Source organism: Acomys russatus, chromosome 22 (genome assembly GCF_903995435.1).
Source record: "Acomys russatus chromosome 22, mAcoRus1.1, whole genome shotgun sequence".
Taxonomy (NCBI): Eukaryota; Metazoa; Chordata; class Mammalia; order Rodentia; family Muridae; genus Acomys; species Acomys russatus.
In genome coordinates this window covers 10361307-10500141 of record NC_067158.1, presented here as the reverse complement: position 1 = coordinate 10500141, position 138835 = coordinate 10361307, and the positions used below count along the sequence as shown (strand labels likewise).

Genomic DNA, 138835 nt, shown 5'->3' with positions numbered 1-138835 from the left:
GAGACTTCCTTGCTGGCCTGGGACTCATATCCAGCTCCTCGTGGGCTTTAAGTTTATAAAACTCTCGTAAATATTGTTAAACCGTTATGACTACATCCTACATGAGAGGAAACAGTACGGAAGTGAGCTGTGGAGGATATGAACCCAGACCTATACTCCTTGGAGGCCTAAGTTCTCTGGATGGTGGACCCCTGAGTCTAGTAGGAATACTGCTTAGGGGTGAACAGGGGGCCCAGTTCCCACCTTTAAAGCCCTCCTCATCCACCATGAGTGTGTAATCTTCTGGGGTTTCCGTCAGGCTGAAGAACTTGCACCTGGTAGGAAGAAAAAAGTTGGGAAGCAGGTCAGCCTGGAGTGAATGGGAGTGAACTTTGTTCCCGCTGCATAACAGATCCCCCGCCGGGAGCCTTCCGGACCCACCCTCAGGCGGTCTCTGGAGCAAGGTGGTCTGGGTCCCGTATCTGGGATCTCCCCTCCGTTCCACACCCTAGAGGTGTCAGGCTTTCGGCCTCCGTGGATAACTCTCAAACTCTACGTGAGGAGTCTGGGAAGGTGCTACCGCAGGGCTAGGAAGGCATGCCCGCACTAAGCTGCCCGCTCTTAGCAGTTTGCACCTTGGCAAGCCCTGGGAGGGGGCCTCTCCGGGCCGGATAGGCGGCGGCGTCCCAGAAAAGGGTAGGCCTAGGCCGGATGGCGGCCAGAAAGAACAGCGTCCCCACCCGGTACCCGCTGTCTCGCGGCGACCCTAATTCTCCGCTCCTGGCCCAGAGTGACAGCGGAGCCCCCGCCCGCCCTGCGCTAGTGAACCCGCGTGCGCACCGGCTGCGACGGGGCAGGAAGAGCAGCTTGATGAGTGGGTGGGTGTAGAGCCAGAGGCCCGGGCGGGCGAGGCTCAGTACTCGCACCCGGTGCTCTAGGATGTGAAGTTCCATCGCAGATCCCGGAGCACCGGCCTCGCCGCCAGCTAGACCCAGGCAGGAGGCGGGGAGGTGGCGCCCGGCTTAAAGCAGCAAGGCTCCACACCGCCCGCTACGGGCCCGCCCAGCCAGGGACCCACTCTTCGGCGGCCACACCCACAGCTGCTGCGAAGTGGCCACGCCTCCTCCGAGCCCTGCCTTCCCCGCCTTTGCTGGCTGCCTTTGAAACTCATCTTGGCCAGCTCCACTCCTATGGCCGCAGCCTGTGGATCACGGCCTGCTCCCACCCATCTGTGGCTTCCAGGCCACGCTCGGACACGCCCTTTCCGCTTGACGCCAGCTGTTGGATTTGGGAACCTGCCGGACGCTTACGTCCTGACTATCCTCCAGGTTCGCACATGGGCTTTATGCTTGAAGCCATTAAGCCGCTGAGCCAGACGGTGGCGTTGCATGCCTTTCATTCCAGCACTCGGGAAGCAGAGGCAGGCAGATCTCCGTGAGTTCGAGGGTGGACTGGCCTAGAGTTCCAGGATAAACCAAGATAGAAAAACCCTGTCCCGACCCAACCCCCACACCAACACACACCCAACAAAAAAGACACGGGAGTGCCCCAAGACATGTTGGAGCTCGACTGGGTCCGGAATGTTGTCTACAAATCTCCGGAGCGTGGAGCTTAGGCCGGAGTCCTACAACTGGGTCGTGCCTTTCTTCGTCCTTTTATTGCTGGAGGACAAGGACTGCAGAGCTGACAAGGCTTGATAGGGACTGAGAAAGGGCTGCTCAGGATTGGTATTACTAATACCTCATCCCTACCTTGCCATTGTTTAGACTAGCTGAAACCTAGCCTTTGTGGCCCAGTTTGTTTTAAGATTTATTTATTATGTATACAGTGCTCTGCCTACATGTACACTTGCACACCAGGACACGAGACCTCATTATAGATGGTTGTGAGCCACCATGTGGTTGCTGGGAATTGAACTCAGGACCTTTGGAAGAGCAGCCAGTGCTCTTAACCTCTGAGCCATCTCTCCAGATCACCACCACCACCACCCCACCCGCCGTGGCCGTTTTTAATCACCCCAGCTTCCAGAGTAGAATGCTCCCCACTAAGGGGAGGCATAGAAAAATCGCCCTCACTGAGCAACATACTGTGGACTCTGAAGTTTGAGGTTTTCTTCCAGGGAAACAACCCGGAAGCACCTGAGCTGGGAATACCCAGGACCTGGGGCAGGCCCTTGCATTTGAGGCTCCCTGAGTATTCAGGCCGGAGACTTGAGCCCTGTTGAAGTCTCCATTAGCAGAACTCAACTGGCCTGAGCACATCTAAATTAGCTAAAGATCCAAGAAAGCCCCAAGCACTGGCAGATACCCCAGGTATGATCAAGCGTCTGAAGGTTTAAGACCCCAAGGCTGAACAGGAATGAGCAAGTATAGGTGGTTCCATGGCAGGACACAGCATGCTCCAAGGGGCCCATGCTTGGCCCATGCTTGGCCCAGGCACTCAGCTTCTGCTTGGAGGCTTTGAACAAGGTAGGTTTAAGCAGGCCTTGGGTGTGATCCAGGACCCAGCAGGCCCATGCAGGACTTCATGCTCTGGACCCTGCACCACAGGCAGACGGAAGCTGGGCTCAGCCCTGTTCCTGGCTTCACTAGCTCTAGATGATTCTCATGGAACACTGTGCAGCCGCCACATCCTGGTCTGTCCCCTGGAGAACTGGGGGAGGGGTGGGTGTGGGGGTGTGGAGTGCTTTCCCAAAGGCTGAGCCCATCTCATCGTGGCAAGTGTGGACAGGGTGAGAAACCATAGGGGTGAGAGGCAGGAGTTAAAGTGAGCGAGCCGCCCCAAGCCTCTGGTGACCATTCACCTCTCTAGCCTCAGTATCCCCAGCTATCCCAGGACAACACTTAGGCCCTGGCAATGCCAGAAAGCTCCCAGCGAGTCTGTTTCTCCCTCCCTGTTCCTGGCTGTGGTCTGGCCCTGCTTGGTCTCAGGCCAGGAACAGCCACTATTGTTTGACTAGAAAAGCTGCTTCCTCAGCAGAAGGGGGGGCTTCTCCCAGGGACACCCTGTCCTCATCAATGCCAGTTACCAGGTTGTCACTGAGCACCTGCCTACCCCTTCAGTCTGCTCGCTTGGATGAGGGGCAGGGGGCAGGAGGCATAGAACTTTTATGTCAGGTTCAAGCCCAGCCTGGCAGGTGGACCTTGTAAGCAAATGAAAAGTAGCATCTTACCAGGGAGGCCAACTTCTCCCCTTGCCTGCCTGTCTCTGCTTGGAGGCCTCTGTCAGGCATCTGCAGTAAGCTGCCCAGGTGACGGGCCCTGATAAAACGTGAGTGTTCAGAGTTAACTGGGATCTAAAGTGGCATCCAGGCCTGGCCTTGGAGGAGGAACAGCTTTAAGCTACCTCTTCAGGGATCTACCCCCCACCACACACACACACAACCCCAATAAAGAAACAGGAACCAAGGTTTTGGGGACCATTTCCTGCTCTGCCCCAGTGGTGGGCTTCATCCCAGAAGTGACTTCTGTGACAGAAGATGGAAGCAGAGATGGGTGGAGAGAGAAGAACCAAGAACAGCAGCAGGCTTTGGGCCTGGGGCCCAGGATGAAGGGTGATGTCCATCCCTTCTGGGTCCTTAGCTGCACACCAGCTCTATACACAAGCCTGTTTATTTCAGTATAAAACCATATTTCTTTTTTACACAAAGAGTACCCCACCGCTTCCCCGCATGTCAGCACCCTATCCCTGGGGGATATCCCCCAGTAGGATGGAGCTGAGTGAGGCCCAACCTATTGGGCCATAGCTGCTGCCTGTGCTGGCTGGGTCAGCTCCACTCAAGAGAAAATAAATAAGGAGGCTCAGGCACAATCTGTCCTGGGCCAGCCAGATTCTCTCCCAGCCTAGTGGCCAAGCAGTTGGACCCTCAGGTACCGAGGACCTGGAGTGTTGTCAGTCTTTGAACCGTGTATGACGTGTGGAGACCCCACCTGGAGGCCTGAGCTCCCAGGGTTACAAGTAGGTGTCCTCACTCTCCTGGGAGGTCAGGCTCTCCTGGGAACGGTGGTAGGGTAAGTTCTGGGGAGTACAGTCCTGGGGGACTGGGTCCTGGGAGACTGAGTCCTTTTGGGGCACATCCTGAGGATGGCATGCATCTCCTGAAGCAGTCACCACTGTGGCTTGGGTGGGGCTTAGGGACTTGTCCAGCTGCCCACTGGCCTTTGTCCGCTTCTGCTCCTTCTGGACCTGCTTGGGTGGCTTAGCCTTGGAGTTGAGGGCTGCATCTGGGGGTAGGCGGATGGATGGTGAGGGTTGTAGGGCAGGTCGGGGACCAGGCTCTGCATCCAGGATGGCCTTGGCACCATGCATCCTGGGTGGAGAGCGACACTCCAGCTCACCACGGGTCTCTTGCCAGCGCCGCAGCTGGATGAGGTGCTCCCGCTCAATCTGGCGCTCCGTCACAGGCAACTCTATCACCTTTGGGGCAATGAGGAGCATGTGAGCACTGGAAAGAATGACCTTTCCCTTTTATCCCCAATCCTTGGCTTTCCTGCCCACCAGCAACTCCTGTGTCTACTGAAGGCTGAACCCAGGGAGGATGTGGCTGTGGTGTGAGTGCCAAACATGAGACCCACTGTCTCCAAGGAGTAAGCTCACAGGCCCACTCGCCTTACATCTAGGACAGAAGGGGCAGGCCTAAAATGGGCAACCCCACTCTCAGCCATATTGTCCCCTACTGACCAGGCTCCAGTTCCAGCCCCAGCACTTTTCAGCTGACGACTAAGGGCAGTCACTCTGCAATCTTGCCTCTGTGAGCCTGTTTCCTTTAGTATAAAATGAGGACAGTGCTGGAGGTGGGCACAGAGTGGCCTTAGAATCCCGCCCCTGCAATATGCATTAGCATGAGTCTGGCTATGGTCCTGCCACAGAAACTGGCCATGTATATATCTCTTAATTTGTAGTGCTGACCACCCCTCCACGCAGGACCATACAAGCTCCCCTATAGCAACGGGAGATGTGGTGCCACACCTCCTGGACCAGGAAGGCTTCCTGCATGATCTTGGGGCTGAGGCTCCGCAGCTGCTCGATGGTTTCATACTGGCCCTGGCAGGCTTTGAGCTTCTCAGGGGAGCCCAGTGCATGCTTCAGCAGCACCAGCCCCACACGGAAGATGATCTTGACTCCTGTATGAGGGGACAGATGCTGAGTCCAAGGGAGGCTTTTGTGCTTCCTTTGTAAACCCCCCACCCACCCTGACTGCAGCATAGCCTAGTACCTTCACAAAAGAACATGTCCCAGACTCGCAGCACAGAGCTCCAGGGCAGTGTGCGGGCAAAGGCGCACATGAACCACTCTGTCATGTACAGCAAGGGGTCGATCTTCTGCCGGCTAAGGTGCTTATAAGCCACGGGAGACACCTTCTGAAGGAGTGAGAAGAGGATCTCGCCATCCAGCTGGATTGCCTCCTGAAGAGACAGCAAGGCCACAGAGCCATGACCACAGCCCATAGGGCTCCTAGCACTGGGTCAACATTCAATAATTCATCAGGTATAGAGCCCATAGAGCACTGGAAGACAGATGAACAAACCAGACACAGACGGTCCCTCAGGAACAGTGAGAAGAGCACAGACAGAACGGGGGAGGGGACAATGGGGCTGAGTGTCCCCAAAATGGCAAGAATAGGAACTCCTGCCTGTCAAGGTCAAGGACAGCTGCATGCATGGGCTAAAGGCTGAGGGAAAGGCATTCTAGCAGGACAGAACGGAGCCTCAAACAAGCTCTTAAACCTATGCAAGGTCAAGGAGGCCTGAGGCACAGATGGAGCCTCTATCAGGTCTTGGGATTTTTGCCTGGAGGGACTAGGAGAGAAGCGAGGCCTTGGAGTAGCTATAGAAGGCATCCAGCCTGGAGCGTCTCAGGCTAGGCAGGTACTCACCAGTTTCTCACTGTAGTAGCCAGGCAGGTACTTCTCACAGACTTGTACCAGACACCAGAAGGCTTGCTGTGGGTGAGAGAGGCATGAGCCTTGTGGCTAGGGTCAGGTACCTCACCTGCCCGCCCACCCAGGCCCTGGTACCTCAGCAGGCATATGCATGAGCAGCACAGCAGCAATGGGGGCCTGAGCCTGGCAGTAGCCCTCCTCGGGGCGGTACAGCGTGTAGGCCTTCAGCACGCGGAACAGGTCCTGTTGGCTGTGGAGAGGACGAGTAGGAGAGGGAGCAGATGGTGACTATGCCCACCACCTCCCCCGTGCCCCGACGAACACCTACAGACCTGCCTCAGAACCTGCCCCTCTCTGAAAAGGATGTGCCCATAGTCATCAGTGAGTTAGTCTCCCACCTGTGACCCAAGGTCGGGGCTCAAAGAGAAAGCAAGGGTTGGGCCAGGGCTGGGTGAAGATAGACACAGACTGAGGAGGGACTAGAGACGGCCTCCTTGCTGTGCAGCTCTGGCCCTTGCCCGATACATACTCCTCTCTTGTCTATTGTCTCTGTCCATCAAGTCCCAGGCTCCTTTCCCTACATCAAGAGGGCCCGACCAGGAACATTGAGTCTAGACAGTAAGTGGTGCAAGTAGCTGCAAGAGCCACAGGTGGTCAGTACACCGCCACACCACAGAAGGTAAAGAGCCACAGGTGGTCAGTACACCGCCACACCACAGAAGGTAAAGTGCCCCAAGCTCACGGTGCCTTTCCTGATGGTCTAAGAGACAACTTAGAGCCACCTCCCAGCCCACGTGCTTAGCCTGCTTACCCATGGCCTCCTCGGGACACAAACATCTCATGGAAAGGGAACTGCCGGTGCAGGTCACGCTCAATCACATCTAGCCACTTGGGGTCCCCAGGAGACATGTCTAGCTCCTGGAAGCAAGGGCACAATGTCAGGAAAGAGCACCCCTGGTAAGAGGTAGCTGTCTGGGGTATCAGATTAGGCACCAGAGGCACCCAAATCTCTTAAGCCAGGCCTTTCTGAAGACAGGAAATGAAACCCACAGAGGCAAGAATGGCCAAACCCTGGGGAGCATGAGAGGGGTCCTAACTCCTGGAAATTTCTTTTTCCTTTTAAATATTTTTTTTTTAAAAAAATGATTTCTTTGGGGCTGGAGAGATGGCTCAGAGGTCCTGAGTTCAATTCCCAGCAACCACACGGTGGCTCACAACCATTTATAATGGTATCTGATGCCTTCTTCTGGCATGCAGGTGTACATACAGGCAGAGCACTGTATACATAATAATAAACAAATCGTAAAAAAAGATTTATTTTTATTTTATGTGCATTGGTGTTTTGTCTGCACGTGCGTCTGTGAAGGTGCCAGATTCCCCTGGAATTGGAGCTACAGACAGTTGTGAGCTGCCATATGGTTGCTGGGAACTGAACCTGGGTCCTTTGAAAGAACAGCCAGTGCTCGTAACTGCTGAGCCATCTCTCCAGCCCTGCTGGAAGATTCTTATGAACAAGCATCTATCTTGGCTATGGCCAGAATCACAGTGGCCAGGACTCAGATTATCTAGGGATAATGTCTGTCCTTCAGATAGACAGCGTCTCAACAGTTAGGTGTTACCACAGCTCAGAACCAGATGCAGAGCTGAGCATGAAGCACATATGGGACTTACTGGCCCCTTCCCTACCCCAAACAGATCCTGGCATTACACCTTGTTCACAGATGAGAGAACTGAAGGGTCAAATGGAAGTCTGTTACCCAAGACCTAATGACTACAAACATGGTGGAGCTGGAACTTGAAAGCGAGTATGAAATCAGAGCCACCAAACCCAGCTGCTCTGCTGCCTGTACCCTGTGTTGCAGGCATCACCTGTTCAGGAAGGGAGTGTGGCATGTTAAGTACTTGTCTAGGTACTGAGGTTTCAACACTTTTACTTTCCTCTTTGAACCTCCAGTGTATGTACCTTTTAAAAGCCACCAAGCTCTAACAGAACAAAAAGGTTCCACAGTCATTTGAAATGTCCTCTCTTGATCTGATTTTGGCCACATGCATGTTTTTCTCAGGCTCGCTGAGCTCTAGGCTCGCCTGTCCATCTTACTCTTTGTAAATCCATACATCAACTTTCAGAGAAGAAAGAATAAATGCAAAGAAAATACAGACGAATGGGCAGAGAGACCAAACAAGTACCCACAGGGTGGATTAGCATCTGGGAAGGTCCTAGGGCGCGAGCGAGGTCAGCAACATACGAGATGAGCTCGGGCTGGGCTCTGGTCCTGGGCTGGGATTTTTCAGAGGAAGGAGTGGGTGTCACCCTCTGGAGCCCCAAGAACCCTCAAGTTAGGGTCTATGTGTGTCCTGTGCACTCTCCTGTACCATCCAAGCACAAGGCAAGTTTGCTTTTCTCAGAAAAGAAGAAGGCTCCCTCAATTGTTCTAGTGGTTCCCGAGAACCACAAAAGTCAGTTCCCTGGATATAGCCCAGAGTGTATCATGGCATGTCGACAGCTAAGGACGGGTAGCTGCAGGGCCTCCAGGGGAAAAGTGCTGACTACCACAGGCAGGTGCAGCTCCTACAGACCAGGATGTGCTGCAATCATTGGCCTCTGTGAATCTAACCATGCTGGAGATGCTTCAGGAGGTGAAGTCAGAGAAAACCAGGAAGAGCAGGAAGGTCCTGCCAAGGAAGAGGCAAGAAAGGACAAGTGCTGAAAAAAATGGAGCCACTAGACCCTGCATTGTGGGCAGAAGGGCCATGAATACAAGAACTTATAAGCATGGACACACAGTTTAGCACTGTGCTTCCCCATGGCTACAGCACTCAAAGCAGAGGAGAATGCCCCATCCTCATCTACGCCCTCTAGGTCATCCACAGTGAGGCCTTCCAGGTGTGCTTGAGAACACTGGAGCCCCCAGTAGTGCCATGATGACCCACCATACATTGCCAGGCTCAAAGGAGGCCTTTCTTGGCAAGTCTATGTCTGTACAAGCAACTTACCAGACATCTCTCAGGTGGCCAGTTCCTCTGTGGACACCATTACACACTTACACACTTACACACACACACACACACACACAGAGAGCGAGTGTGTGTGTGTGTTAGTTCTGTGTTTCTGTGGTGGCACACACCTTTAATCCCAGCACTTGGGAGGCAGAGGTAGGTGGACCTCCAAGTTGGAGGCCAGCCTGGTCTACAAAGGGAGTTCTAGGACAGTCAGGTCTACACAAGAGAAACCCTGTCTCAAAAAATAAACAGAACAACCCCCCCCCAAAAAAAACAACTACAACCCCTCCAAAACAAACAAAGTTCTGTGCTTCACTGCACTGTGGATACACTCCTTCGGAACAGTACCTCCAGGAGGCTAGCCACTTACAGCCTTTACTCTCATGTCAGGGACCTCTGGACTCTGGGTGGGGCCCCATGCCTGAACCACCAACTCTGACCAGGATGGAGCCCACTGGAATACAGGAGATAGAGCTATAAGAAGGAAGATTCTAGAGTCTAGAAGTTGCTTTTTTAGACCTGGTCTTGGTGCTATGTGGGATTACCAATCGCCCTCTAGCCAAGTATTGTCACCCCACCAGGCTCTCTGTCCCCAGGGCCAAGTGCCACCAACAAATAGTTTGAGCCCTCTCCAGGTCAACAGTGTAAACTCCAGGCTGCCTTGCTTGGCCCCTGCCTACTCTTCACAGAGAACAGGTCTGGCCAGAGAGAAGTTACTCACTGACGTATAAAGGATATCAACAAAGCTGGTGGCTGGCAGCTGTCTCACTGCCTATCATCAGTCCAACAGCCGGGGGAAGCCCTGATGCCTGGGGTCAAGTCTGGCAGGTACAGTGGGGCAACCCCAGGGAAGCCAACTGCTTCTATGGTATTCTCCAGGGGAACCGGCTCAGCAGTACAGCTCAGTGACTAGAGAAGTATTGTACCAGGACAGCCATCGAGAGGAAGATGGGGAGCAGGAGAGTGGTCAAGACTACAGATGGCATGGTCTCTGACCAATGACTGACTGGCTACTGACCCCCAAATAACCCTGAAGACCCCCCTACTGGATCATGTCTAGTTAGGCTTAGAGACAGGAGACAGATTAGAGAAGGGAGACCAAGAAATGTGAAAGTGCTTGTGGTCCTAATGTACAGGCACCTACAGGCTACAGCATTTGTTTAAGGCATCAGGAGAAGTGGTCTGAGGGTCACTTCCTGATGACCAAGACCTGTGAAGTAATGCGCTGTGCTCAACCATGAAAGCGAACCTGAGTAACTGTTGAGAGGAAGAGCTAAAAGAGGGTGGCAGAACTGTAATGAAGTCCACTGCACTGAGGCCTGCTACGAGTAGAACCTCAGGTGCACAGCAGCCTCAATAGACACGGTTCATGGACTGGGTCAATCTGCATCTTGAGCAGTCAGGCCTATGAGTAGAGGCCCTGTCAATCGTCCATCTTACTAAAGTCTAGGACAGCACATAGGGGAGCCACTGCCAAGGGAAGATTGCCGATCCAGAGATACAGCAGGGAAGTGAAGAAAGAAAGGAAAACTCACATCAAATTTTCCAGGGTTCTGCTGAAGCTTCACCTTGCCTCCTGACAGGTACTGCCAAGCCCGTCCCCGCAGAGAAGGTGGGATGCCCTTCTGACACCGAAGACGAATCTGAAAATCAAAAGGACAGCTGTGCTCACGCACCCACCTGGCAGCTCCTCTGCCAAGGCTTGGTGGGCCTTCACTGAGCATGCCCACAGAAGCAGAAAAGGAAGAACTAGGGCTTTCCTGCACTGCAATGCTGAGCCCATGGAGGGGATGGGGACTGCAATTAGACATGCTGCCACCAGGTGATGGCAGAGTGCACATTCTCTAATAGGGACAACACAGGCATTTCGGAGGTCAGCCACAGAATCCTGGACCCCAGAACTATAGTCAGCCCTTAGTATTCATGGGAGACAGGTTCTGAGATCCTTGCAGACACCAAACTTTCCTCAAATCCCTCATGCAAAGAAGCCAAGCATGGTGGTGCATGCTGTCAGATCTGGGAGAAAAACAAAACAAAACAAAACAGGACAGGCAGTTAACTGTGGTGTCTATGAGCCATCAAAGCAAATGAAGGGCTCCAGGTTCACTCAGTATCTGTGGCTCAGCTCAGCTCTTCTCATCATGCCCCCTTCCTTAAACTTCTCCAGTCCCAAGGCCTTTGCTGCTCCCCTTCTCCCCCCTCCTCTTCCCTATAAAGCCTGACAAATTGGCCAGAGTTCTCTTGGTCCTCTCTGCTCTTGGTTCCTCGTCCCTTCTGGCCCCTCTTTCTTCTCTTTCTCTCACCATCACCCCCTCCCTGCCCAGTTCAGTCTGCTTGCCATGTTCAGTCTACTTTTCTCTCCCTGTTCTGGACTCTTCCAGATGCCTCTGGCTATACTCTCTCTCATATCTACAATAAAAACCTTATCCTTGCCTGGCACGGTGGCACACACCTTTAGTCCCAGCACTTGGGAGGCAGAAGCATGCAGATCTCTGTGAGTTCAAGGCCAGCCTGGTCTACAAAGTGAGTCCAGACAGGGAAACCATGTCTCTAAAAACCAAACCAAACCACACCTTGGAGTGGCCACGTCCTCATTTTTATTCACAAGCCTCTAATCCCAAAGCTTGGGAAGCAGAGGGAGGCTAGCCTGGAACTTGCTGTACAGTCCAGGTTGGCCTTGCACTCACAGAGATCCACAAAGTAAAGGCATATGCTACCATGGCTGGCCTACTACCATGTCTTTTAAGAAGAAACAAAACTGTAAGGGAACAAAGGATATTAAAGGAAAGGGGTACAAGTGGGGATATGCTCAATGTACAATATATACTTAAATAAAAATTTAAAACAAATACAAAATAAAGAACAGAACATTTTTCTCATAATAGGGAAAACTTATTATCACACAGTCAGAAACCCTACCTCCTCTACTCTGAGCTGTGTGTTCTTTCTACCTCACTAGTTCTTCAGAGACTGATTGATGGAAGGAGTAGGCTCCTCATGGGCTTGATCTCAAAATGAAGTTCTCAGGGCAGCTGTCTCACCTACCAGGTGTGTGAGTGCAAAGGCAGAGGGCCTGGGCTTGTAGGACGATAGCAGAGAGGACAAAGCTGAGAGACAGTGACCCTCCTTCACCTCTGCACTAAGCAGCCTGGCCTGAGATCAAGAAGACAAGTGCTTGTGGCATGAGAACAGCTGCTGTTGGTTTGAATCCTACACTGACCTTGGGTCAACCACTTCTCACCTGCTTTAAGATCTGAATGACATTACGTATCCCTCTGCCAGCCTGAAGAAGCTCTGTTAGAGGAGGAAATGTGCCTCCTATAGGGTTTTCTCCCCACATAGTCGCAGAAAGACACTTGCCACAGAGAAGCCAAGGGCTTCAGCTGCTGCCTAACTTCTCCTCAACTGGAAAGCCCCTCAAACAGTCCCATTTGAAGCCTCATAAGAGGGGCACAAAGGACCTTCCTGGTGACCAGCATAAGAGAAAACTTTCCAGTGTTCAGGTCAAGTTAAGGACTAAGAAAGAGACAGGCAGCAGGCTGTAGAACACAGTCGGTAAGGAAGAGCAGCTAGTTACTCACAAGAGCCAAGCTGGGACTTCTGACTGCTTGAAAACTAGGAGAAAAGGGAGCGGAAGAGAACTGCACCAGACACTGGGGACAATTTCCTGTTGCTGTGGGACAAGGGTCATCTTAAGGAAATTATTTTGGGCAGGTTTTAGCAGTGAGACATAGGACATCCCAAAGCCTCAGGTCCTTCAAGATCCCATACTTGGGCCAGGAGCTGGTGGCGCACACTTTTAATCCCAGCGCTTGGGAGGCAGAGGCAGGTGGACTGCTGTGAGTTCGAGGCCAGTCTGGTCTATGAAGCGATCCAGGACAGTGAAGGCTACACAGAGAAACCGGGTCTTGAAAAACCAAATAGATAAATAAATAAAAAAGTCCCATGCTTGGGCAAGGTCAGCATGAGACATCCTTCTCATAACCCAGCACACATGCGTTCTGAGGACAGTCCTGGAGCACATTCAGCCCATTGTGATGCCCTCATAGATGCCAGGGCAGGGGATGGAGAGTCAAGAGCACAGCCATCCTTTCCTAGACCCGTGTGCCTTAGACAGCCATCAGCCTGCCTTAGGGAGGACAGGCAGAATAAGTTAGGATAACACATGTGAGGAAGTGCTGCCAGAATACTAAAAAAATTACCAGTATCTATAGCAAACTTAAAGAAGGTCACTGATGACAGCAAGTGAAGCCACACCCTTGCCTTCTGGATTCTGGAAAGGCAAAGCCCTGACTGCCTGCAGGCCCTCCCTCACTTCTGTCCTAAGCACAACTGGGAGGTGGAAGAAGGTGTCCTCCTAACAGGACTAGGGGCGAGTTCAGGAGAAATGTTGGGTCTGAGCCCACTTCCAAAAATGGTTATTATCCTTCCTGTGTCATGACTTCCTGAGTGAAGAACCCACGCTTCCAGAGCCAGGCAAGAGTTACCAGGGCAGAGCCCCATGTGGCTACAGCTGAGGTCTGGGCCTCTGAGTACAGTGGGATAAAGCGTGTCACTGAAGGCCTTGCTGGGCAAAGGCAACCCTTCACCCCTACCCACAGTGCAGGGGAAGCCAAAGGGAGAAGGAAGGGCTGCTGAGTGTTCTCCACAGCTACAAAAGAGGGTTGCAGAGCTAGTTACAGCTCAGGGTAAGAACTGGAGGAAGGATAAGGTGGGACCCCAAAGTTAGCCAGGGAAGAACTGGAGAATAAGTGTCCTAAACATACTGAGTTTGCCAGGTATGATGGCGAATGCCTATAATCCTAGCACTCAGCAGGCAGAAGAACTACAGTTGGAGTTGGAGATCGGCCTCATCCACAGAGGAACATGCATGCGTGCACACAGGCAAGCAGGCCCCCCATGGGAGGAAGAGAAGGAGAGAGGGAAAGGGAGTGGGGAGATTCTTTCTGTCCTTATTCTATTCTATTCTGTCATATTCTATACTGAACTATTCTATTCTATACATATTCTATCTCTGAACTCCATCCCCAATCCTACACAAACCATTAGGAGGAGCCCAGGCCTGTCTGAGCTTCTCCCCCTTGGTAGTCTGTGAAGCGCTTCCTGTTGCCACCTTGTAGGGATCCTCACACCTACTAGACTAATGCCTCTGAGTCTGAAAAGAGGAAGATGTCTTCCCCTGACTTATACAGCTCACGCATGAAATGGTGTGAGACTGAGCCCACACTTACCCCAGACTTTCAGCCCCGAGCAAGCAGAACTAGACCAGTGTGTTAGCTACGACAGGGGGCAACAAGCTATCTTTGGAAATTTGTGCAGAGGCTGTGGCCATGAAGGGGCAGGCAAAGGGCTCCCAAGGACATGGACACACAACTTCAGTATGGTGGGTGGGTGTGGTGTTCCCAGACGATGAGCACCAGTACCTAAGGACAGTCTAACTGGACAGGGAATGGGCAGTCTCATTTTTATAAAACTACTTGTAAACTGTAGGGTCTCTTTTTCTTTCTTTTCACTCTGGCCAGGACAAGAGGAAAACCATTAACATGCCTAGGCGTGAAGAAGGCCCTCACTACAGTGGTCAATAGGGCAGACACTAGAGTTTAGTTTACTGCCTGACTGCAAGTCTTAGGTCACTGGTAGAACAAGAATGCCACTATTAACTTAATTGGGATGTTAACTAGATTACTGAGATCAAGATATGAACCCTAAAAATTCTCCCACAAGTTTGGCAGGAATAAAGCAAAATTACTGCTGAGGGCTGTTGGCTACAGTGTGGCTTTGAGGTTTAACTCCAGAACAAAGTTCTATGTGGCTCTTCTCTGAAGTCATTTGCCACGTGACCAAAGGAGGACATGTAAGGCAGCCTAGCCTGGCAGTTGAGAGTCCCTATTTGGCTGCAGTGAAGTTCATCCTTTTCTTTTTCCTCCACGGACTGCTAACTCCCAGCCAAGGCCAGGCCCTTACCTTTTTGTGCTTCTTGGCCATCCATTTGTCCCAGTTGTTGAGCATGTCCAGCCACTTGGACTCCCTCTGCCTCAGCACCTCCAGGGGCACTTCCTCCAGCCTGTGGATCAGAGGGAAGAGCATCAGATGTGTCGAGAGAAACAAAGGCTCTGTTTTGGTCCCAGCCACTAACCTGGCCAGCCCTGTAGCCCACTGCTCTCTCTCTCTATTCCTCCACAGGTCTGCAGACTCATGATGCCCTACTGCAGATGAGCAGAATTCTGCCCCTGCCACAAAAGTCATAGGCCACATACAACAGGTGCAAGTGCCTATTCTCCCAATGTGTCAAGGGGCGAGGGACACCTTGCCTCTCTGGGGCAAAGGCTGAGTATGTGCCTCTGTGCACTGAAGTCAAGCATTCCTGTCTTGGGCCTGCCTTAGTAAATAAGCCTCTTCAGGGGGCCAGTAAAGCTGGATGCAAAAACTAGTCAAACAACTACAGAAATAACATGCTCACCTCTTCACCCAAGCCAAGCTCGTTACTCAGACTTTCCCTAGTTACACCCTTGTTCTTTCCCACCACGCAACCTCTACTCATGCCAATCTCTTGGCTAGAACGCTCCCCAAGTTGTCTCCACATATTAAAATCATATAGACACTTCAAAGTCCCTTCAAATACTACCTCCTGTATTTGTACTGCTACGGACTGAGCAGCTGTGTCAGTTCTAGGCAGGCTAATAAGATTCTTGTTCCCAGGCCCCTTGTGGAATTGACATTTGATGGGTGCTGAGACTCAGTGCAAGCAGATTAGCACCAAAAAAGGCAGAGGTGGGCTGGGTAGAAGTCCCTGTCTTACATAGAGAGCAGTCACTGAGGAGGCTTCCTAGGGGAGTAAGCCCTGAGGATCCATCCACAAGTTCACACAACTCTCAAGGACAAAGAAGAGAAGGAGACGAACATACGTAGTGCAGGCATACTACATACGCTTTCTTATCCAGCCTACAGAGTAATGGCAAAGCAGACAAACATACAGCACAAAATGTACATGTGCAATTCTCTCACACACATAGCTTCCTTAAATGAACTTTATTAGATTATCAAGATCCAATTACATTTATGGTGCTTTTGTGAAGTGTTTTGTTTTTTGTTTTTCAAGTAAGAAAGTACTTGGTCTGGTGAATGTAGCTCAGTGGTAGAGCTTGCCTAGCATGTGCCAGGCACTGTGCTCAATTCTCAGTACCACTAGAAAAAAAAGAAAGGAAAGTAGTAAAAGAAAGGAAAGTAATATTTTATACACTGAGCTTCATCTCAGCTCTCAGACAGGAGTTTAAAGCCAGTCTTGGAAATATGACCTCCAGTCAAAAAATAAAATGAAATGGGCTGGAAAGATAGCTCAGTGGTTAAGAGCATTGGCTGTACTTCCAGAGGAACTGGGTTCAATTCCCAGTGGGTACATGGCAGCTCACAACTGTGAGTAGTTCCAGTTGCAGGGGACCAGACACCCACACATGGACATGCATACAGGCAAAATATCAATGCACATAAAATAAAAAATAAATAAATCATTACAAAAAATTAAAGTATGTGACAGTATTAAGAAAGGCTTAATTACAGATGAAGAAATAGGCTCAGAGAAGTTAAAATACCCAGGGGGGGTATTCCCCTCAGAGCCAAACAGAAAATCAGCAAGGAGCCTGGGACTCAATTCCAAGTGAGATCCTATGTAGCCTAAAGCTGGCATCCAGTCCAATCTGACTTCCCTGAAGCGGCCCAGGGTGGAAGGCACTTGAGGCAGCTCCAGGGAGCTCTCAGGAACAGGGCATAGTGGAGCTGGGCCTGGCCTGGGCTTGGAGTTTCTGACTCTCTCTACCGGAAGGAAACATGCTGCTGTGACTTTTACTGGTTGCAAGAGCAGAGGGAGGGGCCCTGGCAGAGCTGAGGCCTCCAGGACACAAAAAGGCGAGTCCTCTTGTCCAGTGCACTTTATCTGAGGAATGGAGCCTGAACTCACAGTTGAGAAGGAACTTGTTTAGGGTAATAAACCAGACCCCTCAATACACAAGGCACTGTGCCTCAAACTGCTGCTATCTCTCACCACCTAGAGGCAGAACCAAAGCACAAAGATTCTTGTTTCTTTCTCTCTTTGATAACAACAAAGCAGTGCTCAAGCCTTTAGGTCAAGTAATTTAAAAAAGATAACACAGCCAAGCGTGGTAGGGCACGCCTTTAATCCCAGCACTCCGGAGGCAGAGGCAGGTATATTGCTGTGAGTTCGAGGCCAGCCTGGTCTACAAAGTGAGCCCAGGACAGCCAAGGATACACAGAGAGACCCTGTCTCGAAAAACAAAAACAAAAAACAAAACAAAACAAAAAAAGGATACATGTTCAGGCAACCCCCAAATACCCAAGAAACAGAAACCAAAGGTTCCTATACCCCCAGCCACAATGGTGTATAGCAATAACAGTATTCAGTTATGCAACAAGTCAGGCAAGAGCCTTCTACTTAACTAAAAAGAGGATAGAGTGCCCACACAGTCAACAGGAAGTTCTAGCAGTTATGACTGTGATAACATCTGACTGAGTCCTCTGTGCAGATAAGGAAACTAAGGCTCAGAGATGAAACTGCACCAGGTGTGGTGGGCACGCCTTTAATCCCTGCCCTTGGGAGGCAGAGGCAGGCGGATCTACAAAGTTAAGTCCAGTACAACCAATGCTACACAGAGAAACCCTGTCTCAAAAAACAAACTACTGAAATTGCTAGTTACCAAAGACTCCCCACATGATTAAATCTCGGACTAAATGGCACTTCAACCCTGGGGCCTGGCTTTATTGGTAAAATATGACTGTAGAACCTCAGAGATACCTATCCTTCCAACTGCAAACACAGAGGAACATACTGAGAGCTCTTTAAACTGACGCCAGATGATAGTTTTGGCAGTTTCAAAGGCTCAATGTCAAACATCAAACCAGAATTCAAATAGGGTAAAAAACAAAAGGTCCTGTTTCCTGGATTCTAAGACAGCACTGATTCTAGGTTGTACCAATGATAAGGCAAGAGCTCAGAAAGACAAACAACTGATACTGCTCTCAATGTGTTTATCAATCAGAAGATCTGTTTTAAAATTAGAACCTCAAACTGGGAACATTTTGAGGAACTACACTCATTTAAATGGCTTCTCTTTCAATAGAACTTTAATTTGGATATTGAGAAGGCAGACACAAACACAGTCCCTAGCACTCAGGACATTAACTACAGGTGGTTTGTCTTCCCATACAAGATGTCCATTAAGGAAAATCAGGTTAAAGGACCCTTCAGTAGAGTCAGTCAGGATCCCAGACACTATCTATTCTGAATGAAGGAATTCTTTCTATAACAACAAAGTCTCATGAAGGCTAAAGAGATAGTCCAGCAGTTAAGAGCACTGGTTGCTCTTCCAGAGCAAGTGGGTTTGGTTCTCAGCACCCATATGACAGCTACCAGCTGTCTATAACTCTCATCCAGAGGATCTAATGCCCTCTTCTGGCATCCACAGGCACTGGTGCATAGACATACATGCAGACAAAACATCCATACACAGTAAATAAGAATACAATCTAAAAGCCAAAACCAAACCAAACACCAAAGCCAACAAGCAGCCCGTCTTCCTTTTCTGTGCTTGTTTTCTTTTATACATGGACAGGCTACAGTGTGAACTGACTCTGAAAGGATGCCAAGAGGGATGTAGGATGAAGCTGGGAGGAGGAGAACACTTCAAACAACATGGTGGTGTAAATGCCCTAAGATGGCTTCTCTGACAGTACAGAATGTGTGAGGCAAGTGCTGGTGGTGAGAGAAGCTGACTGGATGTTCTGTGGGAGATGCCTCAGATCAGCAGCACACTCACTTTCCTGGAGGTGGCTGTGGGTGGGCTTCTCTATCCAAAGAACAAACTCTGGGGCCTGTCTTTATTGAACTGCACCAGGGCTAGTGCTCTCCCCGCAGGGGCAGCCATCCTGTTGCTGAATAGGTTCTACTGCTAAACGTTCCTTCCCACGCTTGGACAAAAATCTCCTGCTATCTTCTCCCGGTAACTTCAACACCGCTTTCTGGAGCTATACAATGCTCATGCCCTCTTATATGAGACACACACATGCTTATTATCCCTTGTCACCCATCTACCCTGGTCCGGAGTGTTCTTTCTTCCCTCTTCTCTCAGTCACAGCACCCTTTCAGAGCCTCATATACTATCAAAACCCCCAACACCAGCAATAATAGCAACATCAACAACAGTAGTTAGTATTTATACATCATTTACTACTTAACTAATTCCTTTCTCTCACATGTTTATCACATGTACATTTCCTTAATAACCGCAGGACAACATCACTCTCCCCATTAATAGTAGAATCCCAGACTTAATAAAGTTAAGAACCTTGTAGAAGAGCATAGCGGTTAGAAGCAAGCTGATACTAAACCCAGGGCTATTTGACTCCATGGCCATGTTCTTTTTTTTTTTTTTTTTTTTCCTTTTTTCTTTTTCGTTTTTCCAGACAGGGTTTCTCTGTGTAGCCTTGGCTGTCCTGGACTCACTTTGTAGACCAGGCTGGCCTCGAATGCACAGTGATCCGCCTGCCTCTGCCTCCCGAGTGCTGGGATTAAAGGCGTGCGCCACCATGGCCCAGCTATGGCCGTGTTCTTTACCACACTATATAGTCCTACACCTCCAGAAGCTGGGTCCACAGCATCCTCATAGGAGGATGCCCATCTGTGTGCCCAAATGCCTCTAACTGTTCTCCAACTTACAGACCTTTACCCTGACCTAGAACACTGCTTCTCATACTTTAAACTGAGACCCATAGTAAGATCCATATTTTATACTTTGTATACCTACACATAACTGAAATGTTTTGTGAAACAAGCTATCCTTACATGTATAAATATGCATTCTGGTTTTTCTTTCATTCTGATTTTTCAAATCAATTTCACATGTTTTTAAAAGTTAGATAATCTGGGCATAGTGGCATACATTCCAGCACCCGAGAGGCTGAGACAGGAGGAATGCCATGAGTTTTGAGGCTAGCCTGGACCATAGACTGAGACCCAACCAAGCAAACAAAAAGCTACTTATGGGACAGTAAGATGGTTCAGTGGGTGAAGGTACTTGCCTCCAAGCTTGACAACTAGAGTTCGATCCCTGACACCCACATGGTGGACTCCTTTAAGTTTTCCTTTGATCTCTGCACAATGTAAGTGTACACACACACACACACACACACACACACACACACACACACACAATATAGAAAAGAAAATTTAAAGTTACATATAATCCTCTGAAACTGATTGAAGTACCTAAGCATGAAAGAATGAAGACATTAGTCTGAAACGAGTGTTCATTACAGTATAGATTTGTTCATATTGCTTAGCACTATCTCTCCCAACTGAATCAGGTCTTGAGCTTCTGCAGTAACTCCTATTTCTGGTTTTCTTTATGACATTATTACTTGCGCGTGCATTATATTCAGGCATATAAGGCGCTTCTACCTACAGTAATTTTCTGTCTCTCTAATGCCCATTGAAAAGGAGCCCTCATAGACTAACTATCATTTCCATTTGCACAGTAAAGAGAGTTGACTAGATCAGAGTGATTCAGGCAGTCACAAAACTAGTAGATAAGTGGCTGAACCAGAGCTTCTCTCTGCCACATAACTCACGCATTGCCTCTGACTCCCTGCAGGAGTCTGTGGGGAAACTGGGCCCTCTTCTAGATGCTGTTGTGTGGCTTTATCCTGGCCTGCAGGCTCTTAGAGACAGTCTAACTCCCACCCTGTGTTCTCACAGCTATAGTGAGTAGTCTGCCTATGTGTAACTCTACCCAGCAAAGCCAATAGGATGGATAGGCACTGCTGGCAAGTACGACCTCAGCTGGAAATGGTATGCCAAGCCATCTGCTGTTTGCCAATAGTTCTACCTCCTGAGGAGGGAAGCTCAGAGAAGACAAAGGTGGCAACTGACCACAGGTCCTGCCAGGCTCCAAGACTACCAGACCTAGCTTGCTGTGCCATTATGTGGCCCAAGGTGGTAGGGACACTTCATGCACCCCACTTTCTGTAAGCTGTCCCCAAATTCAGAAGCTAGAAGCTTCCAAAAGCTCAAAGGCACAAACCCAGTTCCTAAGGTTCCTGGAAGTTTCTCTCCCCTGTCCTTTTAGACTTCTGCTCTCAACCCCTTGGCTTGGCCTAGGACCCTTAAATCCTTTGTGGAAGATATACCCTGGTCCCCCTCCTACACGCTTCATTCCCTGGACCCTAAGCAGATTCTTCCTAAAGCCACAGACCACAGGACTGATGCTTTTCACCTCACTTGTCAGGGATACTAAATGGGACATGGAAGAAAATAGAGTGGGGCTATCTGAAATCAACTGACCTAGGAATGCACTACAGTTCCTTCATCTATTAGCTGGTACTTTCCCCCAACCTGATTTCTGGGTTTAAACCCTGGGCCTGTGTCATCACTGAGCCGCACCCCCAACTCTGCTTCATTGTTCATGGGACCACAATACACAGCGTGTATTACACAGGACTATAGTGAGGAATAAACACATGCTGCGGATAGGCAGCTAGTTTACAACTTATATTTGCAGACAGAACTTTCATGCTCATTTTCTTATCTGATCAGTCTCTAAAGGCAGTTCCTGGAGGTAAGCAGAACAAGATCAGCCCCATTTTACCTAGGAAGTAACAGAGGCTCACAAGATGATGTCATTTACTCTATGACACATAAAGTATAATCTCTGGCTTCTGTCACTTTACAGCTCTGTGAAATTGAGAAGGGCTTCTCCCCTCCTTAAGCTTCCAGTCTCTCATCTGTAACAAGGTGGCTATGTCACCTGCCCAGGGAGCAGCTGTAAAGATGACATGTTTCAAGAACTGGCTATGTGCTAACTCTGCTGAGCCACTACAGGGCATACAAATGCCCTCGGGAAATACTTCTTATTCCCTCTATTCAGCATGGTTAAGTAATCTACTCACATCAGATATCCTGGAAGTGAAGGCTGCCACTCAGACACAAACCTGTCGAACAGATATAAAGTACCCAAATAACAGACTCTGCCTTTGTCATACTGCCTTTCCCTACTTTCCCCTATCCTTTAAGTTGAAAAAGAAGAACATGACAAAAGCTTTTCACACTGAGCCTCTAAGATAAAGACTAAGTCGCTGAGGTAGTCCCACCAAAGTGAGGAAAATTAGGAATATACAGACAAAATATGGTTAATCATGAGTCCAAAGACAGTTGGGGAAGGGGAGTTGGAAAGAAAAATGAGGATAAAGAGGCTGGCCTGCTTTACACACTGGGTGGTCACTTCCAGAGTTCATTACTGTAAAAGGCAGTAATGCCTCTAAGTACACATAGCTTCACAGCCAGTTAGGTTTTTTGTTTTGGTTTTGGGGTTTTTGAGACAGGCCAGTTAGTTTCATAGAAAGGAAATCAGAATATGGGAGATGGTAGTTTAGGGATGGTACTGATAGGCAGGTCACACCCTTTCCACCAGGTGCGGTCGCACATGCCTTTAATCCCACCACTCAGAAAGCAGAGGCAGGAGGATCTCTGAGAGTCTGAGGCCAGCCTGGTCTACAAAATGAGTCCAGGACAGCCAAGGCTACACAGAGAAACCCTGTCTGAAGGCCCCCCCCCCAAATCCCCTTTCCAGACAGTTGGGGAGGTCTGCTGCTCAGAGGGTAAGTGACTTGCCCAAGGATATGTGGAGAGTGATAGGGAAAAGGTGATGGCTACAGTAGTCTAGTGCTCCCTCCTGTGGCCTGGCCATTCTGCCTTGGAGCTGGCTGTCAGTGGTTCCTAGGTGGGAGAGTCTGGTTTGCTTTACTCTCTTTCACTCCCAGTGGAGGCAAGTTCTGGGCCTGCCTCTCTTTCCCATGAGGCATTTACTGGCTCTGCTCCTTCTGGCTCTGGGTCAGTGCACAATGGTAAACAGGTTCTCTCCACCCTTCACTGACCTTGGCATCCTGGGCCTCTGCTCAGCTCTCTGCTCTGCTCAGCTCCACCCTGCTGTCTTGCAGACTCCAAAAATCAAGGAATCCCTCTTCTTCTGAACTGGAAAAGGGTCCAGATAGCAGAATCCCCAGGACAGCTCTCCCTACCAACTACAGGAAGTTGTGGAGCCTTTTCTTAGCAAAAGACATCACTTCCCCAAAACTCAACCCTGGTCAGGCAGAGTGGTTCTTGAAATTTTGTGCCTGTGACTGGGTACCTGGCTCACAGTCTCCCCTGTTGATGCCCAGAGTCCACTCTGATCTATGTGTGACTCCCCAAGCCATCTTTACCAAACTGTTAACTCATTTTTTCTTTTTTGTTTTGTTTTGTTTTTGGAGACAGGGCTTCTCTGTGTAGCCTTGGCTGTCCTGGACTTGCTTTTGTAGACCAGGCTGGCCTTGAGTTCACAAAGATCCTCCTGCCTCTGCCTCCTGAGTGCTGGGATTAAAGGTGTGCGCCACCATGCCTGGCTAAATAAACTGTTTACTCTTATTAATAGATCTCACCTAACTGTCCGAACTCATTGTGTCCATAAAGTCCCTCCTTCCTGGAATTTCTTCATGGCTGCCTACTGTCCTCCCTCTCAAACAGAACTCGTAGGCCCTGGCTCTCTAACCCTTCTGTCCCTCGCACATTATTCTCTTCACTCCTAGCTTTACCTCTAGGTGTGCGCTCTCTGAGCCACTTCTCTCAGCCTCCCTCCACTTCTAACTGGCTCCCACTCACCACTGAAGACCTCATTCAAAACTGCCTCTCATCTTATATTGCCTCTAACTGCTCCAGGGACAACACAATCAACACACTGCATCCCATACACATCTCTCCAGATCCTTGCTATAAAGATGAATAAAATACAGCCGCTGCCCTTGAGGAAGCCAAAGTTGCAGAAAGGCAGCTGGGCAGATAAATAACTCACACACACAAAGTACTAGCACAGAGCTTGTGAAAGGTGCTAGAAATCTGCAGGAAGTCCCCAGGGCAAGGATAGAGATGTTTAGGAGCTGACTTTTAAATTGGGGTTTGAAGGCTGACAGGAAGTGGGGAGGCTGAGAAAGGAGGAAAGAGCATACAAGGCAAAAGGCCCAGCATGTCCAAGTGCAAGTTAATAGGAAGGGCATGGCTTGTGCGGGGAATGTGAGCGGTCCAGCAGAGCAGCTTCCCCACCTGACCTCTGCTCTGCTGAGGCAGCATTCCTTAAGGAAGTATGCTCCTAGAGAGCCCCATCAGGCCATTCTTTGCAAAACATTACCTAGTACCTGGCTGGCACTTGATCAACACGTGGTGACCTCAGGCCTGAGTTCTCAGCAATAAGCTGGAAATAGTTATCACTGCCTTGAGACAGACAGATGAAACACAGTAGGAGCAGTCCCTCTGCAGCCTAACACCAGCTTAGGTCTTGCTTGAAGGCCAGAACAGGGCCGTGCTCAGATCTGCTTGAGGATGGCCTTTTACAACAGTGCAGTTCTATCCAATTAGGTAACTGAATGTCTGTTATAACACTTAGGAGGCACTTGCTAAGCACCAGACACTGCTCAGCATCCAATTGACATTTCATTTAACCCTGGTAACAAAGCCCAGGAGATGCATTCTCCAATTACCAACCCCACTTGGCAGATGGGAAAACTCAGATTTTCAGCAAGCTAATTGCCGCCTCAGGTTTATGGCAAGCAAGCCCTGGCAGGTGAGGCTAGACCCTCTGCTCTCCTCTGACTATCCCAGTTAGTGTACCCAGCCACTTCAGCACTCAGTGTTGTCTACTCAGCTGGATGCACACAAGCTTTGATCCCAGGAGCCTAGAGCTCCATGAACTTCAACCCACAAGCAGTGTGAGACACTTTGCAAGTCACTTTAGTGCTCTGGGATTTGGCTTCCGCTGATGTAAATAAAACAAGGATAATAATGATACCACATCTCACAGAATTAAGTGAGGAGAAGCAAGGGATAGCCTGGGCTACTAGGCAAGCTCCTGTGTGAAACTGCATTATGACAGGAATGGTGAGAGAATGGCGGGATCACCTAGGCATGCCAGGAGGCCAGGACAAAGGCTCACAAGGCCCAGAGAGGGAGACTGGTGATGGTAATTATGAGGAAAACTTGGACTCTTCCTCAGGTGACTACCTAGGAGCCATCTGGCCACACACTGGCCCTGAAGTTCTTAGGAAGCCTACCTCTGCTCTCACTTCCGTTTTTTCTTCATAGACTAGAATGGGAAGAAAGTCCTAGAGTTAGGGCTGTCAGACGGCCTTGCTGCAAATGACTCAATAAGGCACTAATGGGGAATTCCCAACCTGCCCTGGTAGGTCAGGGACCTCCTAACCCCAAGCTGATTGGAATTGGCCTGAGCCCCAAGACCATGGGGTGAGCGAGCAGAGCACATAAGAGAAGCCGAGTCTCCATGCCTATACTGCCTTACTTCCTTGAAACTATAGCATAAGTCCAATGAGAGAGGGAGAGAAGGAGAGAACTGAGTCTGTCTGTTCTGAGTATGTGTGTACCTCAAGACAGTGTCACTATGCACACCAGGGTGGCTTTAAACTCAGAGAGATCCGCCTGGTTCTTGTGGCGGTTGTGGTGCACATCTTTAACCCCAGCACTCGGGAGGCAGAGGCAAACAGATCTCTGAGTTTGAGGCTAGCCTAGTCTGCAGAGTGGGTTCCAGGACAGCCAGAGCTATACAGAAAAACCTTGTCTCAAAAAAGAACAAAAATAAAAATTAAGTGTGAAAGCCAGCGTGCATGGAGGACACAGAGCCCTTACACTGTGGCAGATAATGTGCTGGGTGCCTTTTAAACATCCTCCTTCTAACATCTCCCACTTCCAACGTCACCAATGGCCTATTTAGGGATTCATAGTAGTCACATGCCTGGACGTGTCAGAAGGAAGACTGACAGCTAAGTTTGCTGGTGTCTTAAACTTGGGCTCTCCCAGACCCACGTCCAGGTTGCTCTTCCCTGTAAGTCAAGGCAAGAAGGAAAACGGAAAAAAACAAAACAAAATCAAACAACAACAACAAAAAACCCCAGCATTTTCCAGAGGGCAGGAAGATTGCTTTGTACATACAGTGCCCAGGGCCCAGATGCACTGAGAAAGAGCAAGAGCTCCCAGAACTATGTTCCCTCCCTGGATCCCTCACTCAGCGATTCCTGTCTCATCTCAGAGTACGTGCGTGACACGTGCAGACACAGGACAGGAGTTGCACTCTTCCTTGAAACAACTCAGCTACCAAAACAACACAGAAAACCTGTCAGGAAAAGTAAATATCTGGGGCTGGCCTCAAGTCCTAAGACTGTGACAGAAGAGGGAGGAGAGGCCACCAGCTTTAGTAGGGTGAAAAATCAGGACCCCAGAGAGCAAACCCAGATCTACCACTTGCTCAGTCAGTTTCCCTGTCTGGAAATGAAGTAAAAATAATTCTTACTCCATCAATTTCCCATTACTCCCATAATGGTTACCAGAGAATAAGAAGATAAAGCCCAATGTAGTGATACAGACTTTACATCCCAGCACTCAGGAGGCAGAATCTGGCCGAAATCCTTGAGCTCAAAGCCAGCCTGGTATACATAGGGGCTCTAGGCCAGCCAGTGATACATAGTGAGACACTGTCTCAAAAATAAATAAATACACCCAGGAAGTCTTCCCAACATGCTGTCCAAACATGACCTGAACAAGGATGACACTGACACCACAGACATGCTAATGTGGAAGAAGTAAAGCACACACGATCCCACCCTACACAAAGAACCACAGACAACTAAGAAATGCTAAAGAGTGGGAGAAATAGTCTTTCCATGGCAAGAGCTCCCCCATTAGCTATCCAATACCAAGTGGTCAGCCCTGAAAACATATACATATAAATAACATATTGATTGTGCAGGTTATTTATATATTTAGGAACACACACACACACACACACACACACACACACACACACACAAAGAAAAAGTGGTCATAAGGGGTGGAGTATGTGTGAGGGTTTGGAGGGAAGGAAGGAAAAAAATGATTTAATTATACTATAACCTCAAAAACTAGAAGTTTTTTTAAAAATTAAATAAGATAAAGCACCCTTCAATCTGATCACATCTCTACATGCATGAGGACCACTGATCCTGTGCACAAAGGGACATCTCATACAAGAGGGACAAAGTATGCTCCAAACACTGGCTTCTTTGGAATGTACCACAATGACCCCTTGTGTTGGGGCTACCTACCAAAGCATTTTTCCAAGGTCATCTCTCAGAATGTTTGAGATAGATGGCTCTATTTTCTCTGCAGGGAAACTGAGGCTTAGAGAGACCAAGAGCCTCCTTAAGGTCACATAGCTACTTAGTAGCTCAGGGAGGCCCAGGACTTGGGTCTCTTGATCCCTCCTCAGAAGCTTTTGCACTGTGATCTTAATCCAGTTATCTTGTTTGGGCCTCACAATCCTTTGTACACCTGTAACTACCTGTCTAATGTATGACTTCCTTGTTAGACTGTAAGTCACTTGAAAGCAAGACTGGTTTCTGTCCAGAAGCTGACCCAGGGCTGTGCATATAGTAAGTGCTGGGAAGTAGCCCTGTGACTGAATGGAGGGGACATGCTTGAGCCATCAACCACAGGAGTCAACTGGGAAACTGGCATCAGTACCCTCACATCCCTCTGCTTAGTTAAGAGTACTTCCCCCAGACCATAGCCTAAAGCCATGTTTCTAGCCAGAATCTCTAATCTCTACAACTTGGTGGTGCCCCCAGGAGCTTGCCTCTCATAGGTACAGGACTCAGTTGTCCCAGCCATGACACCAGATAGAAGAAGAAAATAAAGATATTCCATGAAATCGAACTGTCCCTTGATTGTCATCTGCCTCCCTTGATCGGTTTATGCTTTGCTGAAAGCCCTAAATCCTCTGTCCCAGCTGCCATACCACCCTAAGGTAGGATTCCTCTGTCCTCAGTCTCACTCCTAGTTCCTTGGAGAGGAGCCTGGCTCTCCTTGCAGATTTTCTTACCATCTAATTTGTTTACCAGGCAGCAACCACAAAGCTCAGTGTCACTCACCCTCCTGCCTCCCCCAGACAGGTCAACCAACTCTCTCTCTTGCTAGAGAGAGACAAAGAGCTCCTTGATGTGCCCTGGGCATTCCAGCCAAGCTATGCACCTTGGGAATATGACATAGCTAAATCAGCAGCAGCCCACTGCAAAGGCTCCAGGATAGGCCCTGTAAAAGGGCTTTCCACCCCTGTCACTCACAGGGCTAGCCACAGTCCAAGCTCTAATGACGTGCCAGTCTCTTTCTCCCTTCGGTATAACGTCTTCCAAATCTTTGGGCTCATCTTGGACTCTCATGACAATCTCACCCCCTGTGACCTAGTTCCTCTTTCTGCCATCTTCAACAACTAGCCCCTCTGAAACACAGGAGGACTCAGGCTGGCATTCAAGGCTGTCTGCCTAACCTCTTTTTTCCCAGCCCACGCTTGCTTTCATGCTGCCTGCCACCTCTGCTCTTAGCACATTAGACTTCTCAAACAGCTGGCTTTTGGGGTGGAATGTTGCACACAAGCCCTCTACCATCTAATGAAGAGACCCTGTGTGTCCCTTCTGAGTGCTAGGATCAAATGGCATGTCTTCATATGCTCCTGTAGGCAAAGCTGCTGCTTCCTCTTGTCGACTCTCAGAGCAGCTGCACACCTTAATTACAGCCTTTATCACTCAACATTGCAGATTTGTTTGTGGTTCTGTCTTCCACCCAGTCTGAATTCCTTGAGGGTAACAAGACAGAGATGTCTTGTTCAGCTCTTGTCCCAGTCATGGCATCTGGCTGGCAGAGGAGGCATTCAAATGAGTGTCTGGAAAGTAAGCTCATGGCTAACGTGGCTAAGCTAGCAAAACGAAGCCTTTGGCTGACTCCTCTGCTGCCACACCGGCTGCCTCCATCACTGCCTAAGCAGCAGTAAAGAGCCAATGTGTGCCAGCCTCTGAAGAGCCAGACAGGGAACAGAGTAGGAGAGGTGGAGAAAGGGAAGATGAAACAAAGAAAGCAAGTTGACGGCTGCCCTAAAACCCTGGATAAGGGAGCTTCTAAGCAAGAGTGCTGGTTTGCCAGCGGGGCAGCTAGACCAATTTTCTCCCTTCTAGGACTCCCCCCACAGAACCCACGTGAGAGGATGAGAACTGGCCTGGCTGCTTCAGGACTTATCAGGTGTTAAATTTGGGGCACTCTTTTCTGAAGTCTGTAGGTGCTTGTGTTCAGAATGGAGACTGCCACCTTTCAGGGCAGTGTTCACCCGGATAAGGGTTCTCTCCTGCCCACAGGGCAGGGCCTCACTGTGGCCAGAAATGGGAAGTAGCTCATTTCACTGACCTACTCTGTCCCAGGCTCTTGTCACACATCAGTTAATTTAAACCTCACAGCAAGGCCTAAAAGTCAGTATTAGCATAACCTTTTCATGGATGAGACACTGAGGTTTAGAAATTAGGCAACAACTTCAAGGTCATGCAGACAGGCAGGCTCCAGAGGCTGTACTAGGAGAGGGCCCAGGACTACCTTCTTCCCCCACCTCGATGGAAACAGATTGGGTGACTGGGCCTCAGTCAGGCATTGTTGTCCCCCACTCCCAGGTCATGTTTCAGGCCAGATGCTGGGGAGACAAACCATCAAGCAGGCTCCACTGTTTATCTCTTTCCCACAGCTTAGGGTTTCTAGCAAGTGGACACACAGGCACTTTCCCAGGACAGCAGCTGGTGAGCTGCTCCTCCTTTACCAAGTCCGATCTTGTCAGAGGCTTCAGAACAAGGCCATCAAACTGGCTTCTCCTTAGAGGCTAAGAAAAGGAGGTGGGAAGAAACACACAGGAGGGCTCATGGTCTAGAGTCAAAGACCTGGGTCCCACATGCACAGCTGTATTCTTCCAAATGGCCTACCCATGGACCACTCACTGCCAGCTCCATGCCCTCCTGGGACCTGTAATAGCTCAAGAAAGGTGGATAATCTGAGCTTACAAACTAAAAAAGGCAGTGGTGGCATGACAGCAAACAGGCAGGCTCTGGCTTGCCAGGAGGGCCCTGGCCCCACCTCAACAAAAGCTGGCATAGACCAATCTGTAAGGATGCCAATTAAGCCAGTTTTATGATTTCCAAAGTCACTGGGCTGACATAATTGGTTAGAAGTAGAGGGAACAGAGGATCAAAGAAGACACTGCTGTTCCAGATGTTTCTCCCTGAGCTCAGCTCAAAGCTCTTGCTCCCCTAACAGGAAGCCAATGCTCACAGGATCCCAAAGAGCATAACTCCTGACTCATCTGGCCTACATACTAAGCATATTGAGGCTGGGTGGGAAGCTCCAGCCTCAGGCCAGCGCTGATAATCACGTGGAAAAAGGAGAGAAAGGTTAGGGATTTACCTCTCCAGCCACTAGAGATCTAGCTTGTGTCTTTCCCTTTCCTGACCAACTTTCAGTTGTAGAGATGCCATCAGACAGGTTGCTTTTCCCCTTGAGAGATGTAAGGGTAACATCAATCCCTCCACAACCCTTCCCTGTTCAGAACCCCGGGTCTTTTTGGGGTTACACTACCCTGCTAAGCCTTGAGCCAACCCAGAACTAATGTTGCCAGGGCCTCTGTCTGTGCCTGTGCCACCCACAGGGTCATTCATGGGCTAGCTGCTTTCTTGCCTTTGGCTAGTGCTCAAGAGCAGACAGGGAACAGTTCAGTCCCACTGAAGGTTCCCTACAGAGCAGGATGAATGACAAGATGAAAAAGTGGAACAGCATAGGGAACTCTGGGTTCAAGCCTCAGTTATTCTCCTAACAGACTGAAAAAGAAACACTTATACTTATGTCACATCTATCTGTGTGACAGTGGCCATCTCTAAGTTCACTTTCAGTTTTCTGACTTAGAATATCTATCAGTACATCATTCAATTAATAAATATTGACAAAACAGAAATAAAAACAAAAGCCAGGCGTGGTGGCACACACCTTTAATCCCAGCACTTGGAAGGCAGAGGCAGGTAGATCTCTGTGAGTTCAAGGCCAGCCTGGTCTACAAAGAGAGTCCAGGACAGCCAAGGCTACACAGAGAAACCCTGTCAGGAAAAAACTAAAACCAAAACCAAAACAAAAATAAATAGGAGCATATTTACTGCAGTGCAGACCTGAGGGGGAAAAGGTGAATAAGGCGGGTTGGTCCAGCCCTAAGCTAGTCAGACTAATGACAACATGCTCTTACCCTTCCTGGCTGTTCCTGTTAGCCTCCTACACTGCTGAGGGTGTAAGAAGTGACGAGGAAGCAAAGGAAGTGATGGCAGACAGATTCCTGTTAGTTACCTTCAGTTTTACCTGTCTGCCAACCAGATGGGTAACCAACCAGTCAGTTTTACAGATTTCCTACTGAGGCTGAAGGGTCACCATGATGGATGGTGAAGCTGGTCCTGACCTGGGATTCTGACACCTTGGATCCAAGTTCGAGTTCTGCTGTATTATGCTGTGTGAATTTAAACAAGCTTTGCTTCTCTGGTCTGTTTTATCTTCTATATAAAGGTTATACTAGCTTCTCTCTCTCTCTCCCTAACCCCCCCCCTCGCGTTTTCAGACAGGGTTTCTCTGTGTAACCCTGGCTGTCCTGGAACTCATTATTGTAGACCAGGCTGGTCTCAAACTCAAAGAGATCCTCCTGCCTCTGTCTCTCAAGTGCTGGGATTAAAGACATGGACGGCACTGGTCAATTTCTTAAGATCTGTTCCAGCTCAGTCCACAATTTTAGATAAACTTCAGGCCAGTATGCAACAGACACTAGAGTGAGGAGGCCTCTGATTCCTTTCCTATTCCCACAGTCCTCGGCAACTAGCAAAACTGACCTGTACTGAGACAACCTTTGGCCCAGGGTGTCTGAAATGGACCTTTAATCTGGAGACAGAGTCCCCATCACCTCCACGGCAGGCCATTTGTGCTAATGTTTCACTTCTCTGGGATAGCACATGGACTCCTAGCCCACAACCACGAGACTAGGTTCAGGGCGGTCACCCTGAAACCTCCCACAACTTCCCCTCTTACGGCCTTGGGCAGGGACTTACTTTTGGCTTTTTCAGAACCACAGTATAAACTAAACAAAGAAGATCCAAACTTTCTGAAACCAGAGACTTTGCTAACCAACAAGCTGAAGAAAGCAAGGCAGGGAGACAGAAGTAGAGCTGGGACCTAACTCCAACCTTGGCCTCACAGACACCAGAGATTTAGAGGGCATCTGCACAGCCATATCCCAGGTTTGCAGTTGGAGGGTGGAGAAGATAGATATCTGGCTGCCTGGCTGGGGATGAGAGCCAAAGGGAGTTGCTCCCATTGGGCGTCGCTTCCCACAAATACCAGAGGTACGCCCTAATTTTTCTCTTCATTTTTCAGACCCTTAGAAGAAGAAAACTATTTCTGGGGCTACCACTTGTGCCAGGCATGGTGCTAGGTGCTCAAATACCAGAGGTACGCCCTAACTTTTCATTTCTCAGTCTCTTTGAAGGAGAAAGAAAACTATTTCTTGAGCTACTACTTGTGCCACATACAGTGCTGGGTGCTTTCATATATCTAACTTTTGTTTTTCTCCATAGCAATGGACATAGGCATTACTTTTGCCCTTGAATAAGCAGGCTAGGGACTCAAGATCTATCCAAGGTCACAAAGCCAGAGAGTATGATCACAAAGTCTGACACTTCCTCACTCTATCACATCACCCTGCACTCTGAAATCTGCTTAAATGTCCAACAAGCATGGAAGAATTCTAATGCTTTAGAACTTACCAGAAAATCTGAGCTGTTGCTTCCAAGACTCCACAAGTAAAACTGAGAATTCCTTCCCACCCCCTCAAGACCTCACCCCTCCCAGGCTCCTGACCCCTGATGACTATGCCCCAACTGAAACACACCCTAATCCTCTCTAGGTTTCCACAAGCTCATAGCAAAGAAACTAGGACAAAGTCAGAGTGAAGGGTGAGAATGAGGGGCTCTCATAGTTCTGAACTGGACTAGGCTTAGCCTAATGTGAGCAAGTATGGAGGGGCTGGAAGAGACAGCCAGGAGGGAGGAGGAAACTCCATTCAGGTCAGAGGCCCAGATTTGTAAATTTCTCATGCTAAGGAGGAGGAGGCCTGGTAAATAAGAGACTCTTGGGGGGGAGGGGATGATATTACAGAAGTGGCATTTATATGGGACAACTTTATGGGGTGGGTTTCTTTTTTTCTTTCTTTGGTTTTTCCAAGACAAGGTTTCTCTGTGTAAGAGCCCTGGCTGTCCTGGACTCACTTTGTAGACCAGGCTGGCCTCGAACTCACAGAAATCCACCTGCCTCTGCATCCCAAGTGCTGGGATTAAAGACATGTGCCACCACCGCCCGACTTGGAGTGGGTTTCTTAAGACAGCTGAGCACTTCCGTAAGCCATAAAAATAGCTGGGGACACCTTGGGCAGTCACAACCAGTCAGAGAAGAGGGGGGAATATATCCTGAAGTAGGGCTCCCCCGGTAACTGTGGGGCCCTGTCTTCTCTAAACTGGGAGGCACAAAACGGGAGGAAAGTGTGTCATTCTGAGTATACCACTAGTCACATACCACAAGACAACTGGAATATAAGTTGGACCTAGAAGCCATCTTCCTGAGGAGACCACCAGATTGCCCCCACAATCTCTGGGAGGATTGGCTTCTAGGGGTTCTGCGGAGCCCACTATGCCCATCTTGGAGGCAAGGTGATACTCCACTGCCTCACCTTTCTCTAATAGCTGGTGGGGTGCCTGGGTACTCAAGGGTAGGGTGCTACATGAGTGGGGCCCCTGCTGTCTCCCTCCTACTCCTGTCCTAGAGATCTGGACAGCCTGGGAGTCTACTGGCTGGCTCCAGTAGTGATCAAGCTAACGGACAGTACTAGAGGTGAGGCGCTGTCACCCTATAACTACCAGGAAAGGGGAGTGTCTGCCCACCTGTTGCCTGTGACAAATGGACAAAGCTGACTCTTGGTAGAGGGTGTGAGGGTGTGTGTGTGTGTGTGTGTGTGTGTGTGTGTGTGTGTGTGTGTGTGTGAGACAGAGAGAGAGAGAGAGAGAGAGAGAGAGAGAGAGAGAGAGAGGGAGAGAGAGACTGACTCTGACTCTCTGAACTTTCCACGATGGAAAGAAACTGTCGGTGACAAGACGGGGCTGTCTGGGAGGGAGCTGGCCAGTGTCAATCCTTTTAAGGCCTATGTGTCTAGATATGAGGGTTAGTGTGACCTGGAGTGGGGTGGGGCCAGCCGGGAGTCCTGAAGTCTAAGATTTCCTGGGTTAAGGGTCCTGAGGTGGTGGGACAAGGATTCTGTGAGGGAAGGGAGAGATGGAGAATAGCTGTGGGGAAAAAGTATGGGGCAGCCATCTGTGCGCATGTCAGGGGGTGGCAACGCCAGGGTGACCTGGTGAGTCTAGAAGCTGGTGCTGGTGGCTATCCCCGAGTTGGGAGGGCACGGTGAGCCCTCTTTGGAGGGAGCGGATCAAGGCGGTTGGGGTGAGGGGTGGAGTGGGGGGCGGGGAGGAAGGGGATGGTCTGACTGTCCGTAGGTAGGAAGTAGACTGCCGCTTGGGGCGCGTCTGTGGGGATGGGGCAGTGGAGACACGTTGGTGGGTCAGGCCCACGCCTGCGCAGGGCCCGCGCCCGGCCCACACCCCAGCGCTACTCACGCGCCCTCAGCGCCCTGCGAACCCACGATGAAGCCGAACTTGTCGATGCGACGCTCGGCGAAGCCGTTGGCCTCGGAGTCGGAGCCGAGCGAGCTCAGCTCGTCGGCGGTGGCGGCGTCGGGGCCCTGGGCCAAGCTCTCCCGGGTCCCCGACAGGCTCCCGCCCGCTGCGGGCGCGCGCGGCCCATTCTCTCTGCTGCTTTTCGCCATCCCGGCCGCGCCCGCCACCAGAGCGCCAGCGGCCACCTCAGCCGCCTCAGCCTCCTGGCCTCCTCCGACGCTGCCGACGCCCCGCCCACGCGCCGCGTCCATTGGCTGCCGCAAAGCTGGGGGCGGCTCCTCAGGGAGCTCCCACCACGCGCCCAATGGGTGCCGAGGGTCCCCGGCTCCGCCCCTCCCCCAGACCGGCGCCAACTGGATCGACGTGAGGGGGCGGGACAACCGTCAACAGGGACCCGCCTTCCCCGGCTGCCAATCACGAAAACTCACCTGGACTAGCTCGTCTGGCTTTTCCGGGTTGGCCCCGGGCTGGCGTGTCACCTGCAGCGACTCTCGAGCCTAAGGCTCAGGACTTCCCCGGAGGTCCTGCCGGCCTCTGCCTCCATGGGCCGGATCCTTGCGAAACAGGGTCGTGGGTGGGGCTGCTTCGCTCGTATATTTTGAAGAGCAGTGATGAAACACAAGTGAGTTTAGGGATCTGAACCACCCTACTGCTCTGTTTAGGGGCGTATAAATTAGCTCGTGGGACACCCTATAAGAATAACACTGATCCAGGCGTGGTGGCGCACGCCTTTAATCCCAGCACTTGGGAGGCAGAGGCAAGCAGATCTCTATGAGTTCAAGGTCAGCCTGAAAGCCCGGTGTGGTGGCTCACGCCTTTGATCCCAGCACTCGGGAGGCTGAGGCAGGTAGATGTCTGTGAGTTCGAGGCCAATCTGGTCTGGTCTACAAACAGAGGCCAGGACAGCCAGGACTTGTTACACCCAGAAACTTTGTCTCGAAAAACCAAAATAGAAAAAAAAAAAAAAAAAAAAAAGAAAAAGAAAAAGAAAAAAAAGTGGGAGTGGGGGGCGCATGGCTCAGAGGTTAATAAGAGCACTGGCTGTTCTTCCGAAGATCCTGAAGGTCCTGAATTCATTTTCCAGCAACCACGTGGTGGCTCACAACCATCTATACTGGGATCTGATGCCCTCTTCTGGCATGTAGGTGTATATGCAGGCAGAGTACTGTATACACATAAAAACAAATCTTAAAAAAACAAAACAAAAACACCTATTTAGCAAAGGTAGCTTCCAGTACTCACCATTTCTGGAAACCACTATTCTACTTTGCGCCTATATAGAGTCTTGTCTTGCTTGTGATATAGGCTGTCCTTAAGCTTTCATTTGAGTGCTTATTAGTACCTTATTCTTTTCCTTGCTGCATTATATTCCATTGTGTGGGCATACCACATGCTTACACACTATCAGTGAAATTCATTTAAATACTTTTCTTTTTTTTTTTTTTTTACTAGGAATAAAGTTGTTTGATCAGGTCATTTATTATTTTTCACTTTTCTTAGATAAAAATTTCTAGGAGGAGCTGGGTATGGTAGTGCACACCTGTAATCCCAGCACATGGGAGGCAGAGGCAGGCAGATCTCTATGAGTTCAAGGCCAGCCTGAAGCCGTGCATGGTGGCGCACGCCTTTAATCCCAGCACTCAGGAGGCAGAGCCAGGTGGATTGCTGTGAGTTCGAGGCCAGCCTGGTCTACAAAGTTAGTCCAGGACAGCCAAGGCTACACAGAGAAACCCTGTCTTGAAAAAACAAAACAAAACAAAAAACCAAAAACAAAACAAAACAAAAAAACAAATCAAGGTCAGCCTGGTCTACAAAGCAAGTCCAGGACAACAGGGCTGTTACAGAGAAACCCTGTTTCAAAAAACAAACATTCTAGGAAGAGAATTTCTGGATTTTAATGGTCACTCTGGTTAACCTTTAAAAATGTTGGGCTGGAGAGATAGCTCAGCAGTTAAGAGCACTGTCTGCTCTTCCTAGGGTCCTGAGTTCAATTCCCAGCAACCACAAGGTGGCTCAAACTATCTATAATGTGATCTGATGCCCTCTTCTGGCAGCAGGTGACCTACAGATAGAACACTCATATAAAAAATAAATAAACCTTTAAAAAAATAATACAAATACAAATGCTGTGCATGCAGAAGTCAGAGATAGTCTTTAGGAGTCATTTTTCTTCCACCTATGGGTCCTGGGTATCAAACTTTAGTCATCAGTTTTGGCAGCAAGGCCCTTCACCTGCTGAACCACCATGATGGCTCGTTTAACCTTTCCAGTAACTGGCAAATTGCTTTCCAAATTGGTTGTGCCATCTCTGGTAAACTTTTAGTTATTTTAGATTTATGTATGTATGTATGTATGTATGTATGTATGTATGTATGTATATAGTGTTCTGCCTACATGTAACACCTGCAGGCCAGAAGAGAGCACCAGATTTCATTGAAGATGGTTGTGAGCCATCATGTGGTGCCTGGGAATTGAACTCAGGACCTTTGGAAGAGCAAGCAGTGCTCTTAACCTCTGAGCCATCTCTCCAGGCCCCAACTTTTAGTTATTTTATACATGCCTTGTTTTACAGGCAGGTGGACTGACGTTCTATGAAGTCAGGTGCCTAAGGTCCCAGGTACATTTATGGCAGTCCTAGGACTTGGACCCCAGTTCTCACAATATGTTTATATTAGAATTAGGCGGGTTATACTCCTATGGACACCAGCAACCAACTTCTAACCCTAAAGATTGTCATCTCTTAGAATGATTCCTCATTTGTCTAGTGTTCTACGGTTCAGAAAGGGGCTTAGCCTAGAATGACTCACCAGCCGTTTGCTTGATGCCACAAAACGTGACGTTCTTCAAGACCCGCAGTCTACATTCCAATTGCTTCTGGTTTCCCACACAAAGTGCAACAACAGACATGGGAGCAGGCATGGGCCATTACACGTTTTAACCGTTTGTCCAGGAGGACATTCTTCTTTCCAAATGCTGAACATAGATAGCAGGAGGCACCAGAGAGAACTGCAGTGGACAGTGTAGTAGCCGTGTCTGACCTCATGATCCTGGTCCTAAGGTTGTATTTCCCAAACACGTTACCTTCAGCCCTGTAAGGGCAAATATACAGACTGTTCCTTTTTTTGTTTTTGTTTTTTGTTTTCGTTTTTGTTTTTCAAGACAGGGTTTCTCTGTGTTAGCCTTGGCTGTCCTGAACTCACTTTGTAGACCAGGCTGGCCTCGAATTCACAGCAATCCACCTGCCTCTGCCTCCCAAGTGCTGGGATTAAAGGCGTGCACCACCACCGCCCAGCTGTATTTTTAATTTTTAATTTTCATGCTGTGGCAAAATACCTGAGAAAAGCCATTAGGGAGGGAGGGCCATTTATTTTGGTTCATAATTTGAGGGTCAGCCCTCTCCAAGTCTCACTATGTGACCCTTGGGATACAAGGCATGTGCCACCTTTTAACAGTGTTATTTAGTCCTGAGCCTCAGCCCATGGAATGATGCCCTCGTGCCCCGCCCCCGGTGGGTCTTCCCTCTTCAGCTAAACCTTCATGGAAACAACTTCACAAATATGCCCAGAGGTGTGTCTTCTAAGTAACTCCAAACCCAGAAACCTCAGGGTACGGGTGCCCGTCCTTCAGAAACAGGACAGACTGTAGTCACAGGAACCAGGATCTATGTTAATTAGGCTTGGCCTACAACTCCTAGGCTCAGACAATTGCCCTGCCTGATCAAGAAGTTGGGACCATGCCTGGCTTCTCTTAGACCTTCTCCTCATAAATAAAGCAAAATACTAGCAACAAACGTTAATATCTTGAGATTTTAGTGACATGTCCTTAAGTACTTGGTACATGGAAATTCCCAATAAACAGTGGGCAGAAACGACAGCATTCGTAATTTTTAGATTCACAATTGTCTTGTTTTCCACCACAGCCTACAGCTTTAGCAGTGGAGTTAAAGCTTAATTCAAGACATATGGGTTGTTTCATGGCTGTCCTAAATTACTGGGTGTCTCTGTACAAAATTTCTTGAGAACACCATTTTCCTCTTCTGGAAAAAAAAATGGATGCCAGTAATTACCCATTGAGTCTGTGCGCTTTGACTCTGAAGCCTTCAGAAGAACACAGGCACAGGGTGTGAGTGCGCAAACGCAAGCGGAACATGTGAAAAGCCACGTGTTAATGTCAAGTGTCTCAATTACACTCCACCTTACCTCCTGAAATAGTCTCTCAGTGAACTCACCAATTCAGTTAGATTGGCTGGCCAGCCACCTGTGCTGAGGGAACATGTGATGAGATTGCCCAGTTTTATATGCTGTGGCCACCGTAACTTAAGCTCTCATGTTCAACCACCATTCTACCTCCTGACGCTAATTTCTTTAAACTCCAGAGCACTTTGAGTTTTTTGTTTTGAATTTATATGTATATGCCTGTGTATGTGTACAGGTGCCCTCAAGGCCAGCTAGTCATAGGCAGTTGTGACCCACCTGATATGGATTCTGGGAACTGAACCAGGGACCTCTCACAGGGCAGCAATCTCTGAGCACTGTGTATTTGTAGTGAAATGGAGCTGATGGTGATTACTGCTTTCCCCATGAACCCACAGCACAAGGACGACAGGAAACTGGGCCTACCAACATTCCATCATGGATGGGGATGGGGCACTCATAACGCCCCACCCTCCCTGAGGCCCTACAAGCAGTAACAGTTGCTGGGGTAAAGAGAGGCACATTCTTTAGTGGTGTAGCCACTGGGAAGTTGCCCTTGATAAAATACACAACCATAATTAAATGCAGTTGGCCACACACACAGGCCAACATGAGAGCAGGAAACTAGTTGGAAAGAAGTGTTTGCTGGGAGAAGGAAGGATGGAGGACATACAACCAAAGTACTCTACGTTGGCCATTCACTCTGACAGTACAGGCAGGGAGATTCCCTCTGTAAACACTCAAGGAAAGAAGGTGGACGGGCCCCACCCTCAAACTACCCTAAGGGCCCTAATGGCCTCCTCCCCCATTTCCCAAGACAGGGTTTCTCAGTGTAGCCTTAGCCGTCCTAGACTTTATAGACCAGGCTGGCCTCAAATGCAGAGATCCTCCTTCCTCTGCCTCCCAAGTACTGGGATGAAAGGTGTGTGCCACCACTGCCTAGCTCGAAAGGTCTCTTCTAAGGACTCTTGTCATTCTCAGCCACCAGGTAGGAGTGACCAGAGCCCACCCTACAAGAAAATTCCCACCACCAATCTCGGAGCAGGAAAATCCACCAATCCTTGAGTTTCCCCAAGCTCAGGACTTGAAATTCCACCAATAGTCACCCTGGAAATCTTGATCCACTAAGAAATCTACTGTTCAGTTAGTTCTTTGCTGTCTTCTCTGGGGATTCGGACCTCCCAAAATCTCTTTGAGATTTGCTGCCTAGTGTGACTCTCTCATTGGAGGAAGCAAAGAAGTAGGGAGGGGCTGAGACTCCTCAGTTCAGCTGGGGATCCCCTCCCCTAGGAGATGCCAAGCTGAGAGGAGCAGCCAGTAAAGCCTTTACACTGTAGCAGGCCCGCCACCTCAAGACAGGGATCTTCTCCCTCAGGGCTGCAGCACCTCTGCTGAGGCTTCCTCTCAGACCTGTGTGGTTTCTCAGAATGTCCTTCCATTAGAACACTGTCCCACCTCACAGCTGTGGTGTTCCTGGGCTCCCAAGTGCCAGAATACCTTTCCATTAAAGCAGGAATACACACTTTTTCTAATGAAACAACAAAAAGCAAAACAAGAAACTTTTAAAATTTAAAGGTTGGGTAAGTAAGCACTTTTTAAACTTGCAAGGTTGTAGGACCCAGTGCCAGAAAACAGTCTTGGTCTATCGCTACCAAAGGTCACAGGCTCTGTGGTCAATGAAGGTTCAGTGAATGTGAGCCAGGCCAGACATTCATTCAGGAGTTCTGGGAACTGTTAACTCCAGAGCGTGGATCAAAGGGCCCATTCACTTGCATTTTGCCCAGCCGCATTCCTGGCTTCCTATCATAGCCTCAGCCCCAGAGGCACTATGGGGTCTGCTAGTCTGCAGAGGAATATGCCATATCCCTAACACCAAAAATTAGCTCTTAGGCATGGGATTCTCTGAGGTGCCCTGATGTCTTCTTCCCCTCCTGGAAATTCTTCCTCTAGGGGATATCTAGTGCTGCCCAATTTATGTCTAGCAGTGAGCTTGCTTCAGGCCCCTAAAGCACAAAAGCCAACCAGCAACCCAAAATTTGCACTAGTCCCTAGGCAAACTTCTGGCAACCATGTGCAAACATCTAACAGGTGCAAAATGGCATGACATCACCAATGTTAAATATGAGGGCCTAGCAGTTTGTAATGGAGCCGTGTGACTGGCACTGCAGAGGAGCTGCCTAAGCCTAGGCTAGGAGAGGAAAGGTGGAGTAGGTTGAGAACTAGAACCCTACCAATTTCTTTTCCTGAGACCTGACTCACATGGAGGGAACTGCTAAAGGCCTGGGAACTCTCAGGCCTTTGAGCATGTGTAATCCTCAGAACAAAATCAGCTGTTTACAGCTCATCATCAAGCTCTCACCTCCCTCCCTCCCTCTGAATACACGCCATAGCACCCTGTGACTCTGCAATAGCACAATTCCAAAAATAGTAACTCACATCTGGACCTCACTTAGTGATCAAGACCAAGGCCAGTATTTTGCACACTCTTCATCACTGAACCATGTGACTTGGCCTCAGTACTTCAAACAAGAATAGTCACATAAGGACTATACAAGTGCTGTTTGTAAGCAGCGTCAGGCCTGACAGGCGCATGCTTTTAATCCCAGCACTTGGGGATGCAGAAGCAGGCTGATCTCTCTGTACAGTTCAAAGGCAGCTGGTTGATAATAGCAAGTTCCAGGCCAGCTATTTCCAAACACAAAAAGTAAACAAACCCCAAAATGAAACAAAACAAACAACAAAAGAGAAATAAGCTAGATGAGGCCCTTAGATCAGCACATGGATTTCATACAACTATCTACACCATCATGAACAGCCTTTGCTCACTAGAGCACCTACCAAAAACCACTAAGCACATCGGTAATGGGTGATTCCAGATCTGAAAAAAGCCTACCACGCCATGTATTCGGTCCTTGTTCTATGGGATACTACATGCTGGTGGGTCCCAGTGCTTTAAAAATGTGTGCATCTGTGAAATGGTGTGTCATGGCAGATGTGGAGACCAGAAGACAACCGTGGGTGTCAGCTCTTGCCTTCCACCTGGTTTTAGAGGTCTTTCTTGGTCACTAGTCTGCTTCGGATGATTTTGACTCTCTACAATCTCCTTGTGCACAGAGGTTCCAGTGGCTTGTTCCAGTGGCTTATACAAGGAGTCTTGTACCATAAACACTTTATTCACAGAGCCACCTCCCCAGCCCATAATGCTTTTTAGAATACTTGAAAGACATGACAGCAGCAAAAATTTATATATCAACACCAAGACTGCTGAGACCTCAGAGCTCCACAGCACTGTGCAGTGCACAGTTGGCCAAGAGACAGATCTTATGAAATTGCTTCCAAGAAGGTCCAAGAGGTGCTTTGTTTTCAATTTTTTAAAAATGTTTTCATTTTTATTTTTTTTGTTTTTCAAGATAGGGTTTCTCTGTGTAGCCTTGGCTGAGCCAGTCTGGCCACAAACTCACAGCAATCCACCTGCCTTTGCCTCCCCAGCGCTGGTATTAAAGGCATGCGCGATATATATATATATATTAAACACGGTTCCTCACACAGCCCAGGCTGGCCTCAAGCTGTACAGCTGAGGTTAACTGAACATCTCATTCTCCTGCCTGCACTGCCCAAGTCCCAGTGCATGCATGTACCATGCCTGGCTTCAAGAGGTTTATTAGAGATCAAAGCATGATACAAAATGACGCATGACAGTAACCACACTCTTATCAGCCAAGTGTCACTTGGCATTATGAAACTGTCCTGTAGGATAGCGCTGGGTCTTCAATTCCAAAGGAGCCTCCTGAAGGGCCTCCAATGCAGAATCTAAACAAGAGAATCACTCAGGACTGGCTCAGAACTCTCTGCTATTCTTACCCACTATCAGGGATAGATAGTGGGCAACAACTCTCCTAAGGACAAGGTGAATTTCCAAATTGATAAAGAGGGAAACAAATGCACAGGCTGTGCCTGAGGCCCCAGAGAAAGTGTCTAGAACTGTGGGGTAAAAAGAAGAGGTACAATGGCAGGGGCCCAACTGTAGGTTTCTCTCGTTACTTCTTCCTGCCGCCTCTCTCCTTGAGGGCCAAATGGATGACAGCACCACTAGCCATGTTGTAGTAAGCCAGGGAGTTGGAATCCTTGATGAAGATGCCCTGGAAGACAAAACAATGTCTTAGTATGCGGCACCTGTCTTTTCAACTATATCAACGTAGCCTGCTGTTAATATTCTAGACTTCACCAATATGGAAGCTTAAGGCAAAGTCAGGAGGGAGGTGAGTGGATTATGGAACTTTGGTTTCTTCTAAAACACTTTTTCCTTCCTTGCTTCCTTCCTTCTTTCCAAGTAAGGAACCTTTGCCAACATCTGATTCAGTTTTCAACTCTCCAAGACACCACTCGTGACCAACTCCAAGGAACAGTGACTTCTCGGGCCATAAGACCTTTAGTGATTACCTCATTCAATACCCTCATTTTAGAGAGGAGGAGCTGAGGGCCCACAACATCTGCAAGATTCCCCCTTTGCACTTACACATACAGCCAGCCAGCCTAAGCCCACATCACTGGGCTGGTCTCCACTAGCTCCAGGTACTGAGACAGTATTTTTTGACCTTGCATTAGCTGGCTGTCAGAATCCAGCACTATCACGTTCACCTGCCCTAGCATTCCAGCTCATCATTTTTAGGAAGGACTCACATGGACACACCCAGGTCTCTCTCTCTCTATCCTACTTTGTGACAGAGTGTTTCTGGGATGGCAGAGAAGTTGGAACCTAAAGGTAGGACTGGGGTTACCCTGGCTTACTTCATACTGTAGTTTCTGTTTCCCTGCAGGCATGCCTGTGGCTTCATGAATCTTCACTTTGATGACAGAGACCTGTGGGATTAAAGAAAGGTCATTCATCCTCTTGCTAAGACCAGCTGGAAAAAGATGACTTACCCCGTTGGCTCCCAAGTACCTATACCAATGGGAGGTGGTAACACATACCTGGTCTGTGAGCGGGAGAGTGAAGACCAGGCCCTGCCCATTCAGCTTCCATTCCGTCTTATCCTGCATGTTGGGTACCTGCACTTTGATGGATACTGGACCCTGCAAAATGGGGTGCTCGTTATGCCTGGAGAGCCTCCAGCCAACCAGGAACTGTGCTCTGCTATCCAGTGGACCCATGCAAACAATGGCTTCTGCCCCTCTAGCCCATTTACTACTGATGCCCTTGTGACACTACACAAGGCTTCACTTCTTTTTATTTTTTGTTTCTAGACAGGCTTAGGGGTTAGGGCTAACCCAGGGTAGTCTCAAACCTCCTACTCCGTGGGCCAGTTACTAGGGTAAAGAATGTGGTCTGGGGGGCTGGAGAGATGGCTCAAGAAGTTAAGAGCACTGCCTGCTCTTCCAAAGTTCAATCCCCAGCAACCACATGGTGGCTCACAACCATCTATAATGAGATCTGGTGCCCTTTTCTGGTATACAGGCAAAACACTGTGTACCTATGATAAATAAATAAAATCTTAAAAAAAAAAAAAAAGGAATGTGGTCTGGAGCCAGGCATGGTGGTGCACACCTTTAATCCCAGCACTTGGGAGGCAGAGGCAGGTGGATCTCTGTGAGTTTGAGGCCAGCCTGGTCCACAAAGTGAGTCTGGGACACCCAAGGCTACACAGAGAAACCCTGTCTTGAAAAAAACAAAAACAAAAACAAAACAAACCTAAAAGAATGTGGTCTGTGAAGTACTGGGTTCACAACTCAGCAGACAAGGCATCAAAGCTCAATGCTACTTGCCTGTGAAACTGGCTGCTGGAAACACTAAACAGAGAATAATCTGAACCTTTGGTAGGTGCTCAAGAAATAGGCACTAGTCTTAGGAAAAAACATTTTGTCAATTTTACGGGGCAACTCTAGTGGGAGCTGGGACTGTTTCTGTAGTCTCACTGAAGCCTAACAGCTTTCCTAGAGACCAGCAGTGCCAAGGTGATCCTTGTTCCAGAACACCAGCAGAATCCTACCCTAACAGGCAGCCCTCCCAGGGCTGGGGTGTGTGTGTGTGTGTGTGTGTGTGTGTGTGTGTGTGTGTGTGTGTTCTGAATTTAAGAGCTTCCTGCAGCTGGTTTAGTGGTCTTGTCACGTCACTCAGGTGATACTGTCTCAGCAGCTGCATTTCCACACTGGCTTCTAGAAGAGTCCACACTACCAGAACCACCACCACTAGCACCTTCTGTTCCCCCAGCTGTTGGCCTCACATTATTCACATACCTAGAAGCTTCTTATGGCTGACCTACATCCCAGAAGATAACAGCATGAAAGTGGAACATAGCTGGGGCCTGGGCAACACATGCTACTGCCAGATACTCCAGAGCAGCACAGGCAGCATTCTGGGTCACAGACCTTGTTCCTGCGCAGGAACTCTTCCTCAGGCATGAGGCTGTCCTCAGTCTTTAGTTTCTTGGATGGAGGCTCATCTTCCATAGGAGGTGGGGGGTGTACAGGAGGCATTGGAGCTGGGGCTGGTACTGGAGCCACAGGTGGAGCAGGCACAAAGGCTGCAAAGATATGGTATAGCTGCCCAATGAGGACAGAAGGTTGCAGAGGCCCAGGAAGCAGGACTAGGAAGATGCTGATAGGAGATTCTAGAGGCTTTGCTCCTTAGAAGTGTGAAGTGCCATGCCTTGATGAGTCTGGCACTCAGTACCTGGCAGGGTGCCTTGGGAGGCTTCCCAGATTAGGCAGCAGGGAACCAGAGGCAGAGCAGAGACAATAGTCATCTGTCAGGCTGACAGGCTGAGCCTGTCAAGGCCCTGACCACCAAATGTAGACATATTAGCTATGTCACCTCAGTCCCTTGTCTCCCCTAAGAACTGTGGCTCTCATTCCCAGTTTCAATTTCCTCTGGCATAGAGACCTAGTGGCAACAGTTGTCATTAACACCAGCCATGGCTCTGTGGACTGACCCAACAGATGGGAAAGCAACACTACAGACTCACCTGTTGGCACAATCATGGGAGGTGGGCGGGGTGCCATGATGGGAGGTGCTGCAGGAGGCATAGGTACCACGTTGATCCTGGGTGCATGGATGATGGGTGGCATGGGGGCAATCACTGAGCCTGGGGGCAGCCGGACCACAGATGCCATGGGTGGCCGAGGCATGACAGGTACAGCAGGTACAACAGTGGTACGAACTGGAGGTGGCATCTGAGGGTGGGAGGAGAACCCTAAGTCACAGGACACCAAGACTTGTTGGGGTGGTCTTTTTAAGGCTATGTAAAGATTGTCCTTGTATTATTCAAATGCTGATTTCTGTACCCAAAGAGTTGAGTAGAGGCCAGAGCTCAGTACTGTCATTTTTATGAAGTCCTGCCTCGGTATTTTGTAAACATTGTTCTCCATCACCTTCTGACTGGCTGAGTAAAGAGATAACAAGCCTCTATAGCTAAGCAGAAGAGAATAGGCAGGACTTAAGGCAGATAGTAAGTCTGGAAAAGACTCAGAGGAAGTCAGATGTATGAAATCAAGGAGAGGTAACAAGCTATACAAGCTAGTTGGGAACAAGAGTAAGTGAAGGCTAAAAGCTATTATAAATAAATTTGTAAGTCTCTGTGGCATTATTCAGAGCTGGGGCAGGCACAGAAAGTCCACACGATTTTAAAGGCTCAGCTTCAAGGGCACACCAACTGGCCACTCAGAACGGGGGTTAGACAACTTAGAGTCTGCTTAACAGAGACTGAAGTCTTACATAAGGCCCATGATAGAAACTTGCTGCTGAGAGTTCCACTTGGGGCTTGGTGGTTCAGATTCAACCAGCTCCTCATAGCAGACAGTACCATTAAAGAGGTTGACCTTGACCTGATCTCCCAGACACAGACCATCAGTTCTCAAAGACCCATTAAGCCCACAGCCCTTCGCCACTTCAAATCTGCTTCCCCCATTTGTGACTCAGCTCACTCCTGATCCGATTCTCCTCTGTAGTAAAAGACCAGGCTAGAAGTTTCCACTTTCAACTTGATCCTTTCTCTTTCAGCCCGACCCACTAGCCTTTAGGCTGTGCTCTAAAACAGTTGCCCTTCTCACACAGGACATCACACCCACCCACCCCCATACCCACCTCCCCACTACCCCCCTCCCCAAGGACCAAAATAAAAAAAACAATTGGTAACAGGATGGCTTCCAACTCACCGCAGGGGGTCGGGGCACTGATGTGATGGGGGGAGCTGAGCTGGGGATGTTGGTGGCTGAAGATGGAGGCGGTGGCTGCTGGGGAATTTCATTGGGCTTGCTAGGGCCAATCTTCTCCTTAGTGTCATCTTCTGGTACCAGGCCCTTGGCCTTATGGATGGCCTCAATCTGCTCCTGGAGTGTGATGTTGGCCTGGGCAGCTTGCTGGGTCCGGGCCATGCTGCCTGAATGGCCATCCCAAGTGACCTGCATAGGACAGCAAAGATACAGCTTGTCAGGACTCCTAGAGCACCTGGAGACAGAGGGCAAAGTAGGCCCTAGCAGTCACTAGACTTGCACCTTTTCCTCCGGCTTCTGGATCTCCTCTTCACCAATCTTCTTACCGATGGCTGTTTCCTCTACCCCAAAGATGTCAGTACGTCGCTCAGCCAACTGCTTTAAGCTGCTCTCAATATCCAAACCTGTACACAACAAAATGGAGTAAAGAAAGCTAAACCTGGTGCCCTTCTGAAAATTCAGTAGCTTTTGGGGATGTAGAGTGGAGGCTGGATTGACAGCACAGGCGTCAGCCCCAAATGTCACTCATCCTGTAAGTCTGGGGAGGGTTGCCAAAGTAGCATTAAGCCTAAAGACCTGGTGCTTGTCCAACTCCTATTAACAGGACCAAAGACACAGTCCCTAGCCCTTGGCAACCCCTCCTCTTGCTCTCTTTTTTAAAGGCAGGGACTCTCTATATAGTTCTGGCTGTCCTGGCATTCTTTATGTAGACTAGGCTGGCCTTGAACTCAGAGAACCACCTGCCTCTGCCTCCCGAGTGCTGCCCAGCCCTGTCCTGCCGCTTTACACTTGGCAGTAAGACCAGTGAGTGGCACTCAGAGAGAGAGAAATCAATCACAAGTCAAGAGAGCAAAGGAGTAAGGACCCCCAGCTACTGCCAGGTCTTGCTATAGGATATCAACAGGAATGGCACATCTGTCAGAGCCAGCCTTTGGAGGATTCCTCTACAGTGTCCTGGAAAATACACATTTCTTTTGCAGTATCATAGGCTGCATCTAACTCCCAAACTCTCACTGGCTTCAACCATTCGGTATCTGCATAAAGCAAGCTATGTATGGGCTGGAACTTCCATCTCACCTGGTGCATAAACCTCATCATCACTCTGTTTCTCTCGGATGGAGCGATCCCGCTGCTCCAGCCAGCGGGGGTCAAGAAGCCCAATGCGCATGTGTTCTTGCATTTTGCTGGCAGGAATCTTTTCCCCAGTGATGGGGGATACAAGATATTCATCAGGAGCAGGAGCTGGAGGAAGGGGCTTGGAAGCTAAGAAGAAACAGATGTTTAAGTGAGAGAGAATACTGGACGGTAGCCGAGGTTAACAAAGTGGTGTGTTCAGACATCATACTGAAAATATCCGTCAGTGCCAGCCTTACACCAGGGGCCCAAAACTGGAGATGACTCCATTGTGCTTCCCACCCTGAGGCCTGTAGCGTAAGGGCTACCTCAAGGCCTTCTAGAGCAGCCATCTGAAGAATACAGAAGACCATCCAGGACTTTCTTTAGCAGCACAAGGACTGGGAGGGAGGCCTTACCTTTGGGATCATAGTCCTTTCGCACAATGACTTGGTCTGGAGTTGGGGGCAGAGGCGGAGGCATGGGTGTTTCTGGGGGTGGAGGCACTTTCTGTCCTTCTTCTTCATCATCTGAACCCTGAAGAGCAATGCAGTGGCACAACTCAGGAGATGAAAGGCCACTTCCCCAAAGCTCAAGACTAAGGCAGCTCTTTGGCTGGCAAGGAGCCTTGGCCCCTGCCAGCCAGCATCCATGTGCTAAGCCTCCCGGGGTAGCTGAGGTCAGCCGGCAGCAGGCCAAGCTGCTTCCTCACAGTATGAATGGGAGCATCAGGGACCATGGTGTTAGCACTCCTCCAGGCATTTCCAGTGGCTGGCACCAGGCAGTCCCAAGAGGCCAAGGGCACTTAACATGCAGGGGAGGAATACAGGGGCCAAGTCAGCGCTTAATGGTAGCTGCTCCCAGAGCAATGCTGGGAGGGAGAGAAAAAGTCAATTCCCACAGACACTAGGGCCCTTTCTTCTCAAGCTGTACAGAAATTCTTTTGAGAGGGGAGAGCAGCTTGGCTCAGGGTCCTGTGCCTACATGAGGGCTGTGCTGGAAGGGGTTAGAAATGTCTGAAAGGATGTGTGGGCTACATTTAGACAAGCTTGGGAACTAGTGGTCTTTTAGGCCTAAGTGCTAGAAAGGCATCAAAGCACAGGGTGATATGGTTCCCTAGCAGGGCTGGTGGAGGGTTGGGACCAGGGACGCTGAGCCAAAGGGAATACCACAGACTACACAAGGCCAGCACGGCTTCCAGATCCTTCCTATGAACTGGTCTTTGTGTTGTGCTGCCTTATCTGGGGCTCCCACCCTTCTGAGTCCCATAAGGAGCAGAACTTTGGACTAGCAGAGCACCAGCCAACCTCCTGGCTAGAACCACCTGGCAATGTACCTCATCCATGTCCTGTACTTGAGTGTCCTGGTCCAGCTGGGAAGGAGTCTCCTCAGTCTTCTCCTGCTTCTCGTCTTCCTCATCAGACTCAACCTCCATCTCCACCTCCTCACTTTCCCCAAATTTCTCATAGCGCTCCTGAATGAGGATTCGGGCTCCCAGTTCCTCTGGTGTTGTTGGGGGTGGAAAATTCCCTAAAAGGAGTAACCCCAGGTCAAAAACACTGAGTTGAGTGTGCTAGAGTAAAACACCTTTGATTCCAACACTTGGAAGGCTGAGGCAACTGGATTTCCTGTGTGTTTGTAGCCACCTGGTTCTAGAGGAGCCAGGGCTACATAAAGACACTGTGATGGCTATTCTTGGTTGCCAACTTCACTACGTCTGGGATTAACTAAAAACCAAGCAGCTGGACCCATGAGGGATTTTGACTGGGTCATTGTAGGTGGGAAGACCTATCCTAAACCTGGGCCACACCTATTTATAAAAGAGCAAGGAAGAAGGGAGTGTTTGCTTTTTGCCTGCTTGCCTCTCATTTTGTAGTTTGCTTGGAAAGTTTGCTTATCCTGCTGCTGAGGCATTCTTTCCCAATGAGACTGAAGACCAGCTGAGACCCCAGCCACCTGGGAGGCTGGCCACTGTTGGACTAGCTAGATCATAGCCTGAAAGTCACTTAGTAGACCAGTCTGGCCTCGAACTCACAGCCTCTGCCTCCTGAGTGCTGAGATTAAAGGTGTGCGCCACCATGCCTGGCACTAAATCTCCGTTTTATACATCTAGATTCACTTGATCAGTTCTGTTCCTCTAGAAAACGCTGATTAATGTCAGCTGTCTCAAAAAAAGGAAAAAAGAAAAGGTGTTTCAGCGGGGCATAGTGGCGCACACTTTTAATCCCAGCACTTGGAAGGCAGAGGCAGGTGGATCACTGTTTGAGGCCAGCCTGGTCTACAAAAGCGAGTCCAGGACAGCCAAGGCTACACTGAGAAACTCTGTCTCAAAAAACAAAAATAAATAAATAATAAATAAAAATAAAAAAAGAAAAGGTGTTCCTTATCCTGCCTCTGAGCTCCCCAAAGGCTGTCTGATTTCATTATCTGCAAAGGACATCAGAGTCTAACACAGTAACCAGCTGTTGAATTACATTCAACTTGAGCAAATTAAGCCTTCTAGAACAGAGGGAACCTGATTCCAATGTCCCTTGGGAACGTCAGGCTTCCTGGCTCCCACCCGTAGGCACTTATCTTCCCAGTCCTACCTTGCTCATTGGGTTGAAAATCCACTGTTTCCACCACCACGAAATCATGCCAGTCAATCTGAGCATAGGCCACTCGCTCCTTTTCTTTCTCTTCTTCCTCCTTCTTCCTCTCACGTTCCTGAAACTTGGCCCATTCTACTCGGTAACATACCTATGGAGACAGGAAATAGCAAGGTTCCTCCAATGAGGCTTCAGGGCATGTTCTTCATATCACATGGGAAACTTTTACCAGAGGTGGCAAAGGGCTCTGTGCTCAAAGCAGCAAACTTTCTTGTAGTAAATGTGCATAAAAACCTAGTAACTCCACTGGTACTGAAAATCTTCTCAAGAGTTAGTGGCTACAAGTATCATAGGCCCTAGGACGGCCTTTATTTTTTGGGCTAGATGGTCATGTTGTTAAAGTGTTGAAAGTTCATATCATGATGAGTTCTTAGGAGAGAAACTTATTATGCCTGTGGTAGTTAATGTAGACTCATGCCGTGGACACACGACATGGTATGCTCCGTCCTAAAGGGGACCTTTATATCACCCCTTCCAAAGCTCAGAGAACATTTCTAGAAGGAGTAAGAAGAACATAAGAACCAGAAGATGGCGAGATGTGCAGCAAAAGGCATCTTCTGGGCATGATGACACCACTGCACTCATGAACTCATTACAGCTGTGGTTACCTCACACTACTGGACCCACCAGAGGTTCACCACAATGGAGGAGGGGCACCCCTCCATTAGCGACTACTGGCAATTAAGGATGGCTTAGGTAAGGGTGTCATTTTCTGGGGTAGTCTGATAAATTGGCCACACTCCAGTAAATGGCTCATCCCATGGTTGTATAAACAACTCATATAAACTCAGTATGTCATACAAAAAAGGTGACATAAATAGGAGAGGGATCTCGTTGAAAAGGTTCCTTTCAAGGAACCTGTTTCATTGGTTCCTGGTAATAGGAAATCTTGTGTTTACCTGGTCCAAAACTTCTCGAGGATTTTCAGCCTCTTTCTTGAGCTTCGTAAATAAGCCTTTGGGGGGAATCAAGATCTGAAAGAGAATTAGAGCAACTGTCAGTGTATCACAGTATAAGACAAAGAAAGACAGCCTTGTCGGGTCCATCACAGGACATAAAAGATGGATTCCTGCACTACCTGTGGGACGTCGGGCAAGTTATTTAATAACTAGACCTTGCATTTCCTTCACTACCACTTAAGAAAGCACTTTTTTGTTGTTGTTTTGTTTTCTTGAGACAGAGTTTCTCTGTGTAGCGCTTGCTATCCTGGACTCACTTTGCAGACCAGGCTGGTCTTGAACTCACAGCGATCCACCTGCCTCTGCCTCCCGAGTGCTGGGATTAATGGTGTGTGCCACTACGCCCGGCTAAGAAAGCACTTTTTGGAGAAAGCCATTTGCAGGATTCCCAGTATTCAAACCACTGGCAGGTTGCGGTTGCTTCCCTGATGCTGATGCGCTCCTATCGTTTTAAATATGTTATTCAGTTCTCCTCTGGGGTCCTGCTCTGGAACACAAGCTCCCTCTTCCCCTACTTCCCAGCATTTCAAGGCCCTGCTTTTTACTTAGAGTAGCTATCTCCATCCGACAGATACCTCACTGTATTCTCCTCCCCACTAAGAAACTCCAGGAATGCCAGGCATGGTGGCGCACACCTTTAATCCCAGCACTCGGGAGGCAGAGGCAGGTGGATCACTGTGAGTTCGAGGCCAGCCTGGCCTACAAAGGGAGTCCAGGACAGCCAAGGCTACACAGAGAAACCCTGTCTCGAAAAACAAAACAAACAAGCAAACAACAACAACAAAACAGATTCCTGTCTTCTTGTTACTAGAAGCCCAAATAATGTCCAATGTGCATCTACCAAGGAAAGAACACTGGAACACTGACTGCCTTTATTCTAACAGCATTCCAACTGTCTCCACGCACAAAGCAGCACATTTCCCCTTGCCCACCCTTGTACCTCTAACCCTACAATCAACCTCCCAGTACAGTTTTCTCCACTACCTTCAAGCTATGAGTCAATGCCAATATCCAAATTTACAAACAGAACTGTAACAAAGTGGAGCTATGAGAACTTCTAATTATGCAAACAGTTCACATTGAACCTAGACCATACTTAGATCTAATACAATGGGGCTAGAGATGGCACGAAGCTAAGAGCAGTGACTCTTCTTTAGAGGACTGGGTTCAATTCCCAGCACCCACATGGTGGCTTACAACCATCTGTAACTCTAGTTCCAGGGGTGCTGATGGCCTCGTCTCAGTTCCATGGCACCTGGCACACCTGGAGCCCATGAAATCATCTCTCTTAGCCTGTTTCTGCTTGTGAAAGTTAGGGAAACAAGCCGGGCATGGTGGTGCACACCTTAAATTCCAGCACTTGGGAGGCAGGGGCAGGTGGAATTCGAGGCCAGCCTGGTCTACAGAGTGAGTTTCCACGACAGAGAAACCTTGTCTCAGAAAAACAAACAACAAAATGTAACAATAAAAATCAAGATTTAGAGCCAGTGAGATGACTCTTCAGATGAAAGCACTTGCTGTGCAAGTCTGTTCTGAGTTTGATCCTCAGTGGAAGAAGAGAAGTGAAAGCTGTCTTCTGACCCCAAGTTTGTTCCACAGCAAGACACAAAAACCATGTACATTACACACACAGACAGACAGACACACACACACACACACTTTTTTCATATCAAGACTTTACATTAAGCTGGGATCCATACTTTCCCAGAGGTCCACAACAAGAGTCTTGCTGACAGACTGGTGACATAGTGCCCCACCCCCACCCAGCACCTTGGTGTACTGCTCCACCAGCTTTGTGAAGTAGTTGAAGAGGCTGTGCTGTGGGCGGAGGAAGTCAAACTGGTAGTTGCGCTGCTCTTTCTGCATCAGCTGGGTCAGAAACTGGCGCCCATTCCTGGCCACAAACTGAGCCGTCAGCTTCACTACGTCCAGGTCAAAAGCTGAGATGGAGGGGGGATCAGCGATGAACTCAAACTCAGGAGGGGGCTCCTTCGGTACTATGGTCTCTTGGATCACCTGGGCTTGGACCTAAGACAGAAAGCATAGAACAAGAACAGAGCAGGAGTAAGCTAACTCCGCAGCAGGATGGCCAGACTCCAATGCTTTATTAACTGTGAGCATCACTGAGCCTTGCTGAGAAGACTGGCATCAGCAGCATCTCATCCAACTGTGTCTCAACTCCCTAATCTGCTTCAAACGAGACAGTCTACACCTTCGCTCCTGTCCTGAAATCAAAGGCCTAAAGAGGCAAAAAAAAAAAAAAAAAGTATGTAGAAAATAGGCTGTAAAATCTGAGCTAAGAGGCTGGAAATACAATAAAGCCCATGTGCGTGCAGTGAATCCTGCCACATAAAGTACGTGGATGACTTCCCAGAGAACCAGGAAGTACAACAGGCACTGTGAAATGCTTGTTATAAGTGAGGAAACTAAGTAGCCTACGGCCCTATAAGCAGCAATTGTAATGCAAGGTCTTCAAACATGACTTCAACTTTTATTTCCCATGGCCAAACAAAAGGCTGCTTTTTCTACAAAAGCTGAGAAAGGTACAAAATGAAGGGACCAGGTCAGCTCTACACAGTTGACAAAATGCACTGGTCCTTTCTGCCTTCACCAACACTCTCGATTGTCCCTAGTGCTGCCTTCAACACTCCTAGGCCCCAGCAGCCCAAACAGCAGAGAAGGAACGGCACAATGCCACATCACCTCCTCCAGCTCAGCCAGGCCAATAGGTTCACACCCTACAACTAACCCTTGGGTCAATAAACCCTATCTGGACAAGCCTCAGCTGCTTCATCTGTCACACAGGTGTTCTGCTGGGCTCTTCATGATCAGAGCACGGAGCTTGACCAACCAGTGCTCAGGAAGTGCTCTGGCTCATCAGTGCTTCTAGAAGAGGAGGGTAACCTTACTTCTGTCACTGCTGGTTGTGACTGTGGACAGCAGAGCTGGCTATGCCCGCCCGCCCTGACTGTTCTTGCTTCCTCCCTAACCCACAAACAGGGGCTGGGCTCCAAACCTTCTGGGGCAGCTGTTGTTGCGCGGCTTGCTGCTGCTGCTGCATGACCTTGGGGATGGCAGCGGAGGGTTCCTGAGCCTTCCCCTCCTTAAACTCGCTGACCTTGTGGCGGTAGTAGGCATGGTAAGGGTCGTTGGGGTTTAAGAAATTAAACTTGGGGTTGTTGATCTCATTCTGCCGAATCCTAGCTTCAAATTCAGGCCCATTTCTGTAAATGAATAAATAAAATAAAATAAGGCACCAAAGACTGAACGCCATAACGTTTGTGGCTACTCACATCCAAACCTCCTTCTATTTCAACACTTGTGCCACCACCTACTCACCAAACAATCCATCCCTCAGGATAGCAGAGACGTTCCTTGAACATCCAGGAACCAGCAGTCAGTGCCATCTGCCAAAGCGGGCCTGGCTGCTTCCACCACAGTCATTTCTTGGCTCCTCTGCCACCTCTGTACTATCTACAATTAGCTGAGTGACTGTTTTTTTTTTTTTTTTAAAGAAATTTATTTATTATTTATACATATTCTGCTTGCATGTGTGCCTGCATGACAGAAGAGGGCACCAGATCTCATTGTAGATGGTTGTGAGCCACCGTATGGTTGCTGGGAATTGAACTCAGGACCTTTGGAAGAACAGTGCTCTTAACCCCTGAGCCATCTCTCCAGCTCCGAGTGACTGGTTTTTTCCATGTAATAAAACATTGTTTCTGCCTGAGAATATGGCACGATTGTAGAGTGTCTAATGTGCACAAAGCCCTGTATTTGGTTCTCAGCTCCACAAACCCCCCAAAACTCAAACAGCTATAACTGTTAATGCCCTGTCCAAATACTGCCTAAAGTAACTTTATTTATTACTGGGAGGCCCACAAAGGAAAAATTGCTCTGCAAGATCTATGAGGCTCTCCAAGATTGATATACTCTGTATGTATACAGAATAAAGCCATGGTGTCGAGGCTGAGTGGTTAAAGGTGCTTGCTGACAAGATGAACAACCTGAGTTTTATCTCCTGGTTTCACATAACCGACTCTCACAAGTTGTACTCTGATCCATGGGTATGTGTGCACACATCCATTGGGTACATACCCACACTAAAGAAATGCAATCCTCCAGGATAATAAAAAAGTGTTTGGGGAATCCTGATTTTTAGAGTCCCCATAGATAATAACAAGAGGTCATAGTTTTTGCTTTTGGTTTTTTGAGACAGTGTTTCCTGTGTCCAGGCTAAGCTAGCCTTGAACTTCTGATTTGCCTGCCTTTACTTTCCTAGTTCCAAGTATCATCCATATAGCATCTGTGTCAGCTAACAGGCACACAAGCCTTAAAAAGACTTGTTCACTAGCCGGGCATGGTGGCGCACACCTTTAATCCCAGCACTCGGGAGGCAGAGGCAGGCAGATCGCTATGAGTTCAAGGCCAGCCTGGTCTACAAAGTGAGTCCAGGACAGTCAAGGCTACACAGAGAAACCCTGTCTCGAAAAAACAAAACAAAACAAAAAGACTTGTTCACTACTTAGTCTCACATAGAGCAAGGTTCCAAGGAATTCCTTACTTTGATTTTCCCTATATATAATGTGGCTAACACCATTTTCCCTCTGTAACTTCAAATATTATTGAGGAGAATTACTTAAGTAGTATTTAAGAAGATGTTCAAGATTTTTTGAATACAGTGGCCTGCAAAGAAAGGAGGCAGTTACTACTATGTAGCCCACACTAGAGAGGGCCATCAGGAGATGCCCCTGGGACTTCCCCTGACTCTCATTCAAAGGCACTCCAAGAGGACTGACTTTCACATGAACTCTGGTGCCCCATATTTGGCCACGTCCCCTTGATGGGGAGGCCCGGTGGCACTCAGGGAGAAGGATAGCAGGCTAACAAGAAGAGACTTTATACCCTATGATCATATACAGGGGGAGGAGGTCCCCCTCAGTCACAGTCACAGGGGAGGGGAATAGGGTGAAAGTGGGAGGGAGGGAAGAATGGGAGGCTAGAAGAGATGGGATAACAACTGAGATGTAATATGAATAAATTAATAAATAAATGGTGAAAAAACAAAAACAACAACAACAACAACAAAAAAAAAAAAAAAAAAAAGAAAGAAAAGAAAGAAAGAAAGAAAGAAACCAAAGCACCCCAAAAACACCAAGCCATGGCTCCAGAGACTAGTGCCAGACAGGTCATTCTTCAGAATCTCATGAGCAGAAGACAAGATGCAGGCAACTTTATGGTTAAGATTGGCCACAACAATCTGTGACGTTCATGGCACAGATGGTGGAAGGCCTAGTCTCTAGCAAGGTCTGGTCACACCCTGTAGCATGGCTAGCACCATGAGGTCTCAATTTGACTGTGCATTAATCCAGCTAGAACCTCGTGCTTTGGAAAGCAGCATTTTCCTACCTCCCTACATAATGCACCACACACACAAGCAGGATGGATACAGATTTGGGTTCTGCCACATCAGGTCACCATGCCTGGAAAATACCCTCAGAGACTAATGACTTCTAGAAAAGGGGGTCTGGTTGTCTCTTGCAGTGCTGCCTCCTAAGCCACAGCCTCTACATCAGGGAACAATTAAAGAGATAATGAGAAGGCAAATGTTCTTATTCCAAGAAATTCCACTGCTCCAAGTTGGCTGTTAATTTTAGAACTAGATCCTCCAACACAAGGAACGATTTCTACAGAAAAGCCCAGCTCTGACTCAGCCCAGCTGGTGGGCTTTTTTAAAAAATTTATCGTCACATTATAGATGGCTAGGAATTGAACTCAGGACCTCTGGAAGAGCAGGTGGTGCTCTTAGCCACTGAGCCATCTCTCTAGCCCGTGGAGGGGCTTTTTGAAGGTAATTTTCAATTTAGTTTTTTGACAGGAAAAATGCAAAAATGAGAAGACTAATCTACAGAGAAAAAAGTTCCTTTTAGTCAGTCAGACTTGGCTGCAGATACCCACCATCTGGTCCTGAGTCTATGGCCTAGCAGAGAGACCTGAATACGAGCTCTTTCCCAGAGCAAGATCTTGACTGGTCCCTTCATTGTGAAGCATACAAAAGCAAGTTTTGATTTTATTTACAATTTGGCTATGTGTGTGTATGTGCGTGTGCACAAATGCTCACATGGAAACCAGAAGTCAATACTGGGTAGGCCTCCTCTATTATTTTCAACCTTTTTGAGATAGGGTCTTGCACTGAGCATCGAGCTCACCATTACCTTAGGCAGGCTGGCCAGCCAGTGAGCTGCAAGGATTTGCCTATCTTTACTCAACAGGGCTGGAGTTAACAATCGCCCCCAACACACACACACCATGCTTTTATGTGGATGCTAGAGATCCAAATTCAGGTCCTAATGCCTGTGTAGCAAGTACTACCCACTGAGCCATCTCAAGTTCAGGTTTTATTTTTTATTTTTTTATTTTTTCAAATATTTATTTGTTATGTACACAGTATGATAAGATCACATTATAGATGGTTGTGAGCCACCATGTGGTTGCTGGGAATTGAACTCAGGAACTCTGGAAGAGCAGTCAGTGCTCTTAACCACTTAGCCATCTCTCCAGCCCCAAGTTCAGGTTTTAGAATGCCTACAAAATGATAGCCATGGTCAAAACTCATCTAGAAACACTGTGGGGTTACTAGAGATGGATTTCATATTCTGTAGTGAGACATACACTCACTCCATCAATAAGTTATACAACCAACACACTTATTTATTTCTATGTATTTTTAAGACAAGGTCTTGGCCTTACTTGACCTAAAACTCACATTATAGACCAGACTGGCCTTGAACTCACAGAGATACACCTGCCTCTGTCTCACATATTTTATGAGACTTGAAAGAATGCCATGACTGGCTCTAATCCACTTTGTTTTCCTTTTCTAGAACAATAACAACTTTACTCTGTCTGTGTGTGTATATAGGTATTCAAATTCTTTGGTTGAGCTGCTTGACATAGATGCTGAAAGCCAAACTCAAGTCCTCTGAAGGAGCAGAAAGTGGTGGTAGTATTAACTTGTACTAAGTCATTTCTCCAGCTCCCATTTCCCTTTTTTGAAATAGAGCTCACTGTGTAGCCAAGCTAGTCTCTACCTTTCAGTGTTCCTTTCTAGCGGTGAGATTACCGGTGTGTATCAGTATGTCCACTAATGAGTATTCAATTTTTAGAGAACTTGGTTAGTTCTGGTTTTTTGTCTGTGGCAGTAGAGGATGACACAATTATCAAAAGGCTACCTGGGAAACTGCTTAAGATGTTTCTAAGCACAGTTGTGTGCACATATGCCTGTGGAGGCCAGAGGCTCCACAGTTGTCTTCCTCAATCATTCCCCACTGCATACATTTATCTACGTATGTAATTTAGATAGAGTCTATGCATCCCTGGCTGGCCTGAACCTCTGAGACTGACCTGCCCCCGCGTCAATACCCTGGCTCCACCTTAGTTTTAAGGAAAAGGACAAAGGCCTCTCACTGAATCTAACACACACCCATTTGCTAGAGCACCTGGCCAGTGAGCTCTGAAGATCTACCTATCTGTCTCTAGCCTCAGTTCCGAGTTACCAGATGTTGGCTAACGCTGACTCATGCTTTCACATGGGGGCGGAGAATCCAGACTTAGGCTCTCATACTTTTGTGACAGGTGTTTTACTGAACTGAGCCGCCTCCCCAGCCCCTAGAATCTTTTTTCTTAATGCTCTCTTAGCCATTAATGTTTCACATAGAATTTTCTTCTAGGGAAGCATCTAAGAGGAAAGACAATGTTCAGACTCCTCTTACAGCTTCGCTGACCAGTAGAAACAACCTGAGAAGAAAACACATAGCCTTAAGACCCCGCATCCTCTCCATGGAAGGCATGGTGAAGTACTGTAGGAAATGTTTACAACTTAGCATGCAAAGAAAATCAAGACATGATAGCACTTCTGTTGGTACTGCCATATCTAAAGAAGGATGCCAAGGCCAGAAGGCAGCAGGAAGGGTGACAACAGCCGGGGGAAACTGTCCTGACAGTAAGAGCTCACTTATTCCTTATGCAACATCCTTTCCCCAATTGTCAACATCACAGGACAAAGGGGAAGGCGTTAGGGTTGCTATGAAACATAAGCCCATTCACACGACTCAATGTTCTATCTCAAGGCAGCTTTTAAGTGAAGATCAAGTTAATTAAAGCCCTTAAAGAGATATGAACTCTCATGGAGTGGACACGATAGCAGTCAGAATCTCTTTTGATGCTTCACTTTATTAAGAAGTTGGGAAAGAGGGGCATGCCTCATGAAAGCCTTCACTTACCAGGAAAGTGGGATAGAGGTAAGGACATCCTAAGGTGAGAGAAATATAGGAGATAGGGAAATAGATCAACTCAGAAGGTCCTAGAAACCTACAAGAAGAACACTATGATGGGCAGATCTGGGCCCAGGGGTTCTGCTCAATCTATGGCACCAACCAAGGACAATATGTGCAGTCATCATCAAACCCCTACCCAGATCTAGCCAAGGGACTGGACATTCTTCAAAGTTAAGTGGAGACTGGGGACTGACTTTTACATGAACTCTGGTGCCCCATATTTGGCCATGTCCCCCTTGATGGGGAGGCCCAATGGCACTCAGAGGAAGGATAGCAGACTACCAAGAAGAAACCTGATACCCTAGCATCATATTCAAGGGGAGAAGGTCCCCCTCAGTCACAGTCATAGGGAAGGGGAATGAGGTGAAAGTGGGAGGGAGGGAGGAATGGGAGGATGCACGGGATGGGATAGCAATTGAGATGTAATATGAATTATTTTATTTTTCAATTAAAAAAAAAAAGTTGGGAAAGAAACATCTACTAAATGAAACAAGCTGGTAGGGTTGCTGCCTCAGGGGAGTGACTGTCAAAGTGTGGGTCCTGGACAGCACATGCTCCTGGACGCTATTCAGGGCCAAGGAGCACTGCCATGTAAGAAGCAGTCTAGTTCCAGAAAAGCCAGAAGTTGAGACTGATTGAGAAATTGTCTCATTTTTAAAAGTGTGGCAATAGGATTAAAAAAAAAAAAAAAAAAAAAAAAAAAAGATTCTAAGGACAAACAAAACAACTGCAGCTGGATATAGCTGCTGGTTGCCAAAAGGATAGTCTATAAACACCCTGAGCCAGGGGGTGTGTTGACTTTTGGAGTCAGGAAGATTCATCTAAAGATTTAGGAGTATATGGACCCTGACCAATTCTCACGCTGCCTGGGAAGATCGCTAACTGAGTGTGGCTCAGGCCTACCAGCTGTTCGCGTCTGTAAACGACCACGTGAGGCTCTATGGAGAGGAGTCCTTCTACAACATCAACTCTGCCTTTTTTTTTTTAAAGATTTATTTTTTTATTCTGTATACAGTGCTCTACCTGCATGTACACCTGCAGGCCCGAAGAGGGCAGCAGATCACATTATAGATGGTTGTGAGCCACCATGTGGGTGCTGGGAACTGAACTCAGGGCCTCTGGAAGAGCAGATAGTGCTCTTAACCTCTGAGCCATCTCTCCAGTCCCCAACTCTGCTTTTTATTTCCTTAGGCTGGCAGCTCAAACACAGAGCACACATACATTAGTTACAAAGAAGCTGCCAGGAAATTTCCTCAGGCTTGCTTTGGAAGCAGAAACTTTGGTGACTGACTATACAGAAGGTATGGCTCTCACTGTAGTTACTACTGTGGTATTTCAAAGACAACAGTCTTGGCTATTGCCCACCTCACTGCCCTACTGTGGTTTTGGAAGAACTAATAAGCCACGGCCAGAGCCTCTAAAAAAAACCCATGCTGCCCTTGTGCTGACTCAAAAGCCCAGTTTTCCCTGACCCACTGTGAAGAAGCAGCTGTTACCTGGCCACAAAGCTGGCAGTCTTGTCAACGATATTCCTGACCTCTGGAGGAGGGTAAATAATCCCAACCACTGGCTTGGAAGGGGTGGAATCTTCCTTTGTTGATGCTTCTTCTTCATTTGGCTGTGAAAACAGAAAAAGGAAGTAAAGTCTTCGAGTACCTGGTTTGAGTAGGATATCATAACCCACACCAGCCCTCAGCACTTCTCCAGGACACCACTAACGTCTGTGTCCTGCAGACGTCCTCAGGTTAGGATCTGAGGAAGCAGTTAAAAACAGAAGAAAACAGTTGTCTTAACTGTCCAGTATTTCTATGACCATTCCTAAGAACTAGGGAAAGAATAGCTTCCATGGCTCCCCTCTAAACAGACTGTCTGGTGGAATCAGATCTGCACTTTTTATTTATTAAAGAGCTAGGGTTCAAACTCAAAGCCTTACATATGCTAAGCAAGGCACTGAACTACATCCTTAGTCTCCAAATCTGCATTTTTACCAAATATCCATGTGATTCAGATTCAGGGACGTTGACTACAATCTAAGAAATATTCCAGAATCCAAAAGGACTCTTTAGCCCTGAACCTAGTATTATTGTGTCTCACACAGAATACTTGCTGACTGCCTGGTAAGAAAGAAAGCCAGAGCGTAGCTCAGTGGTTTCAAGTGGTTAGTGAGCATGAGGTCCAGGGTTCTATCCTCAGCACAAATAAAAATAAAGAGAGAATTAAAAAAGCCCAGCTGATAACTCATTCTGCCTTAACTGTCCATTTTCTACACATCCTTTCCACAAACACAGCCACTGTTAGTGCAGTTTTGTGGAGCTTCAGCGTAACTCAACACCAGCAGTTTCTCCCTCAATTAAGAGTTGGGCTCTCATCTTAGGAAAATAAGGTTTCTCTCGGCCTTCATGTTCCTGTGGCCTTCCTCCTGTTCTTCCTGGCAGCTGAACTACCTGAGTTGCTATTTCATCTCCTACTTGGTGTTCATTCCTTTCAAGTATTCTTAGCCAAGTAAAAAAACAATGCCGTCAACTCCAGCTCAGGGTGCCTTCTAGCTTCTGTACTGTACCTCCTACCTCCTATCACTGCAAACCAAACAACCACCAGCCTCTAAACCAGTGGTTCTCCACCTGTGGGTTGTGACCCCATTGGGATCAAATGACCCTTTCAGAGTTTGCCTAACACCATCCTACACATGGGATATTTGCGTTATGATTTATAACAGTAACAAAACTATAGCGATGAAGTAGCAACAAAAACAATTTTATGGCTGGAGGTCACCACAACATCAGGACCTCTTCCCAGTGTTCACTGTCCTCAATCAGACCCCTTCGAAAACTGTGTCCTACACTTCCTTTCCCTACTTTAGGCTGAAATATCCTGCCTAAATCAATCTCCCAATTAACTCTTGAATGCCACCAACCTTTAAAACCAACAGACTACAGGGCACTTTCATCTCTAACCTATGAATGGCTTTCTGGTCACATAAGCCAGAAAGAACTCAGGCCTCATCAGTTTCCTTAACAAACACAGTTTCATCAAATGCAAAGCACACCCCAGCCACTTTAACTATAATTCTTCAGATCCTGATGACAGCCTGGAGTAAGCGTTCTTTTTTTTTTTTTTTTTTTTTTTTTTTTTTTTTTTTTTTTTTTTGATTTTTCGAGAGAGCCTTGGCTGTCCTAGACTCACTTTGTAGACCAGGCTGGCCTCAAACTCACAGCAATCTGCCTGCCTCTGCTTCCTGAGTGCTGGGATTAAAGGCATGTGCCACCATGCCCAGCTTGAGTAAGCATTCTTATCTCTGAACTACAAACAAAATAGAGGAAGGACAACCTTGTGCCTGGCTCCATGGGCAGAATCGGGATTCTAGGGCATTACTTAGGCTGGGAAGCCTGTGCCACCAGCTGGTCTGGGACAAGCACCTGCCCATCCCTCTTGCCCCAATCTAGATCAGACTCCCAGTGTCTTTAGAATACCATATTGTTTCTCGTTTCCCTCTCTTCACATCACTATAAGCCTGAGTTTTTGAAACACAAATGAAACTATCCAACTGCAAATGTCTCCCACTGCACTTCTTCAAGTACCTTTGACCACCTGATTCCTTCCTTGATGGTTTTGTAATTATTTGGTATCACTTTAGTCTGTTTTCCCCCAGTGTCAAGGAAAATACTGAGAACACACAGGCACACAAATACATAAATGTTTGGAGAAAAGGTATGGGCCTCATCTGTCATGTTTGGGATTGTATTCTGAACCCAGAGTGGTAAGTATATAGTATGTGCCTGATAAATGTTGAGTAAATAATTTTTTTTCTCCACCATTCTTCATTCTCCATCTTCATCGCCATTTATTCTTCTAAAATAGCAGCTCACCTCTCATTCCTGTGGACTTCCCTTGCATTTATTTCCCCCACTATTCTAGCAAGCAATGGTGATTAAAACTATGGCTTATTTGTACTCAATTGCACTGCAAATTATATACATTCAACTCACGAGCCTCCTGTCTCAAAACTCACAAACGCTGGAATTACTGATGCGTGTCACATGCCCTGCCTTAAGAACTGTAAACCTGACACTTTATCATTTTCACTGCCACAGAAAATAAACATTCAGTGAAAATGTGTAGACATCTACCTTTTCACTACTCCGGGCTCTCTCCTAAGTCAGGGGTTATGCCTCATTCTGTGACGATGAAGACTTTCCCTAAGCCTTCTCTGGTTAGGGAAAGCACATCATTGGTGGTTTTTTGCTATTTTGTTTTTTTGTTTTCTGTTTTTTAATCCAAGAAAACATAGTGCAGGCTAGAAAATTAGAGACTACTGAACAAAGGCTGAGCGACTGGTAGGCCTAGCTGCGACAGTGAACAGGCTGTCCCTGATGCTTCCCGCACTTTAACGGAACACACTGGGATTTCGTCAAAATACACTTTCCTACTTAGGTTTAGGATGGAGGCTTCACGATTCTAATAAGCCCTCGGGTAAAGCCGAGGCTGCAAGTCCCCAGGCTAGTTCGAGAAATCCAGTTCAAGCGAGCTTTTGGGGAGGGGGGGGGGGGGGAGGGAAGGGGAAAAACACCAAAAGGCAAGGCAGCGCGCTGACTCCTGGGACTTGCAGTCTCTCCAACTCCATCAGCGAGGCTGGAGCTCCCAGCAGGAGCGCCATAGGGCTCGCGCGGGAGGGGAGGGACGAGGCCTGTATCAGGGTTGCAGGCTGGGGAGCACGGGGCGCAGTACCTGTTTGGGTTCGGTGGCTACTGGCGGCGGCGGCGGCACCGCCTGCACGGGTCCGGCCGGCATGACTGCGACGCTCAGGGTTGCCAGCCCGCCTCGGTGGCGACAGCCGGTGTGGCGGCAAGGTTAAGCTCCGCACAAGGAGAGTCCAACGCAATGGCAAGATGGCGGCCACCCAGAGAAAAGCCGCGGAGGCCAGTGAACGCACTTCCGGCCCCGCCCCCTCGCCGCGACGCACCTTGCGCCCCGCCCCGTGGGCACGGCGGCGTGATGCGTCGTTGCCATGGCAGCGGACTGGGCGCCCCGCTAAGGGTTCAAGGGATCCTAGGGGCCGCCGGCGCTCTTGGGGAGGTTCTGTGAGGCGACTAAGCACAGAGCTGAGGCTGCGACGCCGGAGACAGGTGAGCCACTCTATATCATCCGCCGAACTCCCCTCCTGATCCTGGCCGGTTCCTTGCTCCCTGCGACCCGCACCTTCCAAGCCCCCGCCTCAGTCTTCCTGCTTGGCCTGTCGTTTTGAAGAATTCTCCCATTAGACTCGTTGCCGTCGGGTCCAACCTAACTACACCTTTAGCTCCCTTTTTTTTTCTGTTCAGCATCACCTTCTCCGGATCCCTGTTTACAGAGTTCAAGTCCACAATTCCCTAGGGTCTTCCCCCTCCCGCCCCAACTGGCCTCTTTTCTAGGCCGCTCCCTGCAAATTATGCTTCTCGCTTCTGGAGATGCGCCTACCTTCGCCTGCTTTCCGCTTTTCGCGAGTTTCTCTTGGTCCGCATCTCCTCTCCCAACTTTGGGAGGACTCTGAGCCCCTCCTGCCTTTGCTTACCTGTAGCCTGTTTATTTCATTGTTATTAATGTAGACTAGGGACATTTATTTACTGCAAGCTAGATCCTGTGTCAAACAATGGGTCACACCGTTACCATTTACTCCTTAGAGCAAACTGATGAAGACCATCCATACACAGGCCAGTTTTCTCTACTGATCTGATGTTTATTATTATGTTTTCACTGTCACTTTCATGTCCCAAGGGATCCAGGCTGTAGCTATCTCAGAGATTGGTCAGAGATTGGCAGTTGCCATCTAGGTGGTTTCAGAGTTTCAGAAATCTTTTCTTGGTGGGGACTGAATCTCAGTAGACATACTGGCTGGAAAATAAGCATGGCCTTCAGCCATATTAGTTGCTTGAGAAAGGGAGGCTCAAAGGATGAATGAAGAAAAGGAAAGGCTCCTACCCGTCTTTCGGATTCAGAAAGATTCAAACGTTATTAGCTGTAGCCCCTATAATGGTAATGTTGGTTCCATTAGAGCCATCATCTGTGTGGTCACAGGTGCGGTTCTGAGCTCGTGGCTTAAGGTTGATCGCTATTCAAGATCTAGGAATTACAGAGAAAGCCACGTCATCTGCTCTTTCACTTGTGACACCCACCTTTAGTGCTTCCCGCACTATGAATGTGCATAAGCTCTGTTTTTTAAAAGAATCAATAGAAAGTTAACCTGGGATAGTCTATGTGCATAAAAGTTTCTGATGCTGACGATTGGCCCAGGACTGCATACATATTAAGCGAACACCCTACTATCAAGTATAATTTCTGCTTAACTTTGAATGGTCTTGATGTTTTGACCCAGACTCTCATGAAATTGATATCCATGTAAACAGATCAATAGTTTTGGCACTCAGGAGTCTAAAGATTGTTTGTCTTGTTTCCTTCATGTCCTTTCCAGGAGGTTCCACTTTGTTGTTGATTTCCCCCTTGTCTCTACTTCATTCCGTGGGGACATAATCTCTTGGGCTGCGCCATCTCACCAGAGGCAGTTGCCAAGTCAACACATGGGAGCTATGAGTCAAATGTGTTGTTTGTATGTGAGTGTTATTCCTTGTAGGGAGACTCAGATAGCCCTCCCTCCCTCCCCAGTTTTACTTTTTAGCCCAGGCTGGCCTTGAACTTGCATTCGTCCTGCTTTAGCCTCCTGTGTCACCATGCCCTGCCTGACCCTAGCATGCAGTAGATGCTCAATCTCATTATTGATGAACACAGAATTTTCCTTTACACTGTACAGTGACCACTAGGCAGCCCCATGTGGCTTTCAAATATTTGAAACAGGCCCAAGAGTGGTGGCAAACATCTTTAATCCCAGCACTTGAGAAGCAGAGGCAGGTAGATAGATCTCTGTAAGCTTGAGGCCAGCCTGGTCTATATAGTGAGTCAGACTATATAGTGAGTGAGGACAGCCAGAGCTATGTAAAGAGACACTGTCTCAAAACACAATAATAATAATAATAATAATAATAATAATAATAATAATAATAATAATAATAATAATAATAAAAAACAAAAATAAAATACTCCCTGGTACAAATTGGGGTGTACCATAAGCACTTGGCTTTGTGGCTTAATAAATTTAAACAAAGTTTAAGAGCTTGGGATGTAGTTCAGTTGGTACAGTGTTTACCTAGCATGCACAAAATCCTGAGTGCTATCCCCAACACCACTTGTAGAATATGATGGTGCATACCTGTAATTAATACAGCACTTGGGAAGTACAGGCATAAGGATAGGAACTTGAAAGTCATCTTCCTCAAGGTCAAGGCCAGCCAGGGATATATAAAACTGTCTTTTGTTTGTTTTTTGAGACAGGATTTCTCTGTATAATAGCCCTGGCTGTTCTGAAACTTACTTTGTAGACCAGACTGGCTTCAACTCCCAAAGATACTCCTGCCTCTGCCTGCCCTCCCCCATACTGAAATTAAAGGCATGCCCAGCACAAGACTACCTTGCTCTTTCAGATGACCCAACCCAAATTCAATTCCAAGCACTCATGCCAGGGGGCTGAGCTGCCTGTAACATCACCTCCAGGGGATGGAACATCTGTAGGCTTCCATGGGCTTTCACAAGCAACACACACACACACACACACACACACACACACACACACACACTGCATTAAAAATAAATAAAATAAATAGTTAGATGTGGTGTTACACCTTTAATCCCAATACTCAGGAGGCAGAGGCAGACAGATCTTTATGAGTTCAAGGTTAGCCTGGTCTGTGTAGTGAGTTTCAGGACAGCTAGAGCTACGTAGTGAGAACCTGTCTAAATAAATAAATAATTTGTTTGTTTGCTTGTTTGTTTTTGTTTTTCATTTTGTAGACCAGGGTGGCCTCAAACTCACAGAAACCCTGCCTGCCTCTGTCTCCTGAGTGCTGGGATTAAACACATGTGCCACCACACCCAGCTTAAAAGTTTTCATTTCATATTGACTTCATGATGAAATAATGTTTGTAGTAATTTATGCAAGATAAAGTTAAAGTTTCCAACCATGTTCATAGCAGCCTTATTCATAATAACCAGAACATGGAAACAGCCTAAGTGTCCCTCAGTAGAAGAATGGATAAAGAAACTGTGGTACATATACACTATGGAATACTACTCAGCTATTAAAAACAAGGAATTCCAGAAATTTGTGGACAAATGGATTGAACTAGAAATGATCATAATGAGTGAGTTAACCTAGAAGCAGAAAGACTCAAATGGTATATACTCACTTATATCTGCATACTAGCCCAAGGGGCATGGCCCATGAAAGCCTTCACTTACCAGGAAACTGTGACAGAGGGGAAGACATTCTATTGGGACTCTAGATGAGAGAAGCATGGATGAATAGCAAAGTAGAAGGATCCAGAGGGTCCTAGAAACCTACAAGTAGAACATTATGATAGGCAGATTTGGGCCCAGGGGTCCCGCTCAAACTAAGGCACCAGCCAAGGACAATACAGGCGGTAAACTTTAAACCCCTACCCAGATCTAGCCAATGGACAGAACATTCTCCACAGTTTAGTGGAGAGTGGGGTATGACTTTCACACGAACTCTGGTGCCTCATATTTGACCATGTCCCCTGGAGGGGGAGACCTGGTGACACTCAGAGGAAGGATAGCAGGTTACCAAGAAGAGACTTGATACCCTATGAGCATATACAGGGGGAGGAAGTCCCCCTCAGTCACAGTCATAGGGCAGGGGAATAAGGGGAAAAAATGGGAGGATACAAGGGATGAGATAACCATTGAGATGTAACAAGAATAAATTAATAAAAAAATTTTAAAAAATAATAAAGTTAAAGTTTCTTTTTAGTGTTTATTGTACTCCCTTTCAAAAAGATTTATTTGGGGGGCTGGAGAGATGGCTCACAACCAAAAAGATTTATTTATACTTATGTGTATGGGTGTTTTGCCTGAAGGCATGTCTGGCTACCATATTTGTACAGTGCCTACAGAGATAAAACACGGCACCACATCATCTAGAGGTAGAGTTACAAAGAGATGGTTGTGGAGCTGAGAACCAACCTGGGTCCTCCATAAAAGAACCATCTCTCCAGCTTTCTTTTTAGACCTTTTGATATAGTTTAGGAGAGGGAAAGTAGTATTTCAAGTTACTCATCACAAGGTTTATGACTGAGGTCCCTAAAACTAATAAGACATATGTTAAAAGGAAGGAAGGAAGGAAGGAAGGAAGGAAGGAAGGAAAATAAGAAAAGCAGGGTCAAGTGCACATACCTTTAATCCCAAGACTTAGGAGGCAGAGACAGGTAGATTTCTGAGTTGGAAGACAGACTAGTCTAAAAAAAAAGACAGAAAAGCATAAAAATGTATTTTGTAAAAGTTTTTCTGTGAGGGTTGTAAGTTAACTCAGAGGTTACTGGTTGCTCTTGCAAAGGACACAGGTCTAGTTCTTAGCACCTGCACGAAGCTCACAACCATTGGCAACTCCAGCTCTAGAGGATATGATGTCCTCTTCTGACTTCAGAAGGCACCAGGTCTGCACAGGATACCCTTGCATGCAGGCAGGCAAAGCATTCATTAATATAAAATATAATAAATAACTTAAACATTCAAATGTTTTATCTTAGTTACTATTTACTGGTGCAAAGAGACACCATGAGCAAGGCAGCTTATAGAAGGATGCATTTAACTGAAGGCTTGCTTACAGGGACGAATCCATGATGATCATGGTGGGAATCACAGTGGCAGGCAGGCAGGCAGCAGGCAGCAGGCAGCAGGCAGGCAAGCAAGCAGGCAGCAGGCAGGCAGGCAGACAGGCATGGTGTTGGAGGAGTAGCTGAGAATTCACATCTGATCTGAAAGATGCAGGCACGGAGAGAGATGGACGCTAGACCTTTTGAAACCTCAAAGCCCACATCCAGTGACACACCCCCCCCACAAGGCCACACCCCCTAATCCTTCCCAAACAGTTCCACTAACTGGGAACCAAACATTCACACATATAAGCCTATGGGGGCCATTCTCATTCAAACCATCACATGATTTAAAATAAATAAGTAAATAAAATTTTATGTTTTGGAACTTTCAGAAACAAAGACCCCAATGACACCAGGAAATCTTTGTAGTTTTATGAACAGTCATTCAAAAAATATCACTGGAGCTGGTCATAATGGTGCACACCTTTAATCCCAGCACTTGGGAGGCAGAGGCAGGCAGATTGATGTGAGTTCAAGGCCAGCCTCTACAAAGTGAGTCCAGGACACCCAAGGCTACACAGAGAAACCCTGTCTCAAAAAAACCAAAACAAACAACAACAAAAAATATAACCAGAGGATAAAAGTATGTGCTTTAACAGTACTAGAGAGGGGAAACTTAAGACATCTTTTCTTGTTGCTTAAAAGGGGAAAGATTCATTTTTGGCTGTCTGGTTTAGAGACTCAAGTCCCTTGTTGATGCTGGCCTGGTGGTGACACAAACACATTGGTGGCAGGAACATGTGGAGGCAGAACTTCTTCACCTCTTGGAAGATAGGAAGCAGAGAGTAACAGCAGAGCAAGGGCCAGGGCAAGGCACAGCCCTCCTTCCAACCACACCCCACCTTCTACTTTCTTTCTTTCTTTCTTTTTTTTTTTTTTTGGTTTTTCGAGACAGAGTTTCTCTGTGTAGCCTAGGCTGTCCTAGACTCGCTTTGTAGACCTGGCTGGCCTCGAACTCACAGCGATCCGCCTGCCTCTGCCTCCCGAGTGCTGGGATTAAAGGCATGCGCCACCACGCCCGGCTATCCTTCTACTTTCTACTACCTCCCAGTGATGCCAACATAGTATGCACCTATGAGGCCACGAACCCATTGACTATATCAAAACCTTCAAGAGCCAGTCACCTCCCCAAAGCTCATCAGTGGGCAGCCAAGCTACCAATATACAAGCCTGTGGGAAGCAAGTCACATTGAAACCTGCTTCCTATTATAAAATGTATTGATGTGCGCACACACACATGCATCTGTCATAGTGTGTGTGTGGCGGTCAGCGGATGTGCTCCTTGTACCATCTGAGTTCTAAGACTTGAACTCTGGTTGTCAGCCTTGTGTGGCAAGTGTTTTACCTACTGAGCCATCATACTGGCTGCAGACTTTTCTTTCCAGTCTCCTGTGACATTCCTTACCAACCAGATTTTCTACAGGATGCTTAGCATATGAGGTCGTCAATGAAGGAGGGAGGGGAGTCAGAGTTCCGGAGTTTTACAGCCTTTTTCAAGGAAGGGGGAGGGGAAAGCGGCCTTTGTGCTTCTGCAGTTTTCCAGTTCCCAAGCCCCAATTCCTAGTGCTATACTTCTTTTGCACACAGTTGCTCTAGAAGCAGCACGGCCTAAGCATGAAAGAAATATGCTAGACTGAAACTTCCTGCTGCCTGAGTGACGTCTCTGGGTTCCAGTTCTTCCTCTTCCATATGAAAGGGACAGGTTTGGGGAAGCAGCACTGCTGGAGTGTACCCACCGTGGTCAGGCTGAAGGTGTGCACGGTCTGCAGTCTTTTCCTCATCCCTGTCCTCGAGCCTGGGACATTTCTTCTTCTTGCCTCTTGCCGGCTCCCACCCAATCTCCTAGGAAGCCCTCCTGACTGTGTGCTCACTCACTCTCTTGTGCATCCATTCCTAGGGATGGGAGGGCCGCTTGCGGCCAGCACTGTACCTGAACCAGGAAGCCAGGAGCCAGAAAGCCAGGCACCTGCAAGAGCCCCAAGCCTTACAGCCTAGCTCACAAACAGAACATAGTCCCTCACTACAGCTTCATGGGCAAACATCTGTGAGAGGTAAGGGCAGAACTAGTCCTCCAGGAAATGCAGAGTCCACCTCAGATCCCAGCAGCACCCTGGGTTTCTCTGAGTTTCCCAGTGCCTTTGGGCCCAGGCTGGTCCTCAAGTCTCAGACTTGGTGACCGGGTCCTGCAGTGATGAGCTCCAAGGGCACAGTCCACAGGATTACAGGGGTGGAGTGAGAGCAGGGTGTGGGGAGGGCCCTAGCATTCCCTGTTATGCTGAAGCTACAATGTGCTTTGCTTGTGTCAGAGAGGAGATCAGGTGCCTGATCTAGCATGGCTCCTGACTTGGACCTGGCTGGGAGCAGAGATGGAATGAAGAAAATACAGACCCAAAGAAAAGCTGGGTTGGGTAGAGAAGCCACAGCATCTCAGAAGCAGAGTGTGTTTGTTGTATAGAGTTGGACAGGGAGGAAAGGCTCGGCATACAGCTGAACAAGGACGCAGAGTTTATGGTGTACAGCTGGATTGAGGAGACAGGCTTAGCTAATCTTGGTAGGTGCAGTCTCGGTAGGGAGCAGTCTTCAGGCTATGAACATCCAGGGCAGGGGTAGTGGGGAGCAGTGGTGGTAGACACAGTCTGACTGCACTGTCAACATTTGTACTCAGTACCCCAGGGAAGGCTTTGCCACTTCCCTCTGGAGCCCTTGCTATTGCTGTGCCCATGTCAATAGCATACATGTATTCAGGACTTCATGCATTCATGGCTTCCTCTATTCCCTACAGGTAGGAGACTTACACCTGTTCCTATACAGCCAGTGAGGCCTGGGGCATGCAGGTTCACAGGAAGTAGGGTAGCCACAGGAATGAGCAGGTGAAAGGGGGCCGGCTGACTGAGACATCCAGAACCAGGTTCTAAAGGCCCCAGCACTCAAGATTTCTCCCTTAAAATCAGAGGTGGGTTTTGGATGTGGAACACCTAGACAGGTCAGGAGTTTTATAAGGTTCTCCTGGCAGTAGCCACAGCACTTTGGCTGGCCATGGCTCCTCTCTCAACTCCAGGAGCTGTGGGGATGGCACACCTGCTAGGCAGCCAGGCTTGCATGGATAGCCTGCGCCAGGACCTCACCGACCTGCAGGGCACCATTGTGGATGTGTTCTCCCGTGCTGGGCCCGTGCGCTTCCCCTCCTGGAAGTTCCCTGACCGTGTAGCCTGTGACCTTGACATGGTGGCACTTCTGGAGCACTATGACCACGTGCCAGGGGACCCTGAGTTCACCCAGTTGTCCCACGCTGTGCTGCTGGAGCTGGTCATTGACAGGTGAGGTCTGGACCAAACCTGCACATCTAGACATGCTGAAACCTGCCCCTCACACCAGTAGCAACTGCAGGAGTGCTTCTGGAGGTGCTGACAACTTAGGTAACAACAGTCAACTGTGGGCTGGGTGTACTGGTCAGGGACCACAAGTCAGGCCCCTCGAGTAACTCCGCTTTTAGCTCTGTGCTGTGTTGTGCTGCCCTATCCTGTTTGCCTTGCAGAGTCTTGCCCTTATCCCCACTCTGCCCGATGCTGTTGATCCCCACAACACCACAGTTCTGCCTGCTACCACCTCAGGGCTCTGTGTGTCAGGAACGCTCCCACTCCTGCATTGCCATCTCCAGCCCAGGCTCGCCATCTTGTGAGCTGTGCTCCCTCTATGCATCACAAGACCAGAAATGGGAGGTGTCTTTCCTACCCCTGGCCCTGCTAGGAAGAGGCCAGTTACCTCTGGGTCACCCCACCATCTCTACACTGTCACCAAAGTTTCCTTGTGAGAACCACAACCCAGGCTTCTGGCAGTGAAAAACCGTCCATGCCAATAAAGCTGTAGGGGACCAGTGGGCATCAGAAATGTTGAGGGTGATCTACTTGGAGACGGAGAAGGCCTGGAGGAGCTCTGGGTGCAAGCAGTGTTTGTACCCTCTACAGGGCTGGTGGCTGTGAGTACAGAGCACTTCCGCTCTCAGAGCACCATACTGTTGCTCATCTAGGCCTGCCCTGCCAACCCCTTCCTGCTCTGGCAGAGCACCCCTCACCCACCAAGGCCCAGTCATTCACCCCCTTCCTGTAAAAGCTGTTGCTGACACACTTTCTCCCCCACCCCCATCCCCACTCCCCGGGGCTATGCTCTGTCCACTTCTGAGGCAGTATTGGCTTCCTTTGTGTGTAAGCAACTCCCGCCAGAAGCAGCTGACTCTAAGCTCAGCCTGGGAACCCTAGAATGAAGGGCATGGCCTCTAGCCAACAGTGTAGCATTTTGAGGTGCTGGGGGCATGTCAATAGTGGGACCATGGCGAAGGGTACATCTATCCCAGCATCTCCCACCACAGGGAGCTATCTGAGAGCACAGACTGCTCCCCAGTGTGCTGTCCACATGGCCTACAGGGCTGGCCACCCCCACCTCATCCCCTCCTACAGCAACATAAGTTCACTTCCCTTCCTGGCGTGTGTTACAAACATAAAATTCAGCCTTTAAGTGAGTCTTGGCCATGAAAATGCATGTTTTCCAACACCCAATTCCCCTAATATTAGGGGACTTGGAGGTTAACATAAAGAGATGTAGCTGGCCTCATCCCAAATCAGTTGTCACTGAGGCTGCTAAGCTAAGGAAGCACCCCTGACTGCGAGCAGGAAAACATGCCCCTGCTCTGCCCTGCCCTGCTGACCCAGTGACTTTGGGGTGCTCTTGTTACTTAGAGGTCTCAGTTTAGTTCTGTCATCTGTAAGAGAAAGGCAGTTTGCTGGAACTTGCCGAGCCTGGCTGCTTACCTCTGCCCCTTGGTCAACTGGAGAGAAACAGAAAGCACTGCCATGCAGAAGGCCACAGGAGGGCACCTTTGGGAGATGGGCCCTGGGTTGAGCATGAGGCTGACTGGACTCTCTCTAGGCTCTTGATGTCCAGGTCAATCCCCCAGAGCTCAAGGCCCCCACCCCTAGTTGTATAAAGACTGTATCAGTGCCAGCCATGGCCCCAGACCACCCTAGCAACTCTGCCCACAGGCTCTTGCTGTTGCTTCAGAGCTGCGCCAGCTACATGGAAAACCTCAGTTTGGAGCAGATGATGCCTCCTGCCCGGGCTGCAGGACCATGCATGTCTGTGGGGCTCACAGTCCGGCGCTTCTGGAGCAACCTGTCAAGGCTGGGTATGCTCTACCAGCAGGCAGTCCCCCAGGTGGGTCACCGGCCCTCACTTTACTCACCTTCACACACTGTTACAGGTTTACCTTCTTACCACACCACTGCGTGCAGCACATCCTTCGCTGGCTCCCCACTGTCCACCTGGAGCATTCGAACTCTAGAGCCTCCCATTCGAGGCCCATGGGCTTGGCAGTTAAGAAAGCAGGCCTTGAGGGCCATGTCTGGCTCCCTGGCTTTGCCATTTACACAGTGGGACTTTGGAAAATGCCTTCCCACTTGGAACCTCAGTTTGTTCATCTATACAATGGGTTTTATATGAGCCCCATTTGATAACAGGGTAATCTCACAATCCTCACAGTCACCCACCCAGTGAGAAAAGACACTGTCATTGTGAGGGAGAGGGGTCTAAAACAGAGTGGCTATAGTGGCATGGGAGCAAGCAAGCACCCAGTAACAATCAGCTGTAACTGCCGCCAGTACCCTCTCAGTTCCCTACACATTTAACCATGTAAAGCCTAAGGTTGGATCAGGGCGAGCAGAAAAGAGGCCAGGGCTCAGAAAAAGGAGAAGGTTCTCTGATTTATGCGAGTGTCACATAACATCTAGAGATCTGAGCATCGGACAAGGCTGCCACCAACATCTCCGGGAACTGGTTACCTTCCTGCCTATCGCTCTCACCTTCTTCCCTTTCTTTTTCTGACCCCAGAAAAGAGCAAACCAAGGGGAGATGCCCACCAGCAAGCCTACGGCTAAGGGAGAACCATCCAGGAGCCCTGAATGTATGACTGCCAAGTTCATCAAGCCCCCCTCCCCGGTGCCAGGCTTGCCTCTGATCTGCCCAGGGCTGCAGAGCATCCCCATCAGAGTCTCCCTGCGGAGCCCAGCTGGGGCCTCTGAGAAGACCAAGAGCATCCACTCCCAGACCATTGAGACAGCCTTGGTGCCCTGTGATGCTTGCACCAGTGTCCAGGGCAGCCTGTGGGAGGTGGGCAAGGTGGTTATCAGCCTGTGTCAGAGCCAAAACCTGCCTTCGTCCTTGGGCCAGTTCCAGAAGTTGGTGCAGGACAGCATGGGACTTAAGCCACTGCCAGCTGCCACCATGGGCCACTGGGCAGCAGAGCAAAGCAAAGATCTGACTCGTCTCAATAAGCACATGGGGACCCTCACCCAACTTGTTGGGCCCCTCAGGACCCAGCTGGAAGAGGCTGAAGGACAGAAGGATGGACTGAGGAAGCAGGTGGGCAAGCTGGAGCAAGCCCTGGTGCAGGAGCAGGAAGAGCGGCAGCGGCAGACAGAGGAGGCAGAGCAGAACCTGGCCAAGTGTGAGCGTGACAGGCAACAGCTGCTCACAGGTCTACTCCCCAGGCCCAGACATTGGCATGACCTTAAAATGACCATCCCTCCTCCCCCTCAGAGCCTAGGCTTTGAGATCCAATAGCTGCATGGAAGAACCCAGGCTGGGAGATGGGCAGGGGTTCCAGGAAAGGAAGGCAGCAGGAAGGGTGTAGACATCTGGCTGGTAACACTGGACAGGTGGAGCTCTGGGCCCTTAGGGAGTATCTGGAGGCTTGACTAGCACCCCAGCCTCAGACCTGTCCCATCAGAAGGGAAGAGGGCTGGGCTGTTACTCTGACCTTCACTCCAGGTGGATACTAAAGGCACCTGCAGGGAGCTCACCCCCACCATACCCCCATATCTCTGCCTCAACAGAACAGCCTCTTGGCTTGGGCAAAAGGAAGGTACCGGGGCCCACTGTTGCCAGGGTTAGGGCAAGAAATCACTGTCCTTCCTGAGTCTCACAATTACCTCCATGTAGAATGCTGGGTCTAGAGATACACAGGTAATGCAGCAGTCAGCCTGTGGCACATGCCAGGGCCCAAGGCCACCTAGGATTGCCCCAGGCCTCCCTTGACAACTCAAGCAGCCCCTGCACACGGGATGGTTGCCTCTACTCTACAGGGTGCATGGCTTAAAGGCCACAGGTCCAAGTGATCCTCTGAAAGGCCTCTCTCTTGGCTGCCATAGAAACATGTGACCTAAAGACAAAGGTGGCCACTCTGGAGGGAAACCTGAAGCAGCAGCAGAAGTCCATGCAGGCCATGGGTAAGAAGCCCCTTTGTGTGACCCTATCCACATGACCCGCTGATTGCGTAGCCAGACATGTACCTCTGTTTCCATTCTAAGCTTCTAGAACAAAGAGAGTGGGAACCATAGGAAAACGGTTCTGACTCTATACTTTGGTGATGGTCTGAGCTAGAGTCTCAGCGCCAGTGGACAGAAGGTGCCTTCTGTATTTCAGACCCACCTCATAGGGTCCAGAGCCCCATGTTGTGATCTGGACTTCATATCTGTGACGTGACCTCCCCTTCGTCCCAGCCAGAGGTGTTTTAGAGACTGTTACCCAGGGCTCTCTTACCTTTCCACTTTTGTACCTGCTCACTCAATCCTGCAGAGACAAAGGCCCGGCAGCTGGAGGAGGAAGGGGAGCGCAGGGTGGCAGCTGAGAAGCAGGTGCAACAGCTGGAGGAGCAGGTACAGCTGTTGGCAGGGCGGCTGGATGGGGCTGGCCAGCAGATCCGCTGGGCCAGCACAGAGCTGGACAAGGAGAAGGCCCGAGTCGACAGCATGGTCCGTCATCAGGAGGTGAGGTCCGCGATCCAGGCACTGGACTTCAGGCTCTGCAGCCCCTTTATCCTTACTCCCTGGCCCCCATCTTCTGAATGGAGAAATTTAGCATGGCAAGGTTAAGGCCCCAGGCCACACAGCTACCAAGGGGCAGAGCCATGTCTTTATATTCAATGGGTGCCAGGGTATTTGGGGCTCAGTGATATGGGCAGATGTGACACTGGAGACTTCATGAAAAGAATCCTGTTTGAGTGGGAACTGTATGACTGGGAAGAAGTTGGGTCATACAACTGCATTTCAAACAGTGGGTCCTGGTCCTGTCCTGACTGAATGCACATTCTGCCTGCTTCCTTCCTTCCGTAGTTTAACATCTGTGTTGTTGGACTCTGCAGCCAAACACAGCACAGAAGGTCGTGGACACCGCACTGCAGCTAGCCTCCTACATCCCAGGTGGCTAGTTTGGCCCCAGGATCCTTACATCTGGCCTGCCTATCCATTCCCATTTAGTCCTTGCAGGCCAAACAGAGGACCTTGCTACAGCAACTGGACTGTCTGGACCAGGAGCGGGAAGAGCTACGGGGAAATCTGGATGAAGCTGAGGCCCGGCAGGCTGAGATGGAGGAGCAGCTGCAGAGCCTCCAGAGCGATAAGGAACAGGGACAGTGCCAACTAAAGGCCCAGCAGGTGCAGTGGGATACTGTGAGAGAGGGCAGTCCTCTCACCCACTGAGTGTCCCTGGGCCTGTCCGCAGAGGCTTGGAGTCAAGTCTGAGTTTTTCTTTGCCCTCAGGAATTGCTGCAGAGCCTGCAGCAGGAGAAACAGGACCTGGAGCAGGTGACTACAGACCTGCAGCTGACCATCTCAGAGCTGCACCGGGAGCTAGAGGAGCTGAAGGGACGGGAGCGACTGCTGGTGACTTTCCCAGACCTGCACCAGCCAGCGGAGGCCCATATCCAAAGTAGGGGTCTCTGGGTACTGCTGAGGGTGGGGTGGGGCCTGGTAGGGCATGGAGCTTGGCTGGACTGGCCAGGGTTTGCTACTGTTCTCATCCTCAGCAAGAGGAGATGGGAGGCAGGGGGTGAGCTGTGCGGCTCTAGAGCCGTCATGAACCGCAAGTGTTTCATGTTCACCTCTCTGTAGAGCTGACACGGGCATCCAGAGGCCACGTGACTGCCCCTTTCACCCTTAGAATCCAGGTCTGTCTTCCTTCAGCACGTGCTCTTCACGTCACATGCCAGTCCTTGTCCAAGTTCCCCAGATTTCCTTTCCTGGTGTCATACACCATGGGGCCATTTTCAAGGACACAGCCCCAAATGTCCAGTATCCTGGACCCCATGGACAGAAGCACTGGGCACCTACGCTGGCACAGGCTTGTGTCAAGGGCTCTCTGTTCTCCCACCAGTGTTTCTAGTCTTCTAAGGTCCTGGGATGGGACCAGATTCCTCCCCAGAGCTGTCAGGAGCTCCTCTGTAGCTCAGATGGTCCAAGTGAGCCGTCCGTCACTCCTGAGCTCTAAGTGCCAGCCCCCTCTCCTGCCCACAACTGCCTTGTGAGATAGAGCAGGCTCGTGAGATGGAGCAGGACCCTCTTCTTTTAAAATTAAAACCCTTTTTGAGCATTTACTTTGTATGTTTGCACCTGCTACAGCCATGAGTGTGGCCAGAAGACAAATGTGGAAGTTGGTTCTCTCATTTTGCCATGTGGGTCCAGAGGTCCAGGGATCAAACTCAGGTGGTCAGGCATGGTGGCAAACATCCTTCTTTACCTGCTGAGCCATCTCACCAGCCCTACAAATTTTGTAAAAATTATTTTTTGTGTATGGATGTTTTAGCTACATGTGCATCTATGCTCTATGGTGCCTGAAAGCCTGAAGATGGGGCAGATCCTCTGGAACTGGAGTTACAGACAGCCATGTGGGTGCTGGGAATTGAACCCTGATCCTCTGGAAGAGCAGCTACTGCTCTTAATCACTGAGCCATTACTGCAGCCTAACAACTTCTTTATAAACTAGGAAACCGAGATCTAGCACAGGCAGCAACTTGCTCAGGTTTATAAAGCTGGGCGCTTTCGTCCATGAACCACACAGTGTAAAGAAGAACATGCATTGTGATTTTCTGTGAGTCAAATCCCAGTGTGCCTCTGGACAACATATGGTACCTTTGTCGGGCCAAATACAAGTGGCCTTGGATACACTCCATTCTTATTCTTTTTTTAATATTTATTTTATGTATATGAGTACACTGTCCTTATGCATACCAGAAGAGGGCATCGGATCCTCTTACAGATGGCTGTGAGCCACCATGTGGTTGCTTGGAATTGAACTCAGGACCTCTGGAAAAGCAACCAGTGCTCTTAACCACTGAGCCATCTCTCCACACACACACACCCTTTGTTATTTTTTCAAGACAGGGTTGCTCTGTGTAGCCTTGGCTGTCCTGGGCTTGCTTTGTAGATCAGGCTGGCCTCAAACTCAAGAAGTCTGCCTGCCTTTGCCTCCCTGAGTGCTGGGATTACAGGAGTGTGCCACTGCACCTAGCTTCCAATCTTTTTAAAAAATATTTATTTATATATTTTATGTATATGAGTGCTCTGTATGTATGTATGTATGTCTGCACACCAGAGGAGGGCATCAGATCCCATGATGGATGGTTGTGAGCCACCATGGTTGCTGGGGATTGAACTTAGGACCTTTGGAAGAGCAGCCAGTGCTAACTACTCAGTCATCTCTCCATCCCAAAGATCCATTGTTTTACTCAATATCCAAATCTGCAAGATCTAGGATTCACCTGGCTCTCAGATTCTAAAATGTAATGTCACCTTCACAGTAGGTAACAAGAAGGGAACAAAAGCCTCAGAAGGAAGACGTGATGGGGTGCCTGGGATGCTACCTGTCCCCATCCTCCAAGGTCCTGTCCAATTGAACACAAGAGGCAGACCCAGTGAGGTGGGACCCCAAATATGTCTCTGCAGACTCTGGCAATGTCACCCAAGACATGGAGAGGCAAGTGCAAGCCAATGATATCCGTATCCAGGTCCTACAGGAGGAGAACCGGCGGCTCCAGTCTATGCTGACCAAAATCCGAGAGGTGGCCCAACAGGGAGGCCTCAAGGTGAACCTCTTTGAAGGGGCTTGGGTATTTTATTTGGAAGTGGTTCCTACCAGGCAGGATTTGAGATTGTGCCATGAAAGCGTGCCTCATGGCATGTGACTTTAGGCCACACTTGAAAAACCTCTTCCATACATCAGAAGATATGAGACTATGAAAGATCAAGCCTTCCAGCCATCCCACTACAGCCTCTCATTCTTGTATGTCAAGAGTCAGTATATATTGCCGGCCCGAGGGTTTGCAGCTGAGGATGGCCCTCGGATGGCTTCCCAAGCCCTGTCTCTTAGTGAAGAGGACCTGTGGGTTTGGCTTGGGATTCTGCCTCCCTGTCTATCTTATGACACTCTCTGTAGGGTAGGGAGGGACTCCTGGGCCTGTTTGAGCTTGACCTTTTTTTGCAGATGGTCCCACAGGGCCAGCTCTGGTCCCCTCCCTACAAAGGCACCCAGGGGGCAACACCCCCAGCCCAGGCTCAGAATGCATCCTCAGGGTGAGTAAGGCTTTCCTTGAGGCTGGGCAGATGAGTATATATGGTCATAAGTGGTATGGTCCCCTTGATCATAGGGGATTTTGTGTTTCTGTCCTCCCTCAGGCCCACAGGCAGACGGCATTCTCCTGGCAACAGGACAAGCAGTACAGGCAAGACACATCCGGGCGGGCCCCGAGCATCCCCGTCTCGGCAGCCCTTCAGCTGGCCCAGCAAGTCCCCTTTGGAAGATGGAACCCATTCAGCCACCTGCACCCAGAACCCCATGCGGGCCTTGGCCAGGCTGAGGAGGAAACTCTCACCCAACAGAGGTCAGGCTGGTTTTTCATACCAGCCTGAGGAGCGTCCCATGTAGCCCGCAGCAGCAGTAGGGCTGAAGGGCAGGTGGCTAGCAACTCCTCACAGAATAAAAACCCCAGCCATCTGCCCGCACTGATCTTGGCTTCAGCGTGGCTGAGCTAGGGGAAAAGACCTTTCCTCTTTGTTGGGTAAGGACCTCTGTGATCCCACCATGTAGGTTGCTGGCCAATAGAGGCTTGGCACTGAGTGGGAGCTTCCTGTTTCCTTCCTGACAGATGCTGTGGGAGAGCACACTGAGGGCAGCACCTGGGCCAAGTGTCCCATAGAAAGGGCTGAGGGGTAATCCTGGATTCACTGACCAGCACTCAGGCTAGGGCTTGGGGTGCTAAGGTGCACCTGAAATAAGGAGCCAGAGGCCAGGAGCTTACTTCTGCCTCAGCAAGGTGGGCAGAGAAGAGCACTGCCTTTGCCTTCCACTCTGGCTCTGCATCTGTTCCTTTAGAACTACTCACAGGTCCCCCCCTAAGTCCTAGAGGTCAAAGGCCCCACAAAACCACTGGAGGAAAGTCCAGGCTTCTGGACACCTTGGCCAGCTGTGGTTTAATTAAGAATTAGACTTTGGGGTTCACCCAGTTCAAGACGCCATGAGCAAGGATTCTACCAGCCACACAATGTACACAGTGGCCATTTTTCTAAACAAGCCACTAGCCTGCTCCAGATTCTTACTGAGGTTCTAAGCTCACACTCTCCTAGCCTCTGGATGGCATTATTTATTGTGTGGTGAGGACGTCACCAGATAAGAGTGAAGAATCAATGGAAGCCACATACACAGTGAGCTAGCACTGCGAGGCCTCCCAAAGCTGCTTTTTTTTTTTTTTAAGTGGGGCTTTAAGATAGGGTTTCTCTATGTAGCCCTGGCTGTCCTGAAACTCACTCTGTAGACCAGGCTGGCCTCGAACTCACAGAAAGCCACCTGTCTTTACTTTCCAAGTGTTGAGATTAAAGGTGTGCACCACCACCACCTGGCCCAACTCTGCTTCTCAAAGGGATTCTGGAAGAAGCTGGATGTTCTGAGCCACTCCAGCAGGGGAGAGCCAGCCTTGGGCACAGCTCCCTAAGAGGCCATATCCAAATCCAGGAGTGAGGCTCTGGACTGCTGAGCATCCCAGGCCTCCTCTGACTCAACATTCGTTTATTAGCTCTCACTCCTGCCAGTCAGTAGGCCAGACCCTTCCCAGCTAGCTGACACATACCCTAGGGAGGTTGAAACAGGAGGATTCAGAGTTTGAGGCTAGCCTCTGCTATATTGGGAGGACCTGACTCAAACATACAGATGAACAGATAGAAAACAGTAGGAAACAAGCAAAAAGTCCGGAAGTCCAGCTGTTTGGCCAGGCCCTCTGCTCAGGGTACTGAGAGGTGAAAATCAAGGCATCACTCAGGATGTCGCCTTTAGAAGTCCCTGGGGAAGAGCCCTCTTACCAGCTTACTGCCTCGGCTGTGGCAGAGCTTGACCCTTAGGCTTAGGCTGTGGGGTGGGGTCCCCACTGCCACGCTGCTCTTGCAGGGCCTCTTAATCACACTGCCCATCTTCAAGAAGGCAACAGAACTGGGCTGGCCTCAAACTCACAGAGATCCACCTGCCTCTGCCTCCAGGTTTCTGAGATTATTGGCATATGCCACCACATACCCATCTCTTGCTTAACATCTTAAAACATCCGCAGAGATTCATGTCTTATGTTAAAATATATTCCATGTTTATTTTTCTATTAAAACTTCCCTACCCAAATTTTTTTTTTTCTTTTTAAATGATGCCCTTGGCAGATGCACCACATATATTCTGTGGCTTCAAGTGTCCTGGTCAGTAGCATCTAGCCCAACCAAGGAATCCAGCACTAGATGGTTTCTAAGGCCTCAGATCCCAGCCAGACTGGAAGAGTCCAGCTGGACAGGAGCAGGTAATGGAGGAGGCTCGTTTTAACATCAAACCTTTGATCTGATCAAGCCATGGCCCGAAAGATGGGGCCAGGCCCGTGGCTCCCATAACCACACATCTTTTCCTTCAATCTATCCCCCAATAAATAGCATAAAACCCAACCTCTGAAGCTCCAGAGTGCTGTGGACAGATGTAGTAGCCATGCTTTCTTTGCCAGACTGCTGCAAGCTGCCTATGAGGGCAGACACAGATTTCCAGGGTTGCAGAGAAGGGCTCTAATGGTTTCTCCTTGCCCGGTAGATCCTGGCTCTGCATCTTCAGCCTGGGGCTGTGAGCTCCTCCTACCCCTCATGGGTATGATGGAACCTTCACTTTGCCCACTGGGCTAGCTGGTCTGTCCATCCCACTGTCCTGTAGTGGAGGCTGGGAAGGGTCCATCCCAGAGTGCAGAATCCCCACTGGGGTAGTTAGTCATCTGAGTAGTGGTTCCCTGCAGGGAACAAGGAAGAGCAGGGAGAGAGGTATCAGGAGGGGCTTAGGGGATTAGCCCAGGACCCCACCTGACCCCTGATGCTCACCCAGGACATTGAACTTGCACAGTGGGCAGGTCTGTTGTAGCATCAGCCAGGGGTCCACACAGTCTCGGTGGAACTCATGCTTACACGGCAAGACCCGGAGCCACTACAGGGCAGAGGAGGGACACAGGCTCTAGGTGGGGGCTAGACCTGTGCCCTTCACCTGGACTGTGCACTGGGCCTTCCCCAGGTGTGCTCTTGGTGGCCATAGTAAGGATTGGAAGAAGGTCATAGTTGGAGACTAGTCTTTTGGGAGCAGGATCAGGGATGCTACAGGTCAGCTGGCTACAGGTGGCTCATCTTGCCCCAAGCACTAACCTGCTTGTTACAGAAGTTATCTAGACAAACAGCACAAGTCTCAGTGCTAGGCTCTGGAAGGCTGTGTGCTGCCCTGCTCAGCCGGCAGCGCCGGGTCTTGAGGGATGCTAGTCTCTGAACCACACGGCGTTTGAATAAGTCCCCCTGTGGGAAAAGGATGGCCACAGTGTTGCAGGCCCAAGGGCTGTGGGCATGAAGGCTTCCACAGTCTGGTTCCCACCTGGCCTCCGGGCTCCTGCTGGCTCTGTCTTGATGCCTGCCGCTGGGCCTGAACCACAAGGCCTGTGCACAAGAGCATGGCCACAAGCAAGATGGCGTTCCATAGCTGCTGCAGGGGCTTCTGGGGAGGGAGGCAGATGTCAGGGGCACTGAGGCTGTTCCGCATGTTTCCCCAGGAACACTGGTGGCAAGGCAGGTGATGTGTACCGAGGGCCTCTGTCTCTACAGTCTCCCCAGCGTCTGCCCCAGCTGCATGGAGAGCCACACTGTCCTGGTCTGTTCTCAGTCCCTACATACCCCCACTCACCTTCACCTCACCTGAAGGTCACACCTGAAGCTACAGAAGCAGCTGGTAAAGGTGCTTCTGTCCTATGATCATTTCTCTTCAACCACTGGCACACAGCACCCCCTGCCCCCAGGGACTTCACCGGCAATCTGACATCACGGTGCCCCCTCCCTCCTTCACTGCCTCCTCCCTTGTCCCTTCCCTTGCCATGTCCATGTCCTGCCACATTTCCCTGCTGACACCCACCCCACCATGGGCTCCCGAGCTCCTGTCCTGGGTCGTCCTCAAGGTCCTTTCACTAGTTGAGAATCAAGTCTGACAGGGTCATATCGTAGTCCCAGTCTCGCACATAGGTGCACCATTTCACACAGAGCTGAGACACACGGTGACTAATAAACACATTCACTTAAAAGCTCCCGGCTTTCCCAGTAGCTCTTTGTTACAGCATAGAGGGTGTGATGCCCTAAAAGTCCTATAAAAGCCTGGTAAAGTACTTTCCTAGCTCGGGGTTCTACTCCCACCACAGCAAGGGAGAGGAGCTGAAGTGATCAGACAACCACCGTAGACCAGGCTGGGGGTTGTGAAGGGCAGCAAAAGTAGCCCCTGCTTAGAATGAAAGCACTGTGGGTCATTTCTTAGAGGTGTCTATAACTTCCTCTTCCCCCACTAGTCACAAAGTGGTGGCACCTGTTCCAGGAAACCCTGGGCCCTAGCTTGGGCTCATGTACTTTTGCAATGAGGAAGGGTTTGTGCCTACCGTCAGCTTGTGGTGCGCCCCTACAGAATGACAGTAACTACCTGGTCCTTGGGCAGAGCCCGGGCTGGAGCTGCTGTGCAGTATCCTGTGCCACAACCATGACAGGTAGGCCAGTCAGCAAGGCTGGTTGGCGGCCATCAAGGCATGGCTGCTCTAACACCTGTGCTCTGGAACAGGCAGGCTGGAAGGCACAGGTAAGGCAGCCAGCCCGCTGTTCAGCACAGCTTCCTGATTCTCAGCTCAGGGTGGTAGGTGGGCCTGGGGTCCACTGTTTATCAGGACAACATCAGAGATGCCTAGCCAGTTATCATTTGGACATCTCGCCGGCCATGGCCATAGGACACTTGCACAGGCCACTCCCATCTTGGCTGGCAGTACCTCTGCAGCTGTTCAACTTTGTCCCCTGTCCCTGACAGCCTGTCCTAAACACTATACATTCTCACCCCCAGGCCACCAGGGTACTTTCCCAGCCTGCTCCTCTCCCAGATGTAACCTTCCCCCTGCCCTTCACCAAATGCTTCCCTTGCCCAGCGGCCCGTGTGGTCCATCCCAGGGGCAAAGTGAGTGTGCATGAGGGATCAGAAGACCCTTGGCCTGTGGTTGTTCAGCTAAGGGCTAGGAGCCAACGACTTAGCCTGCCTGACTTCAAACCGGCCAATGTCACAAACTACTGAAAACTGTGCACTAGGCCAACAGAACGTGTCTGCCTCACCTCAACTTATACAGACTGGGGTTCAAGACATGTTATGGGGCTGGGCATGGTGGCACAGCCTTTAATCCCAGCACTTGGGAGGCAGAGGCACATGAATCACTGTGAGTTCGAGGCTAGCCTGGCCTACAAGGCAAGTCCAGGACAGCCAGGGCTACACAGAGAAACCCTGTCTCGAAAAAACAAAAACAAACAAACAAAAGAACTGTTACGGACTGGACACCTTGAACCCCTGGAAGCCAAGCACTGGGAGACATAGACACAGAACACAGCCACAACTGTGAGGTGTCTCCACCATACAGGGTTGGAGCTCCTAACAGCACTGGGGAAGCCTGGCAAAGCTCAGCTATGATTGAGCAGATAAAGTGGGACTATAAGCAAAGGGAGCATTCCAACATTCCAAAGGAGGAAGGCAGGATGAACAGCCAAGGACTCATGTGGACAGAGACAAGGGGAACGAACACCAAGGGCCAATCACTGGCGAGACCCAGAGGCAGGAAGTCAGGGTATGTACGGGAGCTGGTGAATAGTCAGGTAGTCAGAACTCAGGGACAAGACTAGAAATACAGTCAGGGTGACGCTCTACAGCAGAACACTTGCTTAGCATGTACACGGTCCTGGGTGCTATGCCCAGTGGGGGTAAATGGGACAGTGAGAGATCTGTGAGGGCTACTGAGCTGAGGAGAACAGGAAGACAGACACCAGAATCACCACTGCCCAGCAGTCACCACTGCCCACGACCCTAGGCCAAGCTCAGCGTCTACCAGGACATGCCACTAAGTAGTCAGCTCCAAGCTACCCAGGGCATGATTGGCCCCACCGGAGCCTCTATTCCTAGGAGCCATGGGCGCCTACCTGCTCTTGGGCCTGACCGCCTCCCAGGCACACCAAGTCCTGCCATCCTCCATAGCTGTCCTTGGAGAGGCCACAGGTGGTCCACAGTGTCAGCTTCCACTCGATGTTGGCTGAAAGGGACTCTCCACTGGTGATCTCAGCAGTAGCCTGGGTCCTCCTGGGAGGAGGAATCATGGTGGGGGGTTGGGGTGGGGGGTAGGCAGACAGAAGAGCCCTTGGGAAGGGAGGCCCAGATTCATCTACCTGGCTCTGAAGTAGACACCCCAGGATAGTGTTTCGGTTGGCCTTTCTTGGCTACTGTGTTTTCCCCAGCCAGGCCGAGGAACAGCCTGTCAACCAGGCATCCAGATTCTTCATGCTGGCCTAGTCCCCTCCGCCCTTTCCCAGGTCTTGCTTCCTCCTCCCCACCCACTCCCCCATTTCCAACACCCCCACCCCACCCCCACACAGAGTAGTTTAAGGGCCAACACGTAAGGGCCTTCTCCAGAGACACCCTCCTCCCCTAGAGCCCACTGGAGAGCCGGAGACCCACAGCACTCTGGCACCACAGCACCCACAACAAACCCGACTCACTGCAGAAGCGCCTCCAGTAACTTGGTGACATTGGAAGAATAATGGAGAACAATCACTGGCCTCAGCAGAAGCTGCGATACGTCCAACTGCAGGAGACAGGGAGGTCGTCAGCAGGCTTGGGTCCCCCGTTCCCTCACCCTGCTCACCCTCACAGCCCACCCCAGTTTACCTCTCGGACCACACTATGGTTTAAGATGAGGAGAAGCAAGGCAGAGGCTCCCAGGAAGAGGGCTCGGCGCATCTGCAAGGGAAGACAGAAGGTCAGAGGCTACCACACACCTGCCTTACCTGTGGCCCCAGCTCTCAGGAGCATGACCCCTGGATAGACTAGCTATAAGCTCCCTAAAGTCAAACCAAAGCTAAAAGATGGTTTTAGAGGCTGAAGAAATATGCCAGCCAAAGGTAACACCAGATGGTTGTCGACTAAGGCAATATTTTATTATGAAACATGGATTACAACATTTTAGAGATGTCAACTTTACTAATTTTGTTTTTTTCTTGTTTGTTTGTTTGTTTGTTTCCGAGACAGGGTTTCTCTGTGTAGCCTTGGCTGTCCTGGACTCCCATTGTAGGCCAGGCTGGCCTCGAACTCACAGGGTGCGCCACCACCACCAGGCAACTTTATTAATTTTGTATACCATAGTTACATTGATTTTAAGAAATTTTTTGATTTTAAGAAATTTGCACATTTTGTCGTGTGTGAGAAACTTCTACTCCTCCCATTCTGTAGGGTCCCAAAAACCTTGTCATTTGCCCTAGGCCTTGCAAAGCAGTCCTCTCCAGCCTGGCTGACTCCTGTCGTATCTTCTGAGACCAGGTCCACTTTCCCCAGTAAACCTTCCACCTCCTCCCACTTCCGCATCACACTGCTTTGATGCACCCATATTAGGGTCGGTGGCCCACTCAGGCACAGGGCTTCTCTGGAAAGCTCCTCATAGGCCACCTGGTAGCCCAGCTCTAGCAGATGTTCCTCTCCTCTCTCCCTTTCCCTCCAAACACCCTTTGCACCTGCTGGACCAGGGCCTTGGGATATGCCTTCCGGCTGCTGCCTTGATTCTCCTGCTGGAACTGGGCGGCCTGCTCTTTGCCCACATATGCCACTGCAATCCAGCCATCCTCGGGTATCTCTTGCTCAGCATCCACGACGTCCATCTGTGTAACGAGCAGCCATGAGAAGAGAGAGGCAAAGGGGATGGAAGCGGCAGCCAGGGTCTGCCACATAGGACACAAGGTCAGGGTATAGAAACGAATTTGGAAGGGGCACGTGGAGCTCAGGTTTGCGGAAAGCCTGAATGCTGGGGAGCTGCATTCTGGGCTGTCGGGGGCTTGATTCGGGATGAAGACGGATTCTGTGGAGCGGGACCTATGCAAGGGTCACGGCAAGTTTAGGCAGGGCTGCTCTCACCAGCAGCAGGCGGCCGCCCAGCAGTGGCTCGGGGCCGGCGTCGGGACCAATCCTGACGCCCTCCAAAATCAGGGCGTCCTGCCGCGGCAGCTTCACGTCCACCCGCACTGCGCGGGCCCCGCCTCGCCCCTCCCCGGCCGCCGGCTCGCTGCCGTCCGCCGCGGCTCCCGGCCCCGCCAGGCCCAGCCACAGAGGCAGCAGGGGCAGCAGCAGCAGCAGCGGCGACGGCGGCGATGGAGGGGGTGGCGGCGACGACGGCGACCTCAGCGCGGGGCGATCGGCAGAGCCCATGTTCCGACCGGAAAGCTGGCGAGGACGTCGGCTCGGGTCCCGGGCGCGGGGAGAACGGAGAAAGGGAGGCCGCGCCGGACGGGGCGGGGCGCGGCACCGGGAGGGGTGGGGCCTCGTCCGGAGGGGGCGGGGCGCCGGGAGGGTGAGCTGGGTGCTTGGCAGCTCCAAGCGCCCCCTGGTGGTCCCTGAGAACACTAGTGCAAGCAACTAGGGGAGCTGAGATGAGGCCGATTCCGGACCCCGGGAGGCCCTAGAAAGCTCGCCAGGTTGTCAGTAGAGACAGATGCCCGGTGGGTCGCAGGACTGGAGAAATGTAGGAACGAGAGAGGTGTAGGGGCCTGGGCTGATTGACCTACGGTGTGGCCAAGATTACGTCATACCCTCCTCCGAGTCCGCGTTTCTTTATAGGATCTAACAGCACGTGGCAGACAGAGGATCAGAAAGGAAAAGCAGATGGGAGCTGGAGGCCATGCATGGTCTTAAAGGTGCAGGGAGAAGGACCGGGTGCACGAGGCTGGGCAAAGCACGCAGAGCCATAGTGGGACAGAGAGCTGGACTGTCCTCGTCTGTAAAATGGGCCCGATCTAAATTTACACTGCCTCACGTCCAACTCGATCTCCAGTGCTTACAGAAATGTGAAGATTCCACTTTTGTCCTAAAATTTGTCCTTTATCCCGAAGTTTGTGGTTGCTGGAAGCTGGCACAATCTGAAACCTGAGCCTTTTACAAATTGTACCCTGATAAAAGGGCAAAGATCAGATGAGTGCAACACTCCCCCCACCCACCCCGTTTTCTAATAAAATATTAAAGCCTACAGAAAACAGAAACCTGTTAGGCACCAGTATTCAATGACCAAATTATTTCTAAAGAAGACAGAGATGTAGAGAAAAAGTTGATGGGCCCTGCAAAGAGAGAATAACCGGCCAGCACTTATATACACTTGGTCTGTCAGAGGAGTGTTGGGTGGGCCGTGTGTGCAGAGCCAGGAAGAGATAGTATGGTAGACTCTGATAAATTGCTACAAAGTCAGGTAACCACTGGGAAAAGAAATAAAATTGGACCCCTACTGCCCATTGTATAGAGGAATCCAATTCATGTGAATTAAACACCAAAACATGAAAAGTAAAACTTTAACATTATAAATGAAGAAACAAGATTTTGATTATTTTGAGGTCATGGGAGGTTTTGTTTTGTTTTGTTTTGTTTTATGTGACAGAAAAAACTATATGATAATGGGCATGCTGTAATCCCAGCACTTGGCAGGGGGATCATGAGGCCAGCCTAGGTTACACAGTGAGACCCTGTTTCAGGAAAAAATAAAATACAACAACATGGTGAGGGCAACAGTGGGAGAGACAACTCGCTGCTCTTTCAGAGGATCTGGCTTTGATTCCCAACATTCACAAGGACTGCTGGTTCTCGACTGCCTGTGTGACTCCAGTCCCAGGGGATCTGTCGCCCTTGCCGGGATTCAGACCCAGGACAAGCTGCTGAGGTGCCTGTTTAACCTGGCCTCCAGGTTCTTCCAGCATCCCTCAGTCCCTACCTATTACAGGGCATGGCTGGCATGCCCTGCTCTCCACTCTGAACTTTCCAGCCCAGGGGCTGGGATTCCTCTCCCTATATAATCCAGATACTTTGGTCTCTCCCTGCCCCCCCCCCCACTCCCTCCCTCTTTCTCCCTTTCCCCCTCTCCGTATGTATGCATGCCAACAACACTGATAGGCACAAAATAAAAAATTTAAAGTTCTTAAATATAAAATCCGGTTGGTAGCGGGGATAACAATTGAGTTGTAATCTGAATAAATTAATAAAATAAAAAATTAATTAATTAAAATTTTAAAATCTGGTTGGTAAGCTGGCTTAATGGGTAAAGCCTGATGATCCGATGGCCTGAGACTCACATGACAGAAGGAGAGAACCGACTCCACACATACGTTGGCACTCCCACACCCATGTTTTCACACATATTTCCACATCTGTGCCACGACACAGGTGATCCCCTTACACACAAAGCAAATATAAATGTGTGCTGGATAGTTTTAAGTCAACTTGACACAAACTGGAGTATTTTGGGACTGGGACACAAGCTGGGAACCACAGTTAAGAAAATGCTTCCCGGCCGGGTGTGCTTTAATCCCAGCACTCCGGACTCAGAGGCAGGCGGATTACTGTGAGTTCGAGGCCAGCCTGGTCTACGGAGCAAGTCCAGGACAGCCAAGGCTACACACAGACAAACCCTGTCTTGAAAAACCAAAAAGAAAGAAGAAGAAGAAGAAGAAGTAGAGAGAGAGAGAGAGAGAGAGAGAGAGAGAGAGAGAGAGAGAGAAAGAAAGAAAGAAAATGCTTCCAAGCCAGGGAGTAATGGCCACAGAGACAGCCCGTGCCATCAATCCCAGCATTTGGGAGACAAAGGCGTGCAGATCTCTGAGTTCAAGGCCAGCCTGGTCTCCAGAGCAAGTCTAGGACAACCAGGGCTAGGAAGAGAAACTCTATCTCACCCCGACCCAAATGCTGTAGGCAAGCCTGTAGGACATTTTCTTAATTAGTGGTTGGTGAGGGAGAGCGAAACCCATTGTGAATGGGTGCCATCCCTGAACTTGTAATCCTGGGTACTATAAGAAAGCAGGGGGGCTGGAGAGATGGCTCAGCGGTTAAGAGCCTTGGATGTTTTTCCAGAGGACCTGGGTTCAATTCCCAGCACCCATGTGGCAGCTCACAACTCTCTGGACCCCAAGTTCCAGTGGGTCGGCTCTCTCACACAGACATAAATGCGGGCCAGATACCAGATGTACTTAAAAATAGGAAAGAAAGAAGGCTAGGCAAGCCCTGGGGAGCAAATCAGTAAGCAGCACCCCTCCATGGCCTCTGCCTCCAGGTTCCTGCCCAGGCTTCCTTCAATGATGGACTGCAGTGTGGAAGTGTAAGCCTTTCCTCCTCATGTTGCCCTTGGTCATGGCGTTTATCACAGCAACACTAGCCCTAATTAGGACAAAAATATTAATAAATAAATAAATAATGTATCATGATAAAGTGAGACTAGCAAGCTAAAGTGAGCCTACAGTGTAGGCATCCAGCCTGGAGATTGGTCCTAGACACTGATGTAAATGCCTGGTGGCCACTGGGACCTCCCTACAACCCCAGCCCCTGGAGCGCAAGGCAGAGAACCCCTTGAGCTAGCTAGCTTGGGTTCAAGTGAAAGACCTACCGAAGGGGGCTGGAGAGATGGCTCAGAGGTTAAGAGCACTGACTGCTCTTCCAAAGGTCCTGAGTTCAATTCCCAGCACCCATGTGGTGACTCACAACCATCTATAATGTAATCTGATGCCCTCTTCCGGCCTGCGGGTGTACATGCAGGCAGAGCACTGTGTACGTAATAATAAATAAATAAATCTTAAAAAAAGAAAAAGACCTACCTAAATATATAAGTGGAGATCCAGGTAGGAAGACATCTTCCTATGGACTCTTCACATATGTGTTCCCCAACAAGCTCATGTACCTACATACGTGATCAGGAAAACCCCTCTGTGAACATGCATGCAAATAAATAAAATGATAGGAACATAAGCCCCAACTGGAAGAAGACGTTTGTAAGTGAATCACTCATTCCCAGAATACGTAATGCACAGATAAGAGAACAAGACACCAATAAGGATCAGACGACACAGGGGCAAGAATGGTCAATAATGCGAAAAGCTCACTGAGGATGGAGTCATAGGCAGAGCATGTGCTCAACACACACAAGGTCCTGGATTCAATCCTCAGTGGTGTGGGGGTGCTGAAAAGTAAAATTGTGGTGCACGCCTTTAATCCCAGCACTCAGGAGGCAGAGGCAGGCAGACTGCTGTGAATTCAAAGCCAGTCTGGTCTACAAAGAGAGTTCCAGGACAGTCAAGGCTACACAGAGACACCCTATCTCGAAAAACCAAAAATAAAAAATAAAAATAAAAGAAAGAAAGAAAGAAAGAAAAGTAAAATTAATTACTTTGGGGTGCTATTTTGAGACGGGATTTCTCTATGTCACCCTGGCTGTCCTTGAACTCACTCTGTAGACCAGGCTGGCCTTGAACTCAGAGGTCTGTCTGCCTCTGTTTCCTGAGTGCTGGGGTTAAAGGTGTGTGCCATCACTGCTGGGAAAAATCAATTAAGTCCTGAGAGAGATTACCTGGAGCCTGACAATGTCAGGCGCTGTTAGCGATGCAGTGTCTCCTAATCCAGCTGAGGAGTTAGGGGTTAGCAGCTTTCCTGTGCTGCTGAGGTACAGCCACACTAGAAAACTATTTCCAGCCAGGCAATGGTGGCACACGCCTTTAATCCCAGCACTTGGGAGGCAGAGGCAGGTGAATCTCTGTGAGTTCGAGGCCAGCCTGGTCTACAAAGTGAGTCCAGGACAGCTAACGCTACACAGAGAAACCCTGTCTCGAAAAACAAAACAAACAAACAAACAAAAAAATGAAAAACAACAACCAAAAAACAAAAAACAAACAAAAAAACCCACCACCAACAAAGCTATTTCTATCAAAGGAAACTGGAAATATACCTTTTTTAAAAAAGGTATTCTAGTCCTAACTGTATAGTCTAGATTAATGATTCTCCACACAGACAGAGTATCAATGTTATTTGAAAAATCCACCCCAAAAATCTCCTGGCCCCTAAGCCGTACTTTACATTAGTGTCCGTACTGCCTGTTATAAAAGGTTTAGTTGGTTGTAAAAGGTTTCCCAGCCTGATAATTCTCAGGTACGGTCTTGGCTGAGAACCATCGCACTGTGAACAGGGTGGCACTGTGCAAGACTGCAAATAACCCAACTTGTTATGACTAGAACAGGAGATGAATAACGAATCTTTCATACGTAGATTATCATACAACAGACAGAAATGCTTTGCAGCCCTAATGATTCTGTTTGTTTGTTTTTGTTGTTGTTGTTTTTGTTTGTTTGTTTGCTTTTGTTTTCAAGACAGGGTCTCTCTGTGTAGCCTTGACTGTCCTGGATTCGCTTTGTAGACCAGGCTGGCCTGGAACTCACAGCGATCCACCTGCCTCTGCCTCCCTCAGTGCTGGGATTACAGGCGTGCGCCACTGCACCCAGCTAGCACAGATGATTCTTGCAGGATGATGAGTACAAAAGGCAACTTCTTTTTTTTTTTTTTTTTTTGGTTTTTTGAGACAGGGTTTCTCTGTGTAGCCTTGGCCATCCTGGACTCACTTTGTAGACCAGGCTGGCCTCGAACTCACAGCGATCCGCCTGCCTCTGCCTCCCGAGTGCTGGGATTAAAAGGCAACTTCTTAAGAACAAGACCAACAATAAGCTCATTGGGCTGCCCAAGATCAGCACGCAAAGGTCAGTCTGTATTTACATACCAGCAAGGGACAATTTTAGAAAGAAATTAAAGCAGTAACCTTACTTGTAGTAATATCATGCAAAATAATGAAATTCCTTTGGGTAATACAAACAAGGAGGTAAAGGACATATGCACTGAAAACTACATGCATGAGAAGACCAAACAGGGCCTGGAAAGATGGCTCAGCGGTTAAGAGCACTGACTGCTCTTCCAAAGGTCCTGAGTTCAATTCCCAGCAACCACATGATGGCTCACAACCATCTGTAATGTGATTTAATGCCCTTTTCTGGTCTGCAAGTGTACGTGCAGGCAAAGCACTGTATCCATAATAAATAAATAAATAAATCTTTTTTAAAAAGACGATGGAACAAACAAACAAACAAACAAAGGCATCTGCACCAACAGATTAGCAGAATTAATATTAATAAAGCACTGCTGCTACCCGAAGCAACGGAAAGATCCAGTGCAATCCCCGCCACAACTGTAATGACCTTCAGTGAATTCTTGTAGAATTATAAGGGCCCCAAATAGCCAGAACGTATAGAAATAGAAGAATCAATATGTGCACTAAGAAGTCCAGCAGTCAAATGATGTGGTGCTTGCTCACATAATGACAGGGGATGGAGAGCTGGCTCAGCGCTTGTGTGCACTAGCTCCAGCATAGAACTTGAGTTTGGCTCTCAGCACCCACACCGGGCAGCTCACAATCACCAGCTTCCAGCTCTAGGGGAATCCAACAACCTCTTCTGGACTCCAAGGTCACTGGCACTCATATATGAACCCATATCCTCCCACACACATATACACAGAATTAATAATCAAAAAGTCTTAAAGATACCTAGAGTGAGCCAGTGAGCAAAGGATAGAATTGTAGAATCAAGAGTCCAGATATAAATCATGCTTACATCCATGGAGTTGGTTTTTTGTTTTGGTTTGGTTTGGTTTGGTTTTTTTTTTTTGGTTTTTGGTTTTGTTTTGGGGTTTTTTGTTTTGTTTGTTTAGTTTTTTGTTTGTTTTTGGTTTTGTTTTGTTTTTTTGAGACAAGGTCTCTCGGTGTGGCCTTGGTTGTCCTGAATCTCACTTTGTAGACCAGGCTGGCCTTGAACTCACAGAGATCCTCCTGCCCCTGCCTCCTAAATGCTGGGGTTAAAACTGTGTGACACCATACCTGGCTTTTTTTTCTTTTTAGATTTCTTTTTATTTTATCTTTTGCCTGTATGTATGTCTATGCACTATGAGCATGCAGTACCTGCAGAGGCCAGAGAATCCTCTGGAGCTGGAGTTACAGATATAATTGGCCACGTGTGTGCTGGAAATTGGACCCGGGTCCTCTGGAAGAGCATCCTGCACTCTTATCCTCTGAACCATCTCTCCAGGATCCACCGAACAAGCCGAGGTGGCAAGATCATTCAGTGAAAGAAGGAACCTGCCGAATAATGAAGCTAACTAGCATCATATGCAGAAATGAACTAAAGATGGATCCTGAGCAGAAATGCACAATGGCGTGGTCACTATGGAGACTAGTGTGACAGTTCCTCAAAAACTGGAAAATGGTACATGCTAGTGAAGGTATGGGGAACTTTGAATCCTTGTCCATTGCCAGCAATTTTCCAAAAAGTTAACCATAGGCTGGTGCCGTTCCCCAAGACCAGCTCCGGGCACAGTGAAGAGGAGAGAAGAGAGGTGGATCCGCGAGAGTGAGAATTGAGCAGGCGGTGAACAGCTGGGTAAGGGAAACTAACTGTTGGTTGAACAACTAGATAGGAGAAGTGATTGTTGAGGAGAGGTTGAGGAATGGAGGAAAAAGAAATACTCAGAGACCCAGGCATGTGCGATATAAGTTGAAGGTCTTAAAGTCCAGGAGAATTTTTTCTGTCTCCGTCTCTGTCTGGCTTGTTGTCTGTCTGTCCAACTAACTAACTCCATGGGCCAACCCCAGTATTTTATTGAAATGAAGTTCATTTTTTTTTCATTACAGATTACATCATGAATCTTTTTTTTTTTAATTTATTTTATCATGTATACAATGTTCTGCCTGTATGTCTGCCTTCAGGCCAGAAGAGGGCATCAGATCTCATTATAGATGGTTGTGAGCTGCCCTGTTGTTGCTGGGAATTGAACTCAGGGCCTCTGCAAAAGCAGTCAGTGCTCTTAACCTCCGAGCTATCTCTCCAGCACTACATCATGAATCTTTTTCCATTGTTATAATCACTATGGCAATCAAAAATCAACAGAGTAACAATGAAATACAAAAAGTTCTGTAGCTGGGCATGGTGGTGCACGCCTTTAATCCCAACGCTCGGGAGGCAGAGGCAGGAGGACCGCTGTGAGTTCGAGGCCAGCCTAGTCTACAAAGTGAGTCCAGGACGGCCAGGGCTACCCAGAAAAACCCTGTCTCGAAAAACCAAAAACAAACAAACAAACAAACAAACCAAAAACAAAACCAGGAAATTCAGTGACGTTTAGGAACTATAATGCTGTCCAATCATCACCTACGTCTAGTTCCAAAACCTTCGCTATCCATTTGGCAGTCATTTTCCTCCCCAGCCTCCCAGCCACCAGGCAGCTCGCTCTGTCTGTGGGGCTCACTTCTGGGTCATATAAATGGGATCACACAGGTGCGACATCTATGTCTGGCTTATAGAGTCATGTTTTCAAGGTTCATCCTTTGTATGGCTAAATGACATTCCATTTTCTCTGTATAACTGATTGTTTACCACATCATGTGTTTGGGGACGTTTGGATTGTTTCTGACTCCTGGTATAATGCTTCTTTGAACGCCCATATACAAATATTTAAGTCCTTGATTTCAGTTCTTTTTGTATATACTTAGGAGTAGTGTGTGCATATATGCATATGTGTGTGCAGGTGTGTGTGCAGGTGTGTGTGCAGATGTGTGTGCAGGTGTGTGTGCAGGTGTGTGTGCAGGTCAGAGAAGTGGACGCTAGGATGTTGTCTTAGTTTCTTTTCTAGTATGTGATAAAACACCATGACCAAAACAACTTACAGAAGGAAGAAGGTTTTTTTCGTTTGTTTTTCAAGACAGGGTTTCTCTGTGTAGCCCTGGATGTCCTGGACTTGCTTTGTTGACCAAGCTGGCCTGGAACTCACAGAGATCCTCCTGCCTCAGCCTCCAGAGTGTTGGGATTAAAGGTGTGTGCCACCACACCCAGCCCCTGAATTTCCTGTTTTAAAAAGGCTAATTTTATGTGTTGTGAATTTCACCTCAGTTTAGAAAGAAAACAGTCCATCACTACAACTGAACAACATTTTATAGAGTTGTGATCATTTATAGCAAAGCTATGAAGAAAAGTAGAGAGACAGACATTAGGTCACCAGAGTGGGTCAGGGTTAGGAATCTATCCTGGAATCTAGTTAGGGCCTAATGCATGCCAGCTAAGCAGGTGAACACTGGGCCACACTCCACTTTCAAATCACACCAGTACTTAATAATAATAATAATAATACAACTATTATTTTGGTTTTTCAAGACAGGATTTTTCTACGTATTCCTGGATAACCTGGAACTCTCTGTAGACCAGACTGGCCTCAAACTCAGCCTACTTCTGCCTTCCAGGTGCTGGGATTAAAGGTGTCCACCACCACTGCTGGCTTATCGTTATTATTATTACTACCACCATCACCACTACTACTACTGTTGAAACAGGGTCTTGCTATGTGGGCCAAATTAGACTTGAACTTCTGTTTTTGTTTGAGTTTTGATTTTTCAAGACAGGGTTTCTCTGTGTAGCCTTGGCTGTCCTGGACTCGCTTTGTAGAACAGGCTGGCTTGGAACTCACAGCGATCCGCCTGCCTCTGCCTCCTGAGTGCTGGGATTAAAGACATGCGCCACCACTGCCTGGCTCTGGTGGCGCACACCTTTAATCCCAGCACTCAGGAGGCAGAGGCAGGTGAATCATTGTGAGTTCGAGGCCAGACAGGTCTACAAAGCAAATCCAGGACAGCCAAGGCTACACAGAGAAACCTTGTCTTGAAAAACAAAACAAAAAAACCAAAAAAAAGAAAAAAGAAAGCTCAGTAGGTAAGTAAAGGTGCTGTGTAGTCTGTCTTCCCATCAAGCAGCCCCTGTTTATCCTGAAAGACAAAGATTAAGACTATCATCCTGTGGTGCACACCTTTAATCCCAGCGCTCAGGAGGCAGAGGCAGTGGATCACTGAGTTCGAGGCCAGCCTGCTCTACAAAGTGAGTCCAGAACAGCCAAGGCTACACAGAGAAACTGTGCCTCAGCAAAACAAAACAAAACAAGAGCACTGACTGCTCTTCCAGAGGTCCTGAATTCAATGCCCAGCAACCATATCGTGGCTCACAACCATCTATAATGGGATGTGATGCCCTCTTCTGGCCTGCAGGCATACATGCAGACAGGCCACTGTATACATAATAATAAATAAATAAATCTTAAAAAAATATATATCATTGCAGCACAGGACACTCATAGGGCCTCACAGAGACCAAATAGCCAACCAGGGAGCCTGCATGGGACCGACCTAGGTCCTCTGCACATGTGTTACAGTTGTGTAGCTTGGGCTTCTTGTGGGCCTCCTAACAGTGGGAGCAGGGGCTGTCTCTGACTCTGTTGCTTGCTTTGGGACCCTTTCCTTATCTGGCCTTAATAGGAGAAGCTAAGATTTATTTATTTATTTATTTATTACTATGTATACAGTTCTCTGCCTGTAAATATATTTGCAGGCCAGAGGAGGGCATCAGATCACATTACAGATAGTTGTGAGCCACCATGTGGTTGCTGAGAATTGAACTTAGGACCTCTGGAAGAGCAGTCAGTGCTCTTAACCGCTGAGCCATCTCTCCAGCCTGCCATGCCTACTCTTATTGCAACTTGATATGCCATGGCTGGTTGATGTCCTTGGGAGGCCTGCCCTTTTCTGAAGAGAAACAGAGGAGGAGTGGGTGGAGTTGTGGGGGCGGGGAGAGGGGACATGGAGAGGAGGGACTGGGAAGAGAGAAGAGAGGGGACGCTGTGGTCAGGGTATAAGAAGCAAAGAATGCTGTCACAGTGTGGCTCAGACCCCCGGCCGCCCTGGCTTGTGGTGTGAGTGTCTGAAGAAGCAGTGTTTCCGAAGAGAACAAGGAAAGGGTGCAGCCAAGGTGAAGACACTGGCCCCTCCTCCCGCACCCCGGCCCCGCCCCCCAGCTGACTGGGAATGAGACTGACAGACCCCACATTTCCAGCAGTGGGTAGATGAGATGTATTAATTATTATATATACAGTGCTTTGCTTGCATGTACTCCTGCAAGCCAGAAGAGGGCGCCATATCACATTACATATGGTTACGGATGCTCAACTCTTAAAATCTTTGAAGGAGTCAGGCCTGCAGCTCCCAGCTTGCTTGACCTCTGGGACAGGATGGAGAGCCAATAGGGACAGAACTGCCATTTTCTTACTGCATGCTTCCAAGCAAGCCTTCTCTCCTTTAAGCAGCTCTTATGGGTTTTGCGTGAAAAGATTTGGGCCTTTTCTGACGCTCGTGCTCTGATTCCAACTAGCTTGTTCTTGGTTACACCAGGTTTCCTGGCCCTAGCCTGGAAACAGAGGGTATCCCAGTTCCTATCTTTCCTTACACCCTAAAGCTGTAGGAGGATCCAGGTTGATGTGTGTGTGTGTGTGTATACATATATATGATGTAAGTGTGTGTGTGTGTGTGTGTGTATCCTGAATGACAGCTGGGAGGTTGGGTATCAGTAATGGTGAGCACAGTGAGGCTGATGAGAGCCCTGAGATCCCTTGTGATCGCTCACTTCATTATAGAGTCCTCCACTGCTATTAGACTGTGTAAACACCACTGGGGTGGGTGAGGCGTGCCATGGATCAGGGTGCTGGCAAGGGAGGAAGGGCAGGGAGTGTAAATCCACTTTGCTGGTTCTAAGTTCTAATGACCAGGACGGGCCACTGTCGGCACACTGCCACCAGGTGGCATCCTGCTCCCAGGGGGAAGGTTGCCACCTTGGAATTCATGGTTTGGTGTGTTGTTTTACACAGAAAAGAGCTCGACTGAAGAAATGCCCAGCTCACAGGATCAAGTCCCAGCCCGAGGGGCCTGGGATTCAGGGCCAACAAGAGACGCCTCGGTGGGATGGGGGTGGTCACTTTAGAATTCAGAACTCTCTTCACCTTGCAGACTCGAGACCCAAAACAACACAGCAGAATCGTTGACTGTCCCTTGGTTGCCACCACACAGCCCCCTCTGCTCACCTGGATGCCCAGAGAGGGTAACTGACTCAGTCACCCAGGTTTATACAGGCCAGATAGAGAGCAGCAGGGGGCTATTGTCACATGGTTGGAGGAGGAAAGGAGAGACCCACTCCTTTCTCTGTCCACCCACCTGGGGTCCAGACACTGGGGATACCACAGTGGCCCTGGCTCACGATGTCTCCTGTCCTTGAGAACAGAGAGTGAAGCTAAGCACCTACACTAAAAGACCATTTCAGACCACAGTTGAGTGCCACAGGGAGAGTAAAACAAATGCGACAGGCATGGGGGCCAGGGGCCACTTGGGTCTTGAGATAGGAACAGGAAAGTCACTCCCAGACGGCCTGTGGGTGGCCGCCTACAGAATGACTGGGGTAGAAAACAGGAAGTGCAAGTGGACAGACGCTGCTGCTGTGTTCTCTAGGTTCTAGTTTTCATGAACTAGTCCACTTGGCTTCACCCCAGCTGGGAACGTGATGAGATCAAGCCTTTGTCTCAATAGGAAACTGAGGATAGTGACAGTGAGAGCCTGGCTCCAGAGTTGACGAGCCACCATTCTGTTTCCCCAATCCCTGTTAAAAGGCTGAACAGACCCGATGCTCAGATCTGGCTTCCATATTGGGATGCAGGGTAGAAGCAGAAGTGTTGGTCCACCTTCCCTTGGGGAAGTCCCCAGAGCCAACACCCCAGCCTCCTACCAGCTAGTGCCAGATTGAGTAAGGCTCTGGGGACCCCTCCTGTCCTCCAGTCTCCTCTGAGGTAGTCTGAAGGTCCCTGCTCCCTGCTCCCAGCCTCTCCCTTGGCAGCTAACTGGGCCAGCTCATTCTAAAGGGATTTGATTCTCTGAGAGGACTGGAGATTGGTGAGAAAGGACTTAGGGATTAGATGGTGATACCCAGGAAGGTAAAGGACTTAATCAGGGGGGTTCAGGTGTGGGAAATGGGGCTCGGAGAGGATTTGTTGTAGCTCTTGACAAAGCCAGGTTGGACTGCTGGAGTGAGGAGGAAGTGGGGGCCCCAGGGCGGAGAAGGATGGACTTGGCTCTCATTTTCTCTTGTGCCTTCACACACACACACACACACACACACACACACACACACACACACACAAACCGTGATAACAACAAGAATAATAATCCCTTTAGCTTATGCATTCGGCACTTTCCCAGCCATTGTGTCACCTGGAATTATCACAGTGGCCCCAGGGAGAAAAGCAAGGATTAGTTTTCACTCCAAGCTCAAAGAAGAGACCTAACCTGAGGCGACTGCAGCCCTACTAGGCAGGGCTAAGAGGAGAGGAGCTTCCTATGGGCCTGCCTGCCCTATGAGTTCAAGGGCCTTCTAGAAAGTTCCTATGGCCCTGGCATTGTAGAAGTAGAGTGTTCCACAAATATTTGTCGAAGGGTTTAAAAGGCTGGACTATGTTTCTGACTCACAAATCACAGTGCCAATCTTTGCACTTCTTTGCCTGCCACGGTTATCAGGAGATCTGAGGTCAGGGGACCAGGGGAGGGACTTTGATTCTGAAGCCAATGTTCTCCATTTGATGAGGAGGCCCCGGAGGCACAAGCAAACAGCCATGAAGAGATAACACAGTGTCCCCAGTCTCACTTCCACCCCCATGCATACCTGTGCTGAACAGCCCCTCTAACGTATTAGTTCTGGGACATAGAGCAAGGCTGACACCCCCAGTCCTGAGCTCTTCCTGTGCCCAGAGCTGCTCCCTAGACGGATTTAAATCTCAAGGCCCTAATTCCCCAAATTGAATGTCCTTAGCTGCTCTTTTGCTTGTCTATACTTCCTCTGCCTCAGTTCCCAGCACAGTGCAGTCAGAGCCCCTGCACACTCATGGTACCAAAGCTAACTTCCAGGCTGCCTGTCCCGGTGAGAGTCACAATACAGAAGAGTCCCTGTTAAGGTCAGGAGAAAAGGGTTTCTGGTTGGCAGAGGTCACATTTCAATGGGCAAATAAGGGAGAAGTTTCTGGAAACAGCTTTGAGTCAGGGCTTTGAGGGCTAAGGAGTAGCTGGCTGGAAGAAATAATAACTCTGACAGAGGCAGGAGGGTAGAAGTGTGTTTAGGGGACAGCAGGGACCATTTCTGATCCATAAGAAAGTGTACAGAAAGCTGGGTGTGGTGGCACATGCCTTTAATCATTCCAGCACTTGGGAGGCAGAGGCAGGTGGATCACTGTGAGTTCGAGGCCAGCCTGGTCTACAAAGCAAGTCCAGCACAACCAGGAGTACACAGAGAAACCCTGTCTCAAAAAACAAACAAACAAATAAACAAACAAAAAAGAAAATGTACAGAAAGGGACTTTGGCAGTTGAGGTTGCAAGGGATGCTGGGAAGAGGTGGAGTAGGCCTCGAAGCAAGTCAGTTCTGAAGGAACTGGGGAGCCAGTGATGGTTCTTGAAGCGAGGGAAGCACAATGCTTTGCAGGGAGGGAGAGCTGTAGGGCAGGGGTGGGAAGGGAAGAAAAGATAAGAGTAGCAGTGAGTCTCCGCAACCAGCTCCCAAGTTTATTGGACTATCTATCTAGGATTTATATTATCAGATTAACCATTGGCTTCCCGGAGGGCTGGGCATGGCAAATCTCAGTGGACTCAGTGAGCAGCCAGAGAACTGGAGGCGAGGAGACAAGAGAGGGGGGTCTTTGCTTAGACTTTTTCTTGGGTAATCTATCTACAGACTTTGGGCTTGGGGACCGCGTCCTTTGGGATAAGCATGCCACTTGTGGTTGTCTGAGTGGCTCCCGCAGCCAGGTTTGTCTTGACTGCAGGTGCTCTTGGGTACCACCCCTCTTCTCAGGTTCCTGTACCCATCAGGTGACTTGGCACTTCTGAGGACTGACCAGCCCTTCCAAAGGGAAGCCATCTGCAAGGGCATTATAAACTGGAAGGGGCTGAGCCACCAGAAGGGGGCCTACTTTTTTTTTTTACCAGGCCCTACCCAGCAAAGAGCACACTGTCCCTCAGAGGCTCGTAAACTCCTTGTAGGCCTCACATCCAGTGAGCAAGGCAGCTAAGTGCTACACTAAGCCAGAAGCCACGAGGAGGCTGTCACTAGGGCAGGGACGCCTGCATTGCTTGGAAACTCCTCTGAGGTAGCTCTGGGGGCCTCAGCCCACCCTTCACCAGATCTCTTAGGAGGAAGTCACAGGAGGAGCACAGCACAGTCCTTTCACATGCCAAGATCAGGCCTGTTGCCACCTGCCTTGGTTCTAAGTGGGGGGAGACCCAAGGGACACTTGGCTTCCTACACTCCTGGATCCATTTGAGGCAGCTCAGGGTTACCTCTGCACTGAGGCCAGGCAGGAAGGAGTGGGTCCAACCGATAACTTTCCATTGACCAGCTACAGGGCACTTTACATCTGTTGTGCTATTAATGACTTTGGGCAGGGCAGGGCTTCTCTGAGCCTCCCTCCCCCATCCCCCATCCCACCCCTCCATCCCCTTCCTTCCACCCCGACCCCCCACCGTTAGAGGACACATGAACTCTGTGAGCTTTAGTGTGAAGCCCTTCTCCCACCCTCTCCTCTCCTTCCTGCTTTCCCCCTCTAATTCTGGTCATTTGAGCCTGGGCTGGCCATCTATATCTACAAGAGCCTATGCTGGGGGACACAGGGTTTGTGGGGACTGTGGTAATTGAAGCAAGGCAGTGTGTCTTGAGGGCCTCATGATCTAGAAGGTAGATGTTACTAAGCAAGGTCACACCAGAGTTTTTTTGTTTGTTTTGTTCTGTTGTTGTTGTTGTTATGAGACAGGGTTTCTCTGTGTAGTCTTGCCTGTCCTGGACTCACTTTGTAGGCCAAGCTGGCCTGGTACTCACAGCAATCTGCCTGCCTCTGCCTCCCTAGTGCTGGGATTTAAGGCATGAGCCACCACACTGTGCCCCCCACCCCCACCTCACACCAGAGTTTTAAGCCATCCTCCCACCCCCCATCCCCCACCGCCTGGTTGCCTCCACATCTCTTTCTAGTTGTAGCCACACTTTGCACCTACCACCAGAACTTAGCTGAGGCTACATTGCTGGTAGGTGTAAGTAAACTTTTACTCTCTCCATGGAGCCTTCTAGGGTCTCTTCATCCAAGGGAAATGGTGTGCTATCTAAGTCTGATTTCTCTTCTTGGCCATCTGCCTTGCTCTCGTATGTCGGGGACCAAGGGGGTGGTGTCTGAACACTGCTGGGGTCCAGAACAATCCTAACAGATTGGCATAATAATAGGAAGAAAGAGCGGCCCTGGCCCTGTGACCAGGTGCCACCGTGGAAGTAAGATCAAAGTGGCAGGGCACTGGAGCAGGAGAAGGCTGTTGAACTCTCTTGTGAGAGGCAGCAGTAGTAGCTGGGGGTGGGGCCAGCCTGGCAGCATAGGCTGGACCAGAGGCTGCTGGGCTGCAGCTGCCAGAGTCCACCACAACTCAGACTTGTCACTAGTGAGGAGTCCACAGGCCCTTGGGCCAGAGCTAGGAAGGAGATACGCCACAGCAGGACTGCTGCGAGCCCTGGCTCCCACTGTGGTTTGCTCTCTGTCTAGCCTATGGCTAAGATCAGGCCAGGCAGCCAGCAAAGGACGACTGGGCATGGCCGGCTAGGAAGTGGCCACAAGCAGTCAAGCCTGGGAATCATGTACAATAACTCCCTTTAGCCTCCTACTGACTTATAGGCCAATAATCCCCTCGCCCCACCCCCATCCCCTACCCCAGTTAGCGAAGGAGCAACAACACAGTGAGGCAAAGGGACTTGGGGGAAGTTGTGGAACACAGGCACTCAGACCCAAGCCTCCTGATCTCCAGAGAGGAAGCAGTGTGTGCCCGCTGAGATGTGAGGGCCTTGGGAGTGGCTCCCAGAGAGCAGGGAACGTTAGATGAAGAGAACTGGGTCTTAGGTCGGGGAGGCTGTTCTTCCGTTCCCCTCAGCCAGATGCCATGTTCTTTACCATGTCTGTTCTTCAGGGAGAGAGAAAAAGCTGTCCACGCTGTTTACCTGGTTTGTTTGTATTCCTGGTTCCCCTCAAACCCAAGAAGCAACTAAGGGGGAATCTTGAACTTCTGATTCTCCAGCGTCTACCTCCCCAGTGCTGGGATTACAAGTATATGCAGGAATGTGCCACCATAACCATGGTGGATCTAACTCAAGGTTGTGCATGCTAGGTAAGCCCTCTACCACCAGTTGAGTTACATTGGCAACCCCAGGTGTCAACTCTGAATGACCCCCAAGCTGGGCTGGTAGGAGTGACAGCAGAGTCAACATCACAGTTCTTAATGGGTAGAAAGATGCTTCTGAGTGGGCACCAGGAGAGCTATCAACGTTTGGGGGTAAGGAAAGCAGTGAAAGAGCAGCCCTGTCTAGCTCTGCGGAGCTGCACATTAGAAGAGGTCATTAGGCAGCGCTTTCCAGCCTCCACTTGGTTAAGATGAGGATCCCAGGCCCAAGAACCTCAGGTGTTTGAGGAGGCATCCTGGCTCGCATCCAGGGCCTCTGCGCGTCTCGCCCCGCCCCTCGGGCTCCTTTAAGAGGCGGGTCTTGGCAGCCAGCCCCGGGGCCTCGGCCAAAGACTGGGACTTTACTCCAGCAGCTGCGGCGGCAAACTGGTCCGAGCTTCATCAGCTGCCGCAGGCGCCGCGCCCCGAGGCTGAGACACAATGAGCGGTAGAGTCGGTGACCTGAGCCCCAAACAGGAGGAGGCACTGGCCAAGGTGAGCCTGCTCATGGCCCGGCTGTGGTCCTCGTCCCTGGCTGCAAGCGGCTACTAGGGACGGTCCCTGCGGGCGGACGAGCGCTCGCCCCCCTCTTGGCTAGTGCCCAGCGGAGCGCTTCTCGCTCGGTGTGAGAACCTCGGGAAGTTTGGTCGTCGCGGTCTCCAGCACCGAGCAGCCCCGGAGGTGCCCCCTGGGAAGCAGTGGTTGCTTGGAAGTCCTCGGAGGCAGCTAGGGCACAAAGACAACATTCATCCTTGGGGCTGGCTGGCAGGGACTGACAGCAGGGCCGTGGGACAGGGGCAGGGCCCCAGGTTTCCTCCCATTTCCGGGAGGTTTTCCCCTTGCGGCGGGTACATTGGCATATGGAAGGGTCCTGGACAGCTCCTTGGCAAACTTCCCAGAGCCCTTGTTAGGTACCAAGTCACTGTGCGACCTTGGGCCAAGCCCTGTCCTGTGTGCTCTTTGATGAGTTGAGGAGGTTGCCTTGGCACCTGGGCAGAGGGAGAGCTATCTACTTTAGTCAAGTTCAGAGGCTGGACCTCAGTTGCACGGGACCAAAATTGATGGGGTCCAGCCCCAATGTTCGGAGGCTCCACGGCTGTTTAGTTATTCTAGAGTGTGGCAGCAAATGTGGCCGCTGTGTGTGGCTTTTGTTCTATGCCAAGTTTATTGATGACCTGCCGGCCAAGTCTGTCGAACATGGGTTTGGTGGTGATCAAGTCAGGGGCTAAGTTAGGTTCTTGGTAAAGAGTGGCCTCCTGCTTGCTGTTTAGATGACCATTGTCCTAATGCTGGGAGCTGTTTTGGGGGGATGGGAGGGTCTGACTAGACTTAGCTGACCTAAGGCAAAGGGCAGAGGTGCCCAGTCCTCATTGGTCCCGTGTGGGGGTGTCCTACAGGTCAGTAACCAGATAAGTGTCACTTCTGGGACAGGAGGCTTGGGGAGGGCAGCAGGGGGCCTGCTCACAACTGGGTAGTGAGAGATTGGGGTTAGGTATGGCTGTCCCTTGGGGTTGCTGTTCACCTTACTTGGTGGCTCCCTTAGTACTTTTCCCTTTTGTGGCCACCTGCTGGAGCTGTCCCCTCCATTTGGGCTCCCTCTGCCTCCCTCAACTGCTTTTATAGACTTTCCAATTCAGCTCATTTGAATGAAATCATCTGAGATTAGCCTCTTCTCCTATGTGCACCCTCCCCCCCCCCATTCCATTACCAAGTCGGCAGGAGGGCTGCTGAGGAAAGAGCCCGGGATCTGACTCAGATCTGTGTCCCAGCCGTTGGATACCTTGCTGAGCCTTTGTGCGTTCATTTCTTCACCTGTGAAATGGGGACAGCGGTACCTCTAAGGGGCTCTGGCTGAGCTGTAAGCCTCGCTGCCGAGCTCAGGGCTGTACACCCAACAGGCGGGCACTGCGTTTATAGACAGCATTCACTGTGGCATGCCCAGGGTACCTGGCTGGGAACATGCCCACTCGACCATTGGATCAGTGTGCAGACATGGTCCTACGTGAGGCAGGGCAGGGTCCTCTTTCCCTTTCTGCGCCCTCATCTCCTACCCAGCACCCCTAACAACACAGCCCACTGTTCGCTCCGGCCAGCAGTATGTAAAGGAGGGGTGCTCTAGGCAGAGTGAGGCCGGGCCTCCCACTCATCCAGCTGTCTCTCCCTGTAGTTTCGAGAAAATGTCCAGGATGTGCTGCCCACCCTGCCCAACCCGGATGACTACTTTCTCCTTCGATGGCTCCGAGGTGAGGGAAGAGGGGCTTGGGGCAGGGGTGTGGTCTGGACAATAGGACAGTGTCCTCTGGAGAGCCTTCCAAGCTGAGACAAAAAGGTGGCTGGCAACTCCTCCCCCCCCCCCCCCCTCCCCTGCCCCCCGCGTCAAGCCCTTCTACAGGATACAGACATGGAAGATCAGAGAGGTGAAGGGACTCGCTGGCTGAGCTGCCGGCAGAAATCTCTGGGCCTGGACTGTCAGCATCCTTTTCATCGACTCTCTAAGCCTGCTCTGCAGACAGACAAAGAGAAGCCAAGGCCCAGAAAGGCTCTTCTATGTGGGAAGTTGAAGGCAGAGCTGAGATTAGAACCAGGGTCCTGGTCCTGTCAGCTTGAGTGAAGGGCCCTGTGCAAGGGGACTGAGGAGGCTACCCCTCCCCCCTCCCCAGGCCAGGGTCCCGAGTTCTAATCTTGCCTGTGACACCTGGGCCAAAGTCACAGATCTTCTTTGAGAAGTGGATTAGACAGGGTGCCTAGCCCTTTTGCAAGATGTGGCATGCCGAAGACTGCCGGGGATGATGGGAAGAGGTTGCCGCTACTGTCAGGACCAGACGCAGCCCACTGTTTGCACCTTCTTGTCCTCTTCCCGTTCAAGGCATGTACCACCCTCCCAGGCTCTTCTGACACACTATACCTTTTCTTTATAGAAACTTTATGATGCTTCTTTTTTTTTTTTTTAAACTTTATTTGTATATGAGCGCTTTATCTGCCAATGAGAGCATCAGATCACATTATGGATGGTTGTGAGCCACCATGTGGTTGCTAGGAATTGAACTCAGGACCTCTGGAAGAGCAGGCAGCACTCTTAATCTCCAGCCCAGAAACTTTATTATCAGACATAAAAACGAGAAATTTCTACTGAGTTTGCCTAGCAGAGCTCCAGGTGTTACACAGAATTCTGTCATAGATGTGAGGAGCCCGTTGGCACATTCACACATCCCCAGGCCCAGGAAGACTTGCAATAGATAAAAAGATGCAATTTTTGTTTCCAGAAATTTAATAAAGCTGGTATATTCTGGAAGGTGGAAGCAACACCTCAGTACAGGTGTACCCAGGAGGGCCATGTGGGGCTTATGGGCCTTTGGAAGTGTCACCGGCCCACCCTTACCCCACCCCACCCCCATATGATTTGGCCCCTTTGCCAGTACACCTAGAGAGAGTGGAGGGATGGTGTGGGGGTGGCAGTGAAGTCAGTCAGTGCTGGAGGAAATTTTGGCCTAACATTTGCTGAAAGGCTATAGCTCCAAGCAGGTGGATGGAGAGACTGGGAAGGTAGTAGCTTCTTAAAGGGCCAGCTGCTGTATGATCCAACCAGCTGTGGAGCTGCTCCTAGGAGGGAGAGTGTGAAAGGGGACCACTGAGCAGCTCTGCAGCTCAGGCCAGTGTGAGGTATGGCAGCTGGTCTCCCAGATACTAACCATTTGCTGTCAGGGTCCTAGGACGGGATAAACCGTTTCTATAAGGCCCGGTAGTTTAGCCAGGGCCCACATCTGGCACCAGCCGCAGCCTCATAGGATGGCCTGAAGGCACAGAGACAAAGGGAAACGCAACCACAGTGAGGCCTAGGGCTATGTGTTCCCAGCCAGCATCTTTCCAGTAAGAGGCAGCTTCTTTCCAGAGAGCTGCTTGCTCCTGAAGCCGATTGCTTCATAATTATTTTTTGAGCTGCTGAGGATAGAACCCAGGGTCAGGTGCATGCCAGGCAAGAATTTTACCACTGAGTTATACTCCTGGTTCCAAACTCTGTTTCTCAGAGTGGAGGAAGTATAACCTCTGTAGTTCATTTGTGCCTCCTGTTCTTCTGGGCAGGAGCTCAGGCCTACTCAGACCCAATTACGAATTTGAATTGGGATTTTTGTTGCCTTAAAAAAGGGGGGGGGGCAGGGCTGGAGAGATGGCTCAGTGGTTAAGAGCCCCACCTGCTCTTCCAGAGGTCCTGAGTTCAATTCCCAGCAACCACATGGTGGCTCAAAACCATCTATAATGTGATCTGATGCCCCTTCTGCAGATAAAGCACTCATATACAATAAATGAATAAATAAAAATTAAAAAAAAAAAAACCAGGCTTGGTGGTGCACACATGGCTTTAATCCTACCACTCAGGAAGCAGAAGCAGGCGTATCTTTGTGGGTTTGAGGCCAGCCTGGTCTACAAAGAGAGTCCAGGACAGCCAAGGCCACACAGAGAAACCCTGTCTCCAGTGGGGAGGGGAGCAACACTCTTTTTATCCCGTCATCCCTTAGGTTCTAAAGGAGATGTTTGCAGGAGAATGTGCTATGAACTTGGGGTTCAGTTTTCTGCTGGCCCTCTCCTCATGCACACAAGTGGCCACTGCCTTTCTGGCTGGAAGTGAGATCTGGGTACCCTAGCAAGGAAGGTCGGCAATCAGGACAGAACAGAGGTAAATAGGAACCGAGAGAGAGACAGACAGACAGACAGAGACAGAGACACAGAGAGAGACAGACAGATAGAGAGACAGAGACAGAGAGAGAAGAGCAAAGCTGAGTGAGTCTGGGCCTTACAGCTTACAGGGCCAGGGTATGGGCAAACCAGAGCCCAGTGCGGCTGCTCTTGGGCCAGGCTTTCCGTTGCTTCTGAGCAGGGTGGCAGGAGCCTACAAAGACCCGACTCATCAGACAAGGCGAGGAGGACCCTGAATTTTGGACCTTGGAACCTAAGTGTCAACTGGAGAGGTTCCCCCAAGATAAGGGCACGTACGGTTGGTGCACAGCTACCGGATCCCTGTTCTCTTGGAAGAGAAGGACTTTCCTCTCTAGAGGGTATCCTCTCTGTGAGAAAGGCATTTCCACAAAAGGGCAGGCAGTTCTGGCTGCACAAGTAGCATGGCCCCGGCATATGCAGTATCTTGCCCAAGGTAAAATACACAAGGTGGACCAAGCTGAGATGCAGACTCACATTAAATTCCTCTGAAAGTCACTCAGGGCTGTTGGTGGCACAGGAAGGGTGGCCGTGAAGAAATGCCTCAGCCCAGCTGGCCAGAGGAGCCGCTCAGCTCTGCCAGAGAGGAGCTGGCATGCATGGTGGCGGTGGCCTGGCCAACCCTTTCTCTTCAAAAAGTATTTTTGTGGAGTTATGTCCCTTTACCTGGGTTCTGGGGAGCAAGCCCGAGTTGTCAGGTTGCTGGGCTTGTACAGTGCACTCCTCTATCCACTGAACCATCTTACTGGCCTTCTCCCCCCACCCCCCCACCCCTCTTTTCTTATTCCTTAAGATAGTGTTTCAATACACAGTCCAGAGTGTGCCTGAACTTCCTATGCAGTCCTGCCTGACTCCACACTGGAGACCCTGTGGTCTCAGCCTACCAAGGCACCACACCCAGTCTGGTCAGACCTTTAGACGTGCTGTCCTGACTCACACAGAGGATTGTGGTCCCTGAATGCAGAGTCAGGGAGTATGTGCCCCTGCTCCCAGGCCTTGCTGACAGCCCAAAGGGCAGCCCGTAGGGCTGGGTTCCAGGCTATCAGCAGCAGATCTAGATGTCAGTTAAATCCATGGAGGATGCACGGCAGGAGGGAGAGTTCACAGATCAGAGGCCGAATGCTCAGAGTTTCAGTTAAGTCTTCCCATGATGGAATGCGGGAGACTCCGGTATGGAATGTGAGAAGGGCTGCCTTGAAGTCCTGGCTCTCCAACACAGGCTTAGCCAGAGCACAGGTGTGATGGATTTGGGGTGTCGGTTGACTCTAAGCTCCACTTGAACTAAAGGCATGACTGTTGCTAAGAGGGATTCTTAGGGGTTCTTGGAGAAGAGGCACACAACACCTGGGCTCACCTTGTGAAGCTCACCTGGGAGGGGCCCCAACCAGGCAACAACATCCAAGGGAGGCGATTAGGATGGGCGTGGAGCTCAGTGTGAGAAAGAAGGCTCCACGGAGGGGCCACACACTGGGACAGAAGGCCCTGGAAGGCAGCATAGAATTCATGTTTTGGGGGGCTGTTTCATAATGGCAGAAATGACACTGTCTTTGGGGGTATCTCTGGAGTAGACTGTAGCACACAACCAACTGGTGCAGATGGCAGTTCTGGTAATCTGGAAGTGGCCTCAGGGGATAGTGAAATCTTGGGTTCAGACTTGGGTAGGACAATTTGTTTGGGTGGGTCCCAGTGAACTGAGAACTCCAGAACCCACTGTGTTCCCATAAGGAGCATGTGGGTCCTTTACAGAAATGTCAGGGTTGCCTGGCATTGTGACTCCTCTCCTCTCCAGGATGTTCAGCCAGCTGTGCCCCAGATTCTGGGGCAGCTGTGTTTAACCTTTGAACTGTGGGTCAATTTCTCAGGGCTCAATGTTATACTGTGAAGGAGATAAATTTTGTCTTTTTGGGGGATGGCCAATTGATAAAGAGATCCAGGGTTCACTTTCTCTGAGATAAGACCCTTTACCTGGCTATGTGCCAGGGTACTCTGACCCCACAGTTGCAAGGCTGCCCACTCCCACCTGTCTTGACTTTGGCCTGTCTATTCCACAGACTCAGGACTGTGGTGTTTTACAAGTCCTCAGCGAAGACTCTGGGAGCCACCCTGACAGTTGACTGGGGGAGCCCACAAGGGGACTCGGCCCCAGCCTGGGAACGGGTCCCTAGAGGTGCAGTCTGATGCCCACCCTGACCATGCTTTTGTTACAGCCCGAAGCTTTGACCTGCAGAAGTCAGAGGCCATGCTCCGGAAGGTGAGTTCCTTCCCTCAGACTCACGTCTCGCCTGCACTTCTCCTGCCTAGCCATCCCCTGCCCCATCACAGGTCTTGGTTTGTGGGACATAGCTGTTAGCCGACAAGTGTTGCTTTATCCCTGAGGGACAAAGTGCATTTTCTTCCCTGGAAACATCAGGTTTTCCTACTTCTGGACCAGCCAAGAATGATATTCTGAAGAAAATGGGGCCTCCTTTTCTATTCCTGTCCAGTTCCTTCTAGGGGGTCACCTATGGTCTGGTGGTCAGCTTGTGCTGACCTGTTCTTTCCTACTCCAGACCCCATCCTCACCACACACCTATCTTTCCACCCTGTGCTTTCTGAATCCTTGTGTGTTTCTAGCACGTGGAATTCCGGAAGCAAAAGGACATTGACAACATCATCAGCTGGCAGCCACCAGAGGTGAGGACAAATTATTCCACTCCATCCCTGTGTAAGGATGCTTATTAGACTCACAGTCTGTATCCTGGTCTATTCTGCCAAAGGAGTCGCTATAGTCCCAAAATAGGTATCTCTTGGCACCCGGGGAGGGGTGTGGATGGAGGGGCTCATGAAGCCAGGGAAGGCATAGATGTCTTGGGCTTGCTCACCAGCTGCTTTTACTATGTCTTGGGCCAGGTGATCCAACAGTACCTGGCAGGTGGCAGGTGTGGCTACGACCTGGATGGCTGCCCTGTGTGGTACGACATCATCGGGCCGCTGGACGCCAAGGGTCTGCTGTTTTCTGCCTCCAAGCAGGACCTGCTCAGGACTAAGACGAGAGACTGTGAGCTGCTTCTGCAGGAGTGTGTCCACCAGACCACGAAGGTGGGTGGCCTGTCAGCCAGCAAGGGGTAGTCGAGGAGAAGCAGGGGTGTCAAACACGCGGTAGGCAAGGGCTCTACCCTGCCGTTAGACTGGACCTCCATCTTGTTGCACTGTCGTTTTGCTAAGTGAAAACTTTAAATAACCATCTGTTATTGCTGTGATGAGCCCGCAGCTATAGGAATGGTATATTGGGAAGATCTGATAATAAAAAGCAGTCCTTTATACTGAAGACGTTTGGCTTAATACAAACGTTACTAGGGCAAGGCGGGAGCTCAGCTGTGCAGCACTCACTGCAAACCCAGGGCTTTCACCCGAGTACAGCAATGAGCTGGGCGGTATACATCTGTAATGCCATGACTCACAAGCCTGAGGCAGGGGGCTCTTGAGTGTGAAGCTAGCCTGGGCTATACAATGAGACCCTAAACACAAACAAAAGAAAACCTAAAACTACAATTACTACAGCTGGAGATGTCGCTCAGTGACATAAAGCATGCCTAGCACAGACGAGGGCCTGGGTTTAATGCTCAGCACAATAAAAACCCAGAAGGACAAAGAAAAGCACCTCATAAATGTAACTTTAAAAAAGAAAAGAAAAGAGGCTCTGAGGACCAAGCTGGAGGCGCCCTAGTTGCAGGTATGTTAAAGTATGGGCGCCTCTCAACACTGTTACTTGTAGATGCTCAGAGAGCGCACTTAGCACAGAACCCCTAAGAGGCTGGGGACACAAAGGGGGTTCAACCTGATGCTTCCTTAGGGCTTACATAGGATGGAGCATCTATGCCTGAGGGAGGGGTGGTTTAGGCCCAGGCCCCACATGGGTGCTGCCCAGAGAACACACAGTAGTTGACAGGAAGACAGAGGCCATCAGGAAAACCCGCAGGACAGAGGGGACCTCCCATATGATCTTGACCCACCCAGTCATTTGTTAGATGAGGACAGTTTGTCTAGGTGATAATGGTGTCTGAAAAAAAAGCCCTGGGGGCCAGGCCCCTGTGAGGGCTTACTCCGGGTATGGTCGCCATTGGCCCTGAGTTTGGCGAGTCCTCCAGGGGGCAGAGCGATAGGACCTCTTCCTCTGTCTGCTCCCTGCAGCTAGGGAAGAAGATAGAGACCATCACCATGATTTATGACTGTGAGGGCCTTGGCCTTAGGCACCTCTGGAAACCTGCGGTGGAGGCCTATGGAGAGGTAAGAGGTGGGAGACGGGGCAGGAGGGGATGGGGCAGGGGGGGCCGCTCAGCTAGGCTGCCTCCGGGGATGGAGGGCACTGTGGCCCGGAGGCCTGCGCTACTGAGAGGAAACAAACTCTGCATCCACAGTTTCTCTCCATGTTTGAAGAAAACTATCCGGAAACGCTCAAGCGTCTGTTTGTTGTTAAAGGTAAGCTGGGGGTCTCTGGTTATGAAGCAGAAGGGGACACGGGGCTGGAGCCATTTCTTGGGGCAGACTGAGTGAACAGTGAGCCAAAGGAGGGGGGGCAGGACTGCTCAGAAGCCTGGCCTTGACCTTAACCTTGACCTGTACAGATGCTTTACAGTTCCCAGGGCATTGAGCCACCTGGCCCAGTAGCCCTCAGTTTGTGATGCCATAGGAGGCGACCCGGTTGGCCACAACCCTTGTATGGACTGGGAGCTAGACCTCAGACATGCCCGGCTGAGCCTCAGGCTTAGCCGCCCCACGTACAGTGGAGAGGTGGGTGGGAGATGATGCTGTTGGCAGCTGAGTTAGCCTTGCGCTTGCTCGCTCTGCTTCATGTGCTTGTCACACTTCCAGCCCCCAAGCTGTTTCCTGTGGCCTACAACCTCATCAAGCCCTTCCTGAGTGAGGACACTCGTAGGAAGATTGTGGTCCTGGGAGGTAAGTGGCCCAAAGCCTGCAGATTGGTACGCAGTTTTAGAGATATGGCCGCAGTCTCTGGGGCAGAAGCCTGTCTTCTGCATTGGGAGCAGCTGGGACACAGGGGCAAGTGGAGACAGATCTGTGCCTTCTTGTGTTTTCGTAAGGACAGTTTTTCTCACATACTCTAGAAGCAAGCACTGGGCTCCCTATGCAGAGCCCAAGATGAATGACATTCCAGTGCTTATCCTAAGGGGCTTACAACATCACAGGGGAGAGGCGCCTGCAGAGAAAAGGCTCTGGAATGAACCAGAAGGCACTAGAAAGAGCATCAAGGGGGTGCCATGGAGATCACTTTGGGGCAGGTAGGAGTGGATCCACTCTCACAAATGGCTTTTCTGTGCCAGCTCCAGGCAAGGTAGCAGGCTGCCAAGATGGTTAAGATAGAGTCCATTGGCTCACTCTCAGGGGAGGGAGATAGGAACGTGCTTATCAGGATGATGGGATGTGTGGAAGGAGGGGAACGCACACCTCGCAGCAACACACGTCCCACTGGAGCTGAGGTGAGAGCCGTGGCTCCCCAAGCTACACGCAGCAACATGAGCAAGCTGGCCCCGTGGGACAAAGCAAAAAGAGGGGCACTGAGTCAAGACCTCCCTAGTCATGGACTCTGAGGCTGGAGAGGGAGCCAGGAGCCAGGGCACACAGGAACCAGGGCACCATGTTGAGAGGCTGGGGCATGACTCTACAGGCTACTGGCAACGAGAAAAGTGCTTAGCAGGGAGTGCCACGGTCAGATTTTCAACTGACTCATACCTACCAGCAAGGCCACGGAAGCCAGATACCAGTTTACGTACTGTGCTGATGGTGTAAACTGAGGCAGTGGCTTCAGGGAAAAGGAGGAAAGGCTGGACTTACAACCTACCCAGGAAGCAAAAGAGAAGAATTCAACTGGCTGCAAAGAGGCTAAGACCAGAGTGGACAGCTAGTGGGGAGTAGACAGCTAGTGGGGAGTGGACAGCTAGTGGGGAGTGGGCAGCTAGTGGGGAGTGGGCAGCTAGTGGGGAGTGGGCAGAACGCCAGGACACAAGGGAATGTGTGACACCCCCCCCTCACCAAACCAGCCAGGAGAACACACAGGAAACAGGCCTACTGGTGACAGGGAGTGGACTAATGGACTATGAAGGTGCCCTGGGACAGGCTCTAGAGTTGAATTGGCGGTAGTAGTGACTCTGAAGGCGAAGGCGTGTGCAGGGCTGCCTTTAAGTAACACTGCAAGCGGCAGTTTGGGACTGCTTCTTGACCTTTGGGCTAAGATCAAGTGGGAGTGGCAACTTCACACTGGGGAAGTGGCGGATGTCTATAACCCCAGCACTTTGGAGGTTGCAGATCTCCATTCTAAGGTCAAGGATGACCCAGGTTACATAGTGAGACCCTGTCTGAAAACAACAATGTGGGCTGGGCTGGTTCCACAGGTAAACATGCTTGTTATACAAGGTTAAGGACCCCAGGTCCTACAGTGGAAGGCAAGAAACAACTCTCAAAAGCTGTCCTTTCATCTTCACACATGCACCATCCCCAACAAACACATGTGCCGTACACACATATAACAGCAATAAAAGGACAAAACTGCATTTATGATATCCCAGGACTAGGGAGGCAGAAGAAGGTTTAAACTACAGAGTGTGCCGGGCGTGGTGGCGCACGCCTTTAGTCCCAGCACTTGGGAGGCAGAGGGAGGTGGATCACTGTGAGTTCAAGGCCAGCCTGGTCTACAAAGTGAGTTCGGGATGGCCAAGGCTACACAGAGAAACCCTGTCTCGAAAAACCAAACCAAACCAAAACTACAGAGTGAATTCCAGGCCTGCCTGGATTACACAGGGAGACCCTGTTTCAAACAAAAGGACACCAGGACTTCTGCAGTCAAGTCCCAGTTTTGGCTGTGGCCGACGCTGCCTGGAGCTGAGAAGGGCCCTCCTGGGTTTTTCCCAGCTCTCCAGCTCAGCTGGGAGAGAAAAAAAAAAAAAAAATCAGAGCAATAGGTTTTTATGGTTCCTAGTTTTTCTGCTGCTACCACCCACCCAGCGCGTGAGGCGGTTTGGCTCCTGGCAGCAGAGCTATGTAGGAGGTTCAGTCTGTTCTCCTGCCCACACTTAAAATTTTTTAAACCAAATGTGCCTTGGGCAGATTGGGAAGAAACAAGATCTCCAACAGAGGAGGGATAAAAGTTACTCCAGGTTGGTCACTGGAGTGTAACAGTGCCAATGAAATCACCCCTGATTTCAGATACCTGAGGGTTGGCGGGCGGACACAGGATGGTCAGGGGTCCAGACGTCTCTATCTGTATCAGAGGAGGTTAGGCTAGTCCCTGCCCTGGGGCTGCCTGCCAGAGTCAGCTGATGGTCTGAATAGTTGGAGTGGTTTTTGCTATGAAAGCATTGTGCTAGGCTGGCACTTCTTCGAGAAATGGTTCTCAGCAATGGACACTTGAGAGTTAATTGCTCTGATCAGGAGAGGATTTGGTTAGAAAAACAAAAACAAAACAAAAAACCAAACCGGAACAGACTTGAAGTGGGCTGGGATAAAGGCGACTAAGCCCATTTAAGGGGACACTCTACAGCGAGGTGCTCACTCATTAAGTCATGACTCAGCCCAACGAAGTGTGGGAGAAGCCAGGAGATCAGTGTAAGTGGGTCAGAGCCTGTGGATTCGGGACTCCTGGGCCTGCCACATGCTGCTCTGCATGGAATGCTCTCCCTGCTTCTGTCCCATTTGGCTTCTATTTCAATGTTTGTATCCTTTCCTGGGAGTGGTGATGTACTACTTTACAAGGTCCTCTCCCATCGCCTCAGCTTCGTTTCGCTGCCTCCACAGTCCTACACAGCAGGCAGCTCAAGACTGGGTCCCTAAGGTGGCTGATGATGACAGCAGCCAGGGTTTCTGAATCCTTGACCAAGCAGGGTCGTTTCCCCAGCACGCATTGCATGCTTAGGAAGTATCCCTTTTCCCCTGAGACAGTCTCATCATGGAGCCAAGGCTGGTTCTCCTGCCTGTGGCCCCTTGAGTGCCCAAGTGTACACCAGGCCCGGCTTATACTGCTCCCTTTTAGGGCAGGGCCAGCTTTTTCGGCCTCTTTGGGGCTGATGACCAGGTATGAAGTCCTGCCTTGTGACACCGTTCTGTCCTTCCCTCTCCTGCCAGCAAACTGGAAGGAGGTTTTACTCAAACACATCAGCGCTGACCAGTTGCCTGTGGAGTACGGAGGCACTATGACCGACCCTGATGGAAACCCCAAGTGTAAATCCAAGGTATGGGCCACCAGCCAGAGGTCCACGGGGAGGATCTCAGATCAGATGTGCACCCGGCTCACCCTGTGCTCTGCTTCCAGATCAACTACGGGGGTGACATCCCCAAGCAGTATTACGTGCGCGACCAGGTGAAACAGCAGTATGAACACACTGTGCAGATCTCCCGGGGCTCCTCCCACCAAGTCGAGTATGAGATCCTTTTCCCTGGCTGTGTCCTCAGGTAGGACTGGGTGCTACCAGGAACCTGAGCTCTTGTCAGTGCCAGTGGGTGGGCTGGGATGGAAGAAACCCAGTTGCCATGGACACACACATAGGTGGATGTCCTCTGCAGGTGGCAGTTTATGTCGGAGGGATCAGACGTGGGTTTTGGGATTTTCCTGAAGACCAAGATGGGGGAACGGCAGCGGGCAGGGGAGATGACAGAAGTGCTGCCCAACCAGAGATACAATGCCCACATGGTCCCTGAGGATGGGACCCTCACCTGCAGTGAGCCAGGCATCTGTAAGTATCGGGGTCTTGGCAATGCTTGAAGCCCATAACCTGTTTATGAGGCACCTCTTCCTCGGTGGACTGGTCACCTCACAGTGATAGAACAGGCAGGGACACTCTGTGACGTCACCTCTCCTGGTACAGATGAGGAGCACTAGATTTGGAAAGATGCGGTGGCTTGCTTAAGGGGGCCTAGATAGCTAACAGCAGGGCTGGACTCTCCCCTGATTCACTCTAACAGGCGAGTACAGGGGTTCAGGGCACCTGCTTTTGAAAGCACGGCATGGCGGAGCAGCCCTGCAATCCGGCACTTCAGAGGCTGGGGCAGGGTTGCAAGTTGAGGCCAGCCTGAGGTAACACAGGCTTTTCCCAAGGCTAACTAGGCCTGAGACAGAAGCCAGACATTTAGAAGCTGCAGAGGCAGGACTGACTGGGTGGGTGTAGGGATCTCACAGGGCAGAGCATGCCAAAACAGGCCATCTTTGAATCCTCTGAGCGCCGCTCATCTCCAGGTTGACCAAAGGGGAAGTGCAGGACATGAGAAGGCAGCTCACACGGGACAAAACAAGATGAGAAAGCTGAGGCGTAGGCGAGAGATGGCCTCTTCCCCTATCAAGTAACTAGTGTGGATGCTGAGAGAGGATACTAGAGGCTCCTAGTCACAAACTGTCTGAGAGACAATGAGGACATTCACCCTCAATGTGACAAGTCTCAGATCAAGGTCATGGAAGAGCAACACAGTTGCTTCTGGTTTTTCTCACCATAAAATGAGGGGGGTGGGCTATAGCAGATTCCTCCTGGGGTCCATGGACTTCCCGGAGACGTGGTTCTGAATCTAAGACAGGACGTTTCTTATAGTGTCTATGGCCCCCGTTACCATTCTGAAGAGAAAGTCACAGATAATGTAACACACCTGCACGTGGAGTTTAAAAACAAGTATGTTCCATCTGTAAAGCAAGAGAAAGGGAAGGGAGTCAATGTGACTGTAGTAGCTACTCTGCGGCAGCAGGGAGTCAACCCAGGGCTCCCTGCATGCTGGGCACGTGCTCTGGTCTAAGCTTCAGCCCCCAACCTAGAACTTACACATTTTTCACTGCATTCATGGGAGGGCAAGATGACACTTTCTGTCCTGCTTCCCTAAAGGACAGCACCATTTCCTCTGGGTCACTGCCCCTGATAACCTTAAGACGCTCAAAGGGACCAATTATCCACATTTTGAGAAGCCCTAGATCGGAGGGCCTCCAGGGTCTCCATGGGGCTGTGAACTCAGGCTTAGTGTCCCACTGAGCTATGCAGACTCTGGAGCAGTAGTGACCCCACTTTGCCTGTGCCTCCTATAAGGCCCTTCCTGTGTTCCCTGCAAACATCTCGATGCTGGTCTAAGGAGATCAAAGTGTGACGGACTTTGCTAGCCAAGGCTGGCATCGGGGCTGAGAAGGAGGCGTGTGGGATCTGCAGGACCTCTGGCAGAGAGGGAAGACAGATGACTGACACTACATGCCAGGGAGGAGGAGTGGGCGCTGTGCTGACCGCCACCCTCATGCAGTTTATCCAGGGGGACCAGAGAAAGGAAAGGCACTGAGAAAGTGAGAGAGCAGCACAGAGGGCCGAGCTTCGTGCTTTTGTTTTCATGCCTAGCTGTCTTGAAGGAGTATTTGAGTGAAATGGAACAAGCCTGCAAAGAGACAGGGTGAGAGTGAAAGCAAGCCTGTTCAGTTGCCAAGCATTAGAAGCCAGCGCTGCCAACTGTGCCCTCGCTCTTCCCGGCACAAACCACAGCTAAGCGCCTTCTCACCTGCCAGCCTACCAAACGCGGCCCATCCCTTTAGAGACGCATTTCCATAACAAGCCCAGCAAGTACTTGCACAGGTGCTTTCACAAGCATAAAACTCACCACAGGTGTGTACCAGCACACCGAGCTACACTCTTTCTTTTTATGGCGGAACAGTGTTCCGGTATATGACAAATTGCTTGGGCAACTCTCCCTTGATGAAGGGCCCATCCTTTTATCACTATGGGCAGCCACGCAGTGAGCACCCTTGCCCCATTACTCTCCCCAGAGGGTAAAGCACCCACTTCGTCAACTTTGCTGAGAAAAGAACAGGCTGGGCCTCCCAGGGTCCAAGGCAGGCAGTACCACAGGCAGGAGTGCACAGCAGCGGGAAACCCCAGACTCTCCATGGCTCACTGTGAGACATAAAACCCTTTTAGCTGATGCCAAGGAGGACGGCGGCTGAATTCAGACTTGTGAGGGAGCATGTGATCACACATCCATTCGTCCACACAGTGTCATCATGACCACGGTGGCTCTTAACACTACTCTACCTGGTCTAGAGAAGCCAGGATTTTTCCTTCCAAGCTGTTGGCGGATGCAAGTCTCTTGGCGTTCATTTCACTTGGCCTGTTCCACGTCACACATGATTTTTTTTTTTTCACTTTAGGAACACAGTGTCAACCCAGTGAGGCCGAGTTTCAGAAGCCCCGAGGGCTATTACTCCACTTTCCCCTCCGTCTCCCACCGCCACCATCTTGCTCAGTCAGTAAAACCTGGTCCCATTCACCCGTCCCTTGCCTCTTGGTGGGAACTGCCTGAATATCTGATTTTCTGCTCCCTCAGATGTCCTGCGGTTTGACAACACCTACAGCTTCATCCATGCCAAGAAAGTCAGTTTCACCGTGGAGGTCCTGCTCCCGGACAAAACGGCGGAAGAGAAGATGACTCAGCAGGGGTTACTCACCCCCAAATAACAGTGCCCCCTGCAGCAGGCCTGGCCCCCTTGGTGTCTTCCTGTTTCTTTCTAGTAGTCATTTTCCTACAACCTAGTAGCCAGAAGAAACTGAGCTGGAGGGAAGACTTCAGGCCACACAGCAGATTTCCCGTGCAGAATCGGAGGAGGACAAATAGAGCTAGAGTGGGTGTCCTTGTCACCAGCCTACCAAGGGGTCTCCAGACACTGGATGTCATGATGCCTATTTTGTAGACCCTGCCACCATCACCTGCCCAGTGACGGCTGAGATAGGGAGGGGAGGGGTACCCAGGCTGGCAGCAGGGAAGAAATTAGAGAGAAGTGGAGAGATTGGGGTGTTACACTCAGGGAAGTCAGCCGCTGGGGAGAGACTTGCTCCTTAACAATCGTGGAGCAAATCTCCATGATCGTAATGACGGTTGCAAGGCAGCAAACTGTGAGACACACGAGGACTAAATGAAGCTCTTGGAAACCTTTTGTCATAAGGCTTGAGTACCCTCCCACCCTCGTCCCCACTCCCCTCCCAAGTCTCAGGAGTGGCTCAAGTCAGCAGTAGAAGGCAAACAGGGGCCCTCTCTCTCCCCTTAAGAACTTCACCAACTCCTGGGCCCCACTGGCTGCCTGTTTAGTTACTGATGGTTGCCAGTGACCCAGCGCCACTGTTCTCCAGTGGAAAAAAAAAAGACACCCTCCCAAAAGCACAAGGTAATTAACTTCAGGTAATTATCATAGATAAGAAAGGGCTGTAGGTAGGTCTAACCCTCTCATTAAGCAACCCTACACAGCAATGACAAGTGGAACTGAAACAGCTCTTCCCAGTCTAGTCTCCCATAGTGCCTGAGAACCGGTCTCCTGACTGACCTGAACAAGGGCGTGGCAGACCCTTCTTTGTGGAGGTGTGTAACGGCAGCAGTGGCTTCCTCTTGCCCGGGGTACGCAGGTAACCAAAGAGGGAGGTTGCCCGGGAAGGTAGCCATAGGCTAGGCGAGCATCTGAGCTAGGGGCGGCCACAGGAGACCGCGCAATAGCAGCTCTTGACTCTACACAACTTGCGAGCAAACGCCAGGTTACGGGTTGCCCAGAATTCCGGAAAGCGGCCCCAGGCCCTTACGGGGACCCCTTTCCCCTCGGGATGAGGCCCTGGACCAGGCTGCAGAGGGAGCTCTGAGCAGGTGCAGAGCTAGCGATCATAGAGCGCCGAGACTACCCAGGATCTAGTCACATATCTCAGGAGGATATCCTGACGTTGGTTTACAATGCTGTTAGGGTCATTAACCAATGAATAAATCAATTTTCAAAGCAAAGAGAGTAGAATTCATTGGCCTTCGCCGGCTTCCTAGCGACTTCTTACACTAGAGCCGAACTTCGACTTCTCAGGAGCCAAGTAGAGTACTCTAGCTAAAATGACGTACGCGCAAAGGCAGTCTGTCGCTCTCGCGTGAACTTTCCGCCATCTTTGCTCATGGCATTGGGATGCTCCCGACAGCCTTCACGGTGAGGGCGGAGGCCCCGCCCCATTCGGTGCTGGGATGTTCGTCCGCAGGCACCCCGCGCGGCGTCTGCAACGGGCACTAAAAGGGAGGGAGGCAGGGGATTAGCGTCACGTGGTTCTAGGGACCGTCTCCTAATTCCGCTCCAGCACTACCGGTGTTTCAGGGCCCGCATGCAGATCTGACTTCACCCGTGCTGGGCCCTGAACCCAGTGACCCACAAGATCCTAAACTGAAAATGGTGGGTGGCCTGCGTAGGGATTCGGGATCCACCTTTTGGATCTCTGGCCACTGATTTAAAAAAAGAAAAGAAAAGAAAAGAAAGCTAAAAGCTGTGCAGAAACCCTGGGGTTTCTTTTTTTGTTTGTTTTGTTCTTTTTTTTTTTTTTTTAACTGTGTACTCCAGCCAGGCCTGGAACTCTCTTGTAGACAGGCAGGTCTCAACGCACATAACGCCGCCTGTTTTTGCCTCCTAAATTCTGGGATTAAAAGCATGAGCCACCATGCCTGACTTTTGAAAAAAATTTAAGACAATTTTTATTTACATTCTGTAATATAATGTAGAGGCCAGAGTGTCAGACACCCTGGAGGTGGAGTTACAGGTGGCTGCGACCACCTATGTAGGTGCTGGGAATGGAACTCGAGTCCTCTCCAGTCCCATCCTTTTGGTTTTACAGACTTGGGCACTGGGATTTGGGGAGGAGGTGGCGAACATCTATTAAGCGCCCAAGAAGGATTTGTCTGCAGCGGCCATAGCATTGCCTCTCTGATATCCCAGAGTGGAGAGGGAAAGGTTCGTCTTTAATAACTAACTCCCCCAACTTCCTTCTTTTTATTTTGCTCATTTCCCTTCTTCGCTTAACGGCTATGTGAGTCAGGAGATTGACCTTTTTTGTCTCTATTTCACTACGGTAAAATAGGACCCGATGCTAGCGCAAGAGCTTAAGGAAGCAAACCTGAATGGACGGGATACAGGGTGACTGTAATAACTAATTAGTCCCTTGTGACTGTCCAAGGTAGTGAATGCTGGCATGTCTCCAATTTACACACGAACCAAAGCTCAAAAAACAAACAAACAAACAAACACATTTCCCTAGGAGTCGCACACCTAAGAAGATACCATCCTCCGACCGGAACCCTGACCTCTTTACCTCCAAAGCTAATCAAGCCTGGGAGAAATTTGCAATAACTGCTTAGAGAAAACACGACCATCTGTCTGCAAAATCCAAGCCTGGGAGAGGGGCTTGGGTGTACAAGGCAATTTTCAGACACTCCCTGCATTGGCGATAACCCGACCTTCAGCCTCGGACTTCTGGCGGGCCCTTGCCTGGCGTTAGCTGAGTGTCGGTGAAGACGGAGGTGTCGGTGACGCTGTAACTTGCAGTGATTCGGACCGTGCAGGGAAGTCAGTCATGTCGGAGCAGCAGCGGCAGAGCGCCGAGCGCGACCTCTACCGGGACACATGGGTGCGCTACCTGGGTGAGCCTGGGAGTGACTGACGCAGCGACCCCACCACTTTGGGAAAACAGCGGTCTTGGGATGTGATCTGGAGTCTGAAGAGAGAGGCTTAGTTCTTATTCGGCTTGGGCTGGAGATTGGGCTCAGGAGAAGGCTAAGGACTTGTCCAAGGTCACACAACACTCTGGGTTTAGCTCTGATCGTGGGGGCTCTGTTGGAGGCATAAGCCCAGTGGGTTGCTCTCTGCCATGGCTGTAGCACTAGCCGTGGGATCAGAGGATCTGGGCTTCTATCGCAGCTCGCCGTTCTCTGGCTCTTCCTAAGCCTCAGTTTCCTCTTCTGCAAAAAGGGCTGAACACTCTTGCCGGGTGCTGATTGTAAGAGCAGGCTGAGAGATAAGACCTTGAAAGGCCTGGCGCTTGATACCTGTCAGTTGGGCTCACGCTCAGTCTTTCGCGGGCTCTCCGTCGACTCATTGGTGCAGGTCCCCAGAACCACGGCTGGGGAGTTTGATCAATGAGCCATGAATTTCATTGTCGGTGTCAGTCCCACGGCCTAGAACCCAAAAGGTAAAGTCACTTGGCTTGAGAGGTCCCTGTCTCACCGCAGTTTAGCGGGTTAGCATTTTGTAGCCGCTCTCTGTGTAGCGCCCCCTTGTGGAACAGCCCCCACGGGCCAGAGAATTATATACCTTTTCCCTCCAGGCTATGCCAATGAGGTGGGAGAGGCTTTCCGATCCCTGGTGCCTACTGCTGTGGTGTGGTTGAGCTATGGTGTGTCCAGCTCCTATGTGCTGGCGGATGCCATAGACAAAGGCAAGAAGGCAGACGAGGTGAGTGTTAATTAACCCCTCCAACCCCATCCTGGTGTGGGTCAGTGTGCATGCGGGACAGCCCTGTCCCCTTTAGCGCCTCGAAGTGCAATCCATAAGGGAATTCTGTTTGTAGGATCGTTTACCCGCTCAACCCACATGGGATGGAGGTGACAGTTAGTACCTCTCCTGGGTGTAGGCGGGGCACCCCCAACCCTGAGTGTACCATAGTCCCCCTCCCAGCTTCCTTCTGCCCGGCTATTTCCTCTTGCCCCTTCCTCCTTCCTGGTCCACCCACCTGCTTCTGGCTATAGGCTTCCTGCCTCTGCCCCAGCCGGGTTAAATAAATGTCTCTATACCTACCAGGTGCCAAGCCCCGAAGCAGGCCGCAGCACCAGAGTGACCCTGGCTGTGATAGACACCTTTGTCTGGCAGTCTCTGGCCTCTGTAGCCATCCCAGGCTTTACTATCAACCGTCTGTGTGCTGCCTCTCTGTATGCCCTGGGTAATATGACCCGCTGGCCCCTGACTGTCCGAAAATGGACCACTACCACGCTTGGGCTGCTGGCCATCCCGGTCATCGTCCACCCCATCGACAGGTAGGTGCCTTCCAGGCCTCAGGGACCAACCGTTCTGCAGGTGGAGTTAGGCTGTGAGAGCTGTGGGCATGTGACTGCAGGGTGGGCACAGAGAGGGTATCTGAGCTCTTGTCATACGATTTGGCAGAGGAGGAAGTCGAGGGCCGGGAAGGTACCAGACAAAGGACAAGTAAGTTCCCAGAATGAAAGAGTCCTGTTGTGAAATGGCCGGAGGCGGCCAGGAACAGGTGCCGTGGAGTAGTGGGCTTGAGGGAGGTGAGAGTGGTGCGGGTCGAACTCAGTCTGTTAGGTAGGTAAAGAATAAAAGTCTTGGGAGAGAAGCTGGGAGGTGGTGGTGCGCCGCTTTAATCCCAGCACTCAGGAGGCAGAGGCAGGTCGATCTCTGTGAGTTCGAGGCCAGCCTGGTCTACAGAGTGAGTTCAGGACAGGCAGGGCTATACAGAGAAACCATGTCTCAAAAAACAAAAACAAAACAAACTGTCAGGAGAGTGTTTTCAAGCGTGTCTGGACCAGGTATCCGAGTGATGCTGTCACGACTCATCCCTTCCTCCAGCTTTTCTCCCCGATCCACTCAACTCTCCTTGCTGGCTCCATTCTCTCCCCTGCCACGTCCTCTAGTGACTCACAGCACCCTGTCCCTCCTGACATCTTGAGCCCCATCAAACCTTCTTCATAATGATAGCAAAAATCCCAAGCCAGATTCTCATTGGTCCATTCAGACAAGGTGCCCATGTCTGAGCCTTCTGATTGGCCAACCCTGTGTCATGTGCTTGCTCCTAGAACTAGAGGTAGGACCAGGCTGGAGAGATGGCTCAGTGGATAAAAAGCACAGAGGTCCTGAGATCAATTCCCAGCACTTGAGTTCAATTCCCGGGTGGTAATGGCTCACAACCATCTTTAATGGGGTCTGATGCCTTCCTCTTGCGTGCAGGTGCATATGCAAATAGAACACTCATATGCATTAAAAAATACAGATTTTCCCCCCATGATGGGGTTTCTCTGTGTAGTGTTGGCTATCCTGAAACTCACTCTGTAGACTGTTTGAGGTTGGCCTCGCACTCAGAGATCTGCCTGCCTCTGCCTATTGAGTGCTGGGATTAAAGGCATGAGCCACCACTGCCCGGCTATAGAAATAAATTAAAATATATATATATATATGTATATATGAACTAGAGGTAGGTATCTATCAAAACAGACCAACACAGAGTATGAGGAGGGGTTCCACGCGTGTGTGTGGGAGCATAACTTACCTTGAGCCTCACAGTGAGTCCTCTACCCACTGTGCCTCAGTTTCCCCAACTGTAGAAAGAAAAGGAAAGTGGCTGTTATTCTTGGGTGATTAGTTTGACTTCCTAAGTAGCCCAGCTGGGAGGAGAAGGATAAATGGTTCTCCACGTGGTTGCTGTTGGGACCCTGGATCTAGGGGTCTTTCCCCCTAGTCCAGTGTGTTCCCTGCATCCCCTTCCTTAGCTTCCTGTTCACCGGGTCTTCTCCCTGTAGGTCAGTAGACTTCCTCCTGGACTCCAGCCTGCGCAAGCTCTACCCGGCGGTGGGGAAGCCCAGCTCTTCTTGACCCTGTCCTGTGCCTTGCCCATGTGTGGCCCACTCACATCAGAGAACGTAGATGCATGGTTGTTTGGGGGTCCATGGCACTGACATCTGAGTGGGTTCAAACTGATGGGAGCTTAGAGACAAAGGCCTACAGTGTGTCCCAGAGGTGGGACCCAACCCTGTCTGCCTCAGTGGCCATGGTTGTACTGAGTGGGAATGGACGCTACCTGGGCCCATCTTTTTGAAATCTTTTTTTTTTTTTTAAGTATTTATTTTAGGTGTATAAGTGTCTTACCTGCATGTATGATGTATGTTCACCACCCTTGGAGGTTAAAAGAGGTCGTTAGACTCCCCCTCCCCACCCCCCACCCCCCATCCCCTGAACTGAAGTCAGGGATAGTTGTGAGCCACCATGTGGGCCCTGAGAACTGAACCTGGTTCCTCTGTAAGCGCAGCCAGCTCAGCGCCTCTCTGCCTCTGGACCTATCTTGTGATGGAGAAGACGTATCCTCCCACGCAGCACAGGGATAGTAAGGCCCAGAGAGGGCAAGGAACACTCACTAAGATCACAAGACAGTGAGGACCAGGCCTCCAACTGCTCTGAGTCACTTTGTGGCTGATTGCCTTAGGGGGAAGACACGTGGGTACAGCATTTGGGACACTCAGGACAGAGCCTCTGGCCAGCCCCTTCCTGTCACGGGAGCTGCTGGGGCCTGGCTGGGAGGCAGGACAATCACAAACTAAGTGCTAGCCCAATAAACCCTTCAAAAATGGTATCTACTTTTCTTCATGCGACCACTCCGGTGCGGCTTCCTCTGGGACAGGTAAACTGAGGGAGAAGTGGGCTGGTTCCCTGGCTCTGCAGGAAGTGGGGGGGGGGGGGGGGCAGGCAGGGGGGGAGTGTCTCAAGCCTGTTTAAGAAGAGTATCAGACCCAAAGAAAAGAAAAAATGAGTCTGAAATGAAGGTTTAGGTGGGGGACAACGGGAGGGTGTTTGGTGTTGTGGGTGGGGTGGTATTGTCTACGTGATGGGGGGGCTTCAAGAGCTGAGGCGGGGTGGGGGTGGGTCACAGCTTATGAGGAGTGGTTGGAAAGTCTTGGGGAAGACATAGAGGAAGAGGAACCCAGCTGGTGAAATGTAAACTAGTGCGGCCATTATGGAAGTCAGTATGGAGGCTCCACAAAAAATTAAAAATAGAGTGACTATATGACCCAGCCATACCATTCCTGGGCTTATACCCAAAGAACTGTTTATACTCACACAGAGACACTTGCACACCCATGTTCACTGCCACTCTATTTACCATAGCTAGGGAGTGGAACCAGCCCACCAACATGAACGGATAATAAAAATGTGGCCTTTCATTTGGCTATAAAAATGTAAAGGAAGTGGGTGGACGAACAGCGCATGTCTGAGTCTTATAACCATGCTGTGAGGCCTCTGCTAGGTGACTTGCCTTCTCTGATCCTTAGAATTTAGATCTGGAAAGGAGAGTCGTGCCATCTACCCTCCTCCTGGGTTAGTGGGAGGGCCAGAGCCGCTAGGATAGGAAGACTTGTTCATCTCTATAGTGAAAATGCCCCCATCATGTCATCTTTAAAGCCACCCAAGGGAAGCCTTTAACACAACTGGGACAGCATCGCGCTACATAGGTGACCGCCAGAAGCTATTTCTTTCAAGGACGCCTCACACCAGAGATGCTGTCAGACCCTCTAGGCTGTGTCTCATCTGGCATGTACACGTCTGTGACCAAGTTTAATCTACAAGTTAGGGACAGGAAGGGACTGACCACAGCGTGTATGTCCTGAAAGCCACCCTTGAGGGTGGGGACTAGGCAGCATCAAGCGACAGGATAACATCCAGGTTTGTTTCCACCTGGGTTGACCCTGGAGAGCCCGTGAGCTCATTCGGTTTACAGAGTCTGCAGGAGGAATTGCAGACAGGAGCGTGGGTGACCCTAAAACAGCAACCCGGGAAGGCCTGCACCCAGCATGCGTGATGAAGTCCCCACCCAAGTCCTTCCTCACCTAGATCCTCCTAGTCCCTTCCCTGAGGCCCCATGCCATTAGAGCAGACTGAGAGGAGTGGCTGGACACTGTCCTATGAAAAAGTGTCAAGTTGGCAAAGCCCAGCTGTGATGATCTTTTGTAAGTGGACACCACTGAACGCTTGAAGACGGTGACAGTTTGGCTCTGAGGAGAGTCTCTGTGCTACCAACTACAAAGGCAATAGTAAGATAGACCAGTTGTAACCACATACTTTAGTAATAGCTATTCAAAACGTACCAACCGATTGTTTCTGGAATCTTCCACTTAATACCTAGATTGCAACTGACTATAGGCAACTGCTGCATAGAAGCCATCAGCAAGGCTGCTACTGAGAGATACAAATACTCCATATGGGCTGCGGAGATGGCTCGGTGGCTAAAAGCATTTTCAGTTGTGGAGGTGCCATAAATTGTCCTGAGATCCACCAGTGGCCAGATCTGAGATAATTGCTTCTGGAAACTCGGCCTTAAGACTGTACTGTGGCTTCAGTTTTAGGACAACCAAGTCTACACAGAGAAACCATTTCAAACAGCCCCTCCTCCAAAAGAATATTTATGTAGCAATTGCTTTGTATTTAGTGTGATCAGTAATCAAGAGATGATGGTGGCTGTGTTGGCCACATGACCGTGTCACGCCTGGGTTAGATGCTTCTGCATTGGTGTGGCCATGACACCTGACAGAAACAACTTAAGACAAGACGGGTTTACTTGGCTCATGTTCCACAGGGCTTTAGCCTGTCATGGCAGGGGAGGCTGTGGGAGTGTGAGAGACTTCTCATTCCACAGAGGGAGCCTGTGGGGGACACCTCAGGCTCAAATCATCACAATGCCACTTTATTTATTTATTTACTTATTTATTGTTTTGGTTTTTTTTGAGACAGGGTTTCTCTCTGTAGCCCTGGTTGTCCTGGACTCACTTTGTAGACCAGGCTAGCCTCGAACTCACAGTGATTTATTTGACTGTCTCTGCCTCCTGAGTGCTGGGATTAAAGGCATGTGCCACCACACCCGGCCACAATGCCACTTTATATAAGGCACCTGAGTGTCCTCAGAGTTTAAGATCACAGCGATATTATATTGTCTTGAAGCCAGTTCTCTATGGATACCAAGAGGTGGCACTACTAGGTTCCAGCCCATGTGACTTAAAGTCTCAGTTTCCCTATCTGTGAGGTGGGCCTGCTTGTGCCTGCTGCAGAGGACTCTGGGGAAGCATCATTAGGAGAGTTAGAACAATAGATGCCCCAGGCAGGCAGCAAGCACAGCGTTTCTTACCAGCAGTGGGCAGCAGTTGGCTTTTCTCCTTGAGTGTAAGGAGGCCCAAAGAGTTACATGTCAGCCAGGCATGGTGGTGCATGCTTTTAATCCCAGCATTCAGGAGGCAGAGGCAGGTGGATCTCTGAGTTAAAAGCCAGTCCAATCTATAAAGGAGAAGGAGAAAATAAGTTAAAATTTTACAGTCAGCTTGCCTTGGTTTCCAGCAGTCATGTGACACCCCTTACTCCCCACCCCCCATCTCCCCCATCCTCCCACACACACAAAGGCTCTGCTAATCCAGACTTGGATAGAGGTTGCTTTTTTCCATAATGAGGTGACCTCCCTGTCAGACCTAGGCCTTGACGGCTCAGGCCAGGCTTTGTCACACCTCACTGGTGGCTTCAGTTGGAGCAAAGGAGAGGAGCTAAGGTCTGCCTCAGATCCTTGCGCCCACCTCTCAGCACTTTTGAGGTGTTTGCTGCCAAAAATGGCCCCAGGAGTCACCTATTAGTCCCGAAGATGCCATATGGTAAAGAAGCTGTTCCTTTACCAGAGGAGCTGGGAAGAGCTTGGTGGCTATTCTACCTCTGCAGAAATCCTAACTTTCCCTCGTGGCAGGACTCTCATTCGATTCTGGGGAGCCTCTATGGGCTACTTGAGGCTCACATGGAATATACCCAGAAGGCTCCTCTTCCAAAGGAATTGGTACAGCACAAGAGGGTAAGATCCATCCCAAAGGAGGCATCTTCAGGAGAGAGTGGAGGGAGGGACGAGCAGTCAGCCCCAGGCTTTATGGCTTTTGTCCTAGAACATCCTGGCAGTTGGGTCCCTTGGGCAAGCCCTGGGTAGTTTTAGGGAAACACTCAAGTTAGCCACTAGGGGGCAGCATGACCCAACATGCCCTTGTTGACCAGTCAAACTGGTCATTGATGAAGGTCCATTAATGAAATGCCTCAGAGCCACAGCATATGCCTTGGTAAGGCTTTTGGTAGGATTCTGCCATGTAGTCCAGGATGGCATGGGACTTATATTGTAGCCCAGACTGGCTTCAGATCTGCTATCCTCATGTCTCGGCCTTGTAAGTGAAGAGACTTTACGTATACCTCCGTGACCTGCTGCTGTGGCTCATTTCAACTTTAAAACCTCAGCATTAGATGAATGTTTTTGGTTCCTGTTTCCTAAAGCTTGAATTGCAGGCCCAAGGTCATGAAGCCACACACATGCCACCGCTTTTCAATCAGGACAGAACTGACAACACAGGCTGTGGGACTTTGGACAAGTATTTAATGATCCGAGTCTTGGTTCCTTCAGAGTGCAGTTTGTAATTATCTGAAACAACTAAAAAGATGACAGGAGAAATGGCTGGAAAACCATTCAGCTGGGTGGTAATTCCACCATCATTGGGCTTTACTGTTGTACCGAAAGGTATCCACTTTAAGAGAAAATTATTGAATTTTCCCTCTGATGGTTAACCTGGTTTGCCAATCATAGCATTGAGGGATCCCACCGTAAGCATTTCCTTATCCAGGCATGGTAGCTCAGGCCTATAGCCCCACTTCTTGAGAGGCTGAGGGAGGAGGAATGTGAGTTTTTGGTCTAGCCTGGGCTACATAGCAAGACCTTGTCCTCCTCCATCCCTAATGAAATAGTTTATTTGCAGGAAATTATTTTTTAATGACTTTTTAAAAATATTTGTTTGTTTGTTTATTATGTATACAGTATTTTGGCTGCATGTATACTTGCAGACCAGAAGAGGGCATCAGATCTCATTATAGATGGTTGTGAGCCACCGTGTGAATTGAACTTAGGATCTTTGGAAAAGCAGGTAGTGCTCTTTACCTCTGAGCCATCTCTCCAACCCTGGAGGAAATTCTGGTATGATCTCCAGGTGTGTGTGTGTGTGTGTGTGTGTGTGTGTGTGTGTGTGTGTGTGTGTGTCCATACACTTAAAAAAGTGTGGGAAATCCTTTTCTGCTCAGTGCCTGAAAAGACACTCTTCTGACCAGATCATGTGTGGCTGAATCTTTCCGTGACTCTCAAAGCCGCCACCCACGGAGTTTCCTTTCTCACATGACACACTGTATGCCCATGTGATTGCTTCTCCCAGCTCTCACCGTTCTCTGGATGTGCCCTCCGCATCTAGCCTCCCTGCCTAGACGTGCCACCTACCAGGAATGCACACTTACTGCACTTCTTTCCTTCTCAATCTTTCAACCCTAAGACCACCCTCTCCCCTGGACAGAATCCTCCTGCTTTGTGGCGCTCTCCCTCATCGTGGGGGTTACTAAGTGACGCCCACGGAGGACTATATTAAACCATGTGCTGTGAATCCCTGTACTGAACCAGTGTGGGGTCTCTGTGATCTGTGTGCTGAAGACGCTGAGTCAGGAGAACGGTGCGCTCCAGGCCAGCCTATGCTACGCACTGAGACGTGGAGAGAAAGGTGGGGGCGGGGCAGGGATGGATCCTCACTACAGTCTCACGTGCTGAGCGCCCCAAGAACAGGAAGTGAACTGTGCAGTACCGACTGTTTAAGTGTCTTCAGGAGTTCAAGGCCAACCTAGTCTATGTGGTGCGTTTCAGGGCAGCCAGGGCTATGTAGGGAGACCCTGTCTCAAGCTATAAGTAAACAAGAGACAAACAAACACACCAAATGTTTCCAGGAAATGCCGTGCTGGCAAAAGCTTCGCCATGTGGTCTGTTTCTCAGGAATAAAGACATTCAGGAGCAGCGGTTCTCAGCCTGCAGGTCATGACCCCTGGGGGCGGGGTTGTTGAAAGACCAGTTTGCAGGGCTCACCTAAGAAAACACAGGTGGCCGGGTCGGCGTGGTGGCGCACGCCTTTAACCCCAGCACTCGGGAGGCAGAGGCAGGCGGATCACTGTGAGTTCAAGGCCAGCCTGGTCTACAAAGCGAGTCTAGGACAGCCAAGGCTATACAGAGAGACCCTGTCTCAAAAACCAAAGAAAGAAAGAAAGAAAGAAAGAAAACACAGAGATCTACATCATGATTCACCACAGTAGCAAAGTTGCAGTTCTGAAGTAGCAATGAAAATAATTTTATGCTTGGGGTCACCACAACACGAGGAGCTGTATTAAAGGGTCAAAACACTTAAGAATGTTGAGAACCACTTGTCTAGGGGACACATTGTACCCTTCCTCTACCTGTCAGGCTGTTAAAGCAATGGTTCTGAAGGAATCAAATTTTCTCCAGGAAACTTAAGCTGGGGAAGAAAAAGGCCTGGAGCAGCCAGAAAAGGCACGGAGGGGGGACCTTCCATAGGCTGTGTGGCTTTGGACGGGTCATCTAACCTTCCCCGAGTCTTGGTTCCCAGGTCTAGTCCATGGTCACAGGACATTGAGTGTTGTGTCAATGACTTCTTGCTCAGCGGTGTGGGAGAGGATGAGGAGAGGAGCTCCAGGGGTGCCCCAGGCTCTGCTGGGAAGTTTCTTCTGACTACTCTGCTTCCCCTCCCTGGGGCTCTTTTGTGGTCCTCTCAGGAAAGGGATGTTGGCTGCACTGTGAGTTTCCAGGTTTGATGACCACAAATGAGGTCCAGTGCCATCTGTTTCAGGTGGGTCTCTTAGAACTGTGCTCTGAATGTGGCATGGGATATATTTGTGTAGCCTAGGCTGGCCTGAAGCTACCCATGGAGACAAAGATGAACTCTTGATTGTCCTGTCCCCACCTCCCAAGTGACAGGGTGACAGGTATATACCACCACAACCAACTCAAGTAATCCTTCAATATCATTTGTTACAGTAATTTTTTTTTAAAAAAATAATATTTTATGTGTGTGAGTGCTCTATCCACATGTACACCTGCAGGCCAGAAGAGCGCACCAGATCTCATTATAGACGGTTATGAGCCACCATGTGGTTGCTGGGAATTGAACTCAGGACCCCAGGAAGAGCAGTCACTGCTCTTAACCTCTGAGCCATCTCTCCAGCCCCTGTTACAGTAATTTGTATCCCTTCGGCCTACAGAGCAAATAACTGACACAGGGAGACTGAAACATACTTTAAAGCTGCCAGCACTTTGCCTGGCAGAGTCTGAACTGATTCTAATCTACTCGTAATCTAAATAAACTAAATCTTATAACACATATATTCCAGGCACTTGCCACTATGACCCCTGGGCCGGTCATTGTCCAGTCCCCACCGTCCTCCTCCAACCGTCAAACTCCTGTCCCTTCCCCAACCATCAAACTTTCTCCTCCCCTCCAGTAAGTCCCGCCTTCCACTTCCTGTCCTTCTGCCCAGCTGATTGGCTAAACAGAGCTTTATTGATGGCTGATACATTCACTCAGCATTCCTCCACAATCTTTACATCGAAGATTCTCTCTCTCTTTAGAGGTCTTTTCCCATATCCACTTAACGTGGCTCTCATGTTTTCTTGCACTACATGTTAAGAGACAGACATGGCCCCTTGGTGTTGTCTCCTTGGCAACGGCTTCTTGGGGAAGGAGGAAGCAAGAACTGAGATTTCCTTTGCACCTGCGTGGCACAGCCCCAGCACCCACATGGCGCAGCCTGTGTCGCTCTGCTCAGCTGCAGGGAGAGGAGCTTGAACAAGGAAATACCCCAAATCACCGCTCACAGCTTAATCAGCTCCCGGTGTGCAAGGAGTCCATACTCTGTCCTCTGACTCTATGGCCTCAGTGGGCACAGAGGAGGTCACCAGTCTCCAGCCTTGTATTACTGATGCTGAGCCATCTTCTTCCAAGGTTCTCATGTCATACGTGGCCAAAACCGTAGGTGCTGCGGCAGTTCATTCTTTAGGGGTGGGGAAGCAGTTGAGACAGGGTCTTTCTGTGTTAGCCTTGGCTGTCCTGGACTCGCTTTGTAGAGTAGACCAGGCTGGCCTCGAACTCACAGCAATCTGCCTGCCTCTGCCTCCCAAGTGCTGGGATTAAAGGCGTGTGGCTCATCCCTACTTTTAATTTTTAATCCCTACTTATTTTTAATCTTTACTTTTCTGTGTGAGCACGTGGGTGTAATGCTGATGGAGACCAGAAGAGGGCGTTAGATTCCCCGACTCTGAAGTCACTTGTCTGTAAACTGGGAACCAAGCTCAGGCTCTCTGGAAAATCAGGAAGTGCTCTAGATCTCTAGATATCTCCAGCTCCCTCCCACCTCTCTCTCTCTTATTTTTCTTTATAAGCTTGCCAGATCAAATACAGGATGCTGGGCCAGGGGTGATGGTACACGCCTTTAATCCCAGCACTCGGCAGGCAGAGGCTGGCAGATAGCTGTGAGTTCGAGACTGGCCTAGTCTATAAAGCAAGTCTAGGATAGCTAAGGCTATACAGAGAAACTCTGTCTAAAACAAACAAACAAACAAACAAACAAAACAAAAAACCCAACAACAAACCAAAAACAAACAAACAAACAAACCAGGATGCAGTAGGGAGAGGGCTGATTAGAAAAAAAAAACTATGAAAAAATAAGAAAAAGCTATATAAAAACTACTGTTTTACAAACTTCCTAAAACAATATTGTGTATTTAAAAGATTTTGTCAGCGTTACCTTACATTGAACGTTCCTCCCCGAAGCCAGTCCCCTCCGTATGAGATGCCTTTTGTCAGGGTGTTGGTGTGGGGCCCACGGATCCCCCAAACAATAAGACAGTTGCCATAGCTCTTGCCTACCCAGATCTTATTAGAGTGTATGAGGCTCCACTGCTGAAGGCAACACACACTTTCATTACAGACCGTGAAGAAATCAAACTGGTACTGACCTGAAAACGTCTGCCCTGATGGCTAGATTTCATAGTGCAAGGAAGCGCTCTGCAGGCTGATGGCACAAAAAAGCCGTCAGGAACCTTAGCCACATGTGAATGCTGTAAGTTGCAATAGTAACAAGCCTAGAGCTGGGCGTAGATATTTATCTACAAATAAATATCAAGCCTAGAAAGGCACGCCCACTGATGCAATAATGGCAAGAAATCTCATCGGAGTAACCAAACCAACAGTGTTTTTGTTGTTGTTTTGCTTTTGTTTTGGTTTTGGTTTTTCAAGACAGGGTTTCTCTGTGTAGCCCTGGCTGTCCTAGACTCACTTTGTAGACCAGACTGGCCTCAAACTCATAGCGATCTGCCTGCCTCTGCCTCCCAGAGTGCTGGGATCACAGATGTGCGGCCCTGTGCCCAGTTCCAATAGTGTTTTTTGTTTGTTTTGTTTTTTGAGACAAGGTTTCTCTGTGTATAGCCCTGGCTGTCCTGGACTCACTTTGTAGACCAGGCTGGCCTTGAACTCACAGCGATCTTCTTGCTTCTGCCTCCTGAGTGCTGGGATTAAAGGCATGCACCACTATACCCAGCTCCAACAGTGTTTTAATTGCAATTAAGGTTTATTCTGCAGAAGGCAATTCATGCCTGGTACTGTAAACCAAGAACCCATGACTGAAGAAGTCCTGAAATCAACTGCTACTATTTTGCTAAAGCAATATAGTATCATAGCGCCTTCTAAATTCTTAACATTACACCCACATATGACTCTCACCCACACCAGCTTTACGCAGCACATGGTGGCTAACACAGAGACTCAGAACTGATCAAAGTGCAGAGAACCAGTGACCCTGGAAGTACTCAGGCCTAACTGAGACACTTGTGTCATGCCCTACACTGCGAGGCACAGACGAAGGGACAGAAAGTTTATAAGAGCCAGAGACTGGCAAAGATTGCTGGGAAGTGATGTCTTCTGGGTATGTTAAGGCCAACACCCTCATAAGCCCACAGCAGCTGTGGTTGCCCACACTGACCAGATCAGTAAGTACTCCAGCATGTAAAGGGCGGGGCTCACCGGGCCTGCCATTGAGCGGAAGAGCTGCTGGCAGCTGCTGGCCTATGGAAGAGCTGATGTCCTTCGACAGTGTGACCCACGGCAGGCTGCCTACACTACAGTGAGTGGCGTCCCATATTCGTGAGTATTGAATACGTGAATGGCGCTAGTTGGACTCAGCACGTTAGAAAAACAAAAGAAGACAAGAAGTTGAGAAGGTGTGCATGTGGAGGAAATCTGGGAGGCATGAACGTGATCCAAGCACATTGCAGGTAAATGTGAAATTACCAAGGCACAAGGAAATGTTTGCAGAAAATATGAGATGTCCAGTTAAACTTTAACGTTAGATAATGAATACGTTTTTAAGTACCATCCAGTGTCACTCCTTTAGTCTTTCAGAGTCTGACAGCTTTCTTTTCCTCACCTTTTCTCTCCTCTCTTGTGATTCCAGTTACTTTCCCCGCCTTACTCAGGAAGGAGGAGGAGGCAGTCTTGCCCTGTTTGGAACCTGAAGG

General features: G+C 49.7%; 7 protein-coding genes across 14 annotated transcripts in view; 3 read left to right on the top strand and 4 right to left on the bottom strand.

Annotated features, from left to right (window-relative positions):
• Nucleotides 1-992, bottom strand: part of Castor1 (cytosolic arginine sensor for mTORC1 subunit 1) — a 3985-nt gene extending 2993 nt beyond the window's left edge. Inside the window, exons 1-2 of the mRNA XM_051165197.1 lie at nt 820-992; nt 244-314 (exon numbers count right to left, since the gene is read on the bottom strand). Coding sequence (XP_051021154.1) covers nt 244-314; nt 820-932 — 184 coding nt within the window. The 5' untranslated portion in view covers nt 933-992. The remainder of the gene's footprint in view (nt 1-243; nt 315-819) is intronic.
• Nucleotides 993-3466: 2474 nt separating this feature from the next.
• Tbc1d10a (TBC1 domain family member 10A) lies at nt 3467-34754 on the bottom strand. Of its 2 annotated transcripts, none has more exons than XM_051165183.1 (9): nt 34493-34754; nt 14825-14924; nt 10396-10503; nt 6672-6778; nt 5996-6110; nt 5855-5920; nt 5195-5384; nt 4948-5102; nt 3467-4395 (listed from the first exon to the last, which is right to left on the bottom strand). In XM_051165183.1, exons 1-9 carry the CDS (start codon nt 34699-34701, stop codon nt 3931-3933), a joined length of 1515 nt encoding a protein of 504 aa, XP_051021140.1. In that variant the 5' UTR covers nt 34702-34754; the 3' UTR covers nt 3467-3930. The 2 variants fall into 2 exon arrangements, with proteins under 2 accessions (XP_051021140.1, XP_051021141.1); XM_051165184.1 differs by lacking the exon at nt 34493-34754 and adding an exon at nt 31134-31357 and having other exon boundaries at nt 3474-4395.
• Nucleotides 34755-42259: 7505 nt separating this feature from the next.
• Sf3a1 (splicing factor 3a subunit 1) lies at nt 42260-64882 on the bottom strand. The gene is made up of 16 exons (XM_051165182.1): nt 64735-64882; nt 61506-61627; nt 54690-54897; nt 53444-53701; nt 51614-51688; nt 50655-50805; nt 49403-49596; nt 48486-48603; nt 48031-48216; nt 47236-47357; nt 46897-47142; nt 45708-45915; nt 45112-45266; nt 43717-43818; nt 43534-43605; nt 42260-42884 (listed from the first exon to the last, which is right to left on the bottom strand). The coding sequence occupies exons 1-16, from the start codon at nt 64795-64797 to the stop codon at nt 42783-42785; spliced, it is 2382 nt and encodes a 793-aa protein (XP_051021139.1). The 5' UTR covers nt 64798-64882; the 3' UTR covers nt 42260-42782.
• A 13-nt stretch (nt 64883-64895) lies between these two features.
• Ccdc157 (coiled-coil domain containing 157) lies at nt 64896-82000 on the top strand. Of its 4 annotated transcripts, none has more exons than XM_051165180.1 (12): nt 64968-65132; nt 71665-71818; nt 72826-73084; nt 74804-74975; nt 75648-76293; nt 76967-77044; nt 77394-77584; nt 78074-78250; nt 78356-78524; nt 80537-80676; nt 81075-81163; nt 81266-82000. In XM_051165180.1, the coding sequence occupies exons 3-12, from the start codon at nt 72837-72839 to the stop codon at nt 81513-81515; spliced, it is 2160 nt and encodes a 719-aa protein (XP_051021137.1). In that variant the 5' UTR covers nt 64968-65132; nt 71665-71818; nt 72826-72836; the 3' UTR covers nt 81516-82000. The 4 variants fall into 4 exon arrangements, with proteins under 4 accessions (XP_051021138.1, XP_051021137.1, XP_051021135.1 ...); XM_051165178.1 differs by having other exon boundaries at nt 72784-73084; XM_051165179.1 differs by lacking the exons at nt 64968-65132; nt 71665-71818 and having other exon boundaries at nt 72805-73084; nt 78083-78250.
• Nucleotides 82001-83645: 1645 nt separating this feature from the next.
• On the bottom strand, nt 83646-89469 carry Rnf215 (ring finger protein 215). 3 transcript variants are annotated; one of them, XM_051165193.1, is made up of 9 exons: nt 89094-89469; nt 88697-88840; nt 87858-87929; nt 87689-87774; nt 87116-87272; nt 84510-84629; nt 84290-84433; nt 83975-84077; nt 83646-83886 (listed from the first exon to the last, which is right to left on the bottom strand). In XM_051165193.1, the coding sequence occupies exons 1-9, from the start codon at nt 89382-89384 to the stop codon at nt 83864-83866; spliced, it is 1140 nt and encodes a 379-aa protein (XP_051021150.1). In that variant the 5' UTR covers nt 89385-89469; the 3' UTR covers nt 83646-83863. The 3 variants fall into 3 exon arrangements, with proteins under 3 accessions (XP_051021150.1, XP_051021151.1, XP_051021152.1); XM_051165194.1 differs by lacking the exon at nt 84510-84629; XM_051165195.1 differs by lacking the exon at nt 87116-87272 and having other exon boundaries at nt 84290-84629.
• A 17018-nt stretch (nt 89470-106487) lies between these two features.
• LOC127205888 (SEC14-like protein 2) lies at nt 106488-122789 on the top strand. Of its 2 annotated transcripts, XM_051165190.1 has the most exons (12): nt 106488-106655; nt 108328-108403; nt 113078-113121; nt 113484-113543; nt 113760-113948; nt 115041-115136; nt 115268-115328; nt 115722-115805; nt 118986-119092; nt 119173-119312; nt 119424-119593; nt 122199-122789. In XM_051165190.1, exons 1-12 carry the CDS (start codon nt 106602-106604, stop codon nt 122327-122329), a joined length of 1212 nt encoding a protein of 403 aa, XP_051021147.1. In that variant the 5' UTR covers nt 106488-106601; the 3' UTR covers nt 122330-122789. The 2 variants fall into 2 exon arrangements, with proteins under 2 accessions (XP_051021147.1, XP_051021148.1); XM_051165191.1 differs by lacking the exon at nt 119424-119593.
• Nucleotides 122790-125189: 2400 nt separating this feature from the next.
• Mtfp1 (mitochondrial fission process 1) lies at nt 125190-128546 on the top strand. Its single transcript, XM_051165200.1, has 4 exons — nt 125190-125297; nt 125981-126108; nt 126454-126686; nt 128187-128546. Exons 1-4 carry the CDS (start codon nt 125231-125233, stop codon nt 128257-128259), a joined length of 501 nt encoding a protein of 166 aa, XP_051021157.1. The 5' UTR covers nt 125190-125230; the 3' UTR covers nt 128260-128546.
• Nucleotides 128547-138835: the final 10289 nt, after the last annotated feature.

Bases quoted from the DNA above. Each gene is read 5' to 3' on its own strand.
- Tbc1d10a (XM_051165183.1), bottom strand. From the start codon at position 34,701: ATGGCGAAAAGCAGCAGAGAGAATGGGCCGCGCGCGCCCGCAGCGGGC. The intron at 10,504-14,824 runs GTAAGGGCCTGG...TTTGATTTTCAG, and splicing joins TGGCCAAGAAGCACAAAAAG to ATTCGTCTTCGGTGTCAGAA. The intron at 5,921-5,995 runs GTACCAGGGCCT...TCTCACCCACAG, and splicing joins TCATGCATATGCCTGCTGAG to CAAGCCTTCTGGTGTCTGGT.
- Sf3a1 (XM_051165182.1), bottom strand. From the start codon at position 64,797: ATGCCGGCCGGACCCGTGCAGGCGGTGCCGCCGCCGCCGCCAGTAGCC. The intron at 51,689-53,443 runs GTGCTGGGTGGG...ATTCTCTTTCAG, and splicing joins TGGTGGAGCAGTACACCAAG to ATCTTGATTCCCCCCAAAGG. The intron at 47,358-48,030 runs GTGAGATGGAAG...TGTTGTGTACAG, and splicing joins TGATGAGGTTTATGCACCAG to GTTTGGATATTGAGAGCAGC.
- Ccdc157 (XM_051165178.1), top strand. From the start codon at position 72,804: ATGGCTCCTCTCTCAACTCCAGGAGCTGTGGGGATGGCACACCTGCTA. The intron at 77,045-77,393 runs GTAAGAAGCCCC...TCAATCCTGCAG, and splicing joins GAAGTCCATGCAGGCCATGG to AGACAAAGGCCCGGCAGCTG. The intron at 77,585-78,073 runs GTGAGGTCCGCG...ATTCCCATTTAG, and splicing joins GCATGGTCCGTCATCAGGAG to TCCTTGCAGGCCAAACAGAG.
- Rnf215 (XM_051165193.1), bottom strand. From the start codon at position 89,384: ATGGGCTCTGCCGATCGCCCCGCGCTGAGGTCGCCGTCGTCGCCGCCA. The intron at 88,841-89,093 runs GTGAGAGCAGCC...CTCGTTACACAG, and splicing joins TGGGCGGCCGCCTGCTGCTG to ATGGACGTCGTGGATGCTGA. The intron at 87,273-87,688 runs GTGAGTCGGGTT...TCCTCCTCCCAG, and splicing joins TTACTGGAGGCGCTTCTGCA to GAGGACCCAGGCTACTGCTG.
- LOC127205888 (XM_051165190.1), top strand. From the start codon at position 106,602: ATGAGCGGTAGAGTCGGTGACCTGAGCCCCAAACAGGAGGAGGCACTG. The intron at 108,404-113,077 runs GTGAGGGAAGAG...CTTTTGTTACAG, and splicing joins TCTCCTTCGATGGCTCCGAG to CCCGAAGCTTTGACCTGCAG. The intron at 113,949-115,040 runs GTGGGTGGCCTG...TGCTCCCTGCAG, and splicing joins GTGTCCACCAGACCACGAAG to CTAGGGAAGAAGATAGAGAC.
- Mtfp1 (XM_051165200.1), top strand. From the start codon at position 125,231: ATGTCGGAGCAGCAGCGGCAGAGCGCCGAGCGCGACCTCTACCGGGAC. The intron at 125,298-125,980 runs GTGAGCCTGGGA...TTTTCCCTCCAG, and splicing joins CACATGGGTGCGCTACCTGG to GCTATGCCAATGAGGTGGGA. The intron at 126,109-126,453 runs GTGAGTGTTAAT...TATACCTACCAG, and splicing joins AAGGCAAGAAGGCAGACGAG to GTGCCAAGCCCCGAAGCAGG.